Source organism: Notamacropus eugenii, chromosome 5, assembly GCF_028372415.1.
Source record: "Notamacropus eugenii isolate mMacEug1 chromosome 5, mMacEug1.pri_v2, whole genome shotgun sequence".
Lineage (NCBI taxonomy): Eukaryota > Metazoa > Chordata > Mammalia > Diprotodontia > Macropodidae > Notamacropus > Notamacropus eugenii.
The window spans coordinates 78,542,545-78,648,140 of record NC_092876.1 but is presented as its reverse complement, the minus strand read 5'-3'; the positions used below and the strand labels follow the sequence as shown (position 1 = coordinate 78,648,140).

Sequence of the window (105,596 nt, the reverse complement as noted above, 5' to 3'; positions counted from 1 at the left end):
AATGAGCTCTGGGTGCTGTGTTTTAGGAAGGCAATTGAAAAGCTAAAGGGCATTCAAAGTAGACAAACCAAGATGGGGCCTTGAGACAATGACATATGAAGCTCACTTGGAAGTACTGAGAATGTTGGGTTTGGACAAGAGACTTATGGGGAGAATAAGACCATAGGTCTGGAGCTTCAAGGGACCTTAGAGACCATTTAGTCCAACCTCATTTTATAGATGAAGAACTGAGGCCAACAGAGGTTGAGTGACTTGCCCAAGGTCACATATATAGTAAGAAGTAGAACTGGGATTTATACTTAAGCAAGGTGATCCCCAAATCCAATCCTCTTTCTATTGTACCATGATGTCTCTCTCCCTCAAGACATGATAGAAGCCTGAAGTATCTGAAGGGCTGTTACAGGGACAAGCAATGGTCAGTGGGAGAATTGCTGGATTTGGAGCTGCAGGACCTGGGTTTAAACCCTGGATTTACCATATTTTAAAAAAAAATTTAAATTTATTTTCATTCTAAATATGGAATTTAATGAACATCAAAGGGAGGGAGAGAGAAGGAGAGAAGAGAGATGGAGAAAGACAGAGACAGAGGAGAGAGAGGAGAGAGAAGGTGATTGAGAGAGAAGGAAAGAGGAGAGAGAGGGGGTACAGAGAGAGAGGGGATAGAGAGAGAGAGAGAGAGAGAGAGAGAGAGAGAGAGAGAGAGAGAGAGAGAGAGAGAGAGAGAGCATTTCCATATACAAATAGAAATGGGGAATTATATGTAAAACTGTTAATTTCTAATATGTACAATTTTTTAAAAGTATGTAATAAATTCAGCATTCAGAGTTACTCTGTTTGCCTTTACTTCACTTTGAGCTTTCTTCTGTTCCTGTCTGTGCATTTTTGAACATGTTATAATGACCCTTTTTTATATCCATTTTTTTTTGTGTTTGCTTTGGCAGGGGGGGATTTGGTGGGGGATGGTGGGGGGGAGTGAGCAACCGTATTGCTTAGTTCCCCTTTTGGGTCTCCAACAAAAAAAGAAAAACTCAATCTTTGTAACAAATAAACCTAGTGAAACAAAGCAAACCTACGTACTTCTGGCTCTGTCAATTTTAAAATGTTATAGAATTTATTTTTAACGTGGCTTTCATTCCCTTCCTCCTCTCAAATATTTATTACTTAAAGTGAAAAATAAAGAAGAAAGAAAATTCCACAAAACTACCCAACACATCAACCCAATCCAGCAGCCTGTGCAGTGTTCCATACCTACAGTCCCTCATCTCTGCAGAGAAATAAGGGAAAGGCATTCTTATAATGAGTTAAGGCTGGTCATTATAACTACATAGCACAAAGTTTCTGTTTTATTTGTAGTTGTTCTTTCCGTTGACATTGTTGTGGTCTCCCATGTCTGTTGTTTTTCTGGTTCTACTTACTTCACTTTGTGTCAGTTCATATAAGTCTTCTCCTGCTTCTCTCTAGATTCTTCATGTTCATTATTTCTTATAGAGCACTACATTATGTTTATGTACCACAATTTGTGTTACTCATTTCTCAATTGATGATCAATTATCATGTCTTTTCTGCTGTTAACTTTTATAAGTTTATCTCATCTATAAAATTAGGGGAAAGGTGTTGAACTAGAGGACATCTAAGCTCTAATCTATGGTTTGATGATGTAAGGGCTTGTTCCATGTTGACAAAGAGGACAGAAGGAGGAGAGATGGGTGGAAGTTACAATGAGGCAAATCTAGGCATTTTGGACTCAACTTACACAAAACAGAACTCATTCCTCCCCACCCCTTGCCTCCTAAGTTGCCTTTCTTTGGGGAAGTTTATTGCCCATTGATGTCAGAGGCACAGCCATCCCTCAAGTCACTCAGGTTTTCAATTCCACTCATCCTTGGCTCTTTACTCTCCCAAATTCCACATCTTCAGTCACTTTCCACTCAGTTCTCTTCTACAATATCCTTCATGTATGTCCTCCTCTTTCTACTCCTCTGCTCACCACCCTACTTATTACTTCTCACCTAAACTATTGAAATAGCTTTCATCTTGTTCTCCATGCCTCTCTGTTCTCTCCTCCCCTCTCCAATTCATCCTCCATTCTGATGCCTGTGATATTCCTAAGCAAAGATCGAAGTATAAGAGGAAGTAATACGGCCCATCTCTCTCACATGATTACTCTAGCAAAGATCAAAGAAGAGCACCAGACTGAGTTGTGATCATGAAATCTAAAGAAAATCTATAATGGGTGCTTTTTGCCAGTCCAGGTAGATAGCCAGAGGCCTGAAGGCACTGTACAAGGAGTCCACCCAGGAAGGCCCATGCAGAAACTTTCCAGTATGGGCTAGAGCTAAGGCATGCAACTTTATATGTGGGACAAAGAGGGCTGACTGGGAGCAAGTCTGAAGTTCTTTCTATCACACTGAACCCTGGCAAGAACAGGAGCCAGCAGCTCCAGCCAGGGATGGACCTATAGCTGTGCTGTCTTGTATCAGGACTAGGGTTGTGGAAACTTCTGGCAGCCCTGGGTTGGGGAGTCTACAGCTGTGTACGTGGAAGGGGGCTTAGACCAGGGGCAGCTGTGTTGCTGTGACCCAAGGGTCTTAGAGACCTCCAGCACCTAGACTAGGACTGGGGCCTGAAGCTGTCTACTGGAGTTATGACAAGTGCAAAGCTTTGTTTTCAAGACTCCAAACTGGACTTGGGAGCCTACAAAACTCAGACGGGGAAGGCAGTTATTAGATGGCAAACTAGATTAGGCAGCATCCTGTGCTGAAAATTTTCAGGTTGTTGATCTGAGCTACCCCTGAGGTTTTTTGTAGAACCCTAGAGGAAGCAATGACAGTATCCTAGACAATATCCCAGATCAGGACCAGACAAGGTGACACCGTTTCCTCCAGAAGCGTATAGAATTAGATTTTGACACAAATTCTCATTCAGGAAGGAAGGCTAAAAAAAATGGGTTAAGAAAAGAAGATGATAAAGAAATATTACAGATCTAGGAATACTGAAGTTTGGTCCTGATTAATTCAAATACTGAATCCCATGAAGTAGTCAAATCATTCATATTTGCACTGCATATTTCCACTGTGTTGGAGCCAATGATCATATTTTACATAACTAAAATTTTAAATAGTGCAAATTAAAAAAACAACACTATCACTTCACGGATTCATTGTTCACTAAGTGGGATCTAGCTGTAATTCTACAACATTTATAAGCCACGACTCAAACAAAAACACAGTTTGGCCACAAGGTCAATCGTAATTCCAGGGAGCAATTAAAATAAGAATTTTAAAAAGTATCAGTGAGGAAAGATTTGGAAGGAGATTAAAAAGGAGGTGCAAAACTTTACCCAGCATCAGATTTCCTGAAAATGTGAATCTACTGGACATAATTACATGGGATAATAAGTGATCCTAGAATTAAGATGATATTCCTAGAGTATAAGTCTTACTACACCATTCCTCTACTCAATAAATTCCAGTGGTTCCATATTACTTCCAGGATTCAGCATTAACATTTTTATTTGACATTTGTAGCTCTTCACAGCCTGTCCTCAGACTGCTTCTCTAGCTTTATTGTACATTTTCTGTTCTGAAAATTAATAGTGGTCCAACTAAACAGACCTTGTTACTGTTCCTCATATGCCTCATTCCATGTATTGTCTTTGTTCCCATACCTGGAATTCACTCCTTCCTTATCTCCACCTCTTAGAATTCCAAAACTTAGCTTAAGCACCACCTTTTTCATGAGGTCTTTTTGCCCCCCCCATGCCAGCTGCTAATCCTTTCCTCTCAAATCACGCTATGCTGTTCACTTGTCTGACTCTTTTTGACCCTATTTGGGGTTTTCTTGACAAAAAATACTGGAGTGGTTTGCCATTTCCTTCTCCAGTGCATTTTACAGATGAGGAAACTGAGATAACTTGCCCAGGTCACATGGTTAGTAAGTGTCTGAGGCTGGATTTGAATTCAAGTCTTCCTGATTCTAGGCCTGATGTTCCATCTACCCATTGTACCTCCTAAATGCCACTTGCCATCTGTTTGGTATTTTGTATACATCTGGACTAGCCCAAGTCTCCCATAGAATGCTCTTTATGGGTGGGGATTGTTTCATTATGTTTTTGTGTCTCCTATGCCTGGTGCAGAGCAGGCCCTTAAGCAATCAATCAGTCATTAAATAAACATTTACTAAGCCTACTACGTAGCAGGCTCTGCGATAAGTACATATTGATTGAATAGGCCTGAAGGAAAGACAAATACCATGAAAATCAAAGAGGCCCCAAAAGAAAATGGGGTGCCTTTGGAGATCATGTGACATCTCCCTCCTTCGAGGGTCATCAAGCAGAGGCTAGAAAACCATCTGTAGTTAAAGAGAATGCCAGGGAAGGGGTTCTTGTTCTGGAGCAGGTTGGACAAGGCAAACTCTGGGAGCCCTTCTATTTTCAAAGATTTGGTGATCTAGCAAGTTATCAATGACATTGAACTCAGCCATTCAAGAAAGCATAGGGGACCAACTAGTTCCAGTGAGTTCAAGCCTCAAGGCCACATGTAGCCCCTCAGGTCCTTCAAATGTGGCCCTTTAACCGAATCCAAACTCCACAGAACACATCCGCTTAATAAAAGAATTTGTTCTGCAAAACTTGGACTCAGTCAAAAGGCCACACCCTAGAAGAGCGTATGTGGCCTCAGTGCCACAGGTTCCCCAGCCCTGAATTATGCAGGCAAAGAACTGGCTGGAGTCAGAGTGTCTAGCTCTATTTCCTAGTTCCACTCAGCAACTGTAGACATACACAGCTAAATAGCCCAGAGAAGTGATGGCTTAAGGGAAACATCCTGTCTTTGAATTTCTTAAGGATTGTCATAGGGCAAAACAAAAAGTGCCTTCCTCCTCTTAATTATTCCCATTTATCCCACATAGAACTTGCTTTGTATAATTGGTTTCCATGTTATCTCCCCAGTTAGATTGCTTTGAGGGCAAGGACTGTTTTTTGCCTTTCTTTGTATCCCCAGGACTTTGCTCAGTGCCTGACACAGCAGGAGTTTAATAACTGCTTATTGGTTGATTGTTCTGTTTAGAACTAGGGTTACAGAATAAGCAGAAGTTATATAGTAAGAAAGGCGTGGGGTTCCATATACACAAAAGCTTTCCTGATTTCTTTCTCTATCATGGTTCCAGATGCTTTTCCCTCTCCTCTCGAATTGTTAGCTTTTTTGATACAGTGTCTTCCTCCATTGGAATGGAAAATCCTTGAAGACAGGAACTGTCTCTCTTTGTTCTTATATTTGTATCCCCAATGCTTAACACTGTGTCTGGCGCAAAGGAAGCACTTAATAATTATTTGTTGACTTGACTTGATTCTTCTAACCACGGACTAAGATGTATTTTGAAAGGTGAGCTTCCCATCGCTAGAAGTTGCAGTCACAGTCAGACCTGAAAGTTTCAGAGCTGGAAGAACCTTTGGTAGTCCTCCAGGACAATTCCCTTATTCTACAGATGAGGAAACTGAAGCCAGAGACATTTAAGAGACTCTCTGGATGGAGGCCCCATAGGTATGAAGCGGCAGCGCTGGGGTTTTAACTTAGATCCCCTGGTTCCAAGCCATGGCTCATGTCTATGATACTGTGCTGCCCCTCCTAGTCCTGAGTGATCAGCTGTCAGGAACAGGACCTGGTGCCATAGGAGTTTAGATAAGAAAGGACTTTATAAGCTTGAGAAACCGAGGCTTAAAAGATTACACGGGCTACATCAAAGGTGACCTACGAGCGCCAAGGCCCCTTTCAGTTCTAAGATTTTGGTACTATGCTCCTTTTTCCCCCTTTTCCTGACTCGTGTGTCTCCCTCCAAAAACAGATATGACAAAGACCTTGCTCTCGAGGCATTTACAACCCAGGCTGCGTTTCCCTCAGTCCAAGGCTCTCTAATGGCAGGACTCACGCCCTCTTCCTTTCATCTGGACTCATCTAGAGTCTACCTGCTTCCACCTCGCTCCCTTTAGACTGAGGGCAGAAGCGTAGACAATGGAGTGTTGTCATTTGTGGTTGGACTTGAAGTCAGTCAATAAGCATTTATTAGGCATAATTTATTTTTGGTGCCAAGTGCTGGGGATACGGAGGAAAGCCAAAAAAGGCTCCAGAAGCTCACAGGAGATAACATGCAAAATGCATAAGCCAGACACATACAGGATAAACTGGAGAAGAGCAGTACAAGAAGGCACTAGCACAAGTCAAAAGACCTGGCTTCGTAGTCCGGCTCTGTAACTAGACAAATCATTGCCTTGCCTCCCCATTCTCCCGACCCCCTCCCTTTCCCGCCCAGTTCCATTCATTCTTTTTCAAAGGTACCCCCTATGGGGCGTGACTTTATGAAGCCACGCCCCCATCTCACCTTTGCCCTCCAGGGATTGGTTCCTGTGAGACCTCTCCACTCCCACCCTGTGTGACGCACAGCGCCGTGCGGTGGTAGGGCCAAGAGTAGGAGGGACTCTTCGACCTGAGGGGCGGGGCCGGGGAACTCGGCCAGGAGCTTGGTAGGCAGGCGCGCAGGCGCAATGTGGAGCGGAGGGCGGGGCCCGAGGTGAGGCGAAGGGGAGGGGGTGGGAAGGAAGGAGGGAGGAAGAAGAGCCGGAAGTGGGCGGCGGGGGCTGCAGCTGCCAGGGAAACCGGGGAGTAGAGCAGCGGCGGCGGCAGCGGCGCCTGGGTTGGGCTGGTGGGTGGGCGCTGAGGCGGCCAGGCCAGCAGGGGCGGGAAGCAGCGGGAGCCGGCCCGGGGACGCCAACATTCGCCTCCCCGCCCTCCCGGTCCCCTCAGCCGCCGGGGGGCTACCGGCCTAACCGCCCACCGGGCTGTGAGGAGCCGCGCGCGGCCTTCCTCGCCGGCGCCGACAGGGGGCGCCAGCCACAGGGGCTCGGGGGAAACCTTCCCCCCCGGCTCTTGGGGGCCGGGGCCGGGGCTGGGCCGGGCTTGGCCCGGCGGGGGGCAGTGTCCGGGGTACCTGCGACCCCCCTCCCCCGGCCTCGGGGCTCGCAGGTGGGCGCGGGGAGCGGGTCTCCTCCTTCCCCCCGGGGCAGGGGTCGCGGGGGCGCGTGGCCATGACGGGCAAGTCGGTGAGGGACGTGGATCGCTACCAGGCTGTCCTGGCCGGCCTGCTGCTGGAGGAGGAGAACAAGTTCTGTGCGGACTGCCAGGCCAAAGGTAACCCCCGGGCACCCGGCCTCTTGCGACCCCTCCGAGAGGGCAGGGACTCCGGCTTAGGCGAGCTTGGCCTCTCCGCCCCGGAGCCCGGGACGGGGCCTTCTGTGTACGGGGATCGTTTCATACACGTCGGTCCAATGAATGAATGAATGAAGCCGCCCTCGGGTCCCTGCTGACCTCTCACCGGAGAGAGTAGTAAGCAGGCTCTCTGCAGCCCGGCAGCGTTGTACATACGGACGGATGGAGAGCGCGCGCGCGTGTGTGTGGGTGCGCTTTCCGAGATGGGATCGCAGGAGCGTAGATACTGAGCTGGAACGGACTCCGAGTACGAATAGCCTCGGAGCTGGTGCCCGAGGCTGGATGGCTTTCCATCCACCTGGTTGTCCGGTGCAGTGGGGCAACATCTTCATGCGGTGACACACTGCAGATGTCTTGGCCCTGGCGCTTCACCTTCATAAGGGTGGTGGAGCGTGGGAGAGCCCAGTGTGGGTGGTGGCAGTAACAAACAGGTTCAGACTGTAGGGCAGGATCCGTTTGGTGGATGGAGAGAGAAATAACATTGGGTTTGCTTGGTGGTGTCGGCAGGGCCAAGCCCGGTGAAGCGCTGTTATTGTACAGTGACCCAGCAATGCCAACATCTAGCGTCCATCTGCCGGCGACCCTCAGAGACCCAGCTGGAGCAGCTGATTGGAATATAAATCAGGGGGTTTGGCCTAAAAAAATACGCAGCCACTTGCTTGGCAATGGACACATTGACTGCAAGGGCTTGAGGTGGATTGTTCTCGGTTCCTCCTTTTACAGAATACTTGATAACGCAGGAGTTATGGAAATTCCTGGGTGGGGTTGGGGAAGGGGGGCGGTCCTGCTGTTTTTAATGCATTTCCCTGAAATTGGGCCCAATGACCCTATCAGTTTCTCTGGATGCTCTGGTAGTGGATGTAGTAATTGCACAGGCATTTTCAACATGAGGATAAACCAAAGACCTAAATGTATTGTTTTTTTGGCTCTATGGGAGGAGGGAGGGAAGGAGAGGGCAAGTAGGCAAGTGTTTTTTGTTTGTTTGCTTGTTTGTTTTCATGTGAATGGAGTGGGGAGGGAGATGCTATGTCTTTTTCTTGCCCCTCATAGAAAGAGGAAGAATTAATATGTCTTGGTGAAAACTGGCTCAATGGGAAGGTGGGTAGCCATAAACCAGACTTTATTTGAAAAACTGCTTGGGATTAATTTGTTAAAAGTAGGCTCTTGTTAATGAGTTTCTTCTCTCTGTTAGAATTTCCCTGCAGCTAGGGGGAGGTGCCTTGGCTTTGCTCAGTTCCTCATTCTGAATCACCCACCGGAAGTTCTATTGCTGGGATGGAGGAGTCAGATGCCATTTCCATGATAAGACCCATTTCTCCTCATAGGATCACATAGCCAGAGCTGGAAGGGACATCAGAAGCCATGTAATATGATCCCCTCATTTGAAAGGAGGAAATAGAGGCCAAGGGAGGCTAGATGAGTAGCCCAAGGTCACACTGGCAATTAGCGTCAGAGGTGAATTTTGAACCCAGATCCTCTAACTCCAAAGCTCTTGTTCTTACCACTCTACTACACTTCCTCCTGATTCATATCCTAGCCCTACCAAATTAGTCACTACCTTGGGCTCACCATCAAGGTCCATTTTCTTCTCTGAAATGGAGGGACTGGACTAGATGCTCTCTAAGGTCTAAATCTTTTGATTATCTCTTAAGCTGAAGCCAGGGTGTGAAGAGTTTTACAGGCTTTCCAGGCTAATTACACGATTCTCCCTTACTGAGCTCTGGCTCCAGCCAAGCTGGTGTCCTTGCTGTTCCCTGTACAGGATGGTCCATCTCCTGCCTTTCCATAGACTGTTCTCCTGGTCTGAGATGTTCTCCCTCCTTTCCATCTCTTGGAGCCCCCTAGCCCTCTTCAGTGCTCAGCTCTAATGCCAGCTTCCCTCAAGGGCCTTTTCCTGATTTTGCCTCTTGTCAGTGACCCTTTCCCCCATCATTGTGTATTTATTTTGCTTATATTCTGTATTTACTTATCTTTGAACATATTGTAGTCCTCTCAGCACTTGATGGCAGGAACTGTCTCATTTTTGTAACTGTGTCTTTAGTGCTTAATTCAGTAATAGGAGCATAGCAGTTGTTTAATAATTGTTGTTATCTTTAACAAGTGATCATCCAGCTTGAATAATAATAATGGTAATGATAGCTAGCATTACTTACTCAGGCACTGTGCTGAGCACTTTACAAATGTTGATCCTTATTGGAATGAATGAAATCATTTGAGCCTCAGCAACCTGGAAGGTTAGCAGTGTTATGATCCCTATTTTGCAGTTGAGGAAACTGAGGCAAACAGTTTAAGTGACTTGCCCAGGGTCACACACCTAATAAGTATCTGAGGCTAGATTTGACCTCAGGCTTACCTGACTCTAGGACCAGCAGCCTTTACAGACATTCCACATTTGCACCCCTTTAATTGCTAGGTTGAGCTGATCTTTACCTCCCTGTGATTCCTTCCCACTCTACCTCTGCAGTTGCCTTTTGTAAAGAAGAGAAAATGTCTAATCTGTCTTTTCAGGTCAGTCTTTCAAATACTGGAAAACAGCAGTCGTATCCCCCCTATGTCTCTTATGATACAACAGCGAGGGTTCTTCAGCATTTTTGTGTGTGCTGTTCCCCTTTGGCAGTCTGAAGCTTATGCATCTCTTTTCAGATTAGTATTTTTAAATAATTGAGGGGAGTGCTAAATTTCACTTAGAGGTTAGGAAAAAGGAAGATGTATAAATATTTTTTCCCCATCCCATTTTCCCATGGATGCCCTGTCACTGACATCTATCTCCAGACCTCAGGTTAAGAACCCTTATGCAAAGTTTTATTCACTGCTCTTATTCTTCTCCCCTCAAAAGAAAAAAAAAATACAAACCTCTCTGATAGGCTCTTGTATAGTTACAGATCAGCTACTGAAACTTTAGTTATTTAATTCTAAATGAAAATTAGTAACTTTGCTGGCTAAAAAAATTCACTTAATATTGTTGTCCTTATAACCTGTGGTTCCTAGAAAGAGCAGTTTTCGTAGTTTGGCAGTGCAGGATGCAGCTGACATGTGCTTTTGAGGAGAGGGAGTCACTATTGTCAATTATTTCCAGCTTTGATCAGTTAATAAGAATTTATTGAGTCTTCAGATTAGCCTGTGGGTTATTGTATTTGGGCTTCCTTTCCATATATTTTCCCATGGCCATATTTGCTACATATAATAGAACAAGGGCTCAGGAAAAGGACACCTTTATTAGCAGTTTTGGTTTCTTGTTAGGTAGGCCTAGTAAAACGTTTAGTAGACGTGGAGTTTTACAATCTTTGAACTGAAGTAAAGGTATTTTAGTTCATTTCCTCTGTGACCATAGATAATTAGGAATTTCACAGCATCTGATGAATGATTGGAAATTAGGTCATTAGGACTGGAGGGGGAATAAAGTAGACCTGAATCACGAATGGGGAGGGGTTTTTGGTGTTGCTCCAAAATGTTTCTTCGCCATAGATAGATTGCTTTTTTATTTTTGTACTTTGGTTTGGAATGTTGTCTCTTTATTTATATGACCCTTTAGGAATTTGACCTGAAATACACAAGTAACAGAATCATTGGAATGGAATGATCTGCCCCTTCAGAGTTAGCTGTTTACTTGGGGTATTTTACCACAGGGTCCATTAGATTTCCTGCTACTCTAAGCTACTGTAATTATTCTTCCATGGGAATGGAACTAGTCATTTAAGCCCTTGCTAAGACCTAAACATATTTTCCTCTAGACCCTTAGGTTAATGGCCTGTCATGGGAGTTTATTACAACAGACATAATTAGGGACAGAGGACATATGATGATGTATGATGGCATCATGCTATGGTGGAAAGCATATTAGACTTGAATCAGAGAAGTGGGCTTCTATTCTTTTCCAGCTCTTCTATTTACTACCCATATGACTTATGGGGGCCCAGTTTCCTCATCTGTAAAAGAGGGATTGAACTAGATGACCTCTTAAGGTCCCTTTCAGCTCTAAGTCTATGCTCCTATTAATCTGAAGGAAATGTAAAATTGGTCCCAGCCATTGCATTTTTCTTATTCTTTCCTGAGTCTCTGGTAGATGATGGAGAACTGGACAGCTGTAATGGTAGAATCCCCTAATGTGAGGGAAGACAGATTGGTTAGCCAGACCTTGTTGCTGAAAAAGAAAAGTGATGCTTACAGCTAGTTTGGTAACAATGCTTTTCTTGGCATGGGCTGGTAAAAAAACAAAAGAAATATATGCAATGTGGACCAAATCTTGTTTCTTGGCTATGGATTGAATCCCCAAGTTGTTTCATTCAGCTTAGTTTTGAAAATGCATTCTTCCCCTCCCCCCCTTTCAAAATTAAAGTACTGTATGTGGTTACGGGGAGCCTGGGCTACCATGACTCACCCCATAAATCTTTAGGCTTTGCAGCTAAAACCATTTCCTGTGTATGGTGATTCTAACATTTCTGCAAGTGGGCTCACTTGGAGCCCATGTGGCTGGTTACTGGATGTTTCTCATCCTCCCAAGCTAATTGAAAAATGCTAATGAAAAATATTTTGTCACCTCAATGGCATTTTATAGGGTTATTACTCAAACAGAATACTTCAATAAAAAGTGAAATTCTCTGTTTCTAGAGAAAAACCAACTGGTACAAAGTGTATTCATCCTGGGGTCTATGACGTTCAGGTTATCATGACTGAACACTCTAGTCCCTGGCAAGTTTCCATTTTGACCATGTGCAAGATGGTTAGATAAGGATCTAAAGATCTGCCCTTGGGATCATGTATTTAGAGTTGAAAAGGGATCATTGGAGGTCACCTAGTTCAGTCTCTCATTTTACGGAAAAGAAATTGAGCCCTAGAGAAGAAGGACTTACCTAGAGTCTCACAGAACCAGGGTTTGAGCCCAGGTCCCCCCACTCAAAGTCCAACACTATTTCCATCATACCATACTGCCTCATTAGGTAGAGAATCTTCATGAATTGTAATTACACTAAACGTCTCCTAGATACCATACCACTGGACATGTTTTACATCAAACAAAAAAAGTTTGTAAAAGTATTGAGTAACTGAAGGGTTCTCTCTGTTATGTGAAACATTGTATAAACTGTTGTTGTTTTTCAACTTGGGATCAGCTGATGGCTTCCTGTTATATATTAACTTGAAGCAAAAAGGTTTTAGAAAAACCACAACCTTGAATGTTGTAGCTGTATCTGGAAGTGATGAAAATCATTCTCTGAATCCAGATACCTCACAGAGCGTTTACTTCCTTGCTTTCAGTTAGTCAATGTTTTTATTAAGCACTACTGTGTGCTAGGTACCGTGCTAACAAGTACTAGACCATTTTCCTAGTTGCCCAACCTTTTGCTGCTCTTACAGTAACTATCTGAGGTTTTGCAACTGATGCTTCTTCACTGTGACACTTGTGGTTAAAGATGATACAGTTTTACTAAGTCATTTTATCAGGATTCCCATTAGATTACCTTCTCACTGTCACAGAGCTGAAGTTATTTCCTGGGAGATAGCCTTACTTTTTCCTTTCTTCCTGGCATTTCAAACATCGTGGCAGAATAGATGGTATAAATTGGAGGTGTGCCATCTCTTAGAACAAGGGTTCTTAGCCCTTTTTGTGTATCATGAATCCTTTTGGGCCAGAGAAGCCTATGGACCTTTTCTCAGATAAAGTTTTCAAGTCCCTAAAGCAGAATATATAGAATTGTAAAGGAAACTAGTTATTAAAGTACAATTATCAAAATATTAAAAAAAAAATAAGTGAATGGATCCCCGTTCTAAGACCTCTTGTCTCAGAGCACACATTGAAAGACAGGATTGATACTGTATGAATGAAATCCCCAGCGGACGATGGACTTGCTCTGTGATGTTGAGGTGGTTGCTTGGTCAATCTCTGCTTCAGGCTCTTACTGATAAGAGAGTCTGTCACATTTCAGACATCTGAACCTGGATGTCCTGTAGAGGTCTGAAACTCAGTGTGTTCAACACAGAACTCGTTCTTTCCCCCAAGTCCTCCCCACCTCTTTACCTTTCCTGTTACTGTAGAAGGCAATACCCTCCTCTCAGTCCCTCAAGTTCACAACCCAGGAGTCATCTGTCTCTCACCCCTCATATCCGATCTGTTGTCAGGACCTTTGTAACATCTCTCAGATACACCCTCTTCTCTCCTCTGACACTGCCACCACTCTCATGCCAGCTCTTATCGCCTCATGCCTGGATTACTGCAATAGCTTGCTGGTGGGCCTACCTACTTCTGGTCTCTCCCCACTCTAGTCCATCCTCCATTCAGCTAGTAAAGTGATTTTCCTAAAATGCAGGTCCAGTCACGTCATTCCCTGCCCACAGTAAACTCCAGTGGTTCCTATGGCCTCCAGGAGCAAACATAGAATGTTTTGTTTGGCATTCAAAGCCCTCCAAAACCTAGCCCCTTCCTACCTTTCTAGTGTTCTTACACCTTACTCCCAGATTCATACTCTTCCATCAGGTGACACTGGCCTGGCTTTTCCACAAACAAGACACTCCCATCTCTCTCTTCTGGACAGTCTCTGTGACTGGAATGCTCTCCCTTCTCTGCTCTGACTACTGACTGCCTTGGCTTCATTTAATTTCCAACTAGAATCTCATTTTTCCCCAACCCCTCTTAATTCTAGTCTCTTCTCTCTTCTAATCATTTCATATTTATCTTGTATGTATTTGTTTGCATGCTGTCTCCTTATTAGCTTGTAGGCTCCTTGAGGGCAGGGACTGTCTTTTGCCCCTTTTTGTATCCACAGTACTTTGCACAGCACCTGGCACATAGTAAACTCTTTTTTTTTTTCTTCTTTTTTTTTATTATTATTTTTTAATGTTTAACAATCACTGCCATACAATTGAGATTTTATCCCCCCCACACCTACCCTCCACTACCCCCCTCCCTCCCCACGACTGCATACAATTCTGTATAGGTTCTACATATACTTTCCTATTGAGTATATTTTCACTATAGTCATGCTATGTAGTCAGACTAAAATAAATGAAAGAAATCATATAACAAATCAAAACATGATACACAAACACATACACGTACACAAACATAATCTGCTACATTTTGTGAATGACTTCCATATTTCTTTCTCTGAGTGTGGAAGGCATTTTGCCTTGAGAACCACCTTTGGGATTTTTTTTTTTTATAAGAAGTTTTTGCGTTATTACAAAATTCCAAGTCTACCAGAAAAAACTCTCGCACACTGGTAAACTCTTAATAAATGTTTATTGATTGACTGACATGGAGACTTCACTGCTTCTCAGGGGGAATTAGGATTAACTGACCCTTATGGTGCTTTGCAAACTTGAATTAGGGTGTCAGTAAGATCTCCATGTAGGTCTGAAGAAATAACAATTGTAGATTCATGAAAGACACCTATTAAGAAGTAAATTTTTATCTGATTTTTTTTTTTTAAAGCAAAAGACCAGCTTGTCACTACTTTGGCTATGTGCAGTGGTATGGTTAAGATTTAGAAAACATAATGCTCCATTCACTAATTCTGGATTGTAATTAATATAAACTAATCTCTCGGATACCATACTAGTTCCCCCAAATCTTAAAGTTTACTCTCTCAGCCTTCTCAAGGATATGGTTAGAGGTGATTCATTTCTAGTTAAGTCTTTCAGCAAGTCTAGCATTCCATGATCATCCAGGTCACCATCTCGCTGCATTCCTCAGCTGTTGACATACTGATGTGTAGGTGGCAGCACTCTTGGGCCCGGTTGCCCGTACTTTGTTTTGCCACATGAGTCATTATCATCTGTTTCCATTCTTCTGCTTTCAGAATCCAGTCTAAAATTAATGGTGTCATATAATTACAGATTATATGTATTACCTTACTAACTGATATCTCTTGAATTAATGTATTACAATTTATGTATTTTACTTGTTTGAGAGTTCTTTTAGGGCAGAGATTGTCTTTTGCTGATTTTTGTATCCTAAGCACTTAGCACAATGCCCAGTGTATAGTAGGTGCTTAAATGTTCATTGATTGATTACATTGGTAAGGTGGTATTTTATTGTAACAGAGAAGTGGAGAAGGGATATAATGACTTATGGAATTGGGTCAGACTTTTATTCATCATCAGAGCTCTCTGTGTAGAAGGTTTCTGACACATGGGGTGTGTGTGTGTCCATCCGTGTGTATCCGTGTGTGTCTGTTCCTGCATGCTGGATTCTGTATGAAGCACATGTAAGCTGACATTCTTTGACGTTTTTTTCCTTATAAATCTTCTCTCATCTCTTATGGGGAGACAGCTTCTTAGGGTACTTGGACAACTACTTGACACTTTGAAAAGTCAGAGTTTTATACGTAACAAAATCAATTTCAGAGTAGATTTTAAGGCTTCTCTAAAACTTCAAGAAGTAAAGTATACTTCATTGTTTTCTCTCTCTCCCTCTCTCCCTCTCCCCCTTTCCTTCCCTGTATCTTTCTCTTCCTCTCTCTCCCTCCTTTCCTTTCTCCCTCTTCCCTCCCCCCTCTTGCCCTCTTCTCTCTTCCCTTCCCCTCTCTTTCTCCAATCGCTAGAGTAAAGGGTTGTGTTTCTACAGACAAGAGATAAGGTCTCACAGGCTCATCCTAATGGGTACAACTTTTCATGTTAGTAAAAGACCTTATCTATTGTTGAGACAGTCATTTGCCCTTGGAAGCAACATATAGCCTGTAGATCATGATGTCTGACCAGATAGATCTGTGTCTGCATCATATTATGGTAACTGGAAGTCATTTCTCAGAGTAACTGGGAGCCCTTTATCATATAATTACTTAGAAAGCTAGTCCCCACCCTGTCAATTCTGAGAATCCTGTGATATGGCATAAACAGATCTTATTCCACCTAAATCTCCTAGAAGGCATGAAACAGGTCTACATTTTGGTCCCCAAGAAGAGGCCATCAAGGCTGCAGCTAGGAAATGCAGTTGAGTGTGTGGTATGAGCAGAGGAGGTCAGAACCTGTTCAGTGAGATGATGGTGGGCACAAATTTATCTTTGTACCTGGGCAGGAAGACATAATGTAGATATGCAGTCTTTCTCTTATCCTTTTGACCAAAACATCTTAGAATCTTAAAACTGGAAAGGGCTTTGGGATTCTAGTCTAACCCCTTTATTTTATAATGGGGATGAAGAAGTCTACTTACTTGTCCAAGGTCACATGATGAATCATTAGGAGAGCTAGGATTTATACTCAGGTTTTTCTGCTTCTCTGTTGTGCTCCTCCACTCCATCCCACCAACCAGTGCAACTCTTGTGATAACAAGATTTCTATGACTGCAGGCAGATTGGTATAAGAAAATACAAATGAAGTTTTCTTGGTCTAATTAAAAATGCAAACATGAAACTGCAGTGCCACACTAGACCTTTAGTGGACTCTGATTCTATGGGGCAGGATTAGCACTGGCTTTCAATGTCACTTTGTTTTTTCCTTCAGAAAATTATGTGCTGTACATTTAGTACTTAAGATCACCTCCCTTTCAGTGTCTTCTCTGGCAAAAAGGCCACCTGCATTTGAGTCCTTGCAGCATTTGGTTAATTAGTGGAGTCTGGTCAGCAAGAATTAGGGAAGGGCATGGGAATTATACTGGCTCCAGACTGATTGTTTCTTATTAGCCATAAGAAATTGAACGCTTATTTGTCTGAGTAAAGACACAGACTGTGAACACAAGGGAGGATTTTATTTTTAGTGTCTCTTCTCCAAAATCAGTTTCTCTTTGGTAGGTGGTAGTTAGACTTCAGAAGCTTAACTGAGGAAGTAATTTTTATTTTGTTTTATTTCAGAGCAGAGAAACCTTGCATCAGAGATTTTTCTTCATCATACAGCTGGTTGTTGTTAGGTACTCCCATTTCTGCTTAACAGAAGAGTTCTGCATTTGTGAAGCATGATGTTTTACAGTTGTAATGTACAGCTACCATGTTTGACTCTCTTCCCTTTCCCAAACTTTTTCCCTCCCTCCCCCACTCTTCCAGACCCTGTATTTTCCCACAGGCATTGTGGATGTCCGTCCATTGATGGCTGTACTGCCGATTCCTCCACTGTGGAGCACCCAGCGATGAGCCAAGTCCACCCTCGGCTGGGGCCACTCATCAGCGTAAGGTTGTCCTGGTGGTTGTCTCCCTATTGTCCAAACACCCTCTTGTGTGTAGCTGAAACTTGCCCTAGGTTCCTGGTAGATTCCCAGCCCCTTTTGATGTGTTGCCGCTTAGTTATTCTATTGTCTTGTCTTGAAAATTAACTTTTCAGCAATCCTGAGTCAGAGCAAAGCTTTTTGACTAAAGCGGTATTTCCTCCCCATCTACCAGCTTTCCTCACTTGTGCTCTAGTTGTTCTGGTTTTAGTTACACAGGATGACACTAACTTAGAGACTGCTCAATTTCACGAGCTCACTTTGAGAGCACTTTTCTGTGACTTGCCAGTTATATTTGACATAAAAGTTTTAAAAGGATGTTTTTCTGTTTCTAAGAAGGAACTTCCCCGAAAGCTCAGTGTTGGAATGGAGAACTGGTTCCCTGCAGGCTTCTCCTCACATCAGGTAGCCAAGAAGCCATATGTGTGTCTCTCATCAAATGCTGTAAGTGTTCAGAGCTCTGGCTTCAGTACTAAGGCAAAATGGAGAGAGAGCCCTGCCTTGTTAGGCTAGACTCTCATCTGTGGTCAGTGTATATTCTTCTCAAAAGTCCTGAGCAAAAGTCCTACCTCCCTCACCCCATAGTTGTATTGGTGTTGGTAGAGAAAATTCTGAAGCTTGAATCTCCTGTTGAAAGTTTACATGTTTAAAATGCACTACATTCTCCAGCTTTGATGCTTATATGTTTTGGCAGCATCCTTGCTTAATCCAGAACTGAAGTGCAGGGGCAGTCATTTTCTTTGCTTGCTTGCAGTGGGGGTTTTAAACTTCATCTTCCCCTCCTCTTTCCCCTATGTGCTATACTTGGAAACTAATTCTAGAGAGTCTTTCTCTGAACTGAAAGGCAAAAGGAAACTTGACCCAAGGGCAGATATGAGCATTTATTTCTAATTTTTAAAAAACGTTATTATAATAAACAAGATGATACCATGTATGATGTAATTAAATCCTATTCCTCACCTCAAAGCTTAGGTAATTTTTCCATGTGCATAGCAAGAGTTACAAGATAAAAGACCAAGTTTCTCCTCTTTGATGTTAAAAAGTACCTCTGGGCACCTGTTTGGGGCTATGGTTTAGTTTTCTCTCTCTGAAGATGGGAATAAGATGCTAAGAACTCCCAGGAGATGACTGTGTCTGCTGTTCGGAAGAGGAGGTGATGGGAATTGTAAGTGAAATGGTCGGCCATGCAGCAGTGGTGTTGAATAAAGATCTCTGGTTCATAGTAATGATCCAACTCAGACTTAGGTAATGACAAAGAGGAGAAAGAACCCAATCCTTGCTTATCTTCTAATTAGGGAGATATGGCATGTACACAAATGAATGTTGACATAAGGGAGACTCTGATAGAGGCAGAGAGATGCAGACATATTTCATATAAGAGTGATAACTTTTATGTTGGGGTTGGGAGTGGAAATCAGTGAGGAAGGCTTCATGGAAAAGTTAACACCTGAGCAAAGCCTTGAAGGAAGAAGATTTCAGCAAGTGGGAGGAGAGAGTGCAGACCATGGATGGAAGACTGCTTGTGGGAATTCCAAGAGTCTGGAAATAGTAGGAGGAGAGTGGTCATAGCCGGCAGACTAGTTAGCTGGAATGTAACCTTCATAAAGAAGAGAAGTGTGGGAAGAGTTGGAAAGACAGGAAGGAGGCATTGTGGAGAGGCCTAACTTATATCCTGAAGAGACTGATTTCAGTATGTGTATGAAAACCAGATTGGGTGGGTCTGGGAGATCTGTTAGACTTTGTAAGAGTGAAGTGAGAGGTGATGAAGGCCTTGAGTGGGGATGGGGGAAGGGGAATGGAGAGAGAGCCAGATGCCCGATAGATTGTGGAGGTGAAGGTTACTTGAGTAGCTGTAGAAACAGAAGGAGCCTGATTAGGTCTCATGTTCAGAGTTCTGAGCCACTGAACTGAACTGAACAGCAGAGCACAAGTGTCTTAAACCAAGATAATAGTAATATAAAAATTTAGTTTACTTGCTGATGAAGTTAGAGAAAAAGTGATAGGTAGTTGTCATCATTTACACTGCCCCCAGTGTTGTTTGGGGTTCCTTAAGGTCCCACAGTCAGTTGAATTATCTAAATAATCATAAACATTGTTTTTTTTAACCCTTCAGTTGTTTTTGTGGTTGCACAAGCCTGACCAAATATTCAGATCTGAGTATCTGATCACGTACTCATAGGAAATATTCTTACCAGATTCAAAGGGGACTTTTTTGCAGTGGACCCCAACCCAAAGAGATAGAGGAGAACCTTAACCTTGCTCAAGCCTTGGGCCTTTGTTACAGAGAGTCTTGTATCTGTGGTAGGGTATTGCTCTGTGGACAAAGTTAACTTCAAACCAATGAAGTTTAGAATAACAACAGGAATCTGTTAGTGTGGGGCAGGTCAGGAAACAGCATTTGACCACAGAGGGTCAAGCAGTGGCAGTAAAAAGCAGTCATCAAGGTGGTCCAGTACTTTTACTTGGTCTTAGGATTTAGACTTGGAAAGGCCCTTAGAGATCATCTAGGCCAGCCTCATCTGAAAAAAAAGTTTTCTTGATTCCTTTTGTTTGTATATGTCACTTCAAAAGATATACCTTTCCCCTCCCCTTCCCCAGTGAGCCTTCCTTTTAAGACAAGAATAGTTAAACAGAACCAAACGACATGGCTACTGCAACTGAATGCCATGGTCTCCCACCTCACCATGAAAAGGGGGAACTTGAATTTTCTCTATGCTTTGTTGTTACAATTGTTTGTTTTAATTTTATTGTTATTTTAATTTGCATTGCTGTATTCCTGCCTCTGCTTACTTTGCTCTGTTAACAACTCATATTAGTCTTTTCAGGTTTCTCCAAATTCTTCATTCACCGTTTCTTAAGGTGCAATAATATTTCATTGCATTCGTGTACCATAATTTATTTAACCATTCCCCAATTGACAGTATTCGTTTTGCTTCTTTTTCTTTGCTATCACAAAAAGTGCTGCTATGAGACCTTCCCTTTTTATCTGTGACTTTTTTAGGGGTATGCGTGGCCAGCAGTAGAGTCTCTGGGTCCAAGCGTATGGACATGTTAGTCATTTCAAAAGCTTAGTTCTGTACTTTTCCAGATCATTTTGTAGCACATCAGTGTGCCTGTCTCCCACAGCCTCTCCAGCATTGACTACCTCTACTTTTGTTGTTCTTGCCAACTTGCTGGTGGGAAGGCAAAAATCTCAGAGTTGTTTTAATTTGCATTCTTCTTATTGATTACTTGATGCAGATTTTCATGTGGTTATTAATAGTTTTCAGATCTTTTAAAAACTATTTATTCATACCCATTGACCAACTGGTCAATTCATTGGGGCTAGTAGCCCACAGTTTCATATATTTTAATTCCTTATTTATTTTGGTATCAGACCATTATCAGAGTGATTTGATGCAGTTTTTTGCTTTTGCACTAACCATTGGCCCTTATGCTTTCCCTCCCCCCACTTCAATTTGATTTTCCCTTGTAACAAAGGAAACACATAGGCAACACTAACAACATATAGCTCCCAACTAATAGTGTATACCACCTGTCCCATCTCTAGTACCTGACCTTTTTAAAAAGAGGAGGAATAAGGTATATTTAGTTCACTGAGACTGAAATTTTAGCTTCCTCATTTTATAGATAAGGAGATACAGAACTAGCCACAGGAAGAGCCTTGACCATAGACAAGTAGTAAGGAGCAAAAACCAGGGTTCTAACCTACTTTTTTTATATTATATTCTTTGCTCTTTCAGTTTAACTTTTTGTGTCTATTATTAACTGATAATGTGGTTTTTATAGGCCTCTGTTACTTAGACTTTTCTAAGAGTCTGTTGTAATAGTTCTCCCATCAAACCATTGAGAATGTCTCCAGCCCTTGGCTTTTCTGTTGCTTTCTTGTTTAACCGTGGACAGTTTTCATATTTCTTGGTCTATATATTTTTTTTTAAGAAAAAGGAAAAATGGCTTTACTTGCCTGCTACTTTCCAGAATTGTTGAGGAGGAGATACATGTAGTGTGCATTTCATTCCTGTGTAGAAGAGGCCATCCTGAATGGCAGGGGAGGCTGTGCTGAAGTGATTATTAAAAAGTTGTCCCCAGCAGCTTTAATACCTCTTCAGATGTCATCAGAGCCCACAGGACAGTACTTTGAGGAGAGATTTTCCCAAAATTCTTCATTTATTTTTTCTGTCTGTAACCCAGACCATATACAAGATGCAGTTATGCATGGAAATGCCAAGAAAAAAAACACTTTACTGATCCATTCTGTAGAGCTCTTCTTGGCTTTTCCAACTGTTCTTCCCATGTTCATCAGCACCAGAAAAAGGAATGCATACATGACTACATTAATATTTTCCAATGACCAGGAAGGTTTCCACTTGCTCTCCACATTTAAAACTGTTTCTGACTGCTTAAATTGGATGAGCCCTTATTTGGAATTATGCTAAGAAAGGAACTAAAATATTCATGCCCTTTGACCCAGGTATCTCACTCTACAGATACTCTAAGGAGGTCAAAGATAGGTAAGTCCTATCATCACCAAAATATTTTGTCATAGTAAAAAACTGAAAACAAATTTAGGTGACCACTGATTGGGGAATGGTCAAACAAATTATGGTGCATAAATATAATGGGATATTACTATGTAGTAAGAAGTAATGAATACAAAGACTACAGAGAAACGTGAAAAGACAGAAACTGTGGCAAAATGAAGTTGGCAGAACTGGGAAAATAGTATACATAATGACTAAAACAATGCAAAAGGAAGAACTAGACAAAAACTGAACTCTGTAGTTAGTGTTCAGACTTGGCCTGGAAGAAGAGATAATAGTGTACTGCCCTCTCTTTGGGAGAACTGTAGGTATAGAATGTTCTGTGAATTGATGTACTTGGCTTGGTGTATTCTTTAGTTTTGCCACACTTTTTCCCCCCCTCTTTCTTATTTTCTTTGTTATAAGTAATGGCATGTACGGGAGGTAAATGGAAGGATTTATTGAGAAATAAAGGTGATTTAAAAAATTAGATGGACTCTTTTGACCTGGTGCGATCTCTTTCAGATGACTTCCAGCCATTTTCCTTTTCTCCCCCTTCCATCTGGAATTGCTTTCCTTCTATCCTCATACATCTATAAAGCTCCAGTTCAAGTGCTACTTTGATAAAGCCCACAATTGGCACATCTCCCTCTTACCTCTTTACTAAAGTCAGTAATGCTCAGTTTAGCACTTAATTATTTTCACATTGTCTCTCTGGTGTTAATTTTCTCAGTTTAGATTGTCAGCCTCTTTGAGGCAGAAACCACATGGTATATTAGTTAATATACCTGCCTACCATGTGTCAGGCACTGTGCTGTTCACACTGGAGATACAAATGTAAAACAAAAAAGACAATCCCTGCCTCGAAGAAGCTTACAATCTAATGAAGGAAGACACTACTCACAAGGAAGCTGAAAAGGGTTTGGGGAGGAGGAGAAGCTGAAGTCAGTCGGAGAAGTCTCCAAATATTGGAGCCAGGTGAAAAAAGAGGAGATCCTTAGCCTGAACTGAGCTCTGAGGGGGAGGTAGTATTGGGGTAGAGTGCCTAGGCTGATGAGATCTTACTGGCCGAAGAGATTATCCCAATAATGAGCTCAGTGGGGCTTGGTGGAGGAGACAGAGAAGTCCCCTCCAAAATTAGTTTTGATCCCTCATAGTGAGCAATTGTTGATTGATTGCCAGTTTTCCATTAGCTTACCGAGGAGAAAGAAAATGGAGTCATTGTTGGTAGCTGGAAGAAAGGATGGATGGCTGTATCAGTCATTTGAAGACTGCTTCCCCCTCAGCCATTGGTGTCTTCTCCTCTGGGTCCTGGGGCCCTTCTTGCTCCTGCTCTTTAGAGGAGCCACTGCCACCGTATTTGGTGGCATCTCAGCTCTTGGACATCTCCACCATTCTCCAGAAGCCTTTGCAGTCTGGTACGTGCCTTCAGCCCTGCGGCCCCTTCCTGATAGGTGAGTTTCTCTTGGAACTCCATTTTGAGGAAGTACTTAAGCCATTCAGGCTCATTCCTTCTCCTGGCTTTGCCGTCCCCCAGTCTCCAGCCTCTTTTCAGCTCCTTTTATATGTTGTCTTCTCTCTTTAGAATGTTAGCTCCACAAGGATGCAAACTGTGTTTTTGTGAATATTTGTATCCCTAGCTCTTGGTGCAGTGCAGGCATTACCTAAGTGAGGCATTCATGAAGCTTTCTGATTTGACTTGGAACCTTCTTTAACTCTTAAAGCCCTAGTTACAGCTAATCATTGAGGTAATATTTAAATCTGGGACGGATTATAGAAATCATTTAAGAAGTAAAGTGACATGGGTCATAAATGACTGAATTGGGATTCAGATTCAGTTCCCCTGACAACTGTAGTGGAGGAAGACCACATAAAAAAGGGAGCTGAAGGTGAGGGGCCGAAGGGCATCCCCTTATTGGTGACGTTTGGAGAATGAAGGAGGATTCCTCTGAGCCCTTAGCAGGTTCCAGGAGGAACTTGATGGAGGGAGGGGACAAGGTATCTGAAACATGGTAGCAAAGTACAGAGAATGAAGCAGTGCTGGTCTGGGCCTTTCCTTAGAATGGTGGCCTAGTGGAAGGAGCACCGGGCTTGGAATGAGGAAGAAAGAATTCATTCACATCCTGTCTGACAGTGACCAGCTGTGGAACTTGGGGCAAGTCACATCCCTTTCCTCAGTCAAATAATAATCATAATGATAGTGAATAATAATAACATTTTAATAGAGTAATAATAGTGGCTGTCTTTGTCATTTAGAGAAGCATGTCCATCTTGTCCATCAAAGATCTGGCCCCTCTGATATTTGCTCAGGCCATCTCGGGGTCAGCCAAGCTTCACTTCTACCTTATACAAATAGCTTGTCATAGATTTTCCTGACTAATCTCAAAGTTCAGAGAATTTTGGCAAAGTAGTTTAAAAGTTTTGTTCATGTTTTTGCCCATTACCTTTGTTCCTATGCAGTTCCCAGGAAGTTTAAGTGACTTTGAATGTCAAAAGATGTAATAAATAATTAATAATACTAACAGCTGTCATTTCTATAGTGCTTCCTCTGTGTTGAGCATGGTGCCCAGTGCTTCACAATGATATCATCGTTTGGTGCTGTTATCGTTCCCATCTTCCAAATAAGGCAAACAGGTTCAGTGAGATAGCTAAGGTCAGATCTGAACTCGGGTCTTCCTCATGCTGGGCCTGGGCCTGCTGCCTCAGAATGGATACAACAACAGCATTTACTTGTCAGGGTTATTGTGAGACTCCGGTGAGAGGGTACAGATAGAGAGTCGTACTTTATACTAAATATGATCATTAACTTCTTCTTCTGCCCTTGCTCAGAAATTTGTAGTCTTAGAGATTTTCTGGGGTGCTCAGGTTGAGTGACTCGCCCCAGCCAGTGTGTATCAAGGGGGAACTCCAACCTACGGCTTTTTGTCGTTGAGACCAGCTCTTTAGCTTGTATCCACTGATGCTTACTGCATGGTAGGTGTTTGATAAATATGCCTTGAAAATGACATTTCATTCTTATTCTTTTCTCTTTTCAGAGCCAACTATTGGGGCAGGCCAAATCAGTATTTCAGAATAGACTTTTTCAACCCTGATGGCCTGCCTGTAGGACAAATTACCATCCTATCTGTTCCTGCTTTGTAATAGAATCACAGAATCTCAGCTCAGACCTGAAGAAGAATCCCCTTCACCTAGCCATTTTTTTACCTTAGGAATCCAAAACAGTTCTAGCAGGTGTTTCAGGGTGTCCGCTTTACTTCCTTGCATCTTATCATGTCAGTTGTCTGCAAACTCACTTCCTCTCTGTAGAGCCACCAAATGCCAGGATGACAGTCAGGTCAGTGGAGGAGTGGCTCTGGAGTGGCTCCCAGGAACATCCTATTCTCAGTAGTCTTGTGATATCTGTGCTACTGACCCTGGTTGTAGTCACTTCATTTACTTAGCAAACATTTATCTTTGTTACACACAGAGGTATGCCACACTTAAAGTAAGCTGGGAGATTTGACTGTACAATTTCCTCACTGAAAAATAAGGGTCTCCCTGAAGTTTTTGTGAAGATCAAATGTGCTAAAAATCATCAGGTGCGTAGCTAAGTACCTGGCATGTAGCGAATTCTGTTGTGAATGAATGTGGTAGGTAGTCACAACCCTAACCCTAAGGCTTAGGAGGTAGATCTGAAGCTGGGGTGCATCTCAGAGGCCATCTAGCTCACCCCTTCATGTCACAGATGAGATGCTAAAGTCTAGACACTTACCCACTGGGCACCTGTCAGATGAGTCAGAGGTTGGATGTGAAGCCAGCCCATGCTTTTTCCTTTGTGCCCCATGACCTATGCTAAGCTGGGGACAATGTGGCATAAAGGTAGCTGAGAGAATGAAAAGAGTCCTGAATTTGTAGTTGGAGATCTTGGGTTCAGGTCCTCATTTTACTACTTATCATCTATCCAGTCAGTAGCAAATCACTTCCTCTTTTTGGGTTTCAGTGTTGTCACTGGTGAAAAAAATAAATTGGCAGAGTTAGAATGAGGTGGGTGAGTGGTCATAACTGCGCTTTAATGTTCCCTCCAGCTCAATCAGGAAGAGAGGAAAAGTCCAATAAACAAAACCTTCTGAATTTCTAACATAGAACACTAGGTAAATGACGCTTCTTACAGCAATCTTGAAGTCAGAAGAAAGAGAAGCAATTATTGGGAGAAAAGAAAAATTGGAGTTTGAAGTGCTCATGGGCCATCCAAGTGCTGGTGCTTGTGGGCCTTTGGGGCACTAGAGAGATGCTAGGATTAGAGGTTCACCATCTGCACCGAGGAGGTAGTTAAAAGTGATGAGAATTAATAAGATTGTCAAATGAGAAAGGATAAAGGGGAGAGAAAAGGACCAGGGTAGAAAGAATTTGAGGCAACATTTATTATATGGCAACAGAGAACTTGCAAAGGAGCCTAAAATGGAGTGATGAGAGAGGCAGGAGAACTAGCTGAGGCAGCTGCCTTTGCTGAAGTTTTTTCTCTGCACAGGTTACCCTTAATGACAAGTGTCCTGATACTGAATCCCTCCTAGGGACACAGTACCACAGGGTATGAATCATTTGAGGAAGCCTGACTTGGGCCATGATTCTTTTCCTGGAGGCTTGCAAGGTAGAATTCCCTGTGCCTGGCTTGACTTTCTCCTAGGTGTCTGTGTCTCTGATCTCTGCCTGACTCCACACCCAGCCTGCTGCTGGCACCTCAGCACACCCAATTGAACCAGATCTGTCCTGTGCTAGAGTACTAGGCTTTAAATATATACCTTAAGATGGGTGTTTTCCCCTCAAAAGGGCAAATCTACACCTTCAGCTTTGCTTTCTGAGCAGAAGTAACCGATGACTGAGTCGACCTCAGTCAGTCTGGTCTGTGGTAAACCGTGCTGAATCTTTGTTCCAGTGTGGAGGCTTATCGTGCTGTTTGCCTGTGGCCTTGGCTTGTTGGCCTATACCTGTGATACATTTAAACCGCTGTTGATCCTTCATCTGTTTGCCACCGTTTGGGGCCATGCCTGATTTATCAGGGAAGATGCTTTTGGCCTCTTCTGTGAAGAATTTCAGATTCTGAAGGTTTTGCTGAGGGCCTTGCTCAGAGCCCACATTGCCTTGGGAAGTTCTCAGGTTCAAATCTTGCCAAGATGTGAAAGGGAGGGATGCACTTTCCCAGAAACAGATGAAAGACAAGCTGTTTTTAGCTGGGCTACTGGATCTTTATTCCTGTCCTCCTTCTCTGCTCCCTTCTTCCCATGGGCTTAGCTAGGAGATAGCCTGGGGTGGGAGGCAGCATCTGGGAAGAACATCTTGCGTGTTAGATTTCCCAAGAGCTTCATGTGCGTTAGAAAGAATACTGGACAGGAAATTAGGAGACGTGAGTGTGAATCTTGTCCCTCCTCCTGGTTCTTGACATGTGATGTTGCTTCAATTTCCTTCTCTGTAGCTCACATTTAAATAGTGTTTTGTGATTTACAAAGTGCTTTACACAAATGAGATCATTTAATTTTTAAAATAACCCTGGGAAGAAGCATGCTTATAAGCATCATCATGCCTGTTTTGCAAGTAAGACAACTGAGGGTCAGAGAGGTAAAGTTGACTCTACTGTTAAATGGAAGGATAGGATTAAATGCTCAGGTCCTCTCCCTTTTGGTTCCTGTGCATCATCTGTGCAATGAATAAGAGAGGAGGCCTTTCAAAGAGAATTGTGCTTTAGTCACCAGCTCCTCTTCCTTGGACTTCTCTTCAGCAGATCTTTATTAAATGCCCTGAGGGGAGACAGTTACAAAGGGATTTACAACAGCCCCAGGCTGGGGATAAGACCTGCCCAAATTTGCCTGCAAGTTGTTAAGTCGGAGACCACAGAGCAACCCAGCTTCAATCTCTTCAGTGTTTTCTCTGTTAGGAAAGAGAGTAAACTACCCAAGTTGGTTCTATTATAGTCTTTCTTTAATTCTCATTTTCACACTTTCCCCCTTTTTAGTTCTCTCTCATTTCCTGCTCCCTGCTGATCAACATTTTTATCAATACACCTTCATTGCAAATACTAAATATATGGCCCTGCATGTGAGGGAAATTTAGATGCATCCTAGGCAGGGTTTTCTGCAAGCTTCCCTGCCAGACTTTGAAATCATTCTGGTAGCTTCCCCAGCTCACCAGCTCCAAAAAGACTTTTTGTTCTAGTTAGAACAGAGTTTTTGACCAAAAACTCAAATACTGATGGAGGAGAAAGGAACCTATGGTAGAGAATGTCCTAGAAGCTAGAGGGGTGATGATTTTTGCCATCAGTCCACAAGCATTTACTAAAGACTGTTCCATGAATAAGACATTTCATCTTTCTTCTCTGGGCATCCTCTTGGGCTGTCTCCCATGCCTGGAATTCTGTTCCTGTTCATCACTGATCTCCCTGGCTTCCTTTAAGTCTCAACTAAAATCCCACCTTCTACAGGAAGCCTTCCCCAACCCTTCTTAATTTTGGTTCCTTCCTTCTATTAATTATCTCCTATTTATCCAATATGTAGCTTGCTTTGTATATATTTGTTTGCATGTAGTCTCCCCCATTAGAATGTAAGTTCCTTGAAGGCAGGGAATTCTGCTTGTTTGTATACCCTTCACTTGTCACTGTGCTTGGTACTTAGGCTTAGTAAATGTTTATTGATTGATTGATGAAAGGCTTACTATTTGCTAAGCAGCATGCAAACATCCGATAGAGGCAGAGTGAGTGCTTGGTTATCTCAGAGGAAAGGCACTTAACTGGGGTAGGGGTGGGGGATCATCAGGCTATAAGTACTTCCCAGGAGTGGGGAATCTTGTGAGACACAAGGATACAGAATTCCACATGAAACAGGCTGAGGTGTATTAGTAGGTGGTAGAGAAAGCTGTGAATACTCACAAGATCACTGGTGGGATGAAGCCAGCTCTGCTTTGGAAATACACATGATTATAATGGAACTTGAGACCATGACCTTAAGTAATCACACCTAAAGAACTTCCCTTGGAGGTCAAGGAATTTAGTTCTATGGAGACAGCTAGGAGGCTGGTTCTGGAATAAGGAAGACCTGGGTTTGAATTTAGCCTCAGAAACTTGCTAGCTGTGTGATCTTCAGCATGTCTCTTAACTTCTACCTGCTTCAGTTTCCTCAGGGGTGATAATAGCATCTACCTTCTAAGGTTGTTGTGGGGATCAAATGAGATAATACTTGTGAAGCACTTAGCATAGTGCCTGGCACACAGTAGGTGCTATATAAGGGCAAGCTACTATTATCATCATTATCATTAACTTCAGTTTATTTACTTTTAGTTTTCTACATTCACTTCCATAAGTTTTAAATTGTCTCCCCCTCCCTCCTCAAGATGGCATGCAATCTGATGCATTTTCCATCATGAGTCCTTTGGAATTGATTTAGGTTCTTGCATTGCTGAGAAGGGCTAAGTCTATCAAAATTAGTCATCGCACACCATTGTTGTTACTGTGTACACTGTTCTCTTGGTTCTGCTCACTTCATTCAGCATCAGTTATATGTCTTTCCAAATTTTTCTGAAATCTGCCTAGTTATCATTTCTTATAACCCAATAGTATTCCATTACATTCATATGCCACAGCTTGTTCAGCCATTCCTCAGTTGATGGGCATTCCCTCAATTTCCAGTTCTTAGTCACCACAAAGAGAGCTGCTATAAATATTTTTGTACGTGTGGGTCCTTTTTCCATTTTTATGATCTCTTTGGGATACAGCACTAGTATCTATCTATCTTTCTATCTGTATAGCTCTGGGTCTATTTTTATAGCCCTTTGGGTATAGTTCCAAATTGCTCTCCAGAATGGTTGGATCAACTCACAGCTCCACCAACAATGAATTAGTGTTCAACTTTCCCACATCTTCTCCAATGTTTATCATTTTCACCAATCTGATAGGTGTGATGTGGAACCTCAGAACTGTTTTGATTTGCATCTCTCTAATCAATAGTGATTTAGAGCATTTTTTCACATGACTATAGACAGCTTTAATATCTTCCTCTGAAAACTACCTGTTCATATCCTGTTATTTATCAATTGGGGAATGATTTGTATTCTTGTAAATTTGACTCAGTTCTCTACATATTTTAGAAATGAGGCCTTTCTTAGGGACAACTAGTTGTAAAAATTCTTTCCCAGTTTTCTGCTTCCCTCCTAATCTTGTTTGTATTGGCTTTGTCTGTGCAAAAACTTTTCAATTTAATATAATCAAAATTGCCCATTTTGCATTTCATAATGTTCTTTATCTCTTGTTTGGTCATAAATTCCTCCATTTGCCATAAATCTGACAGATAAACTATTACTTGCTCCCCTAATTTGTTTGTAGTATCAGCCTTTATATCTAAATGGTGTACCCATTTGGACTTTCTTTTGGTATGTGGTGTCAGGTGTTAGGGTCTATGTCCACTTTCTGCCATACTATTTTCCAGTTTTCTTAGCAGTTTTTGTCAGATAGTGAGTTCTTATTCTAGCAGCTGTGGTCTGTATGTTTATCACATTTTCAGTAATTTCAACACAACAGCCTAGCCTCTATTACTCCAACGGTGTAATTGATACTTTGTACAATTAATTAAAAGTATCTTGGGACATCACGGTAAAAGCTTTGGATTTTTAGAGTGAGAGAGTTTGGATTAGAACCATAGCTGCTGCGGATTGCCTTTATAACCTTGGCCAAACCAAATCCCCTTCCAGGCCTCAGTTTCCTTCTTTGTGAAATGAGGGAGCTAGAATGGGTGGTCTCTGAGGTCTCCTCCAGCTCTAAATCTGATGATCCTGTCTGCTTGTTAGTAGCTGTGGGATTTGTGATCAGGGCCCACAGTCCTTGTAGTGTCTGGGCCAGGACTGTGGGCTGTGGTGATGGGGGCAGGGTTAGGAGAGACTGTGCTTTAGGAGGGGAAGCTGGCCTGGACCCTTGCCTCTGTCCCCTTCTTCTCCCTGGTAGGATGCTTGGTGAGACCTAGCCCTACTCAGACACTTGAGTCAGTGTTAGCACTGATGACTTAGTCCTGGCAGGCACATTCACCCTATTGCAGCTGGGCCTTTGCTGGAGTAATTGCCTGCAGGGAGCCTTCAAACCAAACAATTGTTTGCAGTGAGAGAGCTTCACTATTCAGCCCCTAATGAAATAATCTCCTTCCTGCCCCCATGAAAGCAGCCATTTTTTGTTTCCTCCCGCCCCTTTTGAGAAAGGCCATGTCTCATTTGCCAATTTTCTGCTTATTCATAAATGCCTTAAGCAGAATCTTTGTAGAGGAAGTTGGCTAGAGACAAAATACCACAGGCTGACCCAAGGACAAGGAGAGTTAAGGGTACATTCCTTCCCTCCCCCATCCATGTGCATGATATTTAAATATGGGAACTCCCAATGTGTGACTTCTAGCTGGTAGGTGATACAATCTAAAATCCACAAGAGAAAAACAACTAAGCTGGTTTTTTACTTTGTTTTTAGCAGATGCACTGTGTAGGAGACTCATTCAGTATTCAAAATTTATATAATCTTTTTGCCTGCTGACAAATTGAACTGCCTTAACCTGCTACTGAGGGCTGATTATCTAGCCTTATGTATACCACACTTGGTGTAGTTTACATCCAAGCCAAACTGGACTGGACACCTCTGGTTCTTGTCTTGTCCTTCTCCTTTCTCCCATGCTCATAGTGGACTCTCCTCCACCCTATCGTGTCCATCTCCCATCTTCATCTCGGTGAAGTCTCTTTCTTCAAGGCCTACCTCCAGTTCCACCTCTTCCATTATAGCCTTTCCTAACACTCTTCTCCATAGAGGTGAAAGTAATCACTCCCTCTCAGATTTCTTTTGGCACTTTGCCTGGCTCTCCTCTGCCCCTATCACGTTCTTATTTCATAACTATGTATATGTTTTGTTCCCCCTTCCACCTCATTCAACTGTAAGTCTATTGAGGGCAGGGACTATAATTTTTCATCTTTATATTCTCAGTGCCTAACATAGCACCTTTTGAATAGTAGATGATTAAATTTCAATTCACAAGCAGAATATAAAGTTCCCTGTCTAGTAGGAGAAATAGGATGTGTCCACAAATAACGGTTAAACAAGGGAGGATGTTTAAGTTCTGTAAGAGTTATAAACACATTGGTTATTGATTCTAATTAAATAGAGCTAGAGGTCACTTTTGGTTGAGGAGATTCAGGGAAGTCTCCCTGGAAGGGGTGGCATTTGAAATGGACTTTGAAAGATGAATAGGATTTCAGTAGGTATTAGTTGTGGCAGAGTACCAGGGAGAGTACGAGGGAAGTGCATTCCTGGTTGTATGCACAGCAGTACTGAGGCTGGGAAACATGGAGCATATTTGGGAAATGCAAGTAGTATAGTTTGAATGTTGTACACAAAGGAAAGGACATTAGATCATGGAGGGTCTTGAATGCCACTAACCTTTAATTGGTAGACAGTCAAGAGCCATTGAGGCTTTTAATGGGACTGATCTGATCATTCCTTGTCTTCTTTAGAGGGTGCTGGAAATCCAAATTAAGGTCCCAGGTCTGGAAAAATCTGGCCCAGAGTCTCAGGTCTCCTAGTCCCATTAGTTTGCTGGAGTACTAACTCCTCATTTGAGAAGCAAGGCGGAGGACTTTTGACTCCAGGGCTTTCATCTTTCTAAACCTTCCCTGTTCCCTGAACCCTACTAAGATGCTGACTTCCCTTGATCTTTGGGATCCCATGGATAAGGTGGACTACTTGGGTTCTGAGCTCTGCTGAACTCCATTCTAATCACCTGAATTGTTTTTCCCCCTGCCACTACCAGTCTCCTAATAAGGTGAAAACAATCATACAGATTCAGAAATACTACATTATGATATCATCAGTAGGAATATATTTTCTCAGTCTCTGACTGAATGACATCTAAGTTTCTCTAACTGAGATGAAACTGCTCAGGCATAGCCCGCCTTACCTGCTAGTCCTCTTATGAAAACAGGTAAATTTGAAAGGGAACACGATAGCCTCAAAAAACTGCCCTGGTCAGACCCAATCTGGAGTTTTGTATCTAGTTCTCTGCCACATTTTAGAAAAGTCATTAAAAAATGTCTGAAAGAAGATAATGACTATGAAGCAGTCCCTGGAGACCATTCTGTGTAAGGGTTCCTTGAAAGAATTGAGATGTTTAAGCATTCCAGAAAGGAGATTTGAGAGGCAGGAGGGATAGAGGGTGAGACAGCCTTTCAGATACTCAAGGCCAGCTGTCATATAGAAGAGGATTATCAGATTTGTTCTGTTTGGCTTCAGAAAGCAGAAGTCAAAAAAGTATATTTATACATAATACACTTTTATTACTTGGCATATACTTATACATGCACTTATTCCCCTCCCCTCCACTTCTCCTTGAAATGCAAGCTTCTTTCTAGTAGGGATTATTTCATTCTTTATATACTTATCCATAGTGCCTAGAACTGTGACTGTGCACATAGTACTAGAGAACTGTGCACATGGTAGACACTTTATAGATGTTAGTTGATTGACTGAATAGAGAGAAGTTGCCAGGAAGAGAGATTTCAGCTTGATCCAAGAGAGTCTTCCAGACCATGAAAGCTGTCCGAAAGTAGAAGGCACTGGGCCTGGCATGTAGCACATACTTGCTAAGTGCTAGTTGACCAGAAGGGGCTGTAGAAGGCATAGGATTCTGGTACTGGAGGTAATCATAGAAGTGGATCTGGAAGGGCGCATTGAGGTCATCTTGTCCAGCCTCCTCATTTTACAGATGGGGAGCCCAAGGCCCAGCAAGGAGGTATAATTTGGCTAAGGTGTTCAAGTGGAAGATTACCTTGTCAGGGATGTTGTAGAGGGCATTCTTGCTTGTATCTGGGTTAGTCTAGGTAGCTTTCAATGTCCTTTTCCATGTTTTAAGATCATGTGGCTCTTTATGGTTTAGGCTGACCAAGAAACAAACTAGGAATCCTGGGGCTTGGAGTTTTCATCTTGATTGTACTAAAACTTTGCCTATGAACTGTAGGACATGACATCTTCACCTTCTGGAAGACTTCCTCTTCCTAAACTGCACCCCTTCCTTCCCAAGACTACTAAGGAGAGAAACTGAGGTAAAATAATGCAAGGCATATGACAGACACTCAGTAAATACTTATTGGTTGACTTGGTAATAGTACATATGGCCTTGTTACCAGAAATGCTTCCTAAGGGAATACTAATTAGCTTTGCCTTTGGCAGAGAGGAGGGAAATACCCAAGTTCTACTGTCTCATCTACTAGTAGCTCCCTTTGGATCTGTTATATACAGGGGAAACTACATTTATATTGAGTGGAGTTTATTGAAAGTAAATTGTCCCTCCCCCACCCATTCTAGGCTAGCTTAGTGATTTTTGTAGTTAACTTTTTAAAATAAATTCTAATTAAGTTGGTTCTTTGAAGGCAGAAGCAAGCCAATAACATTAGACATTTAGAATTGAGTGACTTGGTATCTATTAAATGTTGACCAGATACACAGGAATCACTGGAAATGAGATGACTCTTAAGTGTTTGGTGGTTCTCAGGAAAGTTATTATTTCAAGCTGGGAGAGGAGCTATGTTCAGCTTTCATTCCTACCCCTATGTCTTTTGACTGCACTAAGCTTAAATTAGAAGGCTTACGTCCCTGAGCATATCATGAATGTATGTCCAAGAATTCTTACTTCTTTTCCCAGATTGCCCTCTCTAGAAGTTTTTTCCAGTTTCCCATTTTTCAATTCTTTTCTAGTCCTACCTCACTGTGATCATAGTCAAGCCTATTTGCTGGTCCTTACAATTGTTGTATTCTGCAAAGCTAGTAAGATTTGAAGCCTTTATTCTCTCTTTTCTTCAGAGATCACACTTTACTTCATTGTAGAGTCTGACTTGACTTGTACATTTTATTTTTTGAATACATCGCTGAATTAAGTATCACAGTTTCTAAATTGTTTCATAGGTACTATGAAAAATCTCTCATAGTACCAGTGCTTATTGTTGGATACTATTCCAGGACCTCCAAAATCAAGTACTAAGAAATCAAGAACTATCTTTTTCTAGGATAGAAACCTGGTAGAAGAATAATGTCCTGCTCATGGCTCCGTATTTCAACCTTATATAATTAGTATTTAATATAAGAACTGAAGGATAACATTTATTCTCTGAAGGTGTCCAGCAGAAGTAAGTCCAGCGGGTAGAAAAGTTATAGGGCTGTAGATTTCAGATCAACATGAAAAACTTTCTTGTAATTAGTTCGGCGCTACTGAAATCAGCTGCCTGGTAAAGTAGTCAGTGCAACATTAACTGAAGAGCTCAAGCAGAGTCACTGTGGAGATCATTCCTGTATTCATGGGATTTCATAGGGAATTCTGTAAATTGGCAGAATCTTAGAATTGAAGGGGCCTGTGGAAGCTATTTAGTTTAACCTGTACTCTCTTCGTGATAAACCAAACCCAGTGAGTGGTCAGCTAGCCTTCATTGGAAGACTTCTGAGACTAATGAGATTCTCACTAACTCCCAAGACAGCTCATTTTCTGTTTGGACAGCTCTAATTGTCAGAAAGGCAGAAGGGAGTGTAGACAAGCCGGGCAACTTTGAAAGTTACGTGTCAAGTTTTTTATAATATGTAAGAGGAGAAGCAAGCTGTTCGTAATAGAGATTCATAGTTTCTTGTTTCCATATTTCTCTTTTGGTCAGCTTCATTACATAGAAATGCTCATTTTATTTTGTGTTTGTTAAATTCAAAATAAAGAAATTTCTTCCTTTTATCAGGTTGAAATTTTCTCTTTGCTACTCTTTTCCCCTTCTCCCTAGTTTCTTCTAGGTCTGCCATCTAGGTCAAAGCAGAGCAGGTCTTTAAATATATGGATGGTCCTTTAAATACTTGAAGATAGTTTAGCTTATTTGAGTCTAAATTTCCTTTGGCGCTGTATCAGTTTGCTTGACTTGCCCAAGAATTTTAAAATCTTAGCTGGTGCTTTATTTATCTTGAACAGATTTGAGTCCAGTCTCATTTTAGTGACAGATGGAAGTGAAAGTCTTGCAGGTGGACAGAACTGGTCTTTCAGAGCTCTCTGTGAGCAGATGGAGTATTGAGCAAGCTTTCTTTTGACCTCATGGTTCCTCAAAATGTTTGCAGAAGTGCAGGATTCTTGTTTACCATTATTTTGGAATGGGAGAACTGAGTGAACTGTCCTTCCACCCAGGAGAAAATGCCCGCAACCTCACTTACCCGAAGTATACATCCGCCTTTCCCAGAAAGCTCTGCTGTAGCTATGCAAGCCATGAGGATGACTCTAAAATACTCAAGCAATCTAGCTGCCTTTGCTTTGGCTTTAATGTTGCACAAGATGACTAATGTCAGACTGAGCTTAAAATGAAACTGTGTGTATGATGTGTGCATGTTTGAACTTATCTTTCCTGCTTTAGGCTCCTTATGGAGCCAGTCTATTTTCAGTCTGATTTCAGTGTTGGTCAGCACCTTTTAGCTCAGTGTAAATCAGTTATTATCTCATTCCTTCTGTTTGTTGAAGCATAGATTTCTAAATGATCATCTATCAAATCTGCAAAATTAGCTTTTTTCTCTACCATGTTCCTTTTTCTTCTAAAAGTGATGTCAAGGAGTAGGGGGAGGGAGACACAAAGGTCGAAGGAAGAATCATTTCAGTTGTATTTTGGTTAACTAAGATTTTACTGCATATATATCCAAAATGATAGAGGATAGCATCTGAGATTGGGTACTTCAGTGTTTCCCAACCCAAATTTTGGTTCAGACTAGTAGAAAAGTTTGATTTGTCTACTGTCGAGGCCTTTGTAGCCTCAGTCCTGGAGCTCTGTGGATAGGGACTGCAAAGCTTCAGAGGAGGGAGCTGGGAATAGAAGAAGCAAGGCTCAGAGGACAAAGTTCTTTTAAGTATGGGTCTTAAGGAGTGGGAAATCAGGTTAGCCACAAGAGATAAGAAGGTGCCTCCTTCCTCTTCTTTGAAAGGGCAGGAGATGCTGGATATGGATAGAATACTACACGAAATGTCTGACTTTTTGATGTCTCAGTTTTTCTGTACTGGTTTTTTCCCTCTTTTTTATTCTTTGTTATAAGTAATTAGTCTCTTGGAGGGAGTTTAGAGAGATATGTTAGAAAGTGTAGATGGTCAAAAATCAAAAGGTAATTATTAAAAATTATTTTTTAAAGTAAAAAAGGGTTTAGAAACAGGGACTTTTATTATAAAGTTTTGTGGATCAATAAAAATTTGCCATAGATTTATAGCTAAGAAAAACCCTAATCTAGTCAAACCTTTAATTATGTTGATAAGTCTCATAGAGGAGACTGGAACTTGCCCTAGGTCACATGCCCAAGGTCTTCCACTAAGTAGCCATATGACCTTGAGTACGTCCCTTTACCCTCTCTGGGCCTCAGTTTCCTCAATTTGTAAAGTGAGAGAATCAGATTTTTTTTCAATTAATAGTATTTCATTTTTTTCAATTACATGTGAAGATAGTTTTCAACATTCATTTTTGTAAGATTTTGAGTTCCAAATGTTTCTCCCTTCTTCCCTTCCTTCCCCCCTCCCCAAAATAGCACACAATTGAAATCAGACATTTCTAAGTCCCCTTCCAGTACTCTTCTGGGATGTCTTAGATTTGCCTATAGTAATATCTCATTCAACTGATCAGAATTTATTAGAATATTTTTCCTTGGATTCTGCTTCTAGAAGAAACAGGAATATGATTAAAAAAGAAGCAAACCAACCTTGATATAAGGGATTAATGCTTGGCACAGCACCTGGCACATATTAAGCATACCAGCTATATGGTATCAGAAGACTTGGTTTCAAATTCCCTTTCACTTACTTACTGCCTGTGTGACTGTGGCAAGTTGTATGCCTCTCTGGGCCTCATTTTCATCAAGTATAAATGAAGGAGCCGGATTAGGTGACCTCTAAGCTAACTCTTAAAGCCCTAAATCTATGATCCCATGATTTTCATTTTAAACATAGTTTTCCCTCCAGAGCCTTCTGGGATTCTGCTACCCAGACCATGACTAAATAATAGTGACTCCAGGATCTCCTGAACCTCCCCCAAATCTGTCTGCTCTCATGGCAGCATTGAGAATGCGAGTGGCAGCGTCAAGAGAGGATATTATGGAGGCCATTCCTGTGGATTGCTCAGAGCCGTGTGTTCAAAAAGAAGCTTTCTCTTCTTGCAAAATGTGGTGACAGAGGCCCGGGGTCATGGAGTTGCTGAAGTTTTGGTCAGGCAGTGTAAAGGTAGAGCTAAATCACAGGGCTCCCTATTCCCTGACTGGTACTCTTACACATAGTTGCATTCTTCTGCTAATCCTGGTTAGCCACATTCCTAAATTACCTCAATTCTCATGTGTCCTTTATTGTATGATGCTGATTGGTGTCATTTAGTGGAGTATAAGCCCACTATATTACCTGCTGCCATTGTACGAGTTTTAAATTACCCTTGCGTTGCTATGAGTGGTCTTGCTCTCTACAGCTTGATGTTGCAGTGGTCAGTGGTTAGCACGGGGTCTGGAGTGAGGAAGACCAGGGTTCAGATTTTACCTCAGGCACTTGCTAGCTGTGTCACCCTGAGCAAGTGGCTTAACTTCTGTCTCAGTGTTCTTATCTTTAAAATGGGGATATTAATAGCCCCTACCTTCCAAGGTTGTGGGGACCAAATGAGATAAAATTTGTAAAGCACTTAGCACAATGCCTGGCATATAGTAAGTAGACTCTTAAATGCTTATTTTCTTACTTCTGCATGATACTTTATTTATGTAGCTCATCTCTCCCATTTTCTTCCTTTGTAAAAGTGTCCCCTGTTCACCTCTTCCCACTTCTTCACACAGCTTTGTGTATCCTTATCTCTAGTTGTCATTAGGTTGCATTATCCTTCATTGCATACCATCCCCTTGTCAGATGCACCAAATTAGTAGACCTTGTAGCAGCTATAAAATTCACACACTCTTTCCTCAGGCCTTAGGAAGTCACCTTACATCTTGACTTCAGCTAAGTGAGCATGTAATGGGGGTCTCTAAAGAACGCTTACCAGAAGAAAGCATGCTACTGAAAATCCTTCATTATCTAGAATACCTCCATTTTTCCCTGTGAACCTTCTATGGCAAGCTTCCATTCAGTGGTCTGCTATATATCAGGACCAAGACTAAATCCTTTCTCAAGAGGGACTAAACTGGCTTATCACTGAGAGTTTAGGACATTTTTTGCTTCCCTCCCTCTCCTCCTAGTTTCCTTATCTCAGAAAATGGCAGTTGTAAGGAAAAGGGGAAAATTTGAGAGCCACCACTGGCAGGTAGCAGAATTTAGAAAGTTTAATTTAGAAAGAAGCTTATAGCAAATACTCTTTGTTTAATGGGGAAAAAGAATCAAAATTCCTTGAATCTGTTTGAGCTTCTCTAGATATATTTAGCCATGGTGCTTCAGAGCAATGCAGCCTGCCCACCAACTTAGCTTTGCCCAGTCACATCCCATCCCATCTGCCCACCTATCTCCTTAGGTGAAGAAAATACAGATATCTGTTCAGAACATAGAATCTTGGATTTGGAAGTGACATCTTCCTGCTCATTGCACAAATCACCTTAATTGTGGCCCCAAGAAGTAGTTTTTTTAGCCTCTGCTTGAGCACTTTTAGTCACAGTGAGCTCACTACCTCCCAAGGCTGTTCATTCCATTTTTAGACTGTTATAATTTTTGGTAAATTCAAGATCTAGAGTTCTCCTTCTATTTCTTCTTCCATATGACAGCCCTTCAGCTGTTTCAAGACAACCATTCTATACCCCACCCCAAGTCTTTCCTCCAATTCTTTCATTTGTTCCTAATTTGTTTTCAATCCCTTATTATCCTAAATGAACATGTTGTAGACACTTCTCCCAAATACTTTGATGTATTAGGATAAAGTCCTAGCAGGAGAGTCTCTGGGTTTACAGCTCTGATCAGTTTTATGATTCTTAGGCTTGTTGCCATGTTACTTTCTAAAGAGTTTGCATCAGTCTGCAGTCCCACCAACAATGTATTAGAATCTATTTCCTCACAATCCTCCAACAACAGTCAACTGTCAGGCCCCATTTGAAAACCTTTCTGGCAAAACATGACAAAGCATCAGAGGAAGGCTTTCCTGGAAGGTCCTGAACATATTAATAATGCTTGTTAAATGAATGAGTAGCAAACCTTGTATGTGTGGTACTACCCTAAAGGAAACTGAGTCACTAGCTATAGTTTGCTGCTGCCCTAAATGTTATAAAGTTATATAGGTGAATACTAGGTTGGGGGAAAGTTTTTTGTTGGTTTCTCATGGGGTCATTATTGATATTTCTGGGCTGGGGCCCTGTGTTACGGCACTTGAGTGTGATGATTGAGCTTACGTGTTCCTTAGAAGGTACAAAAAGACCATGGTTACCCGGGGGTGTCATGTACAGAATTGATAAGATTCTAACAGTGGGCTAAATGATGAACAAATAGACTCCTTCTCAGTGTAGGCTGGGAACCTAGCAGGGAGGCCACTATAGCTGACGTGCAACTCATGTTTTTGCATCTAGTTTTGCTCATAGTATGGTGTTATGAATTAGCTAGTAATGTATACTCAAGGAGTCAATGCTGTTGACTTTTTATGTGAAATGTGATCTTTTTACTCTTTGTGAAACCTAAAATTTACAGTTCCTAAGTGAGAACAGCAGTGTGAAAACAGCACACAGTTCTCTAGGAATCCTCCTTTGCTCATACCCAGGCGCTGGCTTGTCCTCTACCTTGTGTGCCCGCTTCCCCACTCTGGCACTTGTGATTTGGAGCACGTGAGCCCTTGAGAAAGTTTTTATGGACTCGCTCCTGAGCAGTTGGGAATTTTGGAAAAGCCATATATATATATGTCCATGGACAAATTCTGAATATGATTGTTATTTGGTGATACGAAGGTATGGGTTTGCTGTGTAGCAGAGACTGAACTTGGAATAAATGGGTCTTTGAGTCCCCCTTCTGCTCCTTCTTAGCTAGGAGGATCATGGAGGTCATCCCATATTTGACAGAGAAGCTGAATCTCTGGAGGTAAAGGACCTTGCCCAAGGTAACACACAAGTGATAAGTAGCAGAGCCTATTTTTGAACTTGTCTCCTGATTTCCCCTCACCTATCTGGGACTTGGTGTCTTAGGAGACAGGATTGCTCTATGTGATCTTTGAATATCTTTCCAGCTCTGACACCCTGTGGGATTTGATATCCTGTGGTTTTGTATTGGGTTGAGACTTCAGGTAGAATGAGTCCCATCTGGTGATTGTGAGGAGGACTTGAGGGCTGTACTTTTTGGAACATCTAGTTTGATACCAGCCTAGCACCCAAATACTATTTCTGTCAAGGAGATTCTCATTTATTATTGTTTTGAATTTCTGAGATCTAATGCCCACTTTTCTTAGCATTATTTGCCTCCTTCAGAATTTCTGTCAAACACTGCTTTTTGATAATCTACTATCTAAAAACTGCAAAGTTTCACTATTGCTATTTCAAGTAAAAGACCCGTTTGCTTTGAGGAGATAGTGTCAGGCATGGGACTGTGGAAAGTAACTCAGTGCCTCTTCCTCTTGCCTACTCCTTCGTTTCTTCTCAATATAACCTCATCTTTCTGTTACCTGTATTACATTTGTGGAATGTGGTGAAGTGGGAAATGAATGTGTGCATGTCCTTTAGATTCTGTGGCAAACGTCTGCAATCTTAAACCACAGGATTACATGACTTGCTCGGGGTCACATAGCTAGTAAGTATCTGAGGCCAGATTTGAACTCAGGAAGATGAGTGTTCCTGACTCCAGGTCCAGCACTCTATCCACTGTGTCACCTAACTGCCACAACATGTCTCTTACTGGGGCCCTTTAGCAGTGGTAAAGCCCCTTAGGAGTTTGGTAACTAGGTAGCAGCTATGAGACTCAGAAAGATAGGAGGTTGAGCAGACACGTTGACATTGCTTTACTGTCCCTCCCGGGCTTTTCACTTCTCATTTAACTGAAGGAATACAGTTATCATACAACCTATGGGTTTGGGTTCTGACATTGTCAAATAACAGGAAAAGAAAGCCTCTTGGTACTCTCCATTAGTCTGAAGGAACTAATAAAAGGTACATTCCACTGAGCTTCTCTGGTCTCTGTTGTAGTGGGAACATAGAAGTTTTATGGCATTCTTCTCATTTGGAACCTCCCTCTCTGGACAGAGCCTTGCCCAGCATGATAAATAACCAGCCCTTTCCCTGACCCTCCTCATAGGACCACGATGGGCCTCCTGGAACATTGGTGTATTCATCTGTATCCGATGTGCAGGAATTCACAGGAACCTCGGTGTGCACATTTCCAGGGTGAAGTCAGTCAACCTAGACCAGTGGACACAAGAGCAGATTCAGGTAATGGACACAGCCCAGTTAGCACAGCTGCCACAAACATGACGGCTGGTAAGCATTCCCTTCCTTGGAGGGTGGGTCTCCAAAGATGCTAGGTGAGCGCAGAGGCCACAGAGCAGCCCTTTATTTGGAGACAATAAACAAACTAAGTTGTAACTAGTGTTGTGCTGCCTTAGATAAGATAGTAGATGGTTGTTAGGAATTACTGTGGCTAAAAAATATGTCATCTGATGATAGTGACTTTCCAAGCTTTGCGAACTGGTCTTCAGCTGGTGGACATAGCCTCTTGCTGACCCATACCCAGAAGCCTTTCTGGCTTGGTAGCAGAGCTTGTACTCCATCTTAAAGAGCTCAAGGTTCTTCTACAACATGTTGAGGCATTGGAAAAGGACTTAGTGGAGGAAGTAAAAAAGCAAAAGTCTATTTTAAACTGCCTCTGGGTCAAAACAGACAGTATTGTTTTATCAAGGGGCTATGATCTTGGTTGGTGAAGGGAATATTCACATGAATAAAATGATAAATCATTGATATATTGACATGATGACAATCAAAATTTGGTTTTCTATTTTTAACAAGCAGTACAACCTAATGGAAGCATGTTGTTTTTGCTAGAGTGGATTTGGAGTTAGGAGACATATATCCAGGCTCTGCCTCCTGTGACGCTGGCCAAGCCTTTCTCCTCTCTGGGTCTCAGTTTTCTCTTCTGTAAAATGAGAAACTTGAACTAGATTGTCTCTCAGATCCTGTCTAGCTCTGCCGACCCTTGACTCCCTTTGAACTTTCTCCCTAGACTCTTTGGAATAATTTGGACAACTGAATTAGTGCCGACCTACACCTTATACTTTGTCTGGTTTTCTCTATAAAAGTGTGGGTAAACAGTATATTTTTGTGGCTATTACATCCTTATGTAAAGCTTCATGCATTTACAAAGACCACTTCCATCATGCATCTATCCCTTTTTTCCCTGCAGACCACCTGCTGAGGCTCCTCTTCCAGGAAGTGATCCAGAGCCTTAGAGTGACAGTATGCCTTGGTTGGGCTCATGCTGCACTCCAGCCACAGAGCTGGGATTTTAATAGACTTCCCTCAATCCCTCTTTCCCCAGAGATGTGTGAGACTGTTTGCCATATCCTTTTGGTCTGGCTGAAGTGTCAGTACCTTGGCACTAGAGGGATGGTTTTTTTAGGCTAAGCCTTCCTGCAGACTGTTACAGATATAGGATACCAGGCTCACCTTCACTCCAAAACCAGAGATAGCGTCTCTTTTAACTGGCCTCATCAATGAGATAAAAACTCAAAGGGGAGGAGGTAGGTCTTCAGTGGGACCTATTAAGTGTCATCCCTTCTGAGGATCATTAGGTATCAGTGCTCTCTTTGAATTTCAGTGCATGCAAGAGATGGGGAATGGGAAGGCCAACCGACTGTATGAGGCCTACCTACCTGAAAATTTCCGGCGACCTCAAACAGACCCGTATCCTTTCTGACCTGTGAATCCATGCACCGTGGAGGCTGGTGATTGAGCATTGCTGCCTAGAACCTGACAACAGATCTTGAATTTGGGGCAGCTACGTGGGGACCATTCAGAGCAACTGAAGTCCCCATAGACCTCTCTCCCTGTCATAAGAGACTTCACACGCCATGTTACTAAGGGAAGAACTCTGCCCAGAGGTTCACTTCTAAGCCAAATGATCCTAGTCAGAATTATAGAGAGTGGTATGTTAATTCTCTCACATGGCTTCATCTCTGACCATTGATAAATCTGTGAAACCATGGAAAGAGAAATTAGTTTGCTGTTCTTTTTCTACCCATACAGTCCAAAATGCTTTCATATGCAATCATTTCAACTCATCCTTCCACCATATCTGTGAGAGAATTAGAACTGTTGAATAGTTTGCTTGTATGAGGAGAGTGGGGAGCAGGGAACACTGACTATTGTAAAATAGGGCATGTGCTGTGTTTTTCACCTGCCTTTAAAGAATATACTTTAGAAGATTTTTCTTTTCTTTGTGTAGGGGAACCCTCTACTGCCTCAGATCCCACCTCTGTTCTGCCTTGGTTTTGTAAATTGGTATGACAGAGACAATGCAATCCCTGTTGTCTACCCTTCTGGTAATGGCTCTCTTTCTGGCTGGCTAGGCCACTCTTCAGAATACAGGCTCAGAGTTCATGAGTGTCCCTATGCTCAAAGCTTTTTTGGTGTGGTTAGGGCGTGCCAGAGGTTGTGCTCTAGTGGCCCTGCCTGTGAAAGTAGTTTCATATGATGAAGCATCAGACTAAGACCTTAATGAAGGCAAACTTCAGTGGCACACTGTTCACTTTAGCTATTCTAAAGGATCATGGAGAATGAGATGCCAATCAACTTGAATGAATTGTGGTTAAAGGATGGAAGGTTTGTTCCCAGAAATTGGGCACGAGATACCACAAGGAAATATGGGGAGACCGGGTAGAGGGAAAGTCTCCTTTGGGAATGAGGAATGAGGAGGGAAGGAGAACTTGTTGGAAAAAGAAAAACAAGAAAGTAGCAAGTTGATATCCTTTGTTTTTACGTCTACTACCTTTCTCAGATCTAGTCGTCCTTTTTAATTAACTTTCACCGTCCTTGTTTTACTTCATCCTTAATCAGCTGTTTGCAGAGCTGTAGAAGGATTTATCCGAGATAAATACGAGAAGAAGAAGTACCTGGACCGAAGCCTGGACATCAATGCCCTTAGGGTTAGTTTTATATCTTTTATGTAAATGAGGTCGACCAAAAAAAAGAATTTGGAAACCACCCTGCAAGAGACTCAACAAACCACCAGGAAGCAGCCCTTTAAATATGTCAGAAGGAGGAAGGAAGTTAAGTAGAGAAACGTGGGGCCCCTTGGTGATTTGGGTGCAAGGAGCATGTTCTGGAACTATAAAGAGACCGAATTCTTTGGTTTGCTTCATACCAAGAATGATGATAGGGGAATTCCCACTTTCACATTGTCCCCTTGGACTCGGGCAGGTACAAATTACTAGACTAAAGAATGGTAAAGACATAATAAGTCATTCTTTAAATGAGCAAGGCAAGTCAGCAAGCACCTGCCATGTGCCAAGGAACTGAGCTAAAAAAAAAAATCTCTGCCCTTAAGTTTAATAGGAAAGACAGTTGTGTGAGATAAGACACATATAGGATAATGAAGATAATCAATGGGGGAAGGCACCAGTATTGACAGTGATGAGGAAGGGTTTCTTTGAGAAGGCAGGAGATAGAGATGTGAAGGGAGAGAGTTCCAGCCATAGAGGACAGCCAATGAAAATGCCCAGTTAGGAGAGGGAGTGTTTTGTTCAAAGGATAGCAAGGAAGTTCAAGCAAATAGACTAAGTCAGCAAAATAGATCTAGATAGACTGCCAAGAAGGGATGGTAAACAAAAGAATTTTGTTCACCTGTTGGCTTAAGTGTGAACCTGTTATTACAAATGACCATTATGCCATCGGACTGATGAGTGCCAAAATTGACCCCATGGCAGAGGAGAGTTCTAGAGTGGAACTTGGGAACTACTAGGTGATATCTGTTTCCAAATCCAGGAGTCTTGTGAGATCTGTATCACCAGAATACTTAAAGAAAGCCAATTGATGAGAAAGCAGGATGATTTCATTAAGGGCAAAATCTATCCAAGTAATCACTTTAGAGCTTTTGGAGGGGATAAATATTGCTGAAGGGAAGTACCTTTTATCATTCATGTTTAAACTTTGTTTAAAAAAGCCTCTGACAAGGTTATGTACTTTGAAGGCTGTCTTTTTAAAAATTGAGTCCTTTTGAACACAGGGTTGCCCTTTACATATACAGATCTGACTGAGAAATAGGGTGCCAGGCATAGTGATAGATGGAAATTTCTGTAGATAGAGATATGGAAAGAGTAGGGCTCTTCAGAGGTCAAAGGAGGGACCAGTCTTATTTAACAGTTCAATGCATTTCAACAGACTAACAGCCCAGTGGATTCAGGGAATTGCATAAGGTGACAAAGATGAAAATCTACGTAGTGCCTGCCCTCAAGGAGCTCACATTCTCATGGAAGGTATATGACCTGCAGAGAAACAAGTAGGATACAAAGAAAAATGTGCTAGGAGCAACAGAGATCCAGCAAAGTGTTCTGAGAAATTTGAGAAAGATCCCTTTACTTTGAAGGGAACGGGAAGGATTGTGTAATGGAGGGAGTATGCTTTAGGCACTCGAGTTGGTGTTTGAAAAGCAGAAGAACCATAGCCAGCTAGAGGGGGAGGGAGGAGTGTCATGGGACTATTTAACATTCAGTCTTGTGCAGTTCAAGAAACCATGTATGCAAAGGTGAGAACATAGGAAGGGACAGGATGAGAATTGGGGAGGGGGAAGGAAAAGAGATCATTTCCCATAAACTCTCTAAAGCAGAGTCATGAGAGACAGAGGCTAAGTGGGTTCATTGGAACCAAATTGTTATTACAGTGCCAGGGTCAGGAATTTAAACTTTTATAGGGAAAGGGACTGAATCTGATTTCATTGGTTTAGGGAACTCTCATGTGAAGAAACCCAGTCTGCTCATAAAGGTCAGCATCTTCTTTGCAGTTTGCAGTCTGAATTGTCTGGGGGAATTAAGAGGTTTAGTGACTTGCACGTTATGTTCCAGAGGTAGGTTTTGAACCCAGCTCGTCCTGGCTTTAGGGTCAGCTTTATATCAACTGTGCCTTGCTGCTTTCTCATTAGAAAACTTACATAGTCTTCCTAGGAGAGCTGGAGGAGGGAGTGGACAGTTAATCCAGGTTGTGAGTGACACTGATCCCTGTCAGGTAGTGAGAAATTAAGCCAATGGGAATGTAAGATCCTAGAAGATCTCACTAGCCTGGGTTGAATGGGAAGAAGAGTAAGAGATGAGTTTTGGTGTAGGTAATATCTGGGGGAAAGAACCCAAAGTATATCCATAGATTGCTGGGTTCAGAGCCATCAATAATGTCTCTGACAGTCATCGCACATCATTGTCTGAAGATATCTACTATTCTCATCCATGACAATAAAGTCATCACTAAGAAGGGCATTGGGAGTAAAACAGATGGTTCTACCTCGTGTGAATCAAAATGCAATTGGATGTGAGCTAGATGAACCCTGAAAAGAAAAGCATTGTAAAACCTCTTAGCTTCCATTTTTACTAATCTATGTGTGTCTGCATCTAGAATAATGTCCTTTTTTCTGGTCACTGTACAGGGCCATGGAGCTAAAAGATCATTGGCTTTTGAAATCTGAAAGATCCAGGTTTGAACCCAGGCAGCTCCTCAGCTCACTACCTTTGTGACTCTGAGCAGGTCACTTCCCTTCTCAGAGGTCCAGTTTCTTCATTGCTAGAATGAAGGTTAGATTAGGAGACTTTGAAGGACACTTCCAACTCAAAAAATCATATGATCCTAAGTCTTTAAAGGGGAAAGGAGAGGCTGTTGTATGAAGAGAGAGTAAAAAACTTAATAATCTGAAAAAATGACATCAGACTCAGATGAGGCATGGGCACAGCCTGTCAGGTGACAGTCTGGTCCAACCCATAGCTGAGCAAGTGTGTAGAATCATGAGTCATCTTTATTCACTTCATCGAGGAATGTTAGATTGAGGACACAGAAGTCCTACTTTAACATGCTAAGTAGTAACCTTGCTACCCCCAAGAGATGGTAGAGGTGAGAATAGATTTATTTTTTAACTCCTAGATGACAGATCCATTATATGCTAGCTCACATTTTTATGACTCCTTGAGATTTCCATGGCCCTTTTCCTATAATGATCCTCACAGGTAGGTAGTGTAAATCTTTCCATCCCCTTTTTACACATGAGGAAAGGGATGCTTCTGAGGGCACAGAGCTGTTTAAGGATTGGAGCTGGGATTTGAACTGAAGTCTCTGGACTCTCAAGTTGAGTTCTCGTTTGACTACACGATGCCACCTCTCATTTTAAGTTATTAAGGGAAACTCATCTATCTGTGGGTGTGCCTCATGTTTCTGTCATATGAGCTGTACGTTGGTGTCTCTGAGACAAAATGCCTGGCAGGGTATGCTGGGTATGGCAGGCTGGTGACATCTGCACAGAATCATGGGACGTCGGAGCAGTTCTCCAGTTTTTGATGCTTGAAATTGTCACCAAATAAAATGGTTCAAATCACCATGGGTCCTTACGTGTTCTTCTGCTTTGTTAAATCCTCCCCAGAAAGAAAAAGATGACAAGTGGAAAAAGAGCAGCGAGCCAACTCAGGAGAAGAAAGTGGAGCCTGTGATTTTTGAGAAAGTCAAAATGGTGAGTGGGAGGGAGAGCTTCCCCAGGGCCCTTGGCTTCCTTTTTCTCCTCAGTCCTAGGGGACTCTGCTCCAAAGGGTTCTCTGAGACCAGGTGGGAATTCTGAGGTTCATTCTGTGCCTGCCCATGTGACTGGAGCACAACCTTCAGTGTTGGATGAACATGTTTCCCGACCCTCAGGAAGAGGCCAACTCCTCCTTGCTGCACTCTCCATCAGCCTTTCCTGACTTCTCGTTCCCTTGTAGGCCCAGACTGCCTCCTCCTCTCTTGACTTTTCTGGACTTTGAGATTAACTGTCTTGGTTTTCAGTGTGCTGCCTATGGTACTAGAGAGTCCTTGTCTTGTCCTGAGATATGGCCAGACCAGCAAAGTTTTGTCACTTGAGGTTACCTTTGTGGACACCTGTCTGGTTACTCACCTCTTTCTCCCCATCAGTGTTAAGTGTTACTTTCTTTTATCTTCAGTCAGTAGCTCTGAATAATAGTACGCTTGGTCCAAGGGCATTTGTTACTTTTTATGAGATATTGGAAAGAGTTCTTGGAAAAATCAACGATTTCATTTCTTTAATGATACTGTATTTTTTTAATTTAGCCTCAGAAGAAGGAAGACCTGCAGCTACCTCGAAAAAGCTCCCCCAAAGCAACTGAACCTGTGATGGACTTGTTGGGCCTTGGTAAGTGTTATGCCTTCCCTTGCTTTCCTGGTCTACAAAGGGCTGCTTTTGTTGCTGCTTTGGAGAGCAGCTGGTACCCAAGTGCTAGGGTTTGCTGCCACACCTTAGCTCACTTCACCTGTAGTTAGTGCCTGCAGGCTCTGTACTAGGGGTACAAAGGTCAAGATGGCACAAACCCTTTTGTCAGGTAACTCGCAAAAGCCATGGGGAGAATGTCATACACATGAATGTGATGCCACATGTGAAAAGGGTATTTAGGAATATGAGGAGGGAGCCCCCCACTGTTTAGTTGGGAGAGTAGGGGGAGGCTTCATGGCCCATGGAGCTCTTGAAAATGAAATCTTTGACAAGCTCTGTTCCCCTCCCCTGCTCTCACCCTGGGAGACAGAGTTGGAACTCCTCATTACATTTCTTGACACAGTATTCAGGCCTCCCTGAAATATCCATCCGCACAGTCTCTGCCCCAGAATTCAGTTCTACCTGTGCCCCATCAAGTCTGTAGGCCCTAAGGATGGAGAAGCAAGAGAAAGGCACGGAGAATGTAGGTTGGGAACTGGGTTACCAGAGAGGTGGGGGCAGAGAACACCCAGTTAGGAAGTCTGAATGTTACCTGAGCCAGTCCCAGTCTCTTCCTAGGATTCGAGACTTCACTAACAACAGTTACCTCCCAGGCAACACCTAGGCTGTGAGTGACAGGCTTATGCTTTAACCTCTTTATGCTTCATGGACCAGTATGGTGGTGTCTTTGGGCTTTGTTAAGCTCCGCACAGATACAGATCATCAGCCTTCTCTTCTGCCCCTTAGGAATCAGTTTCATCAGTTGTTGCAGGAAAATGAATCATCTAGTAACCAGCTCTAATGATCCTGTGCACATTTAGTCACACTGCCCTTTAGGTCTCAGATGCTGGACCTTTCCAGGTTGGATGAAATGACAGGAGCTTTTGTTCAATCTCAAGAACCCAGGTTCGTCGCCCAACAGTGATGAAGCATCACAGGAAGATGACACTGGAAGTGTTGCTCTTACCTAGCATCAAAAACAAGTGGTCAGTGTTAGCATGTGCTTATGTTTTTGTGACTTCTGTCCTCTCTTTCTAGATGCTCCTGTGGCCTCCTATAGCATCACAAACAGCAAGACCAGTAATGCCCTAGAAAAGGATCTAGACCTCTTGGCCTCAGTTCCATCATCTTCTCTCTCGGATTCCAGAAAAGTGAGACTTGTGAATCTGTCAGGCTTGAAGCAAGTGCTGGGAGGAGAGAGTATTTAGAACTTTAAAACATCAAGTCTTTGGATGGAGTTTGCTGCCTTATTCCTTAATTGACTTTACCTGACCAGTTATCTCTTCTGTGTCCACCTTACCCACTATTGGCTTCTTGGTTTTGTCTCTTGCTTGGAAAGGGAGGGTACTCAAATGGGTTTCTCATTAAATTGGTATAAAGCTCTAAGACTGGTTGGGTTATCATCCCTCTCTATGATCACGTTTTTGGGAGAGAGGGGCTATAGAGGAGTAGGAAAGAAAAAACCATCCTGAAGAGCCCATCAAGCAGGTAGCTTTAGGTTTATAAATGGTAAAAAAAAAAAAAAAATGTGACCCCCGTCTCTGGAAACTTGAACTTTAAGCTGTGAAATATTATAGCAAGTGTCATTATTGACACTTGGGATGGGAAGGTAGATTGAGTTTATAGTCTTCTACACCTGAGGCCCCTTCTCACTCTCCCTTGCCTCTTTGCCCTAAGGTTGTAGGATCTCTGCCAACTGCAGGGAATGCCAGCTCTGTTCCTGAAAATCTGAATCTGTTTCCTGAACCAGGGAACAAAGCAGAAGAATCAGGCAAAAAACAGCTCTCTAAAGACTCTATCCTCTCACTTTATGGATCACAAACTCCTCAGATGCCTGCTCAAGGTAAATTTCATAGGGAAGGGAGCTTGTTAGACATTTGCAATGTTAAAGGATAGACATGTGGGGCTGATAGATAGGGAATAATCTAGGAGTTGGAAAGGTACTTGCTGCTGGTGCATCCTGTCTTAAATGTACATGTCTGACCCTTCCTGAGAAGCCACAAAGTGTGTCAGCAGGCAGATCCAATTTAATAGCTGCCATACTTCCAGTTCAGTGTTGTAAGAGATAGGAATCAGTCATGGCCAGAGCCAGCCAAAGGAGGAGGAAGGGGCTGAGGTGCTACAGAAAGACTTAATTAGTTATAAGCCTGGATGGGCTATTAAGGAACAGGGCCTTTGACTAGAGTGTCCCAGTCTCATACTGAGTCTGTCCACTCAGACCAACCTGAGCATCAAAGTTCATGTGGATAGACTCATAACAAATCTCTTACACTGGGAGGTATTTATTTATCAAGGCAAACTAGAAGCCAGGCTGACTCTGCCTATCTGTGGACATGAGACCCATCAAAAAGTCCTGCAGATTAACGTGCCGCTTTGTTCCTGCCTCTGTTATGCAGGTGGGCCCCCTTGAGAACCTTGTTAGTCTCTTTCAGACTTCTTTTTCCCAAGTGTCTCCTCACACAGGTCTCTTGTCACTGTCTTCTCATTCCTTTTGCACCCTCTCCCTGGCCCCTTAGGGGTTGTAGCTCCCTAAAAACAGATATTGTCATGTTTTTATCCCTGAGACCACCTTACACAGTGATTTCTGCAGTTTTTTTTTTGTCCAGAACTCTGATTTCATCAGGTAGAGGAACTCTCAGTGTGGAAATGTTCTCTTCTGGTGTCAGTCAGCAATATATCTGTAACTTATCACCTGGACCCTGAGGGGTTAAGTGTTTGTGCAAGGTCTTACAGCTAGTATGTGTCAGAGATAGGACTTGAACCTTCCTCCTTCCTGATTCTAGAGTCAAAGGACCTGAGGTCACATCTTCCTTCCAGTCTTTACCACCTATGTACCCATTAGCAAAGCTCTTCCTCTTTCTGTTTCTTCATCTGCAAAAAGAAAGTACTGGGCTGGTTGATTTTGAAGGTCTCTTCCAATTTGGACATTCCCTGGTATGGACATTAAGAACACTGACCAAAGAGTATATATATATATAATGGCTAGGGGTGCAGTTCAGGAAGTAAACCCTGGATAGGTTGCAGGGGAAGAGCACACTTTCTCCAAAGATTTCTTGGAGAGGTGAGATCTGAGCAGATTTGTGAAGCAGAGAAATCTGAAACAGCAGGGGAAGAAAGGGTCCCAAAGGGAGGCAGTCCTAGGGGAGGGAAGGAGCAAGCCAGGCAGGAGAGGCAGCCAGAAGTTTAGCTTTTTGAAAACTCTGGCAAAGTTACATCCCCTTTCTAAACCTCAGTTTGTTTACTTGTAAAATGGGGGTGATAATTCTTGCATTACTGACCTACCACAGTCACTGTGAGGAAAATACTACTTTTCAAAGTACCCTAGAAAGGAGAGCTGCTGTTAACCACCATTTAAAGGAGCTCAGGGGAAGGTAGGAGAAACAGGACTGGTTTGGGCATCTGGAAACCTGAACCTGAGGCTCAGCTCTGGTGTGATATAATGGGGGCATGTGTCAATACTCAGATCTCACTGGGCTGTTGTGGCTGCAGCAATGGTACGAGAACTATCTATAGAAGAAAGTCAGTGTCAGACTGTCTTGAGGACACTACTGAGAAGACTGGATGGGGTGAGCTGTTAGTCCTGGCTTGCTGCTAGGTGCCCTGCCCTCCACCCCCTGCCCCCCATGTTCCCTAATAAATGTGCATATGCTTTCTTGGCAGCGATGTTCATGGCTCCAGCTCAGATGGCCTACCCTGCAGCCTACCCCAGCTTTCCTGGGGTCCCCCCTACTGGTACCATGATGGGAGGAATGATGCCCCCACCAGTGGGCATGCTGGCCCAACCTGCAGCTGCTGGAATGGTGGCCCCTGTGGCCATTCCTCCAGGCTACGTAGGTGGTGTGCAGGCCACGGTGATGGGCGTCCCCAATGGCATGATGGCTGCCCAGCAGGCTGGCTATGTCGCCGGCATGGCGGCCATGCCTCAAACAATGTACGGCATCCCGCCAGCACAGCAGCTGCAGTGGAACTTGGCTCAGGTGAGACTTGGCCTTCTATGGAGGCTGTCACTCCATCGCGCTCTGTGATGCCTCCTTTTCCTGTTCTCTTAGCTCTGACCAGAGGAATTCATGTGCTCTTTTCCCGGAAGATTTGCAGTCTCATAAGGTAAGTTCTCCCATCCCTTCCTGCTCTAAATCTTGGATCCTGAAGAAGACAAACCTGGAGGAGAGATGAGGTTACTGCCTTCAAGTTCTGAAAGGCTGCTGTGGGAAGCAGAATAACACTTGTTCTACTTGGCTTCAAATGGCAGAACTAGGGCCAGGGAGGGGAAGTTGCAGATAGGCAAATCTTGACTCATTTTTAAGGAAAAACTTTGGAAGTGAAAGCTGTCCAGTAGTGGCTTGGGCTGGCCTTGGAACTAGGGAGCCCTTGGCTAGTGGAGGCTAGGTACCCACTTCTCAGGGAGGTGTAGAGGTGATTCCTCTTCAGTTATTCATTGGACTAGATGCCTTATAAGCTCAGTTCCTTCTAACATTTAGAGCCTGTAATCTTAGAAGAAAAAGGCCTCTGGGTATTTAATTTTTTATTAGAAATGTAACAGCATTCAAGAAACGTCAATAGAGTGTTGAGAAAATCAAATATTGACTTAGTCTTTTATATTTGACTCCACTCTGTAATTAATTCTATTTTGTAACACCCTGAGCCGTGTTTCTTTGTCTCTGAGTTAAGTTTAGAAGTTCATGAATCCAGAAATTCAGTTCTCCTCTCCCACTTGTTTAAAAGTTGTTTCCCTACAAATCACTGTAAGTGAAAGAAAACTATTATCTCTGTCCCACTAGCTGTCTTTATACAATTAGAAGAAATCTGTTTTGAAGGGTGCAGGTAGATGTCCGGGAGTCTCGTTTGTTATCACTGTGGCACTTGCTAGCCGTGCAGGTGGACACCCCAGTGAGCTTTCCCTAGCAACAAGATGGAAGGAGGGGTTGTTGCCAGGCGCCCTCCAGACTTCTGCCCAGTTGTTATTATTATTCATCATCTCTGACCCTTCAGACTTTGTATCCAGTCATATTGTTTCCCACCTGTGATGTTTTCTGTTCTTTGTTATACTTCCCAAAACTATATGAAGGCTAGCAACGCCCTCCCTCGCAGTCTTTTAGGCTTAGTGAGGAGTTGAAAGACCCATTTTATTGGTAATTGCTTGGCCTGCCCATGAAGTGAACATGCTTGGAACTTTGTGCTCCAGTTTACCGTAATTTCAGTTGTATGAAATTAAACCCCATGTCACAAACCTAAGCTATTTCTATTTTTTACTAATTATGTGATATAAACATAAAAGAATTTATCTTATCTGTTCCCCCTTTCAATCACTTCTGTCTCCAGTCTTAAAATGAGCAAAAGCAACAAAACTTTCTTTTATATCATTATATGTATGTGTTCTGACTTTGCTGTCCTCTCTTTGCATCCCTTTGTTTTTTACTTTTTTTTTATTACAGTCTCTTTGCATCCCTTTATGAGTGTTTCCATATTTCTTTGCATTTTATCATTTTTTATAATATTCTGTTACATTGCCATGCCACAATTTAATCAGCCATTTGCCAAACATTGTACATATAGGTCATTTCTAATTTCTTGCTATCATAAATACTACACAGTATTTTGTACAGGTAAGTCTTTTCAATGATATCCTTAGGATGTAATTACAGAGGCCCCTATTTTCCAGCAAGATGAATTGGATGCAGGAAACATTGGCCGTGTCTGTCTTCCTTTTGTAATTTCCTGCCTCTTTCTGCTACCAAACACCAATCTTCCTAATTAGAGAATGGCAAAAATGTTACTTTTCCACCAAGAATCAGTGCATTGGATTCCCTTTCTGCTAGAAGGCCATGGCTGGACAGCCAACGATCTAGTGGAGGGAGTGCTGGACTTGGAGACAGAATACTTGGATTTTCATCCTGACTCTGCTGTTGACCTTTTTTTTGTTTTGGACCTTGGACTTTCTCCTCTAAAATTAGAGGACTGGGCTGAAAGGTCCTATGTGGTTATGATATCCTAGGATCCTGTAAAGCTTTTGTCTGATCACCTGAATTCAGCCTTTCCCTTCTGTCTGTTGCTTCATGCTTTCTTCCTTTATGCTTTTTATTCTCTGGTAAAAACTGCTTCAGTAGCTCTCTTTGGGCTTTCTTTTTGAGTTCCTCTCCATGCCCCCAGATGGATCACATATCAGCTTTCTCACTGTCTCAAGCAGCACTACCTAGCCTGATCCCCAGCTTCTCCAGAACACAACTCAGGGAATTCTTGCCTTCCTTCCCCCCTGCCTGTTATAAATGGACTGAATTCTAGTCCCTTGCATACATAGACTCCACAAGTAGACAACTTGCCTGCAGCAACACAGGATGTTGGAAAAGACACAGACTGGGCTGGTTCCCTCTCACAAGGAAGTACCAGTAACTCTCTTAATGTAAGACCACACTTAGAGATTGGGTAAGGGCTTCAGGGAAGGGACTTACCAAGGAAGCGCCTTCAGTTACTTACATGCTGATCCTTGCCAACAATCTCTGACTTCCTAAGCCTCAGGGATCTTGGCAGCCAGCTCCTAGTAGGACTTGTCATCTTAAGATGTGATGGGATCGGTAGCTGCCATATCTGAAAGACAAGTAATACACTGAAAAAGCATAACCCAATTCAGCCCTGGGCTTGAGTCAGGAGATCTGAGCTCAACTCCTTTGCTTAGTGTTTTTAGCTTCTTCATCTGTAAAATCACAGAATCCAAGCTGATCTCAGAGGCTGACAAGTTCAGCCTACAACTGAACGAGATTCCCCTCTACAACTTATCAATCAAGTAGTTGTCTTTGCTTGAAGATCTCTGTGAGAGAGGAACCCATGACTTCTTGAGGCAAACTAAAACAACCTAAATTGGCCTCTGGGAATTTCCACTCTTTGGAATCAAGCAGAACAAAAATGTTTTAGCTTCTGCAGGACAGCTCATGAAGTACTTGAATATATCTGTCATGTACTCCTCCCAAGTTTTCTTTTCCCCAGGCTGACATTCCCAATTTCTTGGCATAGAAATCTATGCCCATCAGTTTCTTGGTTGCCCTCCTGGATCTTAACCAGCATGTACATGTCCTTTCTAAAATGTGGTGGCCAGGAATGAACACATTACTCCAGATGTCATGTAACCAGTGTAGAGGATCATGGGGCTGTTACCTTCTTTGTCCTGGATACAAGGTCTTTTTTAAATGCAGCCTGAGATTGCTTTCTGGTTTTTGCCTAGTATATTGTTGACTTGCCTCCTCCGTCTTGTACTTGGGGAGTTGATTTTTCCCCCCATTGGCCATGTCCAAGAATTCATGTCTTAGGAATCTTTATTCCCTTTCTTCACTGTCAGGAGGTGGGTAACATCCTATGTCATCGACCTTCTGGAATCATGGCTTGTCACTGAATCGATGAGGATTCTTAAAGGCTTTGCACTGTTGTTGTCCTTATGTGAGTGGTTCTGCTTACTTCATTCTGCATCAGTCCATTGTGCGTTTTCTCAGGTTTCTGCTACCCGTTTTTGTTGAGGCTATGCTGACCCCTTGTGATCACTGGTTCCTTTTGTAGATGTTCATTAACCATCATTTTAATAACATGATTGAGAATTTTGCCGGGAATCAAAGCAAAGCTTACTAGTCATATAGTTTGCAGGCTTTGGTGTGTCTTCCCTCTTTTTGGAAATTGGGACGTTATTTTCTCTTCTTCAGTCCTTCAGACTGTTCCAGCTAGCTCAGCAATCACATCACTATTATACTATGTAGTTTGTCTAGATCATGTTTCTTGAACTTATCAAAACTACCTAGATGCTTTCTTAATATCTCCATCACTGTTCTGGATGTCAACTTGCTATTAGCCACTTTTAAAACAGAGACAAACAGAAATTTTCTCTCCCCAAATCTCGAATTCATTTTAGATTCTTCCTGGATTTCCTTCCTATCACAAGTTCTAAGATAATTTGTTCATTTCCAGTATTCCCATCTTTTCCATCCCAGGACATTTTTGGTGAGAATCAGACCCAAAATAGAAGTTCTTTTTGTTGGTTTCTTAGACCAGTTTAGAGGAGGAAAGTATCACTGAAGCAGTTCAGGATATAATTATTTACTCTGCTTTTGGAAGAGAGCTATCTGGCAGATGCCTTCATAACTGAAGTCTGCCATCACTGCTGTAATCAAACCCTTCTGCTAGGCTTGTGATTTTTCCCACTCTCCTTGTATTTCCGTTTTACCCAGGTGGTTTCTAGTATGGTCCTATACCCCTTTCACCTCTGTTTTTGCCTGCCTTGATCTCTAACACATTTCCCACGTTTTTTCTCGGATTCACTTGATATGTAATGCTCTTCTGCCCTCATTTTTTTGCCTGTCTCTTGAATAAAACCGTATATCTGCATGAGTCCAGTGCTAGTGTCAGTGACACCTGCGAAGTCAAACTTGCCTCTGTATTAGGGTCTTTACTTCTTGTTATCCTGTGCTTTTCAAATCTGTGTATTGATACTGGAGGCCAAGAGAGTGGTTGGCTTTTGTCTTCGGTATTGTCTCTTCTGGGTTTCTCTGCTGTCATCGTTCCTCTTGGTAGATGTGCAGAGGCCGTTATCTCCGTGCCTCTTTTTGTTTGTTTGTTTGTTTGTTAAAAGTCCTTTTTGTTGTAATTTCAAGACTTTGAGTGCTTAGATTTTTACTGGCCCTTGTTAGGTCCACTCCATTCCTGACCAGGAGTCTATCATTCCCATATTTTAAGCCATCACGCAGAAATCTAAATTCTCTTTTCCCATGCCATTCTTCTTAACTACCTCTTTGTTCTCCAAGACTCTTCCTCGTCTGAATCCCTCACTTTCAGGCAGAAGTGATGAAAACACCATCTGTGCCCCAGGATCGTCCCCTGCTTGCCAAAGATTTCCCCATCTTTAAGAAGACTTCCTAGATTCCTTCCAGTAGTTTCATTTGTCCGCATATGAAGCATCAGGAATCACTGTTGTCATTTAGTTGTCATCTACAGTATCTCCTCTGTGTAATTTGTAGGATTTTGATGAGGAAATCCTTTTGCTAACTTTAAAGCCCTCTAAAAATAGAGATTAGTAAAACCATATATTTCAGCATTCAAGGATCTCTGTAATTCCATCCATTCATCCTCTCACCTGCCCACTCAGGTCACCATTCCTCTACAAATAAACTGTCTTAGAAGTTTGCTGTGATATCATTAGTCTGCAGCCAAATGAGTGACTTTGGCCTTTTCATTCAGCTAAGCTGATCCTCAGAGGACAGACGTGTCCATCACAGAATCAGTGCTCATAGCCTTTTTCCTGGTGGGTGCTTCATTGGCATAATCTTTTGAGAACTGCCCACTACAGTGAGCGTATGTCATTCCAATTTCTATATCATTTTAAAGTTTACAGAGTTTCCCACATAACCCTGTGAGGTAGGTAGCATATTTTCCCCGTTATATTGCTGAGGAACTGGGATCTCAAGAGAGGCTAGTCAGTCTTAACCCATGACCATGCAGCTTGTGTCTGGGAGACCCCTTATCCACAAGATCTTGGCTTAGTCTCCTAGCTTCATGCTGTATTTTAAACTTTTTTCCTTAGACCTATCACAAGCAAGATTCCCTTAGCATAAAGCCAGGGCCCCCATCTTTGCATTAATTGGCTCATGCTTAGTCCTTACCATCAGGCCTTGAAAACATCCTCTCTCCCTTCCAGATGACCCAGCAGATGGCTGGAATGAACTTCTACGGCACCAACGGCATGATGAGCTATGGACAGTCGATGGGCAGTGGGAACGGCCAGGCAGCCAATCAGACGCTCAGTACTCAGATGTGGAAATAAAAGCGGATCACCTGCATTGTTACCACTTCTTTCCCCCAAACCTCCCTCCTCTCCCCTCTCCCTGCTTCCCTCTCTACCTCTTCCTGTTTTGTTTGGAAACTGCTCTAGGAGATATACAGGGTTTGGCCTCCCATCCAGTCTGATTACTTCCCCCGCTTCTCCTCCCTCCTCCCTCTGAACCCTGCTTCCCATACCTGAGGCCTGCTTTCTGCTGTCCGTGCCCCACACAACCCTCAGAGCCTTGGTGTGCATCCCTTCTTGAGGAGGCAGCGTCTGCTCCCACAGCCTGAGAGAGCTCTGAGGGGGCCGGTGAGGCCCCAAGGGAGAGGGTCAGAGGCCTTCTGTGTCATTCACATGTCTTTTTTTTTTTTAAGTTCACTTTTGGGTGAGGGAGGGAGGAGAGGAGTGCTGGGTAGAGAAGGGGATTGTTATCAAACTCCAATCATGGGTCTTTGTGAAGGGGGCTTACCGGGCTCAAGCTGAGCCAGAAGAGGGAGAACCAGGGTCATTCTGCCCCGTTCCAAGCAGTCCTCTGTGTGTGGCTTCAGTCCTTGTCATTTGAACCCCTCACTGTGAGGCCCTGCTGCCTGGAGACAGGGCCTCATACGCACATGGCAAGAATGGGAAGCTTGCCCTTTTTAGGAATGGCTTTTTATTGCTTATTTTCCCATCCGGACTGGGGTGGTGTTGGTTTAAAAACAAAATAAAAAGTTTTAGATTAACAAACTAACAGAAGAGTTAATTTATCGGCAGCTAAGAGCTATTGCCAGTTTTTTTTCTTACAGTTTTAAAAATGTGTTATCTGCCATTCTAATCAATGCCTCCCCTCCTTCCTTTCCCTCCCCCTGCAGTCCTGTTTGTTCTGGGGTAGCCCTGGCACCTCTGTTTCTTGCGTATTTTACACTGTGCATGAGGCAGAGACCCCAGGCAGCTTTCCTGTCAATCACCATTCACCTCACTAGAAAATCAAAACAAAAATAATTTTGCTTATAAGATTTCATTTGCGTGAACCAAAATTTTCAGTTGACTTTCTCCTGTGTATATGTAAATTCCTTAATAAATATTGCAGTGAGATGATGTGTGTTTGACTCTACCTGTGTGTGTGTGAGAGGTAAAGAGAAGGTCCCAGAGCAGAAGGCACGTGGGACCACCAAAGACCGTGACCTTTGGACACTTGGCTTCAAGGCAGTGCCTGACTTCTGTGGGCCAGTAAGCAACTTTTGGTTACTAGAGGAGAAATCTTGGGGAGAGCATGGCTGGAAATGAGTATCTCCACTTCCCTGAAATCCAGTGCCTTTAAATTTTTGGTATAGCTCAGTTACCAAGGTTCTGGACCATAAATAGGGTGCTAGAAAGGCTATCTCACCATACAAGGTTTGGGGCAGAAAGGAGATTTCATAGTCTGCATATTGGAAGTCAAATTCAGACCTCTCATTTTCCACTAGGAATTGACCAAGCTAAGAGCTGTTGTGTGAGGAGCTGGGCCTAGCACATAATCCTTGAGACAGGAACCACGTTGGCAGCATAGGCAGGGCTTCAGTCCACCTACCCCAATATTAAAGCTTTGGACCGTCCTTGGAGTAGCCTTCTCTCAAAGCCAGGCTGCTAGGTGACACCGTGCCACTAGGGGGCAGCATAACTATTGAAGCACCAGGACATTAGCTGGGATTTTTCAGTCCTTAGATCAGCCAAGGAGTTAGTGGATCTAAAAGAATATTAGGCTAAAAATTTAGCATCAAAAAATTTAGTGTCAATCATAACCTTTTTTCTCTTCACCTCTCATTGAGGGGGCACTTTGTGAGGGCAAACTTGAGAATCCAAAAATCTACCGAGCAGCTGTGTGCCTTTGGGCAAGTTGATTCAGCTCTGAGCCTCAGGATCTTATAACCTTTTGTAAGTAAAGTAGGAAGACTCCCTGCACCCGACCTCAGAGGAGGGCCTAGAAATTATTAAGTGCGGTATGGAAAGGGGAGCCATTTGGGGTCTGGTTTTCCTGTGAGAATGTGCACGTGGGAATGCTGAAGGGCCAGCTGCAGAGCCCAAGATGGCGGCCATGAATTAAGTATCAAAGGGCATTGTTCTGTCAGAGGTACTACAATGAAGGCTAAAGGACAGACACATCTGGGGCTTCATAGATTGATAAGATTTAAAGGGACCTTAGAGGCCACTCAGTCCCATTCCATCATTTCAGAGATAAGGAAACACACTCAGGATAAGTGTCTTGTCTGAGGTCACAAAGATGGTAAGCATTGGAGGCAGGTCTTTCTGACTCCAAGTTCAGGGTGCTCTCCATCTTGCCATCTTGAGATGAAGCGTAGTATCATGTTTGAAAGAGAACTGCGTTTGGTCCTTCATTTCAATCCCAACTCTGCTGTTCTTACTACCTGTGAACTTAGGTAAGGTCTCTGGGACTCCCTTGCCTGGTCTCTAAACTGAAGGTATTGGACTTGGCCTCTAAGGTCCCTTCCAGTTTTCAATCCTAAAATCCTGGATGCTGGAAAGTACCTTAGAAATTATCTAGTCCAATACATCCTCTCATAGGAGAAACTAGCTCATGGGGAGATAGTGATATATGTCCAGTGGGCATGACAGCAGACTCCTAGTGCTCTCTTGCTTACACCTTCCTGCCTTGGCTGCTGGGTGTTTTCCCACTTTTCACAGGACAGATCATTCAAAAGAGGCATCCCACAAACCAGTTTTCAGACTTGACTTTAATCATCCATACTTGCTGCCCAAATACTGTACATGCAGGGAGAAGCCATAAAAAGAATTTTCTCCTTGGGGAAACTGGCAAGAATTTTGTACAAAAGAACATGCACTCCTGCCCCGGCCCTCAGCCTGCTGCACAACCACAAAAATATGCGTGTTCAAAAGATTCCCCTCCCTCCCACATATATATATATATATATATATATACACACACACACAGGACACATTACAGACCACAGCTCTAAAATGCCTTTTGTTTTTTTATCTTATTAGTACACTTGGTTAGTCCCCTTAAGTCTCTCCTCAGCTTTGGGGACTTTTTTTCTTTTTAATTTAACTCCTCCTTCACACTGATTTTCCAGAATTGGTCATTTCAGCTCTGCTTTTTGCAAACCAACAATTAGTTGAATTCCACTATTTTAGAGCAGTGCTTCCCAGTTATTTTTATTTTTATTTTTTGGCCACAGAACTCATAGGAGCTTGAAATAGAGTGAGGGAACTTGTCTGAGCATCTGGAATCCCCTCAACATAAAACCTATTTAGGGCAATGTTGGAGCAAAATTGAGCCCAACATCAAAATATTGCCACGTGCAATGTCATTTTACATCTTCTATGGAACTCAGTGTGTCTGTCATCTGAGAACCATCTAGGCTTAGGTCTTAGAGAGCTTTGTCACCAGGTTAATTGCTTGTCATGATTTTTTCGGCCACTAATTCTAAGTCACTGAAAGATTATCAGTGGAAGGGGGTACTCATTTCATGAAGAGTCTTCAAAGAATATGATTATGAGAATTAATGTACTTTTTATTCATAATATACTTGAGAGGCAGTGTAGCTTAGTGGTTAAATGACCAGCTGACTTTAGAGCCAGCAAAACAGAGCTTCAAGTACTCTGACACATAACTAGCTGTGTGAACCTAGGCAAGTCACAACCTCTCAATTCACTGCCCTCCCCATCCCCCATACAGTGCTCTAAGATTCTAAGTTGCTGAGCAGTTGCCCTCTCACCAGGTGTCCCCAACGCTTGTGAAAATCACAGGTCTGGATATATTCTAGAGGTTCATCTGAAGACCACAAGGTGATGCTGTAGCCAAAAAAATAAAATTCAACTCATGAAATCAGCTACTAAGTCATAGAGGGGCTGCCAAAGGCTTCAGTGGAGAGGGATCCCCATCTAAACACCCTGGTGAAATCGTAGATCTTCTGAAGGATGTTTTGGAGTAAGAATTGTCACTAATATACAATCTTTACATCCCTTTGAACACCACGGTTCTATGCAACCAGGTTTGGAAAATGCTTACTTGGGGCTGGGCAAGAGAGTATCTTAGCAGAGGAGAAATGGTTTTTAACCAAACCAAACTTTGCTGAGGTGATTATTGGCAAGGACTGATCTCTTTCCCCCTCCCCCATCTCACCTCCAAGGTGTCTGTAATTTTAGCATTTTCATGGAGAGTTCCAGGAAAGCAAGAACTACAAGGGAGACCAGCACCAGGATGGTCACTGAACCCTAGTGGGAGTTTAAAACTGGCAGGAGGAAGATCAGAACATACTAGCACCTTGAGACTTGAGAATTTTCATCAGGACTGGGATGGTTTTTGAAGATACCCTTTATGTATCGTCTTGGTGGGAAAAGAAAGGGAAGGAGCTAGAATATAGTTCCTTCAAAGGAGGGGTGTACAGTTCAGTGAAAAGTCTTGGTTTCCTCATCAAAAGCAGCATGTGGGCACTGGTGTTACTAGCTGATCTCTCTAGAAGATGGTAATCTGAGGTCAGACTGGACAGCTCCCAATCCTAGGTGGGGGAATGCCATCTCCATACCTCATTTTTCTTCTGATTGAGCTGGAAGGGACCCTTAGAGATCTTGTGGTCTTCACTGGAAGAGTCCTTTAACATTCATATAATTCATCCCCACCCAATGTGACAGATAAGGAAACTGATGTCTAGAGAAGGACAGAACCATGCATAAGGTCTCACACATACACACAGAGCCAGTTAGTGGTAGAACTTTGAACTCGTCTCCTGATGCTCAGTCCAGGGTTCTGGCATACCCTGATGCCTCCTCTAATCCCTGGCTCGTTACCAGTTGCTTCTCAGGAATCCGAAGTGGACAGGATGCTGTTTGGCTCCCCTCAGTAATCCAGCTCTCCTTGCCTCATGAGTGCTTTACCCATCGGCACCACCTGCTAGCAGCATTTTAAATTACAACTTAGAAAACATCTGATGATGACATACTCATTTCTTTTCAGGGGTGGGGAGTGGGTCGATTATGCCTCCTGCATGAACTTGGAGGTCTTCTGGAGCTGAACTCCTGGGTTTCCCTGATGTCTGTGGCAGTGTGAAGGAAGGAGCTGGGGTGCGGAGGGGGACCATGATGGGGAGGGGACAGATTTTGCTACACAAATATTGAGCCCTTTTAAAGAAAACAAGGCCACCAGCATCAAAAGTGCTCATGTTCGCGAGGCATCGGGGCGATTCAACAAGAGTGACTCTCCACAGGGAGCCGTGCCACTCTCTTTGGCATCGCAAACATCGCTCTGAGACTTTTCGTCTCTCTGACAGAGCAACCCTTTCCCAGCAGGACTAGGGCCTTTCAGTCAGCATACAGGCTTCAGAAAGAACCCCCTGCAGGAACTCCAGGAGTCATTACAGAACATCACAGATATATTTTCGGATGCAGCACGTGATTCTTCTTTGCAGAATTTTTTTTTTTTTTTTTGCTTTTTCCATTCTCTGTGAAATGGAAACATACAGGAATGAAGGGAAAGGAGTGTTGCAGAGAGCAACAGAGAGGCCACCATCAGTGGATGTTCCCATCTTCTTTCAGACTAAGGAACATTGCTGAGGCACATAGTGTCTCCTTCCGTCAGCTCTGAAGGGAGGTGGCAGGAAGAGAGCTGGGGACATTTCCTCCTGGTCCCAGGCCTTAGAAAATGCTACAAAAGGTTCCCACATCTGCTTCATCACCTTCCTCAAAAGCCTGAGATGCCCACTGAGCTTTCTTGCCCAATGCTGGCCCATGGACAGCCACCAGGAGTCCACACTGATGTTCAGGCACTGGTGGTCTCCTTCCCCAGGCGTGCCCTCTCTTTTCCTCCCTAGATACTAGACACAGACAGGAGGACAGACACAAGAAACAGCATAGCTTAAGCCATGCTGCCATCTTTGCTTATAAAAATGTGAGGTATCCTGATAACCAGAGCCTTGGTAGGAGTGGGCCAGTGGGTCCTGCCAATCACTGGACTAGTGAGTAGTGAGGTGGAGAGGACCCCAGCTGGATGACAGGGCTCCCAGCATTGCTTCTCACCTAGGGTTGTGCTACATCTCATTTCCAAAGGAATCTGCTTGGAAGTGTGTGGTGCCTTCAAAACATTGTATCTGCTTCCTCTGGATAGCAAGCACAAATATTTGCTCGCTGGAATTTCCCTGGAGCAGCGGTCAAGTTGATCAGCCCAAGTGAGTGCAGGATGAATGAGATGAGTGGGTTTCCATTCCATGGAGGACCCAGTTTCCAGGCCTTGTTCCTGAGAAATGCCAGCATTCCCCAGGATGTGGGCCAGATGCCAAGAGATGATTAGTACATGATATTCTCCAAGATGAAGGGGGTGAAAAGGGGAAGAGGAAGGGGTCTTGGAAATGGTCTCACCCAGAGTTCCAGGAGGGAATCTGCCCTCTTATCTGCCCTTTTCTAGATTTACTCCAAAGAAAGCCTGCTTCCCCTCAGAAGGGGGTTTTCTTCTCCTTCCTCAGAGATCCTCAGTAAGACAGCCATCTGACATTTTTATATTATCTCCCAACAAATACCCATGGGAGCCTGGAAAATTAGAACGGGGTCTTCAGTTTTTTATGGGAGGATACTACCTCAAGAAAGAAGAAATAGAAGATCAAACTCCTTAACTAACCTTGTCAAGCTTCTGTCGGTCACGCTTGTGAAGAGGCTCACCTCTGGTCATAACCACATTGGACGTCGCAGCTGTCCAACACCATCTACTGCCTTGCAGGCTAAAGGGAGCACTCCTAACCACTTGCCTATCCTCAGGCCTTGCAACAGTGCTTCTGTCTCCTTCCAGTCCTGGGCTCTGGCTGAACAAAGGAATGGAAGTCTAGACTAAGCCATGTCCATGCATAGACCCTGGGACTGGCTGCCTTCTCTTGCCTCTGATGACATTTGGCTGACCAGCTCATGTGTCCATAGCAGTGGGATAAATTACCAAGAAAAGGGAGCAGAGGCAATGAAGCAATTTTGCCTACTTTCCATCCCTTGCCAAAAAGGTCCAACCTCCTTAAGACTACAAGGGGAAGATCTTTAGGTCTGCCCCAGGCTGGAGCCAAGCAAGCAAAATTCTGACCCTGAGGCAGCCAGCAGACACAAGGTCCAGGGGTGTCTCTGTATCCTTCTCAGGGGGGAAGTCCAAGGAGACCTCCCTGATTGGTACTTGCTACAAAGTTTAGAACCCCCACATTGATGCTGTAAACATCCACAAGCAACAGATGCCTTTATAGACAGTCTATCTACACATCACACAGGTATGCACACAGGTACACAAAGGTGTGGAATGACCATGTTCTCACGCATACCTGGGAAAACAAGTTACACTGAGCAGATGGTTGATGTGAATGGGTTTCCAAGAAAAACGGGCTGTTGCCCTTTTCTTAGAGAAGAATTGGTAGGTGGGAAGGTATAGCCACCTCCCATGGGACCTTTGATCCAGGCACTAAGAAATGGAAGATTCACATGGTCAGGTAAGGGCCAGTCTTCAGGTGGCAGTGGAGCAAAGACCTGGCATCCTAGCTGAACCTACCTCAATGCCAATGGGGAGAGTGCCACCACAGGCCACCCAATGCCAGCACTTGTGAATAGCGGCTCTGAATGTGAACACATTAGGTTTCAGGAGGGCCCTAGCCTATGACCACAATGTCCTAGAAGTCTCTGCTCTGGGTATGATCACATACTCTCTGCTCACTCCTTTCCCCCTCCTCCAGCCCCCACCAAGCTGGAGGGAACCTCAGAAGCCATCTGATCCAGAGATCTCTACAGAATCTCTGATTGGTGACCCAGACTTCATTTTAGAAGCATATGATCTCTAAGGTTCTTTCCAGGTACAGATCCAATGACATGGAACTCACGACCTTCCAGGAAAGTTCATCCCAATGTGAAGCAACTGATTTCTAGCAGAGAGGCAGCATAGTTTGGGGTTGGAGGAGCTGACTTGAAAGCCAAGAAGACTTGAGTATAATCTTAATCCCTCTCATACTGAAAGCTGCCTCCCCATAGTTTGCTCTCACTGGTTCTAGCCCTGCCTTCTGGGATCAAGCAGGTCTAATTCTTTCTTCCAGTGATAACTCCCTTCCCCCAAGTCTTTTCCAAACTAAATGACTCTAGTTCCTTCTGCCAGTCCTCCCAACAGATATAATCTTGCTCCTCCCTTCCATCTTGACCACTCTGCTCTTGGGTGCAAGGTGGACATCATCCTTCCTCAAGCGTAGGCCTCCCTCTATCCATCCCCAGGTTTACACTAACCCCAGGCAGTACCTCCTGAGGGATGACCTCCCTGAAGATGACCATGCCACATTCACCCAAAGACCATCAAGGTCACCAACTGGCATCACCACCTGATTGGCTCTGGGGGACCACTGACTGTGGCTATGTCACCCCAAATTGACCACAAAACCCAGAAAGGATCATGAGAACTTGGGACGGACATTTTTGTCTCTGAGAAAAAGATATCCATTCACTGCACCATCTATTACTGACCAGATAATGTGACAAGAGGACCCTGATCTTTGATATGGAACAGAAAGTCCACCATTCTAGCCCCTTCCCCAGTTTTGGGAACAGTGAGTCTCTCAGTTGAGAGGGGGAGACCCCTTCCTACTCAGCTGGGGAAGAAGACAGGATATGGATGGTTTTTTCCTGACTGGCAAAGCTCCAGGAATGTCTGGAACAATCCTTATTCTCTTTACCTTTGTCACTTGCAGGTAGGTATACACCACACATGCATATGCCCACGTTTCCACCCACACACTCATACTTTTACACTCTCAGGACATCCAGCCAGAGTCCAGACATCAATTGTTCCTACTGATTCTTGGGCTAATTGAGGTCAAGGAAAATGATGCCCTTTGGAGGTACCACTGGGGCCTCTGATTGCCCTCCCATTCTGCTTTGGGAAAAGTTTGACCCAAAGCACACAGCCAGAATTCTTCCTCTGGCTCTTCTCAGTTCCTCAGACATCATCCTCAATTCCATTTGCCTGAATAACATTTCCCCTTTGCCTGTTGATGAAGGAAGACATGCCTTGTCTTCCTGGGGCATGAAAGGGGGAATTCCTGGCACAAAGACTCAAAACTACAGAAGGAAAGGAAGGTGAGCTGCTCCTGCTGCCCCTAGAGCTCAGTCTTGGTGTTGAGAACACCTCCTTGGGTCTGCCTTATATTCTATCAATCAACTGAAAGGTACTTAGCCTCCAGCCCAGAGAAAGCCTTGCAAGGACTTCTCAAAAGAATGAGAAGGTTCTGGTGGCCAAAAAAAGAAAACATTCCCAAGCCTGGACTCAGGAGGCAGAAGACTTTTCAACAGTAACCCTACAAGATCCAACCCAGGGATGGGGGGCTCTTCCTATGTTCCAAATAGGGCTGACAGATACTGTGTTCACGTATGTCACTTATTCCAAGCCTGTGGTTAGGTGGCATCCACAGGGTACAAGGGCTTTGCAGGGGTCCCATGATTGAACCACAGCTTTGACCTCAACAGAGCTTTTGCTCAGAGCTAGCCTGATCTCCCTATGTAAGCACATACACATACCAATCTGGAGGGGATCAATAGAGCACATCCCCACAGTGCTTTAGGGAGTGGCAGAGGGTCAGCAGAGGCAAGGACTTGGGGAGCAACACATATTGCTTGGTAAGGAATTGGTGGTCTTGGTAGTCTCAGGGGTCCAGGGTGAGAACTGAGTTGTTTCACTCCTGGGAGAAGGGTAAAGGACCTCCTTCCCTGAGGAGACCCTCAGAGACGAGAGGTGCAAATGCTGGAGACAGGCACAAAAAATGAGGGGCTTAGTGTCAGGGAGCTGAGTAGATGGGGGGCCCTTGGGCTTTGCTCTATCTTTGGTGGAAATACCTCCAAACCCAAAGTCTGATGTCAGCGGTGGCCTTGGTGAGGTAAAGGGTTTTCTGCAGGAATTATCCCCCTCCACTACCCCAATGCGGGATGGAATGGGGGGTAGAAGGTGTCCTTCTGAGGTACAGCTCAAGGTTGGCATCAGGATATCACTCTTCTGTTGGGCTCAAAGCCATCGTTGGAGAAGCTGTTCTCTGACCACCAGCCAGGACCCCATGTGGACAGTCTCCTCTCCTTGAGAGGAGAATCAGAAAGCCTAATGGGGGGTTGATTGCTGTCCTGCTCCCAGGAGGACACAGTCATGAAAAACACTTGGCATCTCCTGGCAGCTACTCGGGAATGGAAGATGTTTCACATGATGAATCCAGGACCATCCAGGGAGGCACGAGAGGTCTTAGCTTTCTAAGCACTCCAGGTCCCTTCTTCCCTTGGGAGCCTTGCCTAGTGCACGTGCTACATGCTACAAGATGCATTGAATGAGGTGCCAGTGCTAAGGAAAGATGCTGAAAGAGGGAGGTGGCCCTCAATGGGCAGAGGCTCCTGGGTCGGGGAGGACTCCCCCAGCAGGGCTGCAGCAAGGGTGAGGGCTGCCTGTGGCAGGCTACATTGGGCGCTACATTCCCCAAAAGGGGAGGGGTGGGCCAAGAGTGCTGAAGAGGGTTCGTTTGGTCAGATCTTTTCCTAGAAGGAAAAAGGTGGGAAAACAGCACAGTAGAAAAGGAAACTGAGGATGCTCACATTACAGGCAGCGGAGTCAGGCAGATGGACGGATGGCGGAAATGTCAGCCTCCTCAGAGACCCTCAGGAAAGACAACACAAACATGATTCTGGACCCTTAGCCAAGAGACATGATGACATGGAGGACTGGACCACTGCATTCACCGGGACTGGATATGCATGAGATGGCATAACTCTGGACATACACATATGTACATAGACTAGATACATGTGCATACATATAAATGTAAAAATAGACACACATATACATACAGGTATACTGAAACATGTGCACATACACATATATACATGTACATGGATTGTGCACATACACATATATACCCAGAAATGTACACACACACACACACACAGAGGAGTCTTCTCCTGCCTGATGAGATGGCCCAGACAGCAAAGTGTGTAGGCCAATAGAGCATGAGGAAGTTGTTCTAGGAAGAGATAGTGAGATACTATGTACAGTGAGCCACCTGGGGACAGGTGAGGAGGCCGACCCACATCCCCCCCACACACATCCAGGCCTGCCATTGTTGACCTCGCCTTCCTGAGGTCCAGGTCCCCATCCTCCTAGGAGCAGGAAGGGCTGGTTGAGCTCTCGAGGGAAGATTGGGAGAGACGCCGGGTGAGGGGACCCAGGGTGGAGTCAGCCACAGAAGACGTGGGGAAGAGTTTGTACCAGCCAGTGACCACGTTGCTCAAATCCAGCTCCTCCAGCACAATCTGGGCCATTCCCATGAAACACTTGTGGTCCATGCGCCCGTAGTCTCCCCAGACAATCACCTGTGAGGAGGAAAGGAGAAAGGTGCTGAGAGGTGAGCTGCCCCCCAGATTTTTCATTGGAAATAGTCTGGTCCCTTTCCTGAATGCTTACAAATACACCCAGCTCTCCTCTATTCTAAAAAAGTCTTCCCTAGATAGGCCTGACCATCCTCTCAAGCTGTTATCCTTTCTCACTCCGCCTCCCCATCTCAGCCAAACCCTTCAGAAGGGCCAACTATACTTGCCGCCTACATTTCCTGTTCTCGAACTCACTTCTTAGCCCTTCACCATCTGGCCTCCAACCTCAGCATTCACCTGAAACTGCTCTCTCCAAAGTTACTACTGACTCTTACTTGTCAGATCTAATGGCTTCTTCTCAGTCCTCATCTCTCTCTACCTCTCTGCAGGGTTGTACACTGCCGACCACCTTCTCCTGGACACTCTCCCTTCTGAGTTTTCATGACTGCTCTTTCTTGGTTCTTTTCCTGTCTATATGAATGCCCCTTCTCAGCCTTCTTTGCTGGATCTCCATCTATCCTTCCCTCTAGAGCTCTGTCCTGGGTCCTTCTCTTTTTTTATCTCTATACTATCTCACTTTCTGCATCCTGGGTCATCACCACTCGTCCTGACTTTTGTCTTGCCAGTGGACTTTGATAACTCTGGAAGAGAGGGAGGCTGACACTAGTCACCTCTGCTCACTTAAATCCAATTCACACTCAAGTCAAGACATCAACCTGTAATGTCTCTGATCCTCTTGAAAAAGAAAAATGAAGAATGAACAACTGACTCACTTGGTGATTTCATCAGCTCCCATTGGTTCAACTGTCATCTTTACACTGATGATACGCAGATCTAAATATCTAGTCCTGACCTCTCTCTTGAGCCTGAACCACTAGACTAGTCCCATTAGGACCAAAGTCCTCCATGACCAGTTCCATCTTGGATGTGTGACAGTGGATATCCGATAGATTTCTCAAAGTCAACCTGTCCAAAATTGAAGTCATCATGCTGGCTCTGAAACCTATGTCTCTTCCAAACTTTCTTATTCCTATTGAGGCATGCACTACCATTCTTTCAATCCTCCAAGTTGGCATCCTCTGTTACTCCCAACTCCTCTCTCCCTCACCACACGTATCTAATCTGGTGGCAAGTCTAGTCCCGTGGGGGCAGCTAGGTGGTAAAGTGGATAAAGCATGGACTCTGGAGTCAGGAGGACCTCAAATCCAGTCTTAGACACTTGACACTTATTATCTGTGCAACCCTGGGCAAGTCACTTAACCCGATTACCTCCAAAACAAAAACCCAGCAAAAAAACAGCAAACAGAAATCTTGTCCTTTCTACCTCTGTGACACCTCTTGTCTCTGTCTCTCCATCTTTCCACTGATAGGACCATCATCATTATCTCTTGCCTAGACTGTTCAATGGATTTGTAATTGTTTCTTACCTCCAGTTTCTCCCCAGTCCAATCCATCCTCCACTCAATGGCCAAAGCGGTTTTTCTAAAGTGTTGATTTTACCACGTTATTTTTTTGCTCAGTTACTCCCAGGATCTAATAGAAAGCTCTTGATTTGGCATGTAAAGGTTTTCAGAACTAACCTTTTTGATCTACTTGTGTTCTTTGCATGGGCTGTATCCTTTGAATAAGATTCACCTCAAGTCTTCCCTTTTGTAGGAGGTCTTGCCCTGCCCCAACAGCTGCTGGAGCCTCTCCCTCAGGGATTACCTTCCATCTGCTCCATAGGTATCTCTTCTGTACCTAGTTGTTTTCATGTTGTTTCCCCCATTAAAATGTGAGCTCCTCGAAGACAGGGACTGTTTTTGTCTTTCTTTGCAGCCCTCACCCTTTGCCCAGTGCCTAGGGCATTTGCTTGTTTAGTCACTTTCCGTTGTGCCTGACTCTTCTTGGCAAAGACACTGGAGTGGTTTACCATTTCCTTCTCCAGTTCATTTTACAGAGGAGGAAACTGAGGCAAACAGGGTGAAGTGACTTGCCCAGGGTCACACAGCTAGAAAGTATTTGAGGCCAGATTTGAACTCAAAAAGATGAGTTTTCCTGACTCCAGCTCTCTATTCACTTGCCTGTGGCAAAGTAAGTGTTTAATAAATGCATGTGGACAAACAAACATTATTGATTTGATCTCTACTCTATCTCTCCAATTCATCCCCTTCTCTCCCAAGTTCATGCCCTCATGACCTCTCACCTGAATCACTGCCTGTTTTTGTCTTTGATACCCAACACCTGGAACATGGTAAGTATTTCTGAATTGGCTAAAGGATAGGATTACAGGATTGAAATCCCGGAAGAGACTTAGCACCTACTTCTTCACTTGGTGTCCATGAACTTGGTTTTAAAAGTTTTTGATAACTATATTTCAATATAATTGGTTACTTTTGTGATCCGATGAATTTTATTTTATGTATTTATGAACCCTCTCTCCCCCAAGGAAACTCACCTGCAATACCTTTCCCTGGGGACCCTCATCGAACAGCAGGGCCTGATGATATAGGGGGTCACATGTCTTCTTGGCCACTCTCGTCTTCTTCTTGGCCAGACAGGCTCCGTTCTCGAGCAGGTAAACCTTGATGTAGGTGGCTGCAGGAAGGAGAGAGCAGCCTGTCAGATGTGGAAGGCACAGTGGAGGACAGCCCAGGATGTCATCCCTAGAGGGTGGCCATCTCTGCCATCTCTGAATAGCCCAAACCTGACTGGTGCTCATGTGGCCTCCAGTCACAAGGAGCCCACTACCCCCAGAGGTGGCCCCTTCCACTTTGGGCAGAATTCCCTCCCATCCATCTGAAATTCCCACTCTTTTTCTTCTAAGACTTAAGGGAAGAAGTCTAATCCCTCTTCCACAGAGCTCTCTGAATATTTAAAGTCAGTGGTCATGTTCCCTTCTCTTCCCAAGGCTAAACACCCCCAGTTCATCCAACCAGTGACAAAATAGCAAGACTTTTACCAGCGAGGTTCCACCTACCTTATCAGTGTCCTTAAAATATGGCACCCAGAATTGAACCCACTATTCTAGATGTGGTCTGACACTCCATTGTGTAGCAGAACTGTCCCAGCTCTGACCTAGACTCTAGAACTTTCTTAATGCAGCCCAAAATTTCATTAATTTTTTTTTTTAAGCAATCATGGTTAAGTGACTTGCCCAGGGGTCACACAGCTAGCAAGTGTCTGAGGTTGGATTTGAACTCAGATCCTCCTGACTCTAGGGCCGGGGCTCTATCTTCTGTACCACCTAGCACTCCCTGCATTCTTATTTTTTGCTACCATCTCATATTACTGATACTAATGTATCATAATACTAATAATACTATACATAATACATATCATATATTATATTATATATTAATATGTATATATATTATATATACATAATAATAATGTAACATAATCGTAATACATAATAAGCTTGCAGTCCACTGAAACCCTCAGATCTTTTTTCAGGCAAGAAAAAAAAGGTGGTTGTGTTTAGTTGTGTACTTGGGAAGTTGATTGTTTTGAACCTGTGTAAAATTTTAACATAATCCTTAATAAGTTTTATTTTTTTAGACCTTCTTCTAAGCTGATGTTCAATCATTAGTGACTATTTTATTTGTAGTCGTGTCAATCACCTCTTAAATCTATTTAACCATATATACCAGAGTCTAGTCATACACCTCAACCCCAAGTCTTGTCCATAATAATAAATCCATAAGTTACACTAATGCCTCATCTACCAGTCCACATCTACTTGTCAGAAAAGAGCAGGAAATGACTCAGAAATCACTTTTCTTTGGTGAAACTTTGTTGGCTCTTTGCAATCACTATGCCCTTTTCTAGATACTCCCTAGTTGCTTCAATTGACCTTCAATTGGCATAGCTTTGCTCATCCTGGGCAACTTCTCCGATGCCCTCCAGCTCTGCAGTCTTTTCTAAAAGGTAGCTTCTACAATCCGGCTAGGAGAAGTAGACTGCCCCACTCCATCCCTCCTACGTGAAGTTGAATGATGGGCATTAGGCCCACAATTCTGCCATCTTAGGATGCCAGTCTCCTCACTCTTTCAGAATTCCCCATCAGCCACAGGCTGATTAGTAGGGCCTTAGAGATCTCATGCTTCATCCTACCTCCTCATTTTACAGAGAAAGAATAAGGGCCCTAGATCACACAGCTGGCAAGTTGCAGAACTAGGACTTGGATCTAGATATTCTAATTCCAAATCTTCCAAGTTGGGATGTGACCCAAAACTCATGCCTGAACCATCCAAGAGACTTGGAGCTGGCCTGTCCACCATCCGGCCCAGACCCCAGGAGTTGATCCTCACTTCTCCCTATGTAAGTCTTACCTGGGAGGGATTTAGAGCCCAGTTTGGGGGTAAGGCCTCGGGCCTCGATCACTTCCACCTCGAGCTGACCACTCCGGTCCATCATCGCAATATGAACATCCCCTGGGCATGAAGAAAGAGAAAAGTGAGGTCCTTTCTGCTGGCCACAGCCACGGAGGGAACAGGGCTCAGCTCTCAATGTCCTGTATTAACAGAAGTTGATCCCTACATTCCTCCTTCCAGTGAGAGAAAAATTCACATAACAGATAGTCCAAGGGGGAGACGCTGGGAAATTTCCTGAGTTACAGTAAATTAAATTATCCCATTGTGGATTGTCTATGCATAACATGGTTTGGCGCATGCCTAGGCTGTCCGAAATGGTGTCACCCACAAGGGAGATGCTTGGGAATGGCTCCTGGGAGACAGAAGACCTGGCATGCTTGGATAGCATGTGTTGGCCCACCATGTGGGCTGGGAGCAGCCTCTTTCTGTCGGTTGCATAGCTGAAATTAGCTGGATCTTTAAAATGAGCTGACTGGGGCCATCAGCCTCTTCTTCATTCAAGTCCAGGGAAGAAGGACTCACTCACATCAGGTGCTGCCACATACTCAGAAGGGGAAAGGCCCTCTCCCCCTTCCTCTTAGGCCACAGAGCCCCAAGAAATGGGCTTAGTTGTCTATTTCACATATCCTTTGAGTTTCTAGGTACAGGGAGTGAGTCCCTAACCTTGGAGCCCAAGGCAAGGGGATCTGGAGTCCAGGATTACAGGCTGGATGTTGCAACCAGGTCAGTAGTCAGTCAGTCAAAACTGATTAATCTCCTGCTATGTTCCAGGCCCTGCACTAAGTGCCAAGAAGCCATGGTGCAAGCATGCTAGAGACTTAGGACTTAGATGTGGTGGGACTAAGGCTATATATAAGTGCTGAGCCTAATCTCCCTGCCTTCATCAGAGACTGCTCGGCTGCATTATACAGGGGCTTGCGTGCTTGAGGTGTTGGTGTTGAGGTACTGAGGTTGTTTGTATGTTTGCTCCTGCTGTCTCTGAAGTCACTATTTCTTTGTACAAGCTGATCTGCCTGTGGTCAGTCTGTTTATGGTAAATACTTAAATGGAACTGGAGTGTTTGGACTCCTAAATCTGGGGGCTTTACCCAATGGCAGAAAAGGGAGATCCCCTTGTGTCCCCCTCAAAGATATCAGAGAATCCTAGGGGTGCAGGGGGAGGGGGTGAAATGTTACCAAACTGACCCTCAGACAAGTGGTTTGTGGGGAACCCTGTCTTGCTTTTCTTTCTCCCTCTATGCCTCCTTCCCAGCTGCCATCCAACATTTACTTGGGCAACCTAGACTCATTTTTATAACAGTCCAGGATAAATAAAACAAGCAAGTAAAATGTAATTCAGAGAAATTACATGCAAACCAAAACACAGAAGACTCTGGAATCAGCAACTGTTTTTTTGGGTTATCCATAATTTTTGCATAACCAGGCCCAAGCTAAATTTGTCAAATTGGTAGAGAGAGGGCTGGACTGCTGGAGTCATTTGGGGAAGGGCAGGAAGTTGTTGTGACCTTTTCTGATTACCCACTGCAGCCCAGAGGTCCTCAGGAGGTCATCCTAAGTCTCCCCTAAGCAGGTAGTGGGGCTCAAGGGAAACCGAGCCCAATCCTTCACAGCTTTGGTCTCTAGAAGGCACTATCTTAAATATTCAAGGCCAGCTTAGAATTACAGAAATGATGAGTGATTCTCTACCTCTGCCCACTGACATCAGGGAGAAGCTTGACTTTTGGGTCTCTAATGACTTAGCATCATGAACTGTGGCTACAGCATAGGGAACCAAGGTTAGACTTTGAGAAGCACTTCCCAGTGATGTCTATACCATGCTACCTAAGCTACAGGGATCCTTCTTATCTTCTGCATCCCTGCCCCCCAAGAGTGGTGAGCTTTCACCTCATCTTGCCCTCTCTGTGCCATGCAAGTTCCCTGTGTGCCTACCCCTCTCTCTGGCTGCCTGTTATACGTTGGCCCCCTCCCTTAGAATGGAAACTCCTGGAAGGTGTTCTCATTTGCTTATATTTGAATCCCTAGAGATTCAAATATACTAGGCCCCCTGTACAGGGCCTAGTACAGAGGAAGTGTTTACTAAGTCTCAGTCTCTGTCTCTCTGTCTGTCTGTCTCTGTCTCTATCTCTGTCTGTCTTTCTCCGTCTCTGTCTTTCTCCGTCTCTGTCTTTCTCTGGTGCTCTCTCTCTCTCTCCCTCTCTCTTTTTATCTGTCTACACCATCTAAGCATCTATCTATCCATGTGCTAATGGAGAAGGGGAGTCAGGTGAAATGGGACAACGTTCCAGCTCCTTCCACACCACCAAGTGATGAAATGAACTCTCTCTGCTGTTCCCAGACAGGGCAGTGGTCCTCTCACCCCCCAAGAAGAGAACTGAGGAAGAATGTGACCCTTGCCCCACCCCAGTCACCTTAGGAGACTCACCCATCGGGGGTGTCCCCAGTGTCTGTCTCCCCACAATCTGGGCTGGCCCCAGACCATCCAGGAAGTCACTGAATTGGCTCTCAGCCCCCAGCCTTGCGGTGGGGAAGATGAACCTGTGGACAACAAGATAAAAAGGAGGTCCAGAGCACAAGGTTAGGATACCTTGGGGATGTGGGGACATGGGTACCTGGGGCCAAGGTCCTCCCCTTCCTGGGCTGTAGTTTTCTCCTCTGCAGGGTAGAGAAATTTCTGAGCCAAAGACCTGTGTTCAAATACTGACTCTACTAGTTACTGTCTGTTTGGACTTAGGCGGGTCAGCTCCCCTCTCCTGAGTGTCAGTTTCCTTCACTGTAAAATGGGGATAATCATACTAGTTGTCATGCCCATCTCTCAGGTTTTATTAATGTTAAGGTTTGTTGTATGAAGAAGGCCCTGTGCCCAGGGCTGGGGGAGAGGCATATTTACGTAAAGTCGCCCATGCTCCCACAGAGCTTGTAATCTAATGGACATGACTGGGTGGGGGACAGGCTGGGCCATAGCATCGGGAGCAACCTGTTAGGTCACCTCAATTTACCAATGGACCATAGGGAACAAAGCCCTTGGAACAAGGTAAAGTACTGTAGAAATAGGAGAAGGAGGAGGAGGAAGAGTAATCTCACCCTTCCAAGGGACAAAATGAAACCACTTCTGAAAAGTACTTTAGAGATCGTTGTAAAACAGGCCCCCCCATGATAAGAGAAACAATCACACAAGCAGTGTAATGACAGGTAGATGACATTGAGAGGGACATAGATCTAGAGTTGGAAGGGACCTTAGAGGCCATCCAGAACAGTCCCCTTATTTTGCTGATGAGGAAACTGAGGATTGTAAACCCCTCCAGGGCAGGGATGGTCTTCTGTTTCTTCTAGCATCTTCAGCACTTAACACAGGGCTTGGCACATAGTAGGTTCTTAATAAATGGTTAGTTTATTGATTGCTTAGTGCCTTGACCAACACTATCAAACGGGAAGTAAACATCAGAGGTAAATTTTCAGCCCTGTGTTTTTAGAGCCATTGCTTGTTCCAGCGTATCATATTGCTGCAGAATCCTCAAAGGTCTAAGCTGGGAGGGACCTTGAAGATCTACTAGTCCCTTCCCTTCCTTTCACAGAGGAGGAAACTGAGGTTCAGAGAGGAGAAGGAACTTCCCAAAGGTCTCACAACAAGTTAGTGTCAGGACTAGAACACAGGTCTCTGGGCTCGCAGGCAAGGTCTTGTCATCCTTGAGTTCTGACCCAAATCCCTTTAATTCTTGGTTCTCACCACTATTCTGTACTTAGTGCCTCTTGGACTGTATGGAGGTTAGGGGAGGGGAGGAAGGAGAATCAAAGACCCATAGAATGAATACCAGAGCTCAGAAAACATCTAGTAACCTTACCTCCCCACTTTACAGATGGAACAACTGAGGCCTGAAAGGAGAACTATCTAATGTCTCTTTGAGCCTGAAATGCTTGGACTTTTGAGGTAACATCTGGGACTCTTACAAAGGAGGGGGCCCTGAGCCCACCCCATGCCCAGGTAATTCGGAGGAGCAGGCAGGTAGGACGCACGTGCCATCGGAGCTGTTGCTGTTGGTGCTACCATCGGTGGATTCTCGGCTCCCTTGACGCGTCACCCGGCTTCTCATCTCCACAGCAATTCCGGTCTCAGTGCTCCGCCTGATGTTGCTTGGTAGTTTCTTGGTTCCACCTTCTAATACACAGAGAGAAACCTAGGTATCAGCCACAGAAGAGTGGAAGGAGAGAAGACTGTGGCAGTGATTTCCTGGGAGGGAAGAGGGAGCCACAATCACTGGGGGCCCCAGTGATTCCTGATTGCCCCTCTGTGCTGAGGAGTGGAGAGCAGGCTGAGGGGAGAAGGTGGCTTCCCCTTGATCCCTTCTTGGGAGCAAGGAAGGACACTACCAGGAAAGGGAGGGCCTCAGCCCCCATTTGGAAAGAGATGGGGTACAACAGGATAGCATCATATACCTACGCAGAGATACCATATCTAGGACCCAGTTCCAAAGTTCCCCAGCAAAGATCAAGGAATTTGACATACCCCAGAATTTGCCAAACCTCATTCTCACCCCCTACCCCCCGCCAGTTTTTGTTCCTTTGCCGAAAACTGCCTAATAGGAGCTTCTAGAAGTCATGGACTCTCAGGTATGAGACTACGGATATGAACACCACCACCTCTGGTTTATCCTGTCTCTACCCAAAACTACCTTTGAGGCCATAAGTGGCAGACCAGCACCCCACCATCTGCCATCATCATAAATCCCAATACTCCATTTGAGTCTGGCAGCCTTTACGACTCTGTACCCATGATCAATACCTCCCTGTTTGTCTGTTACTTTCATATACCCATCATCTCAGACCTACAGCTCTCTCTGACACCATCTCAGAGCCTACTGAATCAATACCCTTCTGTGTATGACAATATCATAAATGCCATCCCCCTGAGATCAAGCCTGACACTATCCCAAACATATCCCCAGATCTATGCTTCCTTTTCAACCTGCTACCATCACAAAAGCTGTCACCCTCTCCCCAACCAACATTCCTTTTCCCAGACACTACCACAAACCCTTAGCTGGGTAATTTAGGGCAGATCACTCAGGTAAGCTAGGTGGTGCAGGGGACAGAGTACCAGCCCTAGAGTCAAGAAGACTCATTTCTGAGTTCAAATCTGGCCTCAGACACTTATTAGCTATGTGACCCTGGACAAGTCACTTAACCTTGTTTGCCTCAGTTTCCTCATTTGTAAAATGGGGGGGGGGGAAGCAAATGGTGAATTATTCCAGTTTCTTGCTCAAGGAAGCCTCAAATGGGATCATCAAGTCAGACTGAATAACAACACTAACTTTTCTGGTTTTTGGTTTTCTCATTTGTAAAAATTATAGAACACAAAGAGGAGAAGATTGACATGATCCCCAAGATCTCTTTCAGCTTTCAAATGCTATGATCTTTTACTGGATGCCATCACAGACCCCAATATTGCCTTCTTGTCCTGACACAAACTAGAGAAACACAGAATCTCAAAGTTGGAAATAATAACAACTGATATTTATTGAAAACATATAAAACATTTCAAAGTTTGCAAAGCAGCTTATTCTTACCCCATCACCCATTTGATACACACAATAACCCATGAAATAGATATTAACATCCCCTTTTATAGATGAGGAAATTGGGGCTCAGAAACTGAAAAGCAATGGCCTGTGGTCACACAACTCTCATGCATGACAGGTGGGATTTAAAACTGGGTCTTCTTAAATCCATATCCAGCCTTCTATCCACTAGGTCACACTTTAGATCACTTAGAAAGGACCTTATTGTATTTATCTTTACCTGAATTTTATCTTCTACCCTTTTCAGGATCCCAAACAAGAGATTATCCAGCAACCATCTGAAGACCTCTAGTGATGGAGAACTTGCTGATTTCTAAGGCATCCTATTCCACTTTTGAACAGATTTCTAGGAAAGTCTTCCCTCATTGAGTTTAAATCTATCTTCTTGGTCATGGTTTCCCTGCCCCTATCTCTATCCCAATGGCCACTCCCCACAAACTCCCAATAGCTCCTTGTTTAAGCACAATAAATCTAATCCCTCTTTCCCATGACAGTCATTTAAATACCTGAAACCAGCTGCCCCAGTCGCACCTTCTGTTCTCTAGCTTAACCATCCCTACTTCTTTCATACATGATCTCAAAAGGCCCTTCACTATCCTGGTTGCCTTACTCTGGATGCTACCTAGTTCATCAGTGTCCTTACTAAAATATAGTACTCAAGACTAAACAACAATATATATGCAGGCTGAGGAGAGTAGAGAATGGTGGTATTACTGACTCATTCATTCAGGATACCATGGCTCTTAAAGTAGTCTTAGATTACATTTGCGATTTATATTGTTTGCAATTCACCAAAACCCTCATATCTTTTTTCTATCCAAGCCTGCCCTCCATCTTGTACTTAGTAAGTTTATTTTTGAAGAAAAGTGTAATGACACTTATGGTCATTGAATTGAATTTTACTTGGTCCAATGTTATGGAAAGTCTAGATCTGACTGTTGTTCAATATGTTGTTTATGATTCCTAGTTTTGTATCACCTGAAAATCTGATGAACATGTCTTCTAAACCCTTATCCAAGTCATTGATAAAAATGTTAAATAGCCAAGGGCTAAATTCAGATCCCTTGGTCAGTCAGTTGAAGACACTTCCCTCTCCAGTCCATCCTCCACAGAAGCTGCCATTAGGAGACTCCTAAAGCACAAGTCTGACCACTTCAGTCCTGTGCTTAAGAAATTCCGGTGGTTCCCTATCACTTCCGGGATAAAGATGCATTCTTCTGTTTGGCATTCAGAGCCCTTCGCAATGGGGCTCCAGCCTATCTTTCCAGGTGTAGTGATTCATTATTGCCTTTCACCCATTCTACATTTCCAGTCAAATTAAGTATATGTTCCTCATATATAATATTCCATCTCCTTTCATGGTTGATCCCCAGTGCCTTGAATGTTCTTCCACTTTGGCTCCAAAGCCTAAACAGCTCTAGTCCTCTCCAACATGTTAATTTTCCTGATCCTTCCCCTCCTCACCCAGAGTCTCAAAATTATTTTGTATTTCCTCCTATGTTTATAAATTACTTTGTATTTCTTTCTATGTATGTAATTTTTTTTTCAGTTAAATGTAAGCACTTAGAGGGCTTGAAAATTTCCTTCTTTCTTTCCATCTCTCCCTCTCTCCTTCCTTTTTTTCTTTTCATTTTTCTCTCTCTCTCTCTCTTTTTTTTTTTTTTGTATATCCACTGCCTAGGAAAAGGCCAGACATATAATTGGTGCCTAATAATTGCTTGATTTATTAAAACTGGTCGATGGGTGACATGCAGCTTTCGTGGGTCAGGTCACTCAAGCTTTTTGGATCTGCCTAACTGGACTAGCGTCCAGCCAATATCTTTCTATTGTCTCCTAAAATACAGATAAACTAAATCGTATAAGTAAACTCTATCTTCGTCTCCCTCTCACCTACCAAATTAATAAACCCTTTTATAACCAATCATCCCCGGACCAAGCACCACACAGTCCAGAAAGGCTGTGGCAAGGAGGAGGAATGGAGAGGGAGTAGGGGGTCTTAGCCCCCTCCTCTGGGACAAGTAGGACTGGGGGAGAGGGGGTCTCGGGTGACAGGCTGTGGAGAGGAAACGCGGAGGGGGAGGGCTGGCTCCCCTTAAGACAGCAACTCCCTTCCTTCCCCTCGCTGCCACCTTCGGTTGCCATGGTAACCTCCTCCGCATTGCAGAGACGCCCCCGCTCCTCCACAATCCCCCAGGCTGCCTCTGTGGGGGTGAGGGGACGTTTTGGGGAAGAGAATGGTCTAGGTCGAATCTATTGGCTGTTGCTGGGAGGGGGGTGTAGGAATGGAGAAAAATTAGTCACATGCTCACCAATCAGGGGAGGGGGGGACCCAAAGGGAGGGCGTTTACCTGGGGGCGTGGCCCACCAGGGGAGGGTCCCAAGTACTGACATAAGCATGGGTGGGAGGTGGAGGGGTTCGGACGCTCGCTTTGGTTGGGGGTGGCAGCGCAGGACTTGTAGGGTGGGACACTGTTTCGCCTGAGACGAAAGTGTTGGCTACCATGGTAACATCCTTCCTGGCCAGAGAACGCTCCCCCCTTGCTGCCCTCCCCTGGGATAGAGCCCTTATTGTCCCTTTACCTTCAGAATGGGGAGACTGGAGAGAAGAGAGCAGCCTCAGCCTGAGCTGTGGGACCCTCTCCCCCAACGGAGACACCCAGAGAGAATCACACACATCCTCTGAAGTCACTCAAGCCCACAGGAGCTTGTACATCAGCAACACACAGTAACACAGTAGCAATTCACATACATAGTATGTTACAGTCAAGCACAATGTGCTACAGTCAAACACATAGTGACACCCTGTCACACAGCAGCAGCATAGTAATTTCACACACACACACACACACACACACAGGGGAGACCCAATAGCCCTTTTTAAATATAGTCACACAACATCAGTATAGCTGCTCAGCAGGGGGCAACACAGGGCCACAGGCAGTCTCATAGATACAGATGCAAATAGGCACCCATGGTCACACCACAATGGTTACAGTCAAAACCATAAAACCATAGGTTAGGCAGAGCCATTTGTAAATAATAAAGACATAAAAATCACATATTATTTAGAGACTGGAAGGACTTTAGACATAATTTAGGAATTTTACACATGGAAAAACCAAAAGAAAGCAACTTGCCCAAGTTTGCACAGTTAATACATGGCAGAGCCAGAGTTAGAACCCAGGTCCTTTGACTCCAGATTCAGTCATCTGAGATGGTTACAGTCCTAGGGTGACACAATCACAAAGTCATACTAATTGCTAAGTTGCACAGTTGCACAGTTTCACATACAAGCTCTCCCTCTAGAGATAGAATCATTAGGATTGGAGTCCGAAACTGGCAAAGGCTTTAGAGCTGAGAATAAGGCCGAGCCAGGGGAACATCAAACCTGCTGAAAGTTATGAGGATGCAGCCATGAGGTGGAGGATAAGGGTGATTTAGCCAGGACTGCTCAGTCTCCAGGCCTCAGAGATGTCCACCTCCAGTTGATACTCTAATGCAGCAGATGGGAATGGATGGACAGGAGGAAGAATTACCCCCTGCTCCTGCCCCTGCCCACAAAAGAGGGTATTAAACAAAAGAGTTGGGTGGGCATTTCCTTGGCTCAGGAAAGATTTAAACTTGGGATGTTTTAGATATGTTTTAGAGGTTTTTTCCCTTCTCTCATCATCCCTTTTCCTCTCTTCCCCCTCTTCAAAATGTTTCTAATGGGCTATGAGGGAGGATTGTTTAATAATCTCCCTAGCTGAACTTGAGAGACGTGTGTGTGTATGTGTGGCAGAGAATGACAGAGTTGGAAGAGATCATGGCTTCAAACAATCTTATTTTACAGATGGGGAAACTGAGGCTTGGGGCAAGATCAGTGTTACACAGCACTTTTGTTACCCAGGACTTGAGCTCAGGTGTCCAGGTTGCAAGGACAGCTCTCTTTCCTTAGCACAGTGCTACTTCCCATTTGGGGATCCACAGTCCCATGTACATCTACCTAAACCTCATCCCCCTGTCCAGAAGTGACTGCCAAGGCGCCATCCTTCCTATCAGAACAGGATCAGGAGCAGAGGAAAGGGGGCTGCTGTCCCAGGTGCTGAAGTAAGAAACCTCAACGACACTTTCGCTGGAAAGACCTAAGATATCATGTAGTCCCACCTCTCCGTGAATAAGAATCCCTTCTACAAGACCCTAAGCAAATGGTCAGCCTTCATCCTCATCCAGCTACAGGGAACCCGATACATTTAAAAGCAAATCATTACATTTTTGGAGAGCTCTAATTGTTAGGAAGGTTCTTCCTTAAATTGGGATGAAATCTCTCTCTAATAACCACACACTGTTTCTAGTCCTGCTCTCTGGAGCCAAGCATAAGAAGCCCAATCCTTCTTTTCCATAGATATCCTTCAGATACTTGTAGGTGATTATCATACTCTACCCCTCCTCTAAACTAAACACCTTCAATTTTGGATGTGGTCTCCAGTCCCTTTTCCACTCTGGTTCGTCTCTGAATTCTCTATAGCTTGTCTTCTTAAAATGTGTCTCCAGAACTGAGCACAATATTTCAGATATGTTCTGACTGAGGTATAGGACAGCTGGATCATCCCGTTCCTCTCTTTGGTTCTGTCCTTTCCTTCAGATTAGCCAAACTCCTCAGACCTGGGGAAAGGAGAAGAGAACAGTGCCTCCACCTCCAGTGATATCCATGTTCCTCAAGTTTTTTCCTCCCCTTCCCAGAAGCTGAGCTCCAGGCACCTGGATACTTGGCATCATAGGATTTAGGCCTGAGGTCTGATCCCAGTCATCCTCCTTTGGGAGGTCGGATAGGCCTGCTCCCGGTCCATTTTATCTGCTCTGACATTGACAGTAGGGGTGTTGTCAAGCAATAACATGGACATTGCTCTCTTTGGATCCAGAGGTAGCTGAAACTACTGCCCAACACCACCCTTGCCACCACCAATTCAGTCTGACTCCTGGGGTTCAAATCCCAAATCATCCAAAGTCTAGTGCCCCCAAACCCTGAAGCCCTAAAGTCTTTCTTAAAAAGTCATACCCAGCATTGAACATTGTAATCCAGAAGAAGTCTTCTGACCAAAGAGAACAAGACTATTGACTCCCTTTCTGGTCTCCTGCCGCTTCTCATACATGACATTCCACTTCTTGACTCCCCTGCCTGGAACGCTTTCTTGCTTCACCTCCACTTCTTAGTTCAAAGCCCAGTTAAGCAACACATTCTACATGAGGGTTTTCTACCTTCTTCCCAGCTTGTGGTGCCTTCCTATCTTGCATTTATTTTGTACATATGTACAAGCATTTCCCTTAAAATACTGGCATCTTGAGGATGAGGATTGTTTTAGTTTTGTCTTACTCTACTTAGCACTTAGTAAACTTTTGTTTACTTAATAAACATTTGCTGACTGACTGATGAATCTACTGTATGGGCTTGGGGCTCCTTCTCCCCTGCCTGCTTCTCCCTTTCTCATGAAAATCTCAAAGTCCAACTACATCCAACCTACATCCCAGCTTCCAATTCACAACCTCCTTAACCCCTAGCAAACTCCATTCCTCCCCTTACCCTGACCCAGCCCCAAATCCTCCAACCCTCAACATCTCATACATCAACTCCTTGACTCACAGTCCTGCTCCCTTACTCCCTGGTCCCCTACCCCCAAGCACATAGACTACATTCTTACATCCTGAGTCCCCTGGCTTAACTTCAACCCAGCCCCATTATTCCTATGACCATAGTATCTCTGAGAAAGCATGAAAAGACAAAGCACTCCGAGAAGCCACCCTACCCAAGTTCTATAAAGTCCCTGCCCTACAGAAGGGAAGATGAAATCCTAGTGAGGCTAGCACCCCCCTTCCCTCACAGGATATATTTTAAGGGAGGTGGGAAGGAGTTTTCCAACAGCCACCTGGAGCTTTGGGGAGCATTTCCCCGGAGTCTCTAGATTCCCTCCCTCTTATCTTTCCCCCTCTCCCCAGTTCCTGGCGACCTAGTTTGAGATTGGCTGGGGGAGTTGTTGCTGTTCTGAGAAAAAATAAGCAAGAAGAGGTTTTAAAACAAAACCAGCTGGCGTCTGGGGTGTCACAGACCTGTAGCAAACAGGGGGTGGCAGTGATTCTGAGTGTGATGGGTGTGTATATGTGTGTAACATAAAGAAAGGAAGGAAGAAAGGAAGGAAGGAAGAAAGAAAGGAATTGTTTGTGGGGTGTCTGTGATGTGTATGGGCATGTGATCCCGGGTGACTGTACATTTATAGCCTTATGTTGCTACACATGACTAAGATGTATGTGTGACTGATGTAGGAGATAGAACTTCCTGGACACAGAGCTGGCAAACCTGTGGACAAATCCCAGCGCCTCCATTCACTTACTGACTGTGTAGCCTTGAAGAAGACCCATTCCCCATCTCTGGACCTCAATTTCCTTCTCTGTTGAATGAAGAGGTCAAATTAGCTGGTGTCTAAGGACTCTGCTATTCTAATGATCTAAGACTGATCTGTATCTGACTGTGAGGATGTCTATGATTTGTGTATCTGCCTGAGACAGAAACAGAACAAATCGATTCTCTCTTTGATGGCAGCCTCTCAGATACTTGAAGACAGTGACCTTCCTAAGCTGAATCTTCTCTAGGCTAAATATACCTGTTTCTTTAAACTTTTCCACCTATCATCTAGACTCTAGTCCCCTCCCTAAGTCTGGTCATTTTTTTTCCTGTACTTTCTCCAGCCTATCAGTATTGTCCTTAAATGTGGTGCCCAGGCCTGAACACAATACTCCAGATGTTGTCTGATCAGACCAGAAGACAGTGGGGCTATCACCTTCCTTCCTCTGGCCACTGCTTCCCCTTTCACGAGCCTGAAGACTGTGTTAATTGTTTAGGCTGCCATGCTTTGTTGACTTACACTGAGTTTGAAGTCCACTAAGACCCCTAGACCTTTTTTCATACAAATGGCTACCTTGCTACATTTCCCCCATTCCCACATTTATGCGTGTGTGGTTTTTTGTTGTTCTTTACCCAAAGTGAATGGCTTGAAATTTATCTTTATTAAAATGTATATTCTTAAGCATGATCCATCGTTTTACCCTCATGAAAGCATTTGTAATCCCAATTCTGCAAGTGTGTTGCCTTTCCCTCCAAGCTTCATGTCATCTCTCAATTTGACAAGCATGTCATCTATTTCTTCATCTAGGATAGCGACAAAAATATTGAATACAACAGGGCCAAGAAAAGAGCCTTGCAGCATACTGCTAAGCCTCTCTAGGATGACATTTATCCATTAACCACCAATCTCTGGGTTCAGTTCCAATATGTAGTTCTAATATGTACCTATAAGTACATATATCATAAGAAACTTTGTCAAGTGGCTTGTTTAATCAATCACTGACTCAACCAGAAAACATTTAAACATAATGTGTGCCAAGCATCATGCTGGGCCCTTAAGTCCAAGGGTACTATGTTTACATCTTTCCCTTGATCTACCATCTAGCTACCCTGTCACAAAAAGGAAATGAACTTGATCTGGCATGGCTTGTTTTGGATGAATCCGTGATGACTCTGTGATGATAGCTTTCCTTTCTAAACACTCACAAACCATCCCTTTAATATACAGTCTATACTGTTTGAATACTTCTCCTAACAACAACAGTACCCACAGTTACCTTTTATATTGCATTTTAAGGTTACAAAACATTTTATATATTCTATCACCTTTGATATTTGCAATGAGATAGCTCGAAGACAGTGACCACATCCCTTCCTAAGCTGCATCTTCTCTAGGCTAAACATGTCTGGTTCTTTAAACTTCTCCACCTATCATTTAGACTCTAGTCCTCTCCCCAGCTTGGTTATTTTTTTTCCCTGTATTCTCTCCAACCTTTCAATGTTGTTCTTAAATGTGGTGCCTGTGAGAAAGCTCATAAAGGTTTTATTGTCAGGTTCCCTCTTCTTTCTTCTTTTGAAACTCAGAACATTTGCACATGTTCATCCTAAAAGACTCCTCTCCCATTCTCCCCAGTTTCTCAAGAAGCCCCAGTGATGGTTCAGCAACCATACCCACAAGTCCTTTCAGTCCAGTAAGACAGTTCTTCTGGGCCTGGTGACTTGATCTCATTGAGAGTAGCCGAAGTTGCCCAAGTCTGACCATGTCACCATCACATCCTCCCTCAATAACCTTTGCTGGCCCCCTACTACTTCCAGGAGCATATACAAAGCCCTCTAGTTGATATTTAAAAGTCTTTACAAGCCGGCCCCAAACCATCTTTCCAGTCTTGTTGACACAGCACTTTCATATACTCTACTGTCTAATCAAATTTGACTTCTGGCTGTTGCACTGCTTCCCCCTTTCTCTTCTCCTTCAATTCCCTAATTTCTTTCCAGATTTGGCTCCCACTCCATTTCCCACAGGACTTTTCCTAATTCCTCCATCTACTAGTGTCCTCCCTTCCAAAATCTCCTTGTGGCTGTATTTGCCTGCATATAAAATGTATAGACATGTCTCTCACATGTCCAGAATATAAACTCCTTGAAGGCAGGGGCTATTTCCCTTTTGTCTTTGTGTGCCCAACACCTGGCAAAGTGTCTGGCACACAGGAGATATTTAATAAAATGCCTTTTGATTTTTGATTGGTCAGTGGATTGAAGACTTATGCATGAGTCTGTATGGTTGTGTACCTGACTAGTACAAGGGTATTATATGTGTGACTGTGCCTGATTGTCTTTGAGCGACCTCTTAGGCAATGATATCTATGTTTTTGTTCCTCTGAGATTGTATGTTGCATGACTGTGAGACTCTGTGCTTTAACGCACAGTGCTGGGTTTCCCACTGAAAAGCCTATTGGCAGGTCAGAGATGCACATATTTACACTTTCTCTCTCTGTCTCTCTGTCTCTCTCTGTCTCTCTGTCTCCCTCTGTCTCTATCTCCCTCTGTCTCTATCTCTCTCTGTGTCTCTGTCTCTGTCTCTCTTTCTCTGACACACACACACACACACACACACACACACACACATATGCTGCTAGTTTTGCCTAGGCCTCTATACAGGTACCTGGCTACTGCTGGTTCTCACCTGCCCCAAGGGTCTTGCCCATTACTACCCTTACCTGGCTGGGGTAGCTGTAGGGAGCTCCGGCTTCTCTGGGTCAAGCCCACGATAGCTGCCATCTTGGCCCCCAGACTGCTGCGGCGTTTCTTGGCAGTGCTGGCTCCAGCTGTGCCCCCAGCCTGCTCTCCGCCACCACCAAACACCTCACCGCTGATGCTGGAGCTGCGTACCACATTCCGGGAGGACGCTGCTGGACCTGTGCCTGGTTCTCCATCAAACATGGTCCTGAAGGTGTTGGGCCCACAGGCAGCACTAGGAATAGGAAGGAGAGGGACCACTTGTCACCACAGCCCTCTCCCCAAGCCCAAGTCTAGCCTCACCCTGAGCCTACACCTGCAGCTGAAGGAGAGGGACTAGACCTAGGGCAGGGGTCATATGTTCTTGCTGTCCTGAGAGCTGGTGGTAGTTCCATCGGTGTACTCTGGGGATGAAAAAACCAGATAATCCATCTCTACCTTAGCCTGGAGTTTGCTTTAGAGCTCAGGGGCTTCCTGAGCACAGGATCATGTTTTCCTGCTCAGAACAGAGCCTCCTTTAAGACATTGTCATGCCTCCTTGCCCAGGGCTAGGGAGAGGGGATCCCTAAAGGTAAGGCTGTATGTCCCTTAGGGTGCAGGTTTAAAAGTCACCTTTGCAAGTCCCCCTCCCCAACCTGAAGTCCAGCACAAAAACCAGAGGCAGGCTGGTCAGTGACTACCACCTCCAGGAAGTGCCAAGAACAGGTAAGGGGTGGAATCCCGCTCCGCCAGCATGGTGGCTCATTTTTCTTCCCCCTTGTGAATAATTGACACCCCTCCTCTTCTCATTGGGCAGATCCTCTGACTTCCAGGAAAGGTAAACTGTCAGCTTGGCCCAGTGGAAGCTACTTCATAATCTCTGAATCCTAGGGATCAGACAATATCAAAATGTACCTGAGGAACCTGACCTATCTGGGGAATTTGGAAGGGTGAGGACAGCAGTGACCCAGTCACCTAAGCCCCAGTACATTCAGTCCACAGGAAAGTCGTGTAGATGAGAACTGGAAGGATGCTTAGAGACCCTAGATTTAGAGCAAGAAGGGAACTTCAAGGCTAACTAGCCAATTCCACCCTTTTTACAGATGGGGAAACTGAGGCTCAGAGAAGTTGTTCCTTGCCCAAGGTCACAGAGATAGTAAGTGGAAGAGGGGAATTTGAATCTAGGTCCTCCATCTCCAAATCAAGTGCTCTGTTCACAACATCATTTCACAGATGAAGACGCTAGGGCCCAGGGAGGGATAGGGACTTGATCAAGACCACAAAGTAAGTCAGGGGGACTAGAACTAGGCCTCCTAATTGCAAGACTGAGGCAAGCACTGCATCAATGCTACCACAGTGCCTGGAGCATAGGAGGCACTTTATAACTACTTGTTGACTTGACTCCTTGATATGCTCCCTTCTTTTCTTCCCTGTTTTCTTGGTCTTCATGCACAACCCTGGGGACTCAGGTTTCAGGGGCTTACCATCCTAGGAAGAAAGCTCACAAGGCAGCTTCTCTCCCCTTGAGGGAAGTACCTCTACTCCCTTAGCACTCTTTCTAGGCCTTCCAAAACCCTGACCCCTGCCTAGGCCTACCCCATCACACTCATTCTCCTGGATCATAGGAAGGGGATGGGCTGGATGGGTGGAGCTGAGGGCAGAGAACAGAACACAGATAATATGCTGTCATAGCAGGAGAGAATTTTAGAACTCTGAACATAGAATATTAGGGCTAAATGGAATCCTTGAACTTAGAATGTTTAAAAATGGAAGATAAAATGTCAAAGCTAGAAGGGACCACAGAACAGGGGACTTAGAATGTTCAAATCAGATGGTACATTAGAACATACAATGTTAGGGCTGAAAAGGGCATGAACACAGACTCCACTGTAGAAAGTGATCTTTGAATGTAAACACAGAATGTAGAGGTGGAAGGGACCTTGGAACACAGAACATAGAGCATCACAGCGGGAATGAATTTAGGACGTAGAACACAATGTCAGAACAGGAAGAGGATGGATACAGGATGTTAAAACAGAATATAAAATACAAACTAAAAGCAGCCCGAGAACACAGAACATTAGAATGTAGATTGTCAGAGATGGAGTCTCTTTAGACTGTCCTGTCTAATACCCACATTTTATAGATGAGGAAGCTGAGGCTCAGACAAAGATAGAGATCTAGAGACCAAGAACCAAAACAAATATACTCAGTATCTATTGAGTGGATTTGATAACCCATTTTTTTTTCACCCTTTCTTTCTCAGCCAGATGGGAATTTACTTCTTCCAGGGAAGTAATTTTCCCTACATGTTCCCTCTCCCTCCTTTAGGTACCCAGATAAAGAGCTTCATGTTAGAAGTCTTACCTGCTATGAAGTCCTTATCTCATTTCCACTTCTGCTGCTTCCTCAGAGAAAACCCTTAGACTATTAGAGTAGGAAGGACTGGCTCCTCATATCCTGTCCTCAAAAGCCAAGGACCACAGGGTCCTCCCACCTCCTATCCATTCCCCAGTGTCCCATTTCTGACTCTGGCTGTTCAGCCACAGCCCAAGGACTTAATGCTGAAAGACTTGGATGTGTGTTCAAAGACCTGGCATGAACCCATTTGCCCTCTGCCTACTCATCCCTCATCATTGCCCAGTAGGACAGCTCCCTCAGCCTTGGCCCTAGCCCCAGCCAATGCGGACTGGGGCTCTTTACAAGGCCCACACTTGTCAAGTACATCCATCTGTCCATCTTGACTGGTCAACCAGCCCTTCCAACAAGCCAGCAGGGCAGCCTGTTCCCTAGGATGAACTCATCCTCTTATACAAGCCTGAAGGATCTGGGAACAGAATGTCAGAGGTGGAAGTAGATCTTACAGATCATCAAATCTTACCCAAACTCCCCCATTTTACAGATAAAGAAAACAAGGCTCAGAGCTAGGAAGGGATCTGCATGAGATCACAGAATAAGTTAGGAGTAGAGCCCAGACTGAGTTGCAACAATGAGGGAGGCTGAGTTTATATTCCCAGTCCCATTACACAGATGGATCAATGAGATTTACCTCAAAACATATGACAAGTAAGAAGCCATCTCCTAGTATAACAGCATCTCCTCTCCTGCCATCAAAGGGTCAGGAGCAACAACTTCCCAGACATGCCTGTCTCTCCGCACGCACACCCTGAGCTTCTGTGGGCTTTATCTTTAAATCCCAAGAGCTAAGAACAACAGCCTTGTATGCAGTAGATGCACAATAGATGTCTGTCTGATGTTGATGTGCCCTTTCCCCCCACTTCTTGATAGGTATGGGGAGCGGAGATGCGGCAAGCTTCTATTCCACTTAGAAAGCCTCTTACTTATTTAATTGCAAGAGTGACCCATCCCCTTCCCATTAAAAAAAAAACAAAACCAAAAACCTTAAACTCACCAAACTGAAAAATGCGGGTGCGGTCCTTGGCATCCCCAATGGAATCAGCGCTGCCACCGCTGTTGCTGGGGGGCCCTTCCCAGGTGCTTGTTCTCCTGAAGCATTGGAACCGAGTCTCTGATTTACCAGCTAATTCCACTCAGTTACCCCAGAGTGATCAGAAGGGCTTCCCTGAGGGAGGAAGGGTTAGAATGAGGAGGGGCCCCCAGGGCTGCTTCTTGGCCAGAGCCCCGCCCCATCCATGTCTAATCCAGGGGCCCAGAGGACCTGGCATCCCCTCTGCCACTGCCTGAAGCAGACATATCACCCCAGTTGGGGTTTCAAGAACCAACTGTGGAGAATGGAATCCTGGGTTCATCTGCCTAGCTTTAGGCCTGCCAGCTCTGCTGTTAGGTACAGACATGGGCCCCAGAGGGGATAGGCTCCCCCAGTATACTCCCCCTATGACCCCAGCTCCTTACTAGCATCAACTCCCTCCTGCCTGGGCTCCTCCCAAGGCTGGAAGCTGGGGGTTGGGGACAGGGTCACTGTGGCCTCACAGGTGTGTCCAGGAAGCTGGTAATTCATCAACAACCACAAGCATACAGTGACATAAAGGCAAGCACACACACAGCACAGAGTGACACACACACACACACACACACACACACAAAAACACACAACCCAAGCAGATATACTCTGAGTACACACCCTAAGAGACCTAGAGATGGCCAAGGAACAGAACAAGGCTCTGGGAGCACGTGTCTGCCCTGGGTTGTAGGGAATGGTCTCCCCAGAGTCCAGGCCAACAGCTCCCTAACCAGAAGCACACACAGCGGGACTGTGACATGCACACTCACACACAAACACAGAGGGCTGGACCCACAGGGAGATGCTCATAGAGAGGTGACCATAGAGGCTTGCATGCAAACACTCGGGAAGACACACACAGACAAGCCAAGAGACACACAGGCATGCAAGTGCGTGTGTGCACACACACACACACACACACGACTGCTGGCTGGCATTGGGGTATCTTACCGGCAACTGCAGAGTCTGAGGGTGAGGTTCAGGCAGAGCTCTGAGCCCATGCGTCTCTTGCTCTCTCTCTCTCTCTCTCTCTCTCTCTCTCTCTCTCTCTCTCTCTCTCTCTCTCTCTCTCTCTCTTCCACACAGACATACACGTACGCTTGCAAGCACACACACACGCACATATACACACACTCACACAGAGCCTAGTCTGGCGGCAGGAGGGGGGACGACAAAGGAGGAGCATAGGAAGGTTTCCGGAGGGAGGGGGCGGGGGCGGGAGCAGATCTCATCTCCATGGCAACCATGCTGACCCAATTCTCCAGCCCGACCCGGGAAGGGATTGGAGCTGGGGGGTGCGGCCCAAGTTGGGTTGGGGTTCCTTGAGATCCCATTTTCTCCTCTTTTCTTGGGACAGAAACTCAAACCCAGATAGCTGAAAAGGTCCTCAGAGATTATCCACCACCATACACCCTTCCACCTTTCCATAAAAGAAGAAACTGAGGCCCCAAAGAGGGGCACAGACTTGCCTAAGATCATAGAATCTTATACGTCTATAGGATTTGAAGGGTCCTTAGGCATTCAATAAACACATATTAAGCACCTACTCTGTGCAAGGCACTTTGCTATGTAAAAATGAAACAAATCCTGTCCAAAAGGAGATTATGTTATTGGTCTAGTCCAACTGCCTCCCACTTACAGAAGAGTAAACTGAGGCCCATCGAGATGAAGAGCTCAACCACAATCATACAGCCAGGCTAGTAGTAACTCAATTAGGAATTAATTTAGTAGAGTTCAGGGACAGGAAGGCAAGACTACAAAGCTTTCTGGCAGAGCTGGACAGGCAAGGCAGGGCCCAATACCAATCTTCTGAACTGGGAGTCACAGATCTGGCATCTCCCATCCCCGTTGCCAGAAGAGTCCTTCTTTCCTCCTGTTTCCCTCCAGTTATCAGCCCTCAGTGTTGATCTCTCCTTTGGGTATTTCCAGGCTGAGATATAAAAACACATGGCTGGACAGAGGGACCACAGCTAAGGATGTGTCTGTTCAATTCAACAAACAGTTATTAAGTGCTTACTGTAGGCAGAGCCCTGGACTCATTGCTGGAGAATAAGCACATTTTAGATAACACAAACTCACTTCCTACTCCTGTGGAGTACATAAGTCTCACAGAGGGACACCAACAGACAACTATACCACAAATTACTACCTCAGAGCTTTACAGTGTTACAAAATTAAATAGTACTAACATGACATCTGAAGAGGGCGGTCATTACCCAAGTCAGGACAAGGCTTCCTGGAAGAAGTGGCATTTGGATTAAGCTTTAAAGAATGAGTGAATTCAACGGAGGGAAGGTAGACATTTCAGGCATAGAGAAAAAAGGAGGAGCATAACTTGAAAGCAGGGGGCATGAAGCTGTGGAAGAACTTGAGTGACAAGAAAAGAGGTTTGAATTTTAATCTGTAGGCAACAGGGAGCCACAGAATGTTCTTGAAAGGAAAGGGAATTTGATGATTTCTTGTAGGGGATGTTCTGGAGAGCTTTGTAGGGAAAACAGCATGGCATAGTGGACAGAGGAGTGTATTTGGGGATCACAAGGCCTGGGTTTGAATTTGGGCTCTGAACACTAGTAGCTAGCATTTATGTAGTGCATCAAATATGATCTCCACAACAATGCTATGAAGTAAGGTGCTATTATTATTTCCATTTTACAGGTTAGGAAACTGAAGCACAGACAGGTGAAGTGACTTACTCAAGGTCACCAGTAACAAAATAATTTAATTTCCTGGAGTCCCTTCTTCCCCATATGTAAAATAAGGGATTGGATTAAATGATTTCTACCATTTCTTCCAGCTCAGAATATGCACTATGAGTCTTTTGTCAAACTCAGGTTGTTCTAGAGGGCCCCTGAAATTCCTTTCCACTCTGAATTTTTCTGTTTCTCATCATCAGGAAGATAAAGCTGTATTAGATAAGTGACAGAAAGAAAATGATAAAACTGGTTGGAAAACTATTGAATAGTGAAGGTGGGTGGTAATGAGTGATTGAACTAAGTTGGTGGTAGTGAGACTAGAGAAGACACCTTCAAGCACTCTTAGGGAGTTTAAAATCTTTGGTGATTGATTGGATATAAGAGATGAGAGATAGGAAACAGTAAAATATAACCTCAAGGCTGGAAACAAGGGAATTCAGGTAGATGATAGAGCCACAGCCAGAAAATAGCAATGCCAGAAGGAGAAGCAGTTTTAGAGGAAAAGAATAAGTTTAGTCTGAACATGATGAAATTGAGATATGGGACAAGATATCCAGGTGACCATGTCCTGAAGGTTGTTAGAGTTGTGGATCTGAAACACAGGAAGAGATCAAAGCTGAAGATGGCTATTTATGTAAAAAGTTCTTTATTTTTATATAATCAAGATTTGGGGGCTTATTTGCATGAAGCCATGAAAGAGAATGAGACTGCCAAGAGAGAGACTATATATAGAGAGCAAAGAGTCTTGTGGACTACTTGAGTTTAAGGTGTGGGAGTAAAAAGGGGTTAGCAGAAATAGGGAAAGATTGGTCAGAGATGTAGGAAGACAAGAGGAGACCTCCCCTCTTCCTTAAGACAAAGAAGAAGAACACATATTGTTCTTTGTCCCCTAAAAACTGGACCGTGGTTGGAGTCAAAGAAACTGACATTGGGAATAGGAGACTTCTTGGCCAAACTGAGCCCCTTGAATGTCTCCTTGGGTGAGATTTGGGGGAGGGGAAGTGGGTTAAGATAACAGGCCAAGTGACCAGGGTCTTAGGCTAGTGTTGCTTCTTCTAATTGCACATGACTCAAGCCAGGGCAAGCAGCAGTATAATGTTTAGAGTCCTAAGCTGGGGGCCAGAAGACTTAGGTTCTAGCCCTGGCTCTGTTGACTTGTGACTTGATCTTGGATAAGCAGATCTTTTTTTCTGTGTATCAGTATCCTCAGCTATAAAATGGGGGAGGATTTAGGTTGGATGATTTCTAAGGTTTCTCCCAGCACTGGTATTCTATATACTGTGTTCTAACATGCTGTGATTTTCCTGTCTGCTTTAGGGGGGACCAGTGAAGGAGGAAAAATTCTCTTTGAAACCCAGGGATCAAGGAGGAACTGAATGTGAGGGAACCTTTTCCCTTAAGGGACCCATGGATTGGATCGGGGAGGAATCAGGAACTCCAGGGTTCAGTGAGAGTCCAGGGATTTGAGAAAGATAGACTAGGTTCTGAGGAACTGGGATCCAGGCAGCACCATGGACAGCGGTCGCCAGGCAGGCTGGCAGGCAGTAGGAAGAGGAGCCAGCAGGGGGTCCCTGGGGCTTCCCACCAGGCCTCAGGCCCTGCCCCCCTCCCCTCGTCCACAACGCAAGTGATCACAGCTTGCAGCCTCATCAATATTTCAAAAAGTAACTTTCTTCAGGGGCAGAGCCTGTTACAACCCTCTTTTCCCCTCCCCCACTACCCAGGCAGCTTCTCTGCTGGAAGGAGAGAGGGAAGTTATCCTTGCTTCCCAGTCTAGATCCTACAGAGAGATAAACACAGACTGTTTGGGCTGGAAGGGCTCTTAGAGGCTATCTAGTCCAGTCCCTTTCTTTACAGATGGGAAACTGATGCCCAGGTAGAGGAATTGGTTTGCCCAAAGTCATACCCCTAGCTTCAGACCCCAGATCCTCCAACTCCAAGTCCAGTGTTCTTCCCACTAGACAAGCTGTCACTCCTCAGAGATAGCAGTAGTAAAGTTTGGAGATTGAAATGAGGGAGAGAAGGCCCAGAATGGGATTTTTTTGACCCCCAAGAGTATGGTGCTTTGAAATTCTAGAATTCTAAACCCTCAAAGATGAAGTTACTCCCCCAAAATCATACAGAGGGTCTGTAAATGGCAAACCTTGGACAAGAACCCATCTCCTGATTCTGTCAAGGGTTCTATTCTGTACATGCTGCTTCTGCCTCCCAAGGAGTAGGGAGAGGAAACCTGGGGTGGGAGGTGGAGAAGGAGGAAAGAGCACAATTTCTTCTTTGGCAACTTTGTTCCTATCACTTTCTGCCTTTTCCTTTCTTTCCAAATCTTTTCAAGGCCCAAGGGGAACTCTACCTCCTCCAGGACACCTTCTTTGACTACTACAAGAATTCATAGTGAACTCTCCCTCCATCTACTACCACCATGATAATTACAGTAACTTACATTAATATGAGCTCCCAGTTCCCATAGCCCTGACATATTCCCTACTGGAATATATGCCCCCAAAGGCAGGTTCTAGGTCTTTGCCATCCTCAGGAGGCCCAGAGGAGGTTTTACTGAAAGGTGGACAAAGAGAAACTAGCCCTGAGCCCAGCCAGAGTAGACTGACTGAAGTTTAAGAGAGCTAGGAAGTATAGGTGACTAGCCCACTCTTAAGCAGCAGCTTAGTGGTTAGAGCATTGGGTCTGGAGTCAGGAAGAACGGAGTGAAAATGTAGCCTCAGACAATTACTAGTTGTGTGACCTTGGGCAAGTCAGTTGATATCTGTTTGCTGCAGTTTCCTCAACTGTAATTATAATTAGTAGGCAACAAAAGGAATGGGAAAATCTTAAGCCCCAGATATTTTCTGAACCATCACATCTGGTCTTCAGAAGCACTCTACCTTACTTTCTTCAGGGCTGAATTCCATGGAATTCTAGCCAGACTGGAAGGGGAATAATCTGCGGAGAGGGAACACTGGTGAAGCTGGCTGAAAAATCCCCTTCAGTGTAAACAGAATGGGATAATTTGGCATAGTCTGTAAATCTGATGATAGAGAGCTACGAGAACATTCCTCCAAGCATTCCTGAACCAGCCTGGGGGCCACCTGACATTCCTCCATCAATTCAGGCCAGCCAGAATTAAAATTAAATCGATCTCTCCTTCTCCAAGACCCCCAGCTTCATCAACAAGGCTATAACTGAGCTTGCCTTGGGAGAGAAACTGGGGAGGGAAAGAGACCTTGGGGAATGGGCCCCCTGTGAATGGCCCGTGTGTAAACAAGGCTGTTCCCAGGGGCTCCAATTGTTCTCCATCTTTGTCTAAGGAGAGCTATGGAGGGAGGGGAGACCATGGAAAGGATAGGTCCATAAGGAAGAGCAGAGGGCCTGCTTCTGGGCCTTAATCATCATCATCCCCCCTGGTATGGTATGTGTGTGACCCAATCCTTACAAACAGACTCACAGAATCACAGACAGTCAGATCTGGTAAGGGTCTTAGGATTCAATTTAAGAAACACATAGCACCTCCAATGTTCAAGGTGCTGAGTGTTGGGTATATGGAGGCAAAAATGAAACCATCCCTGCCCTCAAGGACCTTACATTCTCCTGGAACACAGAACATAGAATGTCAGAGCAAGGAGGACTCATAGAACACCTTTAGAGCAAGAAGAGCCTTAAAAATCATTGAGGTAACTGAGTTTCATAGAGGGGAAGACTGGCCCAAATTCACCCAGAGTAGGGATTCCAACCCAGATCTTCTGATTCCCAGTTCAGGGCTTTGGCCACTACCCTGAAAGTGGAGTACACCAAAGCCCTTCCCATTTAGCCTGCCATCCCCTCCTCACTATGGCAAGGGGGAGAGGGAGAGGAAAAGGGAGAGGGAGAGAGGGAGAGAAAGGGAGGGGGAGAGAGAGAAGGAGACAGAGAGGGATAGAGAGTGGGGGAGAGGGGGGAAGAGAAAGTGGGGGAGAGAAAGAGAGAGAGGGGAGAGAGAGAGAGGGAGAGAGAGAGAGAGAATATGAGCTTGTTAGCTCCCTTTGATAGACGGGAAACTGAGGCCAGAGTAGGGAGATGAGAGAACCGGCAGTCTTGGAGAAGGGGGAAGCAGAGGATCAGGGAGGGGCAGAAAGGGGACAATCAGGCCAGGCTGAAGTGAGAGCACTCACATGGTGCTAATGAAATAAAACCGCCAGTGCCCCCCTTCCCCACTCCTCCCCTCCCAGGGGACCCTCTTGGCTCCAGCTGATGCAATGCTCAGGCTGGCTAATTGTTTTTGTCTCCCTCCTTAAAGGGACCACAGCCTTCAATAGGACTATCCCTATTATTCATCTTCTTCCCACGGTACCCCCCCATATACTCCTGCCTTTCCCTGTCAGATGAGATGGGGCTTCTACCTCACCCCAAAAGGGGACAGCAAATGCTCAGGTCTGCGGTCTCTCTCCTAGCCCCAATATTCTGTGTTCTGCTCTACTACAATCCTTTCAAGTTCTGACTGTTTTTGTATATCTTGAAATCTTATATAAATGTAAGTTGTTATAATTACTATTTTTTTTTTACAAGGGGAGGCCTCTATATCAATATTACCTCCTGCCCTTGGGCTGTGGTGTTCACAGTGATTCTGAGGGCAGGACTCAGGTGTGAGTGCTCCCAGGTTGGGGATTCCCTCTGTAGCACAGGGGTACATAATCTGATATATAACCACTGATAGGTTTCAAGGGGGTCTGTGAAGTTGGAAAAAAATTCATCTTTATTTTCACTATTTTCCCTTTTATTTTCACTAAATTTAGGATTCCCTTCAATTATTTAAGAATATTATTCTGAGAAGGGATCCAAAGTCTTTGTCAGGTTGCCCAAGGGGTCCAGGACACAAAAATGTGAAGAACTTCTGCTCTAGCAGGATGCTAGTGGGTCCCCACCTGTCTTTGCTGCCGGATAGGACCTTGATGTCCTCATGCAGCCATACTCAACCTCAGTGACCTGGGAGCAGCCAGTATACCTTTTGGGTATCCTGATGGGGTGAATGGGAAGAGCCAGACTCTGAGTGCCTGAGCCCTTTCATCCCTTTGTCTGGACAACTAAGGGTTCCCATGGCCAGTCAGGGAAGGGATTGAACTTGGCCCCGCTGGAGCAATAAGTGGAAGATGCAAGGAGGAAGATTTTGGCTCATCATAATGAAATGCTTCCAATAATCACAGGGCTAATGAGAAGTGGAATGTGCTGCCTAGGGGGATAGTGAAATACAAGTCCCTGGAAGTCTTCAAGCAGAAGGCTTGGCTGATTCCTCTCTTGGATTCTAAGGACTTTGTCACCATGGCCCCTCATGGGCAGCTTTGCCCTTTCCTATTCCCCCTCCTGCTGCCTTTTGTGTGTCGGCTTCCTCCTTTAGAATATAAGCTCTTAGACAGAAGGGACTATATTTTCTTCTGGCTTGTGTTTGTATCCCCAGTCCTTGGAACAACGCTTGGCACCTAGTAAGCATTTAGGCCACGCTTGCTGCCTGTGGAATGACTACTTGTCATACCCACCTCCAGGGTTCTAAAGCAAGCACTCTGCAAACCTTCCCTCTGTATAAGTGGGAGTTGTTATTATTATTTGTCATGCTTATAGAGGAGCTTCTTATTCAGGTATGGGTTAGACTAGGTGCTTTGGGAAGTTCTTTCCAAACCCCAGATGTGATGAGTGGCTGCCCTTTCCCTCACCAGAGGACACTTGGAGGGTCCAGGGAAGGCTATCTCCACACCCAGGCTCCCCTCAGAAACCCCTGGTCCTCTTTGGTATCTTGGTACTAGTCAGAGCCACCAGGGAGGGAAGTACTTACAGGGGAATCAGAAAAGGAATCTTGTAGGAGAGAGTGTTTGAAAGCAGAGAAGGGAGGGCATATCAGGCATAGGAGCCAGACAGTAAAAAGCCATGGAGGTAAGAGATGGAAAAGCATCCATGGGGAATAAAACATAGGTCCACCGGACTGGAAAGTAGCATGTACTGGAGAGTAATGAGCAATCACTGGAGATATAGATTGAAGCCAGATTGTAAAGGGTTTTAAATGCTAAACAGTAGTGTTTGTATTTTATCCCTGTGAGATTCCTAGGGAGCCACAGAAGCTTTTGGAGCAGGGGAGTGCCATGGTAATACTACCTTAACCCCAGTTTCCATGACCCTTTGGGTGGAGTCTCCTTTCTCTGTTCCCACTGTGCCTTCCCTACATCTTTGATCTGGAGAATTTTTCCATCTGAGAATGCCAGCTGGGAAGGACCTTAGAACTCAGCTCATTGAAGATGCCAGTTCTGGAAGATTCCCTAGGTACACAGATCATAGAATGGAGGAGGGATCATATCACAAAGAATTTTAGGTCTGGAAGGGATTTTTGAACAAAGACTGAGCTGGAAGGTACTGTAGGACACAGAATGTCAAGGCTGGAAGGGCCCTTAAAATAGAGAATTTCATAGTTTATGGGAGCCTTTGAAATAACTGAATACTATCTCCTCAAATTGCAGATAAGGAAATTTGGGCCAAGAGAAGTGACTGGCCCAAGGTCATACAGTGAGTTAATAGAAGAACTAGGATTGGATCTTGGGTCTCCATCTCACTCCCAACCCATATCCCAACCACATTAGTTCTTCTCCCTCATAGCTAAATGGCAACAGGGTAGTGAAGGCATGTTGGCCCCAGACTGAGTATCCCGGAAGAGGCATGTATATTTGTATGTTTGGAAAGGGGGGAGTAATCCATATTTTAGGTGGAAGCCCAGCTGGAGACATGAAAGCAGATGGAGGTGTGACCAAGGACAGTTTAGGCACAGATAAGGCTGTCTCCTGGAGTTCACCTATAGAGCCGAGAAATGGGAGGAATGGAAGAGACGAGAAAGGGTAGTCTACAAGGATGGGACCTGCTCAGAGCCAGGGAAGTCTAGCCCCAAATCTTGACCTATAATCCAAGGCCTTTGGACCCAGAGTCTCCAGGCTGAAGACCATCCCCTGTTACTGTCCCCAACATCTTCTCTTCCCTGGAGCCTTCTCTCGATACACATGTCCATCCCCCCAGGAAGCTCAGGCCTTATTAACACAGTCTAATTGGCTGCAGGCGGAGGTAATAGCAGGGTTGGGAGGAGGGAGTTTAACCTGCTTGTGCCTGGGCCCAGGGGGATAGAAGAGGGCCCTTAGGCTTTAGGGATGGAGAGAGAGTGATAGTGGCCCTCATCTATGCAAGGGAGGGCCTATGGTTCAATGCAGATCTGCTTGCTTTCCTGGGAATTATCAATTCCCTTAATAGCTGATGGAGATACCATCTGGGCCAGCGCCCTGCATCTGAGAAGGATTCCTGGGGACCTGAAGATTACAGAGGAGGATTATTTACTATGGATTGCATCAAACAAACAGGACTAGCCCTGAGAACTGATAGGAGCTATTAGTAAACCCACGACAAGGGTGGTCAGAGAAGATCTTAACTTGGCAGTCTCCCCAACCTGTCCTCAAACTAGATACACAGTGCCTCCAAACATACCCAGTAATTTGCAGAGAGCAGGTGCTTAAGAAAGCTTATTTGAAACATAGTGTTATGTTGGGCTTGGTCTAATGACTTGCTCGGTGATTGTGGCAAGTCACTTGCCCATTCTGAACCTCAATTTCACCAAGTGCAAAATGGGATCAATGATACTTATACTGACTACCTCCTGGAGTGGTTAGGAGGGTCAGATGAGTATCTGACAGGTGTTTATCCAGTCTCTGCTTAAATAATGTTAGAGATGAGGTGCTCACTATCTGCCCGTGAAGTGCTATTGATATAAATGGGATGTTAGCAATGGATTGAATTAGAGCTTGATTAGCACAAACTGTTACAAATTGTAAGATCAACAATTAATTTCAATAACCATTTATCAAGTGTACTCACTTTATACTTGGCCTTGTCCTGAGGAAGATGCAAAATACATAGACAACAGGAAGCTTGCCCTCCAGTCTACCAGTATCAATCCAGATTTTATGGTTGGAGAAGACCTTACACATCAATTAAACTCAAACCCTCATTTTGCAAATGAGGAAAATGAGGCCCAGAGAGGTTAAGTGAGTTACATGTAGTCACACAGGAAATAGCAAGCCCCCAATTTCAAATTCAGGCTTTTTTTTTTCATTACTGCATAATTCATCTCAAGACCAAACTCACTTCTATCCCTAACTGGAGCCTGATGGTGGGGGGATAGCAGGGAAAAAGCAGATTTGGTCACTTCCATCCTGTCATAGAGCCAATATCCTACCCCACCCCCATTCTCCATTGGACTCATTGTTCCCTCTGACTCCACCTTCTCCCTAACATAATCTCAGCCAAATCTTCTCCTCTCCCATCCTTTGGCCTCCTGAGAACTGACACACACACCCGAGGTTTGAGTCCTTAAACCCACCTTCCAGATATCTTTGCTCAAAAGGCATCCCACAGAAAATGAATCCAAGCTTCCTCCTTTCCCCAGGTAGTGCAGTGCACAGCGCACCAGTGTAGGAGTCAGGAGGACCTGAGTTCAAATCTCACCTCAGACACTTGACAGACACTAGCTGTGTGACCTTGGGCAAGTCACTTAATCCCAGTTGTCTCATCCTGGGTCATCTGCAGTCATCCTGATGAATATTTGGTCACTGAATTCAGATGACTCTGGAGGAGAAGTGAGGTTGGTGACCTGCACAGCCCTCCCTCACTCAAAACAAAGTCAAGTGCAAGTCACGTCATTATTTCTCTGATGGCATGGTTTTCTTCGGCAACGAAGAACGAACACACATAAGAGCCTCTGGAAGGAAGAGAGCCAATAGCCACCCCCTCCCCTACTGGAGTAACAGCGGGTACCCTTTCTGGTGTATGGAAAGCTGAGCTGGGCCACCACCCACGCGGCCGCTCCTATCTTTCAGCTTTGTCCAGTTGCTCTGAGTCAACCGGCTTCTCTCAGGAGCCGGGGCAGCTCCTGAAAACCAAAGGACCTTTCGCTCTGTGTGGAGGTCAGCCCTTTCTCTTCCCCTCCACTCTTTCCTATCTTCTTCCTCTGCTTTGGTGGGCCCTTGGTTGGGGGAGAGAGAAGACGAGAAGAGGGAAAGAGGGAGGACCACTCCAGACGCAAATCGGAGGAAGAGATCTCAGCGCGTTACACAGAAAGTAGCTGATTTGCTGGTCCCCTCGTTTTCCAGGGGAGATCTCTAAGAGCTTTATAAACAAGACAGTTGTTGCCAGTTTCCACAAGGGCTCAGGACTCGACCTCTTGGGAGACTGAGGATGGTGTGGAGGGAGACCCTCGGGGACCCCAAAGAGGCACCATGTTTCCCCCACCCCACAAAGCCCATCTCACTCACCAGCGCTGGCGCCGCTTCGAGAACGCACACCCCCAACCCCAGCTCCAGCCCCACCTCCTGCCCCACCTGTGGCCCGCCCTGTCGGGGCCACAGCCACCTCCCAGGCTGGGCGGGGCAAGACCGGAGAGGCAGCCCTCGGGGAGGGGGCTGTTGGCTTGGACAGGGGGAATGCTGAAGTCAAAGCCAGACTCCCTCTATCCCTGTGCCCTCGTTGTCTGCCAGCCATACAGGGTTTGGGGAGGAGACCACAGAGCGCAGCGGGAGGAGTGGGACTTTTTACGATTATTCCTCAGAGTGTTCCGAACTAAATAAAGCCGGGATGGGAACAGAAACAGAATCGGGACCTCCAGACAGGACGATCTGAGCATCTCTGGGTAGCAGTCCCAGCGAACCCGGCCCAGGCCTGTTCCCAGCCACTTGGCATAGTCCTCTCGACTCCTCTCCTCCCTGAGGAGCTTTCCCCCTCTAACCCTCATCCCGGTCTTTCCCGGACCTTTCAAAACCCGGGCAACCAGGGGGGCCACCTCCTATTTATGGTTTCTCTGAAATGTCTCTGTCCCTCCATTTCTCCATTCTCCCATCCTCATCTTAGGGCAAAAACGTCTGGGAAACGCAGCCAGGGTCCTGCCTCGGCAGAGAGACAAAAGTGCTCCGACCTTCAGAGACGTACAGTTTCACAATCCCCTCCCTCCTCCCCAGTAT

General features: G+C 44.4%; 2 protein-coding genes across 4 annotated transcripts; one reads left to right on the top strand and one right to left on the bottom strand.

Annotated features, from left to right (window-relative positions):
* Positions 1–6,618: 6,618 nt before the first annotated feature.
* SMAP2 (small ArfGAP2) lies at positions 6,619–60,146 on the top strand. Of its 2 annotated transcripts, XM_072609918.1 has the most exons (10): positions 6,619–7,181; positions 42,152–42,285; positions 43,667–43,752; positions 44,915–44,993; positions 48,461–48,547; positions 49,138–49,219; positions 50,315–50,427; positions 50,954–51,119; positions 52,937–53,253; positions 58,944–60,146. In XM_072609918.1, the coding sequence occupies exons 1-10, from the start codon at positions 7,079–7,081 to the stop codon at positions 59,067–59,069; spliced, it is 1,293 nt and encodes a 430-aa protein (XP_072466019.1). In that variant the 5' UTR covers positions 6,619–7,078; the 3' UTR covers positions 59,070–60,146. The 2 variants fall into 2 exon arrangements, with proteins under 2 accessions (XP_072466019.1, XP_072466020.1); XM_072609919.1 differs by lacking the exon at positions 43,667–43,752 and having other exon boundaries at positions 6,686–7,181; positions 44,905–44,993.
* Positions 60,147–69,824: 9,678 nt separating this feature from the next.
* RIMS3 (regulating synaptic membrane exocytosis 3) lies at positions 69,825–104,946 on the bottom strand. Of its 2 annotated transcripts, XM_072609921.1 has the most exons (8): positions 104,895–104,946; positions 92,834–93,004; positions 89,424–89,677; positions 78,769–78,910; positions 77,180–77,292; positions 74,717–74,818; positions 72,841–72,980; positions 69,825–70,406 (listed from the first exon to the last, which is right to left on the bottom strand). In XM_072609921.1, the coding sequence occupies exons 3-8, from the start codon at positions 89,644–89,646 to the stop codon at positions 70,194–70,196; spliced, it is 933 nt and encodes a 310-aa protein (XP_072466022.1). In that variant the 5' UTR covers positions 89,647–89,677; positions 92,834–93,004; positions 104,895–104,946; the 3' UTR covers positions 69,825–70,193. The 2 variants fall into 2 exon arrangements, with proteins under 2 accessions (XP_072466022.1, XP_072466021.1); XM_072609920.1 differs by lacking the exons at positions 92,834–93,004; positions 104,895–104,946 and adding an exon at positions 90,906–91,098.
* Between the last annotated feature and the right edge of the window lie 650 nt (positions 104,947–105,596).

Coding starts and splice junctions, on each gene's coding strand:
- RIMS3 (XM_072609921.1), bottom strand. CDS start 89,646: ATGTTTGATGGAGAACCAGGCACAGGTCCAGCAGCGTCCTCCCGGAAT. Junction 78,911..89,423: donor CCTACAGCTACCCCAGCCAG/GTAAGGGTAGTA, acceptor TCTGTGTATTAG/AAGGTGGAACCAAGAAACTA. Junction 74,819..77,179: donor ACTGGGGACACCCCCGATGG/GTGAGTCTCCTA, acceptor CTTCATGCCCAG/GGGATGTTCATATTGCGATG.
- SMAP2 (XM_072609918.1), top strand. CDS start 7,079: ATGACGGGCAAGTCGGTGAGGGACGTGGATCGCTACCAGGCTGTCCTG. Junction 44,994..48,460: donor TGGACATCAATGCCCTTAGG/GTTAGTTTTATA, acceptor AATCCTCCCCAG/AAAGAAAAAGATGACAAGTG. Junction 53,254..58,943: donor TGCAGTGGAACTTGGCTCAG/GTGAGACTTGGC, acceptor TCTCCCTTCCAG/ATGACCCAGCAGATGGCTGG.